The sequence below is a fragment of the Myotis nattereri genome (genome assembly GCF_964212035.1).
Source record: "Myotis nattereri genome assembly, chromosome: 7".
NCBI classification, from domain to species: domain Eukaryota; kingdom Metazoa; phylum Chordata; class Mammalia; order Chiroptera; family Vespertilionidae; genus Myotis; species Myotis nattereri.
This window is the reverse complement of record NC_138082.1, coordinates 10,082,658-10,226,836: the sequence shown is the minus strand read 5'-3', so window position 1 is coordinate 10,226,836 and position 144,179 is coordinate 10,082,658. Positions and strand designations below refer to the sequence as shown.

Below are 144,179 nucleotides of genomic sequence, written 5' to 3'. Positions count from 1 at the left end.
CAGAGGACCAACCTCACTTGACAGTCACTTCCCTTCTCCAGGCTCAGACCTGTTGGGAGTGTGGCATCACTGGAGAGGATGCCAGGTGAGCACCGTGGGGAGTTTATTTTTGCGCCTGCGTTCCTGCCACGTCTATAATAACAGTGATGAGGTGCAGGTTAGCAGAGGTGGTACAGGGTAGAGGTTAGCCATTCGGCCTCAGTAGTTAGACGCCCTGGGGGCCAAATCCTAGCTCTTCCCAGCTGGGATCTTGGCGAGTTATTTCACTCCGTGTTCCTGTTTCTTTAATAAAATGAGGATAACAGTAGCCACCTGGGTTGTTGAGGGGATTCAGCTAAATGACTATCATGCTCACGGCACAGAATGAGGGCCCAGTTAGTGTTATCATTACTGGGCTTCCCTCCCGCCCCTGCCCCCCCACCTGTCAGGACCACATACCCCTCTCTGGCTGTAGAATATTAGGGAATTGCCCATCCTTCCCCTCGACACCCAAAATGTGGGCGAGTTTAGCAAATCTCAAAATCCTGCAGAAGACAAACAGGCTCTTGCCACTCCCTCCTGCTGCGGGGGCCCCGTGTGCCCCTCCGGCCTGGCCTCCTTGGGTTCATGGCCAGAACCCGGAGCTCTAAGCAGAGGCGCGGGGCGCACGGGGCTGCTCCCTGGAACACGCTGGCCCTGTGCAGGCCGCCAGGTGCAAGGACTCCCCGAGCCTCCGGGAAGCCAAACTCCAGTCGGGGCTGCTCCGAGCGGCCAAGACAGGAAGCAGGCGCTGCTGTCCACATGCCCGGAGCACGCTCTTAGGGGCCCGGAGCCAGTGAGAACAACACCGCAAGGAAGAGTTTGTCCCTCTCCCAGGTTCTCAAGGGGCCTGGGACCCTAACAAGGGAAAGAGCCATTGTCAGAAAGTGGGACAGCTGTAGCCGGAGTGAGAACCGGGGTGAAGGTCTCAATGCAGGATGTTCATCAGTGAGCGAATCGGGGGTCCTGCCCAGGGCTCGGCTGTGGGGGGTGGGGATCCTGTGTGAGGCCACGAGGGGGGCTCTCTGATCAGGTGGAAAATAACCACTCTGCTGCCGACAGGCAGGCGGGACAATAAAGCAAGGATTCTCCTGTTCAGATCGTGGTTTGGGCTGATAATATAATGCTAATTAACGCCCTCGATAGTGACTGCTCCCGGAAGGCCCCACGGTGGGGAGCGTGGCAGATGTAAGTTTCTGGGGACACTGGAAACGTCCCGAGGGGACCAAGGGTGATGATTTCTTCCTGGGCGGGGAGATTTCCTCCAGCCGACGGTTCACCCCAAGCCTCGGCACCATCCCTCCCTTTTCCTTTGCTGCCCCATGCGCAGCAGCAGTGAGAACCAGGCACGATGATAACCACGGCACTGTCCACGCACAGGAGACGGCTGCACAGGCGCCTGTGTGGACTGTGTCCTCGCTATTATCTTGGTCGATCACAGCAACACTCTCTACGTGGGCATTGCTGTTCTTCTGTGACAAGGACACGAGCTCAGAGAGAGGCGCTCCCTCACCAAGCCTCACAGCCAATACACAGATGAGCCAGATCCACATGGAGCCTCTGACCCCAGTGCCTGCGTCCTGTCCTGCACCTTCCTTCTCCCTCCATCCCGGTCCTGCCGCACAGACTGCAGCTGAGAGTGCTCCCCTGGCCCAGCTGGCGTGGCTCAGGGGTTGAATGTCAACCCACACACCAGGAGGTCATGGTTCAATTCCCAGTCAGGGCACATGCCTGGGTTGCGGGCTCAACCCCTAGTAGGGGGTGTGCAGGAGGCAGCTGATCAATGGTTCTCATCATTGATGTTTCTCCCTCTCCCTTCCTCTCTGAAAGCAATAAAAATATATTTTAAAAAAACAAAACGAGCGCTTCCCTATTAGGATCTGTCCTAGAGAAAAAGGCAAAGAGGCCCAGAACAGAGAACAGAACAGCTTTGTCAGGGTCTGTGTGTCGGGGTGTTGTGTAGTGTTGGGGTGTGGTATGTGCATTGAGGTACTGTGTGTGTGGATGTATTGTATAGTAATGGTGGTGTTTTGTGTGTGTTGTGTTGGGGGTGTGGTGCAATGTAGTGCTGTATTTGTTGGGATGTTGTGTGTGTGTTAAGGTGTTGTATAGTGCTGGGGGATGTTGTGGTGGTGTGTGTAGTGGGGAGTTGTGTAGTGTTGGGGGTGCTGAGAGGGTGTGTGCTGGGTTGTGTATGACAGGAGCAGAGCAATACTGTCTCATGCTTGGCTGGTCACTCCTTGGCTGGAGACTTCACTCTTCCTGCCAAAGTCCCAACTGTTGCTGCTCCCGGCAGCCATACACCCCGCCCCCCCCCCCCGCCCTGTGAAGGAGGGAAGCAGCTGGCCCCCATCTTTCCTCTCTGACCTTGATGTGGGGCTGGAGCTGGCTGCCAGCTCAGGGCCAGGGAGCATAGGATGGGCTCAGAGTGAAGACGTAGGGTTAGACAAGCATCTCAGCACGGGCTGATGGTTTTATAAAGGCTCTGTATGTGGGTGCGCGCGCGCGCACACGCGTGTGTGTGTGTGTGTGTGTGTCTATGTATATCTACATATATATGAAGAAATGAAAAATTTGCCCAATCCTTGTTTTGTATAGTCCACTGGAGAGATATGTGTTATTAATCTAATATCAGATATTATTACAATTATAATAATAAAAAATAGCCAATGCTTATGATGTATCAGACACTATTTTAGTTGCTCTACATAGATTATCCAATGTAATCCTTGCAGCAATCCTAAGAGGTAGCTACTTTTATTACCCTCACTTTATAAACGAGGAGCCCAAGACACAGAGGTATTAAGTCACCCACCCAAGTTGGCACAGGTAGAAAGGACACTCATGCCCTTAACCCCATCTGGCCAGGCACATGACTCCTATCCTAAGGGGATGCAGCTGCACCCCACTTCTTCAGGTCCTGAGATCCCAGAGGCTGAGCTCCAGGACTAAGGCAATCAAGGCTTCGGCTGGGCTTTATTTAGACCTGCGTTTCCATCGCAATGCCAAACAATCCAGTTCTCAGCCTGTGAGTCTCTGGTGTTTGCAACAAGAGTCTTTTCTATAGAAAGACTAAGGGAAGATTCTTGGTCCAGTTAAGCCCCAGATAAAAAACAAAGAAGGTAAAAAGTGACATTTTCCCTGCTGGCTGGCGAACAATCACCTTTCTCCCCAGGAATCAATTTCTTTGCATCCTAAATGTTGAAAGAAAAGACTTAGGTCATTAAAATAAATTTTTTTTAAAGAAGAAAAGCTATCTTTGTCTCTTTGTGCATCTCCACATCCCCTTAGATGTGTTTTCAGAAAACCTCAGTTAAATGAGCACATTCTGTGTGTTAAGGGAGAAATGCAACGGGAAGTGGACTGGCTACTTGGTGACCGGACAGTTCTCTGTGGGGATCACTTAGAACGAGCCCTGTGAGGAGCTCCGAGGTGCAGACAGGGAGGATGGCGGAAGGTAAAGGGATTCTTAGTCGGGGGTAGCAAGGAAGGATGGAAGGAAAGGTAGCTAATGAAATACCAGCCAGTAAAGAGCTGGAGGAAACAAACCGGCATTTTTAACTGCGGAGGAATTCACGCTGAGCTCAGGGAGACAAGGAGGTTATGTACAGATGCCCCGTGGTGCATGCTGGGGCCGGGTGGCAGAGCATGCTTTTGGCTCCAAGAATTGTCCTTGGGTAGGAAGTGGGTTTCTTGGCAGAACTGGAACCTGGCTCGTTTCAGATTCCTTAGGGACAGAAGAAATTCCCTGAGACTCACACACAAGAGTCTGTTGCTGTTGGACAGTCAAGAGGAGCCATCACTGTGTTTGACCAGTTCCATGAGGGACACCTCACCTTCATGCTGGCCTACGCCCTCGGGCCCTCTGCCACTTCCTCGGCGTGACAGGACACAGGAGGAGCCTGAGGGAGGCCGCTCGGAGGCCCAGAGGTCTCTGTGTAACCCATACCCAGTTTGAGGCCATTCCTGATGGATTTAAGGCAAAGGAATTAGACGCAGAAACAGATGTAGAAGAAAATAAAAACAAATCCCCGAAGAGGAAACTCGGAAGGCCTGGACACAGAGTCAACTAGGTTTGTAATAGGATGGAAGCTTTCCTCCTGCTCGCCTCTAACCACCCTCCCCCACAACCCCCGGCCCCCAACCCTCTCCAGTCAAGACCTGGATGCAGGAGGGTATCTTCAGGGTCCTTCTGGAGCAGCCTGGGCCCTTACCTGCCTCTCAGGACGTTCTTGCCACCCTAGCATTGGGCTAGAGCCAGGTGAGTCTTGCAGAATACCAAGAATTTGAAAAAATGAGAAAACTTTGAAACTTGCCTACATGATTCCTGAACCCAACGAGTCCCTTGTAGTGTACCCCAAGTTCTAAGAGCTTTCAGAGTTAGGGAGCTTTGTGTCACCTAGGCCATCTCATGCTGCAGGTAAACCATCCCACTCGTTCATAGTCTCAAGTCTGGGATCTGACGAAGAGTCTCCCCCAATCTCTTCCCAATGCCAGTCTCCCTCTTTGGGTGGCTACCTGGTGCAGAGGCAAGCCTGGCTGACATCCCAGTGGGGGCTGGGCGGGCACAGATGGCGCTCTCTCTGTCACAGAACCACAGAATCAAGGAGCTCTGAGGGGCCCGCGACAGAAGCTTGAGGCTTGCGATAACAAACTCCAGCGTGAAAGCAGAGTGAGCTTTCTTGATTCCCCCACCGCCATTCCTGTATCACCTCTCAGATGCCATCTCTCACCACTTTCAACATTCCTTACTCTGCTCCAGCCACACTCACCTCCCCGCTGTTCCTTGAACCTCACTCCCTCATCTCCTGCAAGTATGTTCGAATGTCACTTCCTCAAGGAGGTTTTCCCTGACTGCCCTATCTGAAAACACCAGCCCTCCCCTGCCCTCTGAGGGTGTGGGGACCTTCATTTTTCTCATGGTCCCAAACACTTTTTGTTCATTGTCCCAAGCACATAGTAAGCCCTCAATATATACACATGTTTGGAATACACAAGCTTTACTAGACATGCTTCTTGATGGAAAAAAGAGGGAACTCATCTTCAGTGTGTGGGGTCTCTGGGTTACATTGTCAGTGGTGCCAGAGGTGGAGTTTGAACCGAGAGAGGTTGAAATCCTGACTCTCTGCCACCCATTAGCTTTGTGACCCTGGGCAACTCACTTACCCTTGCTGAGTCTCCATGTTCTCACTTGTAAAAGGAGCATTTACAACCCTGCTTTACAGCTAATTGTAAGAATTAGGGTTACATCACCCCATCAACCTGGTCTTATAGTTCAGGTCTCAGCTCAAATGCCACCCCTTCAGAAAACCTTTCCTGGCTCCTCCATCTAGAATTAGCCCCTGATAGTGCCTGGCGTTCAGTAGGCACTGAATAAATACTTGTCTAACAAAAGGTAACCCCATCTAAAACCTATCACTGACCCATAGGGTAAAGTTCAGATTATTTTTCAGAGCTTATGGGTCCCATCTAGGCTCACCTCCTTCTCTACCGCCTCCAGGCTGTCCCTCAGCTTGGAAAATCCTCAACCTCCCCACCCTCCACCTACACACCAATACCTGTCATCTACATCAGGGGTCAGCACACTACTGCCCGAGGCCAAATCTGGCTCAAAAACGATTAATGATATTTACATTTTTAAGTGGTAGACAAAAGTCAAAGCAAGAATATTTTGTGACCCTGAACATTATATGAAATTCAAATGTCAGTGTACATAAATAAAGTCCTACTGGGACGCAGCCACACTCATTCGTGTCCGTAGAACCTCGGGTTGCTTTTGTGCTACTACCAGCAAAGCTCAGAGCTCCGACAGACACCCTGAGTCCCACACAGCCTGGAACACTTACTCCCGCCTTGTCTTTACAGAAAAACATTTGCTGGCTCCCGATCTAGATATTTCCTACTTGTCCTCCAGGGGCCACATCTGAGCCAACACTTCCTGGGAAGCTTTGGTCAATGCGCCAAGACTGGGGTAGGGAGCCCTCCCAGAGGTGCCCCCAATTTCCGGTTTACTGGTCAGACGCCTCCAGGGCAGAGCAGGTCCATGTGGTTCTTCCCTGCGTCCCCGATGTCTAGAACCATGCCTGGAACAAGATACCTGTTCCATGAATGAGTGACATTGACGTTTCCTGTTTTCCAGTTGAAGAGAGAAGATGCTGAAACCTGCAGCCCAGAAACAAGGCCCCAGGAGGCCAGGAGGCCTGGAGAAAAGCCTGGTGCAGGCGAGATGCGGTCCTCCCCAGCCACAGGCGTGCGGAGCGGCAGGGACCTTTAGGATTTGGGGTAGAAGTGAGGTGTCTGCGTGGATGAGGAGGGCTCAGAGTTGGTAATGAACACCTTTCTCTCTTTATAAGACATTGTCTCTGACACGCTATAGGTTGATCCAACTAGAGCAAATGGAAACATAAAAAAAAAAAAAATTCAGTTCAGTCTATAATTCACCAAAAGTTTTCGATGATTTTACCGATGGCGTGGCTTGGTGTCTAGGCTACTGTGACAGTGCGAAGGCCTGACAGCCAAGGATGGCCAATCTCTCCACAATGAGAATTCATTCTTTGGGTCCAAATAACATCTCTTCTCAGGAAAGAGCTTACAGGACAACCTTCTTCTAAGGTAGCAAGATATGCCCAGAAGCACAGCAAGGAGAAAGCCAGTCGGGGCCGTAGGAAGGAAGGCCAGGCACTCGCTCCTGGGCCTCTGGCAAATGCGGGCCTTAGCTTTTCAGCCTGCCCTCCCTGCTCTTGGCAGGTGGCTGCTCTGAGCCCAGGCGGGGTGTGCTGGTAAATGTTTAACAGCTGGCTGGGAGAGGGGGCGCTGATTTGCAGTATTTGCCAATTAACGTGGTTTAAATTCTCCCACCATGGCTGGTTTCAAGCCATCAATGTGACATCAACCATCTCACAAAATTCCTGAAAACTGAAGTCCTCCCTGAGCCAGTATGAGCCGGCTCTAGAGCCACTTCCAGGCACTCTGTGTGGGGCCCAGGACCTCCACCCCAGCTGTGCTTTCAAAGGCCAGTGTCTTAAGGGCTGAGCCTGCATCACAAATGTGAGGCCGTGGTGTGGGTGAGGGGCCTGAGGAATCTCCAATATCAGGCTCCTCGACTGGGTCTCCTGGGGTGGGCTGGGTCCCCGGGTGGGTTCGCAGAGGCCCCTGCAGCCCTGAATGCACTGAGGGGGGTATGCCAGAGAGTCCACTCCCAGGTCTGGTGGAAAACCCCAGATTGGCCTGCTTTGTGCCTGACCTTTAGTTCCATGTGCATGAGAATGGGCCTGTGGCAGGTGGCAGGTGGTGGGGATGAATAGCAGTAATTGTCCCAGTGTCAAAAGGATGAGCCAGGAAACAGGAATGGGACTGGAGGAGGGGGGTGGAGTGGGGTGCAGCCCTCAGCGAATTAGGCCTTTTCTATTGATTCCAAACTGCTACCTAACGAGCTGCCTTTGCGGCCTTTTGCCTGCCTGCTTGCTACAGGGCTGACCTTCCTGGGGGCCAGGGGCGGGTTGCTACCACCTCCCCCGCTTAATGTGCTTTGCCTTTGTTTACCTGTTATTGCTCTGGGAAGGAGGCCTGCTTCTGGAGCAGGCTGCTAGGCATCTGCTGGAAGAAGACAGAAAAGTGTGCGGAGACCTACTGCCTCGGACACATGGAGCTGCACCCATCTGAGCTCAGTCTCCCCATCTGTGAAATGGGAACCATAATGATCCCAGTCTCATCATGAGGCCATACCCAGGACTGAGGGACCCAGGCTGTGGCTGCCTGGTGTGGTCTCACTAAAACACTCGACTGAAGGCAGCCATTATCATTTTTCTGACTTTTGGCCAAGGCCTCAGCACATACTAAACCTGCGGTTCTCAACTTTTGGGTCGTGAGCCCTTTGGGGGTCGAATGACCCTTTCACAGGGGTCGCCTAAGACCATCGGAAAACACATATATAATTACATATTGTTTTTGTGATTAATCACTATGCTTTAATTATGTTCAATTTGTAACAATGAAAATACATCCTGCCTATCAGATATTTACATGACGATTCATAACAGTAGCAAAATTACAGTTATGAAGTAGCAAAGCAAATAATTTTATGGTTGGGGGTCACCACCACAGGAGGAACTGTGTTAAAGGGCCGCGGCATTAGGAAGGTTGAGAACCACTGTACTAAACCTAAACCGTGCGACTAAGTGTATAACCCCGGGCGAGCATCTTCTCCCTCTCCCCCTGCCTCCCTCCCACCACTCCCTCCCTCAGTGAAGTTCGGGTAATGGCACCAGGCCTCCCTGCCTCCCAGGGACAGCAGGATTAATGAGATAATGTGCGGAGCGGCTGCTCTGGGGAAGAAAGGTGTTCTGTACATGGAAGGTGTAATTATTCTCCTGTAACTACATGAATGTTTATACTGTGCCTACCCCGGCAATTCCGAGGGGCTTTGACAAGCTGGAAACCGGTTCGGGGTGGGGACAACAGAAAGCTTCTCCTGCTCTCGACTCCAGGCAGCCTGGAGCCTCCTGGAAGTGGCTTCCTTGGGCTCCGGCGTCAGCAGCTCCGTGGGCGCCTGGGAGCCCGAGTCCCCTGTGGTGTCACCCCCGGGACCTGGAAGACCCCAGGATGGCTGCTCAGAGCATTCGAGTTGGAATGGCAGTCTGGGCATAAGATAGCAATTTTGTGGCTGGCGAAGATTTCGATGTAGGTTTAGCAAATGATAGTCTTGCTCAGTGCGTCCTGCCCTGTCCCTAAGGTTTCAGCCTCCTGCTCTCCTCCAACTGTCATCACCACCAGGGCCATCTTCATCGTGACGTAGGAAGTCCCAGGCGAGCAGGCCCTGTGCTGGCTGTGGCCTCTCCTGGCTCCTCCCCAGATTCTTCCTCCAGAAATAGCATGCCAGGCTTCAGGGGTGCGGTGGGGGATTGGGCAAAGAAATGGGTGTGAGTCACCCCCCTGGCAGCTTTGTGGGGAAGGAAGATTAGGGGTGAGAGAAAAGGGGCGGGAAAGGGGGTCCCAGATGTTCTGCACCCAATCTGAAATGCAGCTCTGCAGCTGGGGATGAGGAGTCGCTCCTGGATCCACATGCTGGATCTGCCCCTTGCCAGCCTCTCGGCCTTGGCAGGGTCAAGGTTACCTATCCTCTGTGTACCTCACATTTTTCATCTGCAAAACCAGGGTGACCGTGAAGGCTCGGCGTGATGATCAAGCGAAACAGCGCCTCTGAGGCGCCAGGGCCTAGAAAGCAGGGAGCGCTCCAGACTCGCTAGTGATTCATTACAGCCGCCTGGCGGGCCGCTTCTGCAGGGTTCCCCACATCGGTCTGCAGGCATCCTACTCAGGGACTTCAGGGCCTCGCCTCCCTCCCAGTGTTTCACAGTCAGAGGACCTGGAGGCCAGTGCATGCCCACGGCGGCCTGCCCAAGAGTCAGCTCTCAGCAGCACCCTGTCTTCCTTGACAGCCAGAGGAGTTGCAGGGCCTCTCCGGAAGGGGAGATGAGGACCCCCCCACACACACACACCCACACCCACACACCACACGAACTCACACACCCACACACACCACACACACACCCATACACACCCACACACACCACACCCACACACCCACACACCCACACACCCACACACACTCCTAGAAAAGACCCTAAACAGAGTGACTCATCAGTGGGCTGTGAGTCCAGGCTCCCAAACCATGGTGATGAAGAGGGTGATGAAGATGACCACAACAATACCAATAATTATAGGCAGCCTTTAACGTTCCAAACTGTTTTTACAATGTCCTCATTCGTGAAATGAGAGCATTGGATCACATGTACTTTGAGGTCCCTCTTCTTTCTTCCAACTTTTCCACTCTGTGGTCTATCTGGCAGCACATAGGGGAAGTTCTCAACTGGGGACAAAGTGGCCCTCTCCCCTCCTCCACTCTCCTACTCCCCCACCCAGCCTGCACCCAAGGCTGGTGGCTCCCCCAGACGCCTGTGGGTGGATGTAGCTTCAGCATGAGCCTCATATAAGAGGATGTGATCCTGGGGTGCCTGTCTGAGGTATTTTGACAGGATCGGAAGGAAGAAGTCACAAATTTGGGGTTATCCTGAGCTGTGAGGGTGGAAGGGGGTGTATGTATGAAGCGCTTATTTAAAACACTCAGTGGGGAACTCTCAGGCCACTTAACAAGAGTATTTGGATGCTGGGAAAATGTGAGTCATCAAGCTCTCATGAGCTGATGGAAACATACCCTCCAGACAACTGAAGTTATTTTTCTGTCGGTCTGTGCTCACCAAACAGCCTTCTAGCTCCATATTGGAAAAGAGGGCCTCTGACATGTGTGGCCAGTCTGCCCTGCATCTGGGATTGGCAACCTGGTGGGTTTAAGTCTCTTGGGAATCAATCGCTTTTGGATGACTGGACCATCATGGTCATAAGGGTTGAGAAATGGGATCTTAACCCGGTGTGATGTCCTCCCCATAAGGTATAAGAACCTGGAGACCCTGGGGAAATAGCCTGACCTCCTTAACCATCAGTAGCAACCCTCTGTCCTCATTGCCAGTCCTATATCTGGACACCACACGCCACAGGTACAGGCATCCTGGAGGCCGAGCCCATTGGGCCCAGAAAGACACCTGAGTCTGCAGAGGCTGTTTCCACACTTGGGTGGACTGGGCTATAGGGTTTATTATGAAGGGGAAGTGATAGGGGGGACTTACAGTCTGATAGATAGAGCACATGAATTAATCTGAAAAATAACCATATTATTTTAAATCTTAGAACACATACACTTGTGTGAATAGGGAGTTAAGTTTCTCATATGTGAATAGGGGGTTAAGTTTTTCTTAAGTTTCCTTTTCAAGGCCTGTGCGAAGCGATTGAAGAGGTGACTCAGTGGTGAATCCAACAAGCAAGAACCGATAAGCAGGGTCGACCCAACAGGAGTCAAAACATCATCTCATCAACAGCATCTCATCGATGACTAAAGACAATAGCTGACGTCTGTGACCTCCAGGCCTGCACGTAGCTGCATTCCCATTCCCCTTTATAATCCTTTCCCCCGCACCTTGCTGGAAGACAGGATTGAATGCTTGTAAGCACCCTGTCTTCTTGGTTGGCTGGCCTTCTCAATAAACGCCTTATATGATCCAACCCTGCCTTCGTTATTGGACACAGCGACAGGCAGCCTGAGCCCAACAGGGGGTTTCCCGGTAACAGAAGTGAGGTGGGAGATGGTAGAGAAGGATGGGGGAAGAGGGCAGAAAGGAATCCTGGGAAGGGAGTAAATCCAGGGGTGTGATAGGCAGAATAATGACCTCCCAATGATGTTCAGGTCCTAATTCCCAGAACGCAGGAATACAGGTTATATGGCAAAGGGAAAGTAAGGTTGCCAACCCGACGGCTTTAAGGTAGAGAGAATCCTGGATTATCTGGGGGAACTCAATATAACCACAAAGGCCCACGGAACAGAAAGATAATAAATTTGTGTGGTAATTTGTTGCAGTAGCAATAGGAAACTTACACAACAGGCCTGGGACAGGGTCTCAGGAGAAAAAGGAGAGAAAAGTCTTGAAATTATTGTCCATGTTGCTAGGGACCTAAGGAGGGTTACGGTTCTGGTTTTCGATGTGACTGGGTTGGGTTAAATGTCGCTGAGTTGCAGGGCCTCGGACTAATGCCTGGAAGGGGATGGGGCGGGAGAAAGCCGGGTGGCTGGTAAGGCAGAAAGGGGAGCCACCTGGGCAGCTCTGAGGCCTGTTCACCCTGAGGGGCCCAGGGGAGCTTCTCTCGTCTCTGTCCTTCCAGAAGCGCCCCCAGCGCCCGCAGCAGCCCTGCTGGGACCGTCTCTCTTCTTCACGCATCGTTCCTGGACTTCTCATCATCGGCTCTGCATTGAGGATTATTTATCTCAGCACAGATGCCTGGGCACTGCTTGCTCCCAAGTGACCGCATGCCTCTGTGGTCCTGTTGGCTAGAAGGGGACAGGAAGTCTTCTCCTATTGGGTGATCTCAGGGGGCTCAGAGGCGACTCCACCGAGCAGAGCTGTGAAAAGCAGACAGCGGGGCCCAGGGACACTCAGGGGGAAAGGGGCTCAGGACAGTAGGAGCGGGTGAGGGTTGGGTGACAGCATTGGCCCCCTTTCTCCTTTCCTTCCCCAGGTTCCTTCATTCTTACGCTGAGTGCTGGCCAGTCTGTGGCGGGCTGGTGCAGGGTTCAAGTTCTGGGCCATTCTCAAAAGAAACTAGGAGGCACCTGTATTGGTTTGCTAGAGCTGTCATAGCAAAAGTCTACAGATCAGGAGGCTTAAGCCACAGAAATTTATCCTCTGACAGTTTTGGAGGCTGGAAATCCAAGGCTGAGGTGTCTGCAGGTCTGGTTTCTGCTTTGGCCGCTCTCTGGCTTGCAGATGGCCATGTCCTCCCCGTGTCCTCACATGGCCTTTTCTCTATGCATGCACATACCCGTGTCTCTTCCTCTCCTTATAAAGACGCCTGTCAGATTGGGTTAGTGTCTTCCCTAATGGCCCTATTTTAAATGAATTACTTCTTTACATCCCTATCTCTACATAGAGTTATATTCAAGGGTCTGAGGGCTAGGGTTTCAACATAAAAGTTTTGAGAGGGCACAATTCAACCCATAAGAGCAGTATAACCTGGTGACAGAAAGAAGGTGTGCAAAAGTGAAATTTTGGTTCCCTATCTATGTGATCTTGGGCAAGTGGCTTAGCCTCTCTAGGTCTGTTCCCTTCTTAATACAATGCGATTAATAATACCTGCCTCAAAGATTTTTTATGAGGATTAAGCAAGATGAGGATGTAACTGCTTGGCACGGTGCTGGGCGCATAGTAAGTGCCTGATGCCTGGGAACTTGACTATTATTCCTGAATAGTCAGGGAGTGCCTTTTGGCCCAAATCCCCAGAGAAGGAGAAACTTGGGCAAGTAGGGGCTCCCTGGACCCAGTGTAGAAAAAAAGCAGCAATTAAGTTTGGCACAGATTCACCCTCACATGCCAGGGCTTTTGAATCATTTATAACAAACACGTATTAGTTTGTAATGAGAGTAGGCTGGGAGGGTGTTGATAACCTCACTCAGCACCAGGACCGAGACCAAGGTCACGTGGATTACACATCGGAGTCAGCACAGGCTCTAGTTTTATAGATCCAAGCGCAGCGAGCACTCTATACTTGACTGTTCTTGAGCTCACACGTGTGAGTCACCGGCAGCAACTCTGCTTCTGAATGAATGGAAAAGTTGAGCTCAAGGGGAAAGCATTGTCCTTATGGGCAAGGTGTGTGTGTAGAGGGGATGCTGGGCAGAGAATCAAAGGAGAGAGGCTTGGAGGCTGGGCCTGGGGTCAGACTCAGCACATGGCAGTGACAAGGGGGCCAGGCTGATAACTGGGTTCTGGCTGCGAGGTTGGGATGGAGGGCGGCCATCCAGGACCCGCTGGTTGGGAGTGAGAAAGGAAAAGTAGAGAGGGTGGCTCAGGGTGGCCGTGGGTGCTCTGCCGCCTCTGCCCTCAGCCCCTTTCCTGTTTTCTGGAGCTCCTTTCTGTCCTCATTAAGACCAGGACCCACGGGGAGTACTTTCTCCTTTAAAAAAAAATATTTTTATTGCTTTCAGAGAGGAAGGGAGAGGGAGAGAGAGATAGAAACATCAATGATGAGAGAGAATCATTGATGGGCTGCCTCCTGCAGGCCCCACACTGGGGATCAAGCCTGCAACTCGGGCATGTGCTCTGACCAGGAATCGAACCCTGACCTCCTGGTTCATAGGTTGATGCTCAGCCACTGAGCCACACCGGCCGGGTGCTTTCTCCGTTCCAAAGCAGAGGTGCCAGGCCACCTTGTCAAGGCTGGTTCTTTGGTCTTCAGACCTTTCAGGCACTGGGCATGGATAAATGAGTTCTTGGCATTCGTCTTTGGAAACCAGAGGAGGAACCGTCAGCTATGCCGAGGCCACCCCAGGCAGTGAAGAAATTCTACAAGCAGGCAGAGTCCTGCAAAACAAGCAAGAAAGAAGCTGATGGCAGAGCGCGCTGCTTTAATATCACTTCAGGCCCACGCGGGGCTGTGGAAAATGCCTGTGCTCGCTGGCTTTGTGTGGGCGCTGCCTGATTTTGTAGCCACAGTCGCTTGCAGTTCTGTTAAAACAAGTGATGGTGATTAGGAGGGAAACGTGGATAGGAGCCGGAGTGAGCGCCCACCCACCACCCACCACCCACGGGGAACGGGAGAGAAATGGAAACAGATGCTGGGGGCTGGCACTCAGCATTGAGGGGCAGGCTGCTGTCATGCTCGACTGGTTTGGCTAGTCAGCAGGCAGAAAACAAATGAAATCAAGGGCCTCCTCTCACACTGGTGTGTGGAGCAGCCTCGGGGACCCTGGGCTCCCCCTTGTCCTTGGGGAGCTGACTTGTGGAGAGGGAGCGGTGGCCTAGGAGCAGTCAGCTGTCCCCGGGGCAGGGAGAGAGGCTGAGCTGAAACTTCCCTTCCCTGCCCAGCGGGAGTGCCCAGGACAAAGTGCCCAGGACAAATGGGCCGAGGCAGCAGGGCCGGCTCCTCTCCCTCCCGCTGAAGACTCTGAGGTCAGTTTTCTCCTTTCCTTTCCTCCTCCCCAGGCCTGAACTCGGGCCTCCATCCTGGGCTGCCCAGCAGAAGCTCCACGCCCATACGCTCTCTCGTGCTCCTCTCTCACTCATGCCAGAAGGGACTGAAATAGAGTGAGGGTTTAGCCGGCTTGGCTCAGTGGATAGAGCATCAGCCTGCAGACTGAAGGGTCCCAAGTTCGATTCCGGTCAAGGGCCCGTATCTTGGTTGCAGGTTCCCTGATCCTGGTCAAGGTGTGTGCAGGAGGCAACCAATGTGTCTCTCTCACATTGATGTCTCTTTCTATCTTTCCCTCTCCCTTCTACTCTCTCTCTCAAAAAACAAAAAACAAAAAAAAGTCAATGGAAAAATATCCTTGGGTCAGAATTAACAACATCAAAAAATATATAGAGAGAGTGAGAGTTTTCATACACCAGAATACAACTCAACTATGACAAAGACCAAACCACTGCTCCATTCAACCACATGAGCCAGTGTCACAGGCAAAACACTGAGTGAACGATGCAAACTATCTATGGACCCCATTTTCCGTGGAGTCCTCGAACAGGCGGAACTCTCCATGGTCACAGAAGTCAGAAGAGCAGTCACCTCTGGGGCTTGGTGCTAGCTCGGAGGGGGCCCAGGGGACGCCTGGGCTATGGAAATGCTCTACAGCTTCCTCTGGGTTGGGGGAGGGCACAGATGTGAATGCAACTGTGAAAAGTCACCAAGCTCTCCACTGAGGATGTGTGCACTTTAATGTGTCTATTCTGCCTCCGTAAAAAAGTAAAAACACGAAACAAACAATAAGCCATGACCAGCACTGCCCTCACCACCATCTTGAAGCACTTGTCTTGCTTCTCCCGGTGCGATTCCTCTGCTTGGCTTCAGGATGCCTGAGTCCATTTCAGCGATTACGCCTCCTGGCAATCTGCTTACATTCACTCTCCCTGAGAGTTCTGAGCTGCCAAGGCAGCTCTCTGGAGAGTGAGGGGCTTCACGCTCTCCAAAGGAGTCCTTTTGTGCTGATGGATGTACTAGCGGGGCCTGCAGGAGTGAATCCAAGTGTGGAACACATGCACCCCGTTTTCCTAGTAACCACTCCCTTCTTAGTCTGGGCAGGAAACTGTGGTGTAAGGAAAGGAGTCATGGGTGGTTCTGGTGAAGGGGAAGTTGTGGTTACAAGAACAAATTCTTTTTTTTTAGAAAAAAAATATATTTTTATTGATTTCAGAGAGGAAAAGAGAGGGAGAGAGAGACACAGAAACATCAACGATGAGAGAGGATCATTAATCAACTGCCTCCTGCACGCCCCACACCGGGGATCCAGCCCCCAACCCTGGCATGTGCCCTGACTGGGAATCAAACCGTGACCTCTTGGTTCATAGGTCGATGCTCAACCACTGAGCCACACCGACCGTGCCAAGAACAAATTCTTGTTGGGGGATGTTGGGCATCCTCCTTTACCTCATCCATTGGTAATTCACAGATTCTATCTCCTTGTGCACCAAATTTTTTCTTCTGAGGCTGCTGAGCAGGAGCAAGCCATTCTGATGCACAGGGTTTCCATCGGCTCCCCCCAGCCTTTGGTGGGACCAAGAAGAATGAAACAGACAGGAAGCTACTGGAGTGGGGATGGTCAGAGGGAGGGTACAGGAGAGGCCCAGGCCACTCGCTCCTGCAGTCACTTCCGCCGAATAACTGGGAGCCCGTGATTAGCAGGGAGAGGGCAAGCTCTGCCACCAGCTTCTGCCTCTCAACAATTGACCCTCCTTGTTTGGGCCGAGGCACTGAAAAGGCAGCTGAGCTTCGGGTACGTCCTGCCCCTGTCTCCGAGTTGGCTGGAACTGCGGGGCAGAAGAGTGTAACAGCCTTTCCTTCAAAGCCGGGCTCCAGCTCCTCTGCCTCGGAGGAGTGCTGACACACAGCCCGGAGGCGATCAGACACATCGCTCCCATTTTCTGCGGCTCTTGGTGAAAGCTGCTGGTGTTTGATGAGCGGAAACAAGCCGCCCTGCTGAGATTGCCTGCCGGTGCCAAGCGTTCCTGCCAAGAGTGCGGAGTCCCCGCCATGTTGAAGGGGCACCTTTGTGTGGTCTGGCTCAACGCTGCGGCCTCCCCTACAGATCCATGGGGCCGTGGCATTTCCTGTCCGCGGCACAGACACTGGGGCTGGAGCGGAGGGTTGTGTGTGTGTGTGTGTGTGTGTGTGTGTGTGTGCGCACATAGACATGCATGTCATGAGCCCCAAGGCCAGTGTGGAAGGGGGAGGGTTTGACCCTTTCTGAAGCCCTAAAGTCCTGCTGGGAAATTCTTTCCTTACCAGTAACACACTTTGCCTGGGAAATCCAAGGCTTGGGAAAAGAATGGCTCCCCTTTGAGCCCTCCCTTTTCTCTACTTGCTGGGTTTATTTTATTCTAGTTTTTTAAATCCTCACCTGAGGATATTTTTCCATTGATTTTAGAGGGAGGGAGTGGAAGAGAGAGGGAAAGACAGAGAGAAATATCAACGTGAGAGAAACACATCGATTTGTTGACTCCTGCACATGCCCTGACCAGGACCTGGGCCAGGGAGGAGCCTGCAACTGCAGTGCATGCCCTTGACCGGAATTGAACCCAGGACCCTTGAGTCCACAGGCTGACGCTCTACTCACTGAGCCGACCAGGCTAGGGCGGTTTATTTTATTTTATTCCTAAAGAGGAGCCAACCCATGAGACTCTTACCACCACTTTTTCTGCAGCATCTCTTGTCAATAATTCTGTGCAACTTTCAGTTGGCGATGAGATGTTCTTAGACATCTTTACATTCTGTGGGTAACTGAGAATCCTCCTGCGCTTTGGGGAAATGAAAACCTGAAGCAGAAGAGCCCATGGAGGGGGCTGGACACACCCACCCCTCCCACAGTTGGTGGTGTATTAATAACTGGGATAATTTCACCCTTAATGATCCCAGCAACAGTAATTTCTCCGGCACACCCCAGGGTAGAGTCGGCTAGTGAATTGACAAGATGCTGTGCAATTAGGGCTAGCGTCTGTCCTTCCCACAGACAGGCCTGCCTGGGTCCAGACTGCACTGAGTCCCACTGACTTTTCCTCTTTCCCTCTGATCCACTGATTCTCCTGAACAGCCAGGAAGGGCTGTCTGTCCACTGGGTGTGGACAGGAGACCCCACCCGCTTTGCCCTTCGTTCTGTCAATATAGTACAATGTTCTGATGCTGTTAGAAGGCCGGAGAGGAAAAGAGAAGAGCTCTGCCCATTGTCTGGGCATCACAGGAATTCCCCCAGGTTGCCCTGTGGAACTTGATTTACCCGAAGTCCTAACGAAGACACAAGGACAAAGGCCACGCCACGCAGCAGCAGCAGCACGCCCCAACTTCCCAGAAGTTACCATGGATAGAAACTGGAATCCCTCTTGGTTTTTCTTTTTAAAACACAACTTTCACTAACTGTCATGAGTTGGCCGCTATTAAGACAATGGACCTGTCCAAGCATCTTGTCTAGGAATCAAGGGGAGAAAGACATTGTGGGGCCCAAGAGCAGATGAATTGCTCCCAAGAATAGAAAACAAATGAGCCGAGGTACAAATGGATGGAAAAACAAAAGGAAGAGATTCCCTGAACAATGGTGACTATTGAAGGGAAGGGGCCGTGGACAGAGGCCGGGCGTGGGACCAGCTGAGGAGTGGTGGGATGGGGTGGCTTAGCTGTCCGCACACAACAGGGGAGCGGTGTCAGCGCCCCCTTGCCTTGTGATGCATGAACACGCTGTGCTCCTTTCATTTTCTTGCCACAGCCAGTATCTGCCTGTTGCCAGGTGGAGGAGCCCAGAGTTTCTGGACATCAGCAGAGTTTCTGGACAAGTAGCCCAGCTTGTAGTGTCTTCCTCTTGAGGTGGCTGTGGCCTTGGGACCCTGGTTTGATAGAACACATAACAGTAAGCTCAGAGTCCCCGGGAGACCAGGCCTGGGCGAGGAGTTCAGATTTGGGAGATAAGGTAAAGGCTTGTCGCTGCGGACAGAATCATTGGAGGTCTGAGGTGGAAGAAACTGTAGACAGCCCCTGATTCCGGCATCTTATTCCCTGTGCATAAACAAGGCCCCGAGAAGAGGGGAAGTGACCAGCCTGTGGTCATACAGGGCGTGTCAGAGTCCGGATTAGGGGCCAGGTCTTCCTTCCCGGCACCATGCAAATCCTCAGGTAACACAGGGCAGCTGTTGAGGAGGCCGTAAGGTGGTTGGAGACAGATGGTTTGCTCTTGCTTATACGTCTACCAAGGGACAAATGCCTTTTTAAAAAAGCCATAAGTGCCCATTCAGTGAGAAATGTAGACCTAGCCTCAGAGGCTTAGACTGGAGTCCGAGAAAATGAGAGCAAACTCGTCAAAGGTCCTGTCATCCAGACAATTCTTACCGCAGGGCTGTAGCGAATACCCAGATACCCACAGTGTAGGGCTTGCTTGCTTTCTCCCTTTATGGGGCTTATTTTCTCACTGAGGACAGAATGAGTTCTCCTCCTCCTCCTCCTCCTCCTCCTCCTCCTCCTCCTCCTCCTCCTCCTTCTCCCCCTCCACCTCCTTCTGTACAGCTGCTCTACTGCTCTAGGACATGACAAGCTGGTCGAGACCCACGCTACTGTAGGTGAACTTGGGAAAATCTTTTTCTCCTGCTCCACTTCCGCCATCTCGTCAGCTCTTCCGGAAGGACCAAGACATCTATCCCTAAATGACGAATGAAGCTGGTCTGAGGCTAACAGGCTTCACCAAAGCTGCAATCCCCGGTCTGTGGAACTTGAGCTTTGACTCTCCATCTGCTGCCTTAGGCAGTTCTTTGCTGGTGCACACACTCTAATGTGCCTTATCCTTCCTCTGCGTAGTCACTGGTCCTGAGCCGCTTCTTAAAACTTTCCCCATATCCCCCGTGTTTACCCTTAGAACGTATTGGAAGGCTTTTGTTTGTTTTCTTTTTGTTCTGATTTTCATTTTTGCCTTTGACCAGTTCAGAGAGATGTGCCAGGAATCGGCCACGCTGGTCACCTGTCTGGCTGGGAACAGCTGCTGTTTAATAGCAATTGTCTTGCTGTTGGGGGAATTAGGTTGTGAGGGAAGCTGAGGTTTAGGCCTGGACCTATTTTGCCAATTCAAAGCCCCTCTTGCAGGGAGGGGTGGACGGGCTTTTTCAGCATGATGATACGGCTTCTGCGCGCCAGGATGCATGTGCCACATGGCGAGTGGGAATGACGACTGCCCAGTAAACCACAAGCTGTTCACCATCCCAGCACAGTCCTCAGATGCCCTTGGCCTCAGCACCAGAGCCTATATTTGTATGCATACGTTACCAGTGGGTTTCGTTATCGCTGGCTATCTTGTTCCAGGGACAAGTTCTTCGGTACAGAAAACACCACATTCTCTGGGATCACAGTAAGAATCTGATTTAAGACATTTCTGATAATATTTGCAAGGCTATTTATTCCAAGTGTTGATTTTCTTGGGTGGGGGGGGAGGTATGCAAATACTAGTATATCAATCACTGGAAATTTGTGTCTGAGTGAGCATAAATTATAGTGTCATCAGCATTTTAAAGTTTGATCATTCAAGTAGAACAAAACCCTCCTCCCCCTAAATATGCATGCATATGCCTTTCATCTAAGCTTCCCTCTTTTTCGCTATCTCACTTTTGTAGCTTACTTCATCAAGTTGAGTGTCTTAAATTTTATGCACAAAGCAGATTTTTGTAATTTAAATACTTTCAACATGTCTTTATTGAGTGCCTCCACTGTATGAAACACAAAACAGGTAAGAATGGATCACAAAAATTTTTCTAGGTACAAGAACACTGCTATTAAAATCTTAGTAGAACTAAAGCCTGTTCTATGTAACTTGGTGGGCGAGAGTTGGTTGATGGCAATAAAGCACAGTGGATTCTGGGTTTGAATTTAATCCTGCCTCCAACTATATGACCTTGGGCATGTTCTTTTTTGCTCTGTGTTGTAGGATTACCTATATGGAAAGTGGGGGTAATAATTGTACTTACCTCATGGGTTATTGGGAGGTTTGAGTGAGATAATCCATACAAAATGCTTAGAATAGAACAGTGGGCTATACTCAGCCCACGACACAGACTGTTATCATTTTGGGAGAGAAGGTAGTTTTACAGAGAGAGTGTTTGCTCCTTTGCGTAGTGCTTTATTCCTCTGCTTCAGCAGTGCTGACTGATGGGGAGGAAGGAGGCTAGGAGAGAAGGCCTAGCAGGCCGCAGAGAGCTGTGCATGTGAGTGTGTGTGTGTGTGTGTGTGTGTGTGTGTGTGTGTAAAATGTAGACCAAAGAGGGATATTAGACTGTGTGAGTTAGTTATAAAGGGTCAAGAAATGAGAGGATCAATAAAAACAAATAACCGATTCATGAGGGGTGAGGAAGTGGGGAATGTCGGCAGGCGAGAGGGCCCTGGTTGAAGAGACAGCATCCCTCTCAAGGTCGTTGGGGAAGGCAGAACAGTGAAATGTGGTCCAACTGTGGCCACTGCACTGTGAGACAAAGGTCACCAGGGTGGAGGAGAGCGTAGAAGGGGGTGGTTGGGGCACTGCCTAGGTCATTGACATGAAGGTTGAGGTCACCGAGGATAACAGAGAAAAGAGGAAAACGTGAACCGGGAAGTGGCCTGGGCCTGGAGAAGGTGGCGAGACTAGATGATAAGGAGTTGCCTGGCATGACCACATGGCATGCCTGGGCTTGGCGCTCTCCCTTCCCCTTTGTGTTGAAGAGCCTGGGAGGAGGTGAGACAGGGAGAGGCAGCATGTCCAGTATCGAGAGCAGGTGTAGGTGAAAGTGAGGGAAAATCCAGAATAAATGGACCATGGAGTGGGTTTGTACAGGCTACTGTGGAAAGCTGGGGCGTGAAGAGATCCCTCAGAAAGAGCCAGTGGGAGATCAGGCACAGGTTAGGAATGAAGATTTGTGTGGGGTGGGGTGGGGTTCACATGGGCGTAGCTGGTACTGATGGAGGAACTGAGACATAGAAAAGGAGAAGGCAGTTTCAAACTTCTCTCCTTGGCCAGTCTGTGGCCATAGCAAACAAGAGCAGTGAAAAATAAAATAAAAGAGAGGAAATGGATCTACTGGGTTATTTTCCTCCAAAGAGGAATGGAACATTTAATTCCTTGGTGGTCTGAGCAGCCACTGGCCTCTCCCTCACAGTGGCCTGACCCTCCCCCCACCTGCCCATCCTGCTTGGCCATCAGAGCTGGCGTGGCAGGCTGTTGGATTCAGGAGGGCAGGAACCATGCGGTGGTGTCGTCTGGCCATCCCCAGACACACAGCTGAGACCTACCTGCTGCAGGACACTCCTTGGTTTCTCCTAACGCTGAAGTGAGCTGAATGGCTAATTCATTCCTGGCACCTCTGGGACCATGAGCTCAGCATATCATTAAAGGAAGAAGAACAAACAGGAATAGGGGAGCTGCTTAAGAGTTAAGCAAACCTCTGGCACTTGCTGCCTCCCACACATCTGTAGAGAGACAAAGGGGCAGTTCCTGGCTGCCACCGTCTCCAGCCTTTCCCTCTGCACAGCCAGCGCTGGGCAGGGCTGTTCCGGCATGTAAGCCTCCTCCAGGCTTTCTCATGCACCTGTGGCTACCACTCCGATCTCAGATCTGCGATGCCATTCCAGGGCCTTTCGCCAAAATGAAAATCATTCTTCCTGATCTTGGATTTTTCACACTTTTCATTCCCCAATCCTTTTTTTTTTCTGGCTCAACTTAACTCTTGCACTTCTAAGAGCCAGCCAAGAAAAACCTTTTCCTCTGTAAGCGCATTGCTTTCTCTCACCTGGCTTGCTCCACAGTCTGGACCATCCCCTTCCTTCTCTATCTGAAGATAGACCAGAAAATACATCATCAATCGCTAGAGGATCTGTTCCCAGTTCCTTCAAGACCGCATCCTTGACTCTCTTTTCTGCCTTCTTTTCGGAGGTCCTCCCTCTCCTGTCGTTTACTTCTGGTGCCTTCCAGCTCCTCAGCATTTCTGGGTTTCTCTGTGCGTGTCTGTGGGGAGTTGTGGGCCACCCGCTCCCCCCCTCCCCCCAGTACTTTCTTGGTGAGGCATTCTACTTATTATATAAATCAAACTATTTTAAACTTTCACTTCCCCGACAATTTCTATCTTCCTGAGTTGTTTTATTACTTTTTTTCTTAGTGTTTTCTTCTTACATTACTTACACTGTGGGGCCCTTTAATAGCATACCAACTTTGCTTTTAACTTGAGCAAAGAGAACATTGGGTTTCTGTCCTCGGTAGCGGGTTACCCCGACATTTCATTGATCTCACAATAACCCACATTTCACACAGTTGTGTTATCTGGACTCTAATATAGTGTTATAGTAGGGCCTTATTTACTATGTATTTCCACTTATTTACCTGTGTATTATCTGTCTCCGTCGTTGGAATGCAACATCCACAAGGACAAAGGTTTTGTCGGTTTTGTTCTCTGTGGCCCTCCCAGTGCCTAAACCAGCCCCTGGTTCTGTAGGCTCTCAGTGAACGTTTACTGGTTGGATGGATGGATGGATGCACCCAAGGTGGGGCCCACACCCCTGCTTTCATCCCTGAGGCCTCCTCTGGGGGTTAATGGGTCTGTGACATTGGCTCACTAACTGGCTGGCCAATTGAGGTTTGGTGTAGAAGGTGGTCTGAGCCCCAGCTGCATTCCCCCCCTGATGAAGGAGGAAAACCGGGCTCAACATTAATTACATCAGAACAACAGCTATTCTGAGAAACAACCCAGGTGCTGCCAGGGTGAGGAGTGTCCTGGGCATGGTTCCTGATCTCAGGAGAGCCATCACGCTTGCTTGGGAGGGGCCATTGATTCATGAACCGTGATGTGCCAGCTTTAATTTTTTAAAAAAATATATTTTATTGATTTTTTACAGATAGGAAGGGAGAGGGTTAGAGAGTTAGAAACATTGATGAGAGAGAAACATCAATCAACTGCCTCCTGCACACTCTCTACTGGGGATGTGCCTGCAACCAAGGTACATGCCCTTGACCGGAATCGAACCTGGGACCCTTGAGTCCGCAGGCTGACGCTCTATCCACTGAGCCAAAACAGTTAGGACTGTCAGCTTTAATTTTAATAACTTCTGGAGTCTAGATCTTGAACATACTTGCATTTCAGGGGCAAATAAGATGGAGACAGCTTGGTTCAGCTCTTTCCGGCCTCTGCACAGGAAGGCAACGGATGGGGCTGTGGTTCTTCAGGAAGCCCACCTGGCTCAGGCCTGGGCCTTGACAGAACCAGGGTGGGCAGCCCCTGTGGGGCCTACACTGGGAAGGAGCCAGCTGGAAAGCACGTGCACTGTAGGCTCAGGCAAGGGCTGGGGCTGGGAGGGCTGGGGGATGAGCATGGTTTGGAGGTGGGGGCCAGACAGGACTCATTATTCAACAGTCCAGGCTGAATCCAGCAATCAGGGCGGAGCAAGCAATTGACAGAGAACCAGACTAGGGCCTGGCACAGCACCTTTGTGTGACTTAGGCAAAGGCGCTCCTCTGGGGAGACAATAAGAAAGGATGTCTCCTCACAGCTGCTGGAGGTGGAGAGGACAGGAGACACTCAGCCACGCCCTGGGACAAGTCAAGAGCCTGGTGTGAGGTCACTGGACCAGAGGAGACTCAGGTTGGAGGATGAGAATTCTGGTCCCTTAAGGAATGGAGAAGGCGAGGAGCCCAATCATGGCCAAGCAAGCTACTGGGTAACAAGGTAGCGGAAACCCAGTTAGTGGGAAATGAGACCAAAAGGTAACCCGCTACCGAGGACAGAAACCAGGATCAAGATCCAAGTGTGTCAGCAGTAAGAATAACGCGGGGGAATGAAGTCCCTCTTGCAAGTCCCACCCCGCACACAGATGGGGCCCAGCACAAGGTGGGCATTCAGTGGAGGACAGCCATGCAGGCTCTAGGTTTGCCCTCCAAGTTTGGTTCCTAGACTGGCTATCCCTATCATCTGGGCACTGGTTGGCAATGCATATCCTCAGGCCCGCCCCAGATCCGCTGAACTGGAAGCTCTGGGGTTAGGGCCCGGAATCTGTGTTTCATCAGCCTTCCAGATGATTCTGACACACTCCATAGTGTGAGAACACTCTGGTAGCTGAGAAGCCCAAGCTCTTGCTTTAGGGGCTGCTTTAGGGACAGGGAACAGAAGAATGCCCATGTCTGTGAGACCCAAAGGGCAGTTGTTTATGGGGAATGTCCACCTGGCAGGACCCAAGGTTCCGGATGGAGGCCAAGATTCTGGAATGAGCTTGTGGCTAGATTTCTTCCCCCTCAAACAGCAGAGGGAGCGGGGAGGGGCATTTCCTTAGCTCTGATTCTAACCCCGAGGTATCATTTCTTATAGTCAGAGGGAGAGCTTACTATTAGAGGATACCAAATAATTACTGTTTATTTTGTTGGGCATGATAATAGTGTTGGGGTTCTGTAAGATATATCTTTTTTTATTTGAGATTCATATTGAAGTCTGTAGGACTGAAATGACATGTTATCTTTGGTTTACTTTAAATAAAATAGTTCATCAAAGGCAAAAAAGGAAAAAAGGGTAGAGCAAATGTGGCAAATCCTAATTGTTGAATCTGGGTGAGGTGTATATGGGGCCAACTGTATTATTCTCTCCATGTTTTTATTTTATTTTATTTTTATTTTTTAAAATATATTTTATTGATTTTTTTTACAGAGAGGAAGGGAGAGGAATAGAGAGTTAGAAACATCGATGAGAGAGAAACATCGATCAGCTGCCTCCTGCACACTCTCTACTGGGGATGTGCCCGCAACCAAGGTACATGCCCTTGACCGGAATCGAACCTGGGACCCTTGAGTCCGCAGGCTGACGCTCTATCCACTGAGCCAAACTGGTTAGGGCTACCGTTTTTATATTTTTGATATTTTTCTTTTTTAAAAAAAGCTAGCATGAGGATCTAAGGTAACATATGGTGACCATAGGTCATAATACTGTATTTGCTTTTACTGTATTTACTATATTTAATCGAAATTTGCTGAGAACTTAAATGTTCTCACCAAAATAAGAAAGAAAGAAAGAAAGAAAGAAAGAAAGAAAGAAAGAAAGAGAGAAAGAAAGAAAAAGAAAGAAAGAAAGGAAGGAAGGAAGGAAGAAAGAGAGAGATGGATATGTTAACTCACAAATGGGGGGAATCCTTTCACAACGTATATGTATATCAGATCACCACGATGTACACTTTAAATGTTTCACAATTTTATTTGTCAGTTTTGCCTAAAGCTGAAATTAAAATGTTAGCTTGAAAGGTGAGAAGCAAACAAATGTTAAATGTCAGCTAAAACCAACCTCATTTTGTTCCTCTGGCTACTGCCTTGGGGTGAACTAAACAGGGGTCACCTCCTGGGGCAGCCAGCAGACTACCCCCCAGCCTCTGCTGCCCAGGCAGAGGGGCACCGCCCTGCTCTTGTTCCAAACCCCCACCTGAAGCTCTCACAGCAGCCGGAGTGGCCCAGCTGGAGCTCGATCTCAGGGGAAAGGGAAGTTCTGCATCATTAAATAATACAGGCCCCAGGGACGGGATCCAATGTTGCAGAAAGAATGAAGGGGATCGGCTCCCTGCTCCCACCCAGCTTCTCACCCAGCTGCTGGTAGCTGGGGCTGCCTGCTCCCAGGGGATGCTGGCCTGGCTTAGCCTGGCCTGGAGGACGCCTCCGAGGACGGCTTGGTCTTCCCCTTTGAGCCCACCTAGTGCTTTTAAAATGTAGGGCTTTATTGCTGGGTAACCATACAAAAGGGCCTTGGTCATTTTCCACATTCTCTTATTTCTCCTTAGGGATTTAAAAAAATGTTTTTATTGATTTCAGAGAGGAAGGGAGAGGGGGAGAGAGAGAGAGAGAGAGAGAGAGAGAGAGAGAGAGAGAGAGAGAGAGAAACATCAATGATGAGAGAGAATCATTGATTGGCTGCTTCCTGTACACCCCCTACTGGGGATTGAGCGCGCATATGCCCTGACCGGGAGTCAAACTGTGACCTCCTGGTTCATAGGTCGATGCTCAACCACTGAGCCTCGCTGGCCGGGCTCTCCTTAGGGATTTTCTGATGGACAATTCAGAGGCCTGGCAGGAGCTCCAGAAATTGAGCAAGGGCTCAGTATTGGCTCTTCTCTTAAGATTTTCTAATGTCCGTTGTAAGAGTCCGTTTTGTCAGTGTGGATTGGGAGAGGTCATTTTCCTTTGCTACAAGGCTTATTATTGTCGTTATTATTATTTTTAATAATAGGCATCACTTCTTTTTCTTTTTTGGGAGAGGGACAGCGGGTGAGGTTTCCCCCAATTCTCTAAGTCTCACGTGGGCACAGGAATGACTCACAATGCGCTATCTTTATACATTGATTCTGGAAACCACCAGGCTTAATGCCTATTTTCAGCCTCATCTCCTGGGCTGCTTGCCTCCTGTTTCCTCATGGAGTACAGCAACCCCCATGCTGGCTTGAAGGGGAAAGCTTTTTATTTGCCCGTTTTCAAAAATGAAGGATCTTCTTTCATTACAGAGGTCAGGGAACTGACCACAATTAATTTCATTGGCTGCCTTTTTGCATTCCCTGAGCATTTTGGTGCTCCCATTGCTAATTGTCCATGATGTTTTGGTAAAATAGGCCATAGGTTCACCCTTTTGTCCCAGAAGAGGAAACAGGAGATTAGTCAACAGACCAAGGACACAAGGAGTTCGTGGGCAGCGATGCCCAGGTTCAGGTCCTTTCCTGTGTTATTTTATACCTTTTCATTAAGTACCCACACCAGTCAGGCTCTGTACTAGCCCTCAGGGGACACCTAATTTTTGTTTTAAATTTTATTTATTTATTTTTAGAGAGAGAGGAAGAGAGAGAGAGAGAGAGAGAGAGAGAGAGAGAGAGAGAGAGAAACATCAATTTGTTGTTCCACTTATTCATGCATTCATTGGTTGATTCTTGTATGTGCCCTGACCAGGATTGAACCTGAAATCTTGGGGTATCAGGATGATGATCTATCCAACTGAGCTACTCGGTCAGGGCTGGATTCTACCCTCACATTGCTCCCAGCATAGTGGGAAGAGAGACACCAATAGCCGCACCACAGTGGGCCCTGCTGTGATGAAGCTGTGTGTGGAGTGGAGGGGAGGTGGGACCCCCACCACACTTTCTCTAGGTGTCAAAGAGAAGGTGTCGATACCACATGGGCTCAGAGCTCTGCTTTTACTAGTTTCGTAATCTGTTTCTCCAGCTGTAAATTGTGGGTAAAATAATGGCTACACAATAGGCTTGATATGAGACTTTGCATAATTATGAATACTTACTAGATTCACTACTTTATATTTAGTTGTGTGTGTTACTTAAGACCTTACTAGGTTGTAAGTTCCTTGAGGATCACCATTCTGGTCCAACCTTGTCATCCTCCTAAAAAACCCTAAAGATTTCATTATCTTCCAAATTCAGTACAAATGTCTCTCATGGGCATCTTAAGTGCAGTAAAAATAACTCACGTTTATTGAGTACTTCCTGAATGCCAGGCGATTGTCTAAGCAATTTTCATGTGCTTATTTCCCCCTTTTCTGTGTTAAAATCTTAAATTCTTGACATGCATCAACCTTTCCCAGAAGAGGGTTAGGGAACAAGGACTAAACAGGGAAGTTTGACAGTCACCTTGAGGGTCCCCCACTATTAAAGGAACAGGCTCAATTATTCTCCAGGATCCATTTGAATGGCAGTTAATACTGGAAAGAATTCGGCTTCAGTGGCCCCCTCGCCTCCAGGGGGCTCAGATAAGAATTATAATTGTTATGGAGCCTGCCCAGTCCCCAAGATTGAAACAGAGATAATTCTTTGCTCTCTAACATGAGGCTGGAGTCCTTTGGAGACAAATTGGAAAAAGAGGAGGGACACAGCAGGGGAGAATCAAGGCTTGTTTAATCTCTTTATTTTCAGGAAAACAATCATTTTAATGATTCCATCCTTTAATTTATAAAACAAACACAGCTGTGGCTTGACGCCCTTTATCTGATTTCAAAGGTGCTAACCTTTCATCACTGGGCTCCAGAGGGGCAGACTAATGGAGGTCACATGTGGGTGCAGTTGGGGGCAGGGGCTGAGCAACCCATCCACGCCACTGCCGAGGCGCCTCTATTTGCTGGGGTGTGGGGGTGTGCACCAGAGCTGGCACACCCGTTGGCAAGTGGTTTCAGATCTAAACATACAGGCCTGGGTAATGAAGACTCCTCATGCTTGTGTAGAGCAGAGCAGATAAGCCACGCCCCCCGCCATGGCCCCTCTTCTATGCTCTCACACCCAGGAGTGCGGCTTTCATTGACTCCGCAAGACGTGGGGCGATGCCTGGCACTTAGTAGGCCTCTTGAAAGGTTCTTTCAGTGAATCAAAAGGCATTTGTGTTAAGTTCCATGTGGAATGGTGGTGAGTAAAAGGAAAGACTGGTGGGATGAAAATGAAGCCTGTATTTTAGTTTCTAGTAATGGCCAATGTTAATTTTACTAGATTGGACCAATGTGCCATGGTGATGTAAGATATTACCATTAGCAGAAACGGGGTATACAGGTGAAGGGTACCCAGAAACTCTGTACTCTCCTTGCAATGCTTCTGTAATATTCCAAAATAAAAAATTTGTCATTAAAAACACTCTAAGGTCAGAAGAAAGACAGTTATGGAGGCACGTGAAGAAACAAAACATGACATGAAAGCTAACATCATTTCCAGGAAGCTTTGGTAAAAAAAATGTATGTTTCATGAAAGAGTTGTGAGAATTCAATAAGAAAACAAACCGTCAGTGCTTCTCAGACTTTTCTATAGAGGAACCCAAATGACTGAGGGGGGAGGGGTGGTGCTATTTCAAGGATGAAATCTCTTTAAGGTTTTACCTTTAAAACCATATTTTCATTCTTTTATTTAGGTGTTTGTTTCATATAAAATAATAATCCTGCCCCCATGATTTCCAGTAAGAATAGACGCTTTGGGAATATTTTTCCATATTTATTTTGTGGTTTTTGGAACCCCTTGGTTATACATGTGTACATCACAGGCATATGTGGCCCCTGTGACAATACTGAACTTTTCCTCAGCTCCATGTTCCTGGGGAACCGCTCAGAAATCCTTCCCCTCTGGGCTCTGGAAACGGGTAGATGCGAAGGACCACCCCCCCTGCCGTGGGATAGTCCCTGATAATCCTTTCCTATGACTCCCATAAGACTTGGGACTGATTCCCTGGTCTACCTGCCTCTATACACCTCAGGTCCCTTCCTCTGCTTTGATGCATTTTTCATTAATGAATGTTCCCCTTAGAGCAATAACCTGAATAAAATCACCTTCGTAACTGTTCACTACATTGTGTCCTGACACCTGCTTGAAAAATTAGAGATGTACGTGACAGCCTATCTCAATGGCTGGTGCGAAGAGGTTCGCAAATATTCGTTAAAAGCATGAGCAGCGACTGCCATTAGAATCAAACTTCGGAGCTAGAAGCACTTTACAGGAATTGTCCAGAGCCTCCCTCACTTTACAGCTGTGGAAACTTAGGCCCACAGCAGGGTAATAGCAGGATGGGACCCCCCCCCCCCACCTCAGGCTCCCCTTTCCCTCTCTGCCCCACTGCATCATGTCCTTGGACCAGCAGTGTCCTGAGGGTAGGGACCACTGAGGCTGAGTTATCATCTCTCCAGAACCCAGCAAAGTGCAAGGAATGCAGTAGGTGCCTAATAAACGTGTTTTGAATGAATACATGATCCAAATTCTCACCTCCTTTTAGAATGTTTAAGCGTGATGTCTCTGAAATTCTTTAAAAGAGACTTATAACTAGTCTCTAAATCGGCACACTTTATATCATTTCTGGACAATGAATAAAAAAACAGGTTGACATAGTCCTAGTGAACAAATATTCTCTGGAGTTCTCAGGGGCTGGACACCAATATTATACACTAGTTGGGACTCAGGGGTCTGTTTCCTCTGGCTTATGTGGGATAGGGCCATCTGAAAGTCGTGCGCTGGCCACTGGATGAGTATCGTAGAAGCAAGACTTCTGGAGTAGAACCGCCTCTGTCACCTCATTAGCTGTGTAACCTTGGGCAAGTTACTTACCCTCTCTGAGCCTCATTTTTCTCCTCTGTAAAATGCAAATATTTATAACATGCCTCTCATGGATGGTGTGTGTGTGTGTGTGTGTTCTAAGTGCTTGGAACAATAAATACCTGGCTCTTGGAAGATGTGTACAAGTGTCGTCTATTATCATTATAGTCTAGGGTGGACAGGGCAAAACGACCCCACCTACATATCTATTTTTAAACTTCTCTGGTTTTGCCCGGCTGATGTGGCTCAGTGGTTGAGCACTGGCCTCAGAACCAAGAGGTCAAGGTTCAATTCCCAATAGGGGCACATGCTTGGGTTGTAGGTGCGATCCCCAGTAGGAGGCATGCAGGAGGCAGCCAATCAATGATTCTCTTTCATCACTGATGTTTCTATTTCTCTCTCCCTCTCCCTTCCTCTCTGAAATCAATAAAAATATATTAAAAAACAAACCAAAATAACTTCTCTGGTTCTTCTTAGAAATTTGCAGCCAGCCAGTGTAGACTTGGCTCTAAAGCCAACCACCAGAGTAAGTGTGTTTTCTGTGTCACAGGGAAATGCCTGAAGGTTCTCACAGACCTGTCTGCCCTAGGCTCTTGGCCCCACTCTTGAGGCCCCCGAGCCAATAATCTGCTACGAGTCTACCTTGTTACAAGGAAGGGTCACCTGTGGGAAACTGCCCGCTAACCCTTACTCTGCCCTTTGCCCTGGCTGGGGGACACCCACCTCCCCAGAGAAGGTCAGGCTCTCTCCTCTTCTCTCTCACAGAAATCAGCTTGGAAGGTGGTGCCCCTCGGGCGCATTCTCTTTGGCTTTTGTCAGCATCAGACTCGAATTTCCCAGAAGAAATTAAATAAACACAAGAACTCAGGATGTAATCCAAGGAGAGAAGTTTCTATTTTAACTGTGAGCTCAGTGCCCCAAGCCAAATTGCCTGTGGCATGGCCATTTATAGTTGGGACCGGGAGAGGTAGCTAATAGGCATGAGAGAAATATTCTGGGCTTGCTTTTACATGTGGAAGGGTGAGAAGAAGTGGCCAGAATGAGACAAGTGACCTGGGAGGAACTATGTATTTTTGAGGCATACCCTGTTTGCTTCCCAAAATGATTTTAAGATGTTTAATGTTAAAGACACATGTACAGTAAAACCATATGTAGATAATTATACATAGAGACCCACACATGGAGATATATATATATATATATATAAAAATTAAATATATACATATATATGGTAAATGACACAAATATAAGAAAAAGCTATGCTAATATATTTATTGTAATTGAGTCCTAAGTGTGGCTCTGGGATTTCTGGCAGCCAACCCCAAATAGGAAATACAGGGGGACATATACTAGTAGTTTGCATCTGCTGAAAGGAAGAACACCAGTGTGAGATGCTGGGATTGCTGAGATCCACAAAGACAAGTATTAAGGAGGACACGTTTCCAAATAATCCTACTAACAGTATTCAGGTCAGAAACACCCCGAAGTACCAGGTATAATCTGTCTTGGAGTTTAATTCAGGAAGTAAACAGCCTCGGAAGGGGTAACAACGGCACGCACCCCTCACTGCATCCCTTACGGGCCAGAGACTGTAGGGAAACACCATCATCCAAGAAAGGCTGCAGCAGGACGCTCCTTACTGAAGTCCACGAGGTGGCTGTGGGTTTCATGAAGGATCCATCTCCATTGACGTGGATGTATTACCACAGGCTCAGAAAAGCATTCTTTGCCCAAAGAGAACACAGCACTGTTTCCACAGCTGAGAAAGCCTCAGAAGACTGACACAGGGTGTTTTTTTTTTTTCTTTTCTTTTGTAAAACAGAGAAGGGAAATGAAAAGGAATTCTTCTAATATGCGGGCAGGAGCTTGGCAGACGTGGAGGTCAGCCTAATTTACTTCCACGCAGTTCTGCTTTTTGCTAGGATTCATATCCTTCTCTAGGGCCACTGGCAACTGACATATGGCTTATGTGCCTGATAATGAGGAGACCACCCCCTCAACCCAGGGGCTACAGCTGCTGAGAATACAGCAAGGCAGGCCTGGGGAGAGAGGAGAATGCTCTAAAGGGCATTATCGGGCCATTGAAAAGAGGAGTGTATCAATGTTAAATTTACTACGGTTGATAATATACTCTGGTTATGTAAGCGAATACTTTTGTTCTTAGTAAATACACACTGATATATTTAGGGGTGAAGGGTCATGATGTAGATATTTACTCTCAAAATATTTAGAAAAATATTTTACACACATATATGCATGTATATCTATGTAAACATATATATATGATATATACATGTATATATACATATATATGAAAGCATGACAATGATGAAACAAATGGGCTAAATGTTAACAATAGGTAAATCTGAGTAAAAGTATACAGATATTCTATGTCTAACTTACGTTCTTGCAACTTTTCTTCACGTGTGAAATTATTCTCAAATAAAAAGATTTAAAAATTTTGCATTCTTAGATTAACAACTCTTTGGGACTTGTTCTTGCATGAATGAAGACTGCCTTTTCTCCTGTGTCCTTTAACAGATGCCCTCGGAGAGGCGTCAGCAGACCTCCACCTCACTTCCCCGCCTTCAGCTCAAGCCTCAACCCAGCAGGACTGTCCTCTGCCTGCAGCTCGCTGATGTAACTATTGTCTCTAAGGCCAACTCCACGCCCCTCCCCACCCCCTCTGTGCTCCACTTGGCAGTTATCCTATATGATGCACTGACATTGTTGACCATCTCCTTCTACTTGGAATTCTTTCGGAACGTCTGCCCACCATGTTTTGGTGCCATCTCAATTGTTCCAGTAAAGCGAGGCTATCCCAAGTTTTGGTCTTGGGTTCTCTTCTCTTTTTACTTTCTCTCTTTTTTCAGCAACTGCATCAGCGGTGTGGAGTTGACGGTGGGAATAACTTCCAAATTGTATCTTTAACTTATCGTTCTTCCAGACTCCATATCCAACTGCTTTCATCTCAGCCTCAGTGTGTCTCTACCCATACTCTTTTCTCTTTGGCTCAGTCCTGTTCTAAGGTCATTTTGCAGATCATTCAGACTCATGGCCCTGGTATCTTCTCTTGTCCCCTGTCCATCTTGTTGGTTATTCCCCTCTGCAATCAATCTCCAATCCTATCCCTCTTCACCAAGGCCACTTCTCTGGACAAGTCAAGCCCATATCCTTCTTGCTTTCCTGCTAGAACAACCTTTAGCTTTTCTACTCACCTCCAATCCCTACATTTTTGTCCTGCCAAGAACTTATATTTCTAAAGCTCTAATCTGATCACATCACTTCTATAATGACATTTTTTCATGGCTCCACAGTACCAACAGAATACAATCCAAACACCCTGGCATTCAAAACCCCCATTATTTATTTATTTATTTATTTATTTTTCTTTTTTTCTTTTTTTTTTTTATTGCTTAAAGTATTACAAAGGGTATTACATATGTGTCCATTTTATCCCCCCGCCCTAGACAGTCCCCAGCCTCCCCTATCCCCCAGTGTCTTATGTCCATTGGTTATGCTTATATGCATGCATACAAGTCCTTAGGTTCATCTCTTACCCCCCTACCTCCTGCCCCCCAACCCTCCCCGGCCTTCCCGCTGCAGTTTGACAATCTGTTTGAGGCAGCTCTGCCTCTGTATCTATTATTGTTCAAAAGTTTATAATGGTCTCTATTATCCATGAATGAGTGAGATCATGTGGTATTTTTCCTTCATTGACTGGCTTATTTCACTTAGCATAATGCTCTCCAGTTCCATCCATGACGTTGCAAATGGTAAGAGTTCCTTCCTTTTTAGAGCAGCATAGTATTCCATCGTGTAGATGTACCACAGTTTTCTAATCCATTCATCTACTGCAAAACCCCCATTATTTAAATACACCTTATAACTCTACCTTTATCTTCACAACGCCATACACTCCCTGTTGCTAGGCTGGTCACAGTGCCTTGAATCTTCCTGAATGTTTCTGACCCTGGATCTCTGCCCCTCCTTCTGCTTATAATACCTGACCTTGCCTGTCATGCAAGGCCAAACCCAATGCTGCCTGTATGAAGGAGTCCTCTGAGGTCCTCCCAGGCTGAGGTCCTCTCCCTCTGGGCTCCCTTGTCCATGGTTGTCCCCTGGTGCTTCAGATTCTCCATGTTTCTGTGTCCCCTGGCCCCACCTCCAACCGACTGTCTGCTCCCAAGGCAGGCTCCACACCTCTTACCTTTGGCACCTTACTCACCAAGGAGGCACTCACTCAATGCATCGGTGCTGTCAGGAGACTCTGCAGACGTAGAATCTCACATTCGAGAGGTAAAAACACTTTCTCCAGCCTGTGACATTTCCCCCTTTGTTTGGGGATCCTATTTGCTTTTCTTGGAGGCTGAGATCTGGGAGAAGACATCATAGGCACTGGTTGGCAGGGCCTGAGGCCATGGGACTGGGACAGGAGCAAGCAGGGAGGGGACATCGGTTGGGGAATCAGAATAGGACTAGGAAGAAATGGGGAGAAAGAAACAGCCCTTTGAGGTTGGGACATGCCCCTAGGTAGGAGGCTGAGTTGGTTTGAATCGTCTGGGAAGCACATGCTAAGACAGAAATATAAGAAGTTTATTGAGGGGTGTGAAGGACTGAATTGTATTCCTCCCCTCACTGTAACTGTATCTGAAGATAGGGACTTTAAGGAGGTAATTAAGGTTAACTGAGACCCCACAGGACCAGTGTCCTTATAGGAAGAGAGAATCTCCACGTGCACAGAGGAAAGGCCACAGGAGCACAAAGCAAGAAGGCGGCCGTCTACAAGTCAGGAAGAGGGCTCTTACCAGAAACCAACCCCGATGGCCCCTTGATCTTGGACTTCGAATTTGCAGATCTGTAAGTAATTGTATAACCCCTGCCCCCTAGTCAGTGGTGTTGTGCTATGAGAGCCTGGACAGACTGATTCAGGGGTAAAGCCTGTGCAAAATACAAGGGAGAGGCCGCAGAACTGGGTAGGGGAAGCCTCAGAACACAGTGTTGACCTGACAGTCTCAGGCAACCCAACAAAAGCTCTGGAGCCAGGGCCGCCCAGTAGAGGCAGAGACAGCCAGGCCCTCTCCTCCTCCATGCTCAGCCACTGCCTGGGGGCTGCCCTCAGAGCCGAGGTGGGGCCTGACGGCTCTAACAGGGGGAGGCTGTCGCCCACTGCACTCCTTGGGGCTGAATGTTAAGTTGTTTCCTGAGAGCCAAATGGCGGCCCTCCATGGCTGCCACTGGGGAAGCAGCCAGGCTAGTGTGGAGACATTGTCTCTCTCTGATCTGAGCCACAGCACCACTGCTCTCCAGGCGCACACACAGGGCACTCCAGGGCTTTACTTAGAAAGTTGGAGGGGACCAGGGGCTCCCAAATCACGAAGCTGGTGGCATGAGTAGAGAGGAAAGAGGAGTTTTCAGGTTGTGCGTGAGCTCTCCTACCTGCGGGCTCCTGCCTCCTGCGTTGTCCCCACACCCGTTAGAAGTGTGGCCCTGGGTCTGGGTCTCCAGCCGATTGGGAAATGTTTCACTCAACTGACAAGGCCTGGTCCTTTGTCACCTGCCTGCCGTTCCTGGGCTACAGCAGAGAGACCAGCCGCCCCTCCCCAACATTCCTGTGCTGGAAATCACTGAATCCTCGATGCTGCTGTCCCAAGAAGAGAGAAAGAAATGGGATTCCTGGGCAGATGTGTCCCCTACAACAGGACACTCCTCTGGCTACTCGCCCTCCCCTTACCATCCCATTCTTTCTCCCAAACCCAGACTGGTGAGAAACTGCTGAGAAACAACATCCACAATTAAGTTCGAGGTCACGTTTAGTTCAGCACCATTGGCTGCTTAATTGGCCGATTCTATTGCTGCTCTCCTCATCTGCCAACAGGGCCTCTAACAAGCTGCTGGCAGGGCAATTAATCCTCAGGTTCCCGAGACCTGGCGATGTGAGGTTCTGTTCCCTTCCTGGGCTTCCGTCTATCTGTGAGCCTGTTGGGTGGGGACAGGGGAGTAGGTTCTCACCCAGAGGTCCTGCATGGGGCTCAGAGATCAGCCATCCTAGGGACGAGGGGCCAGAATCCAGGAAGGAAGTGCTAATCTCCATTAGGGCCCCACAAAGGCAGGCCTGCCTTCTCTCTGGAGCCTGCTGTGGCCCATCCCTTCAGCCTGGGCAAAGGGAATGAGGAGGCAGTAAAGTGCAATGGTTAGAGAATGAACACATTCAGGCAGGCCCTGGTAGTTTTGCAGCCTGACTGTCTCTTCTTAGCCATGTGACCTTGGGAAAGGGACAGTCACTAATCTTTTCTGAGCCTCAGCTTCTTCCCCTGGAAAAATGAGACAACAGCAGCAACTAGTATATTGTCACCTAGAATAAGGACTACATAATGTCGTACCATATATGTCAATTGCTTAGCATAGTGCCCGCTGCCGATCATTAGGGCGGTAATGACATTGGAGAAGCAAGTGGAATCGTACACCCAAAGGCAGATATTGTCAGCTCTTAGCTGGCAGAGGAAACTAGAAGCGATGAGCACTGGGGAGATGGTATGTCTCCCAGGGGAGATGGAAGGCAGCTGTCAAGCCAACCAAGTTTGAGCAGAGTTTTACTTGGATTTTTGAGGGCCAGTTACCCTCATACGGGAAGAAAGGCTTCCATGAGTGCTCCAGCGTGGACTATGCCCTCCTCCCAAGCTTATTGGCTTACTGCTGTGACCGTTATAGAGAGGGCATGTACCCGGGTGGTTGAGGGTCACATTTACAGATGAGAAAGCTGACGCTCAGAGAGGCTGTTGCCTGCCTCAGTTGGCCGCAGCGTTGGTGCAAAGGTGGATCAGGAGCTCAATTTTTTCTGTTTCCGAGTCCAGCAATGCTTTATGCTGCCGTAACAGTCACCACTGACATGGCTGAGGGTGTGGGTTGCTTATGACCCTTCTACGCACTCTGGGGGAGGCTGCCAGTGCGTGGCTTACCTCTCTGCCTATGAAGGCACAGGTCACATAAGCCAGGCCGCATGGCCAGGTAAAGGAAGGGCCAGCCCTGCCATAGACCAAATGTGTGTCTCAACAAAATTTACATGCGGAAACCTGATCCCCAGGAGGTGGGGAGGGGATTAGGTCATGAGGGTAGTCCTTAGGCTATGAGGGTGGAGCCCTCACGATGGGATTAGTGCCCTTGCGAAAGAGACTGCCCCTTTCTTCCACCATGAGGACGCAGTGAACAGACAGACAGACAGCCATCCATGAACCAGGAAGTGAGCCTCACCAGACACCAGATCTCTTGGTCCCTTGACCTCGGACTTTCCAGTCTCCAGAACTATGAGAAATAAAGGAGCTGGATCTTTCTAATTACTGCTCTTATCTAATAGCCAAGTTGGAAGTCTCTGTTCCACTAAGTATGCCAGGAGAAAGATAAATCTCATTGCAAGTGGCTTGTTTTCAGATGTTGCGGGGGAAAATGTTTCTTAAAAAATAACAGAGATATCCTTTTCCATTTTGTTTGAATTCCGCTAAGAAGAGCAAAAACCTAGGCCAGTGATGGCGAACCTTTTGAGCTCGGCCTGTCAGCATTTTGAAAAACCCTAACTTAACTCTGGTGCCGTGTCACATATAGAAATTTTTTGACATTTGCAACCATAGTAAAACAAAGACTTATATTTTTTATATTTATTTTATATATTTAAATGCCATTTAACAAAGAAAAATCAACCAAAAAAACGAGTTCGCGTGTCACCTCTGACACGCGTGTCATAGGTTCACCATCACTGGCCTAGGCGTTCATCACCAGATGCTGTCCAGAGTTAGGAGGAGTCAGTCAGACGTAGATGGTGGGTGGAAATAGCAGGCAGATGCTTGGTGAAGGTGATGGGAACACTCTGGCTCGCTGGGAGGGACCCCCACGTGCTCCCAACCCCCTTCACTCTGTTTACCTGCCTTAGCAAGGGCTCTTATTCATTGACTCTTATTCATTAAGAACCTGAGATATGGGGGTGTGAGTTCTTAGCTTGGGCAGATGGGGTGAGCTATTATCCTTTCAACAGGTCTCAAAAATCATTGTCTTGATTTAAAAAGTTCTTTAAAAAATTATTGAGATATCTGGGAAATGAGAGAGCAAGAATGAAACCACATTACATTCCTGGGTGTTTAAGGAATATGCCTTGTTTTCAGTATCTCTAAGGAGGATGAGGGTAGGGGTACAACAGGTATGGGGAAGGAGTCAACAAAATTACCATGAATCATGGAAATTCAAGATAATCTCATGCCCTCATTTCTTTTCAACTTCTCCTCAAAAATTTTTTTACCAGGGTTGGTTAGGAGTTAAATTGGCTGATTTGAAGTTCTATTTCCTTTTTTCTTTTTTTTACCCTATCTTTTCAGGCAGGCTTGTTAATGAGCAGGGGGATGGCTATATGACAGGAAGGATGTGGGAAGAAAAAGGAGGAGTCCCGATAATCCACAAACTAGATAATTGGCCTGTGATTAATCAAGGGCAATGTTTCAGCCTTGCTTCTTTGAGGGGAAGCACCGAGAAGAACAGAGGGAAGAGCTGGCATCTGAAAGCCTGGGAGGCTTAATGAAGAAGAAATCTGCTCACCGAAGTGTTAAGAAGTATGTGATATTGTAAGCACCCAATTAAGAAAACCCTTGCAAGAATATTCACTCTGAGGAAGTATTAAGAAGGGTAGAAATTTGTTCATTTAAGACCAAAACAACAACAACAACAACAACAACAACCTATCAGTTTTGTAGACATTTCATAGACATATTTTGGTTGGCTCCCTGGTACCTCTCCATTTTCCCCTTCCCCTTCTTAATAACATCCCTAATTTCCTGTGGGAAATCACTCTTCCCCTGGCTTCTCAGCTGTGTGCTCCTAGGTGATTCCACCCCTGGTGCTAGGAAGGGAGCATGTGGTCAGCTCTGAACCATCACACTTCTCCCTTCCAGTAGGGAATATCATCCTATTCTTCCTGTCGAGGCCAACAGCACTCAGTCTGGGGTACTGACAGCCATCCTGGGGGTCCTGAGAAGAGAACCTCATGTGGGTAGAGCCTGATGAGGAAATGAAGCTGAGAAATGGAGAGAGAAATGGAGGCCCAATTGCATTGTGTGAGGCTCGAGAACAAGCCTCCCTAGAAGGCAGCCCTACTTCTAGACTTTTCAGGTAAATGGAGCCAACAAAATACCTTGATTATTTGAGCCAGTTTGGATGGGATTTTCTGTTTGTGACTGAAAGCATCCTATTTGAAACAACTAACAACAAAAGACCAAATGGGAGCAAAGTCAACATCGTTGCTGGGAGGGAACATAAAGAGAGGGACATCCCGTCAAAACTCCACAGTGCCCGTGTGTTACACCCAGGGACAGAGCAGCTGATGTGGGTGTAAGCGTTAGGCCCTATTTTTGCCTGTCATAGAGCCTGATGCTGTACAAGTCAGTCCAGGCTAAACTCTGGATCAAGTTTAGCAGAACTGTTTCAGGCCATAGCCTGGACCCCCACACTGGCTGAGCACTAACCAACATTCACTGTAGTTGTGCAGGGAGTGTTGGGGCCCAATACAAACGTATGCATATCTCCAGGAAAACTCTCTCACAGCAAACCAGTGGCACCCCCCAGCCCCCCCGCCCCCGCCCCACCACCATGAAGAGTCCCAGTTCCTCTTCCCTCTGCTCAGACAAGTCACCAACAAGGCCAAGCTTTAGCTCCTGCTTGGTAAAAGAAAAGCATTCTCATTGTAGACCATGCATGGTCCTCTGTGCCAGTTGTCCTTGCCTGAGAGGTGGTGGGCTTTTTAGAGGGAAGCACCAACATCACTTGCTGTATAAAAGTCTGTTCCTGGCTTGTAATGACCTGAGGCAGAAGGTCGCTTCTTTTCTCACAGGGCAGGACCTAACACTTGGGAGGTTCTGGCTAAGTGTTTATTGAATGAATGAATGAATGAATGAATGAACTTCTTGGAATGGTAGCCATAGCAAGTGTCTCACCCAATCTCTCACTTTGGAGGATCCCTAAGGAAGGGATACCAGGACAGGGGAGGGGAGAAATGCTGGGGAAATGCTGCAGACCAACTGTGTGACCTTGAGCAAATGACCTGAAGTCTCTGAGCTCAATGTCTTCATCAGAAACCGGGGTGCTAACACCTGCCTTACAAGGTGTTGTGAAGGTAAGATAAGATAATACATGAACAGTGAAGCCCACAGTAGTCGATGTCAATTTCCTCCCACCATTCCTGCCCTGAGCGCTCCCAGTGGTGGCCAAGACGCACAGTATTCAGGCTGTGGAAATATCTGCCCAGATGTGCATCAATGCTCCTCTTTTGCCTTTTGGGGAGTCTCTTTGCCTTAAAGGGAGGCCTTGTAGCTGGGCGTCCCCATCCTTGGGAATTTTGTCAGTCTCCTATTGCTGCAGACACAAATGACTACAAACTTAGGTGCTTAGCACAACACAAGTGTATACTCGCACCGAGCTCACTGGAGGCCAGCAGTCTGGCTACAGTCAAGGGGTTGGCGGGGCTGGTTCCTCCCGGGGCTCTGTAGGAGAGTCTGTTTCCTTGCCTTTTCACTCGCAGTGGCCGCCTTATTCCTTGGCCTGAGGCTCCTTCCTCCTTGTCAAAGAGCCTCACTCCCTTCTCTGCCTCAGTCCGCACATCTCCTTCCCCCTTTCTGTAGTCAGATCTCTCTCTGCCTCCCTCTCATAAGGACACTTCTGGTCACAGTTAGAGCCCACCCAGATCATCCAGCATAGCTCCCACCCTAAGATCCTTAATTTAATCACATTTGCCAACTCCCCTTGCCTTCAACAGTAACATTCACAGGTTAGGGCCTGGGGCCTGGATCTCTTTGGGGGCCTTTACTCAGCCCACCACAGGGACCAAGTGCTGGAAAAGCCTGGTTGGTCCTGCCACACTCAGGGGCTGCCTTGGCGATGGCCCTGCCACTGCGGGAGAGGACATGTACTTCTCAGAGGACTCCATGGCTGCCTTGCTAGTGTTTTCTTTGCTGGTGAATGCATTGTGCTAATCGTTGTCATTTGTCAAAGGCGTCAGGCAGTAACCGTCCTGGCCGCGTTCATCTGTCTTCCCCTCCCCCTCCAGGTCCATGAGTGCCACCACTGCTGGCCCTGGCTCCCCTCCCTGTTCCCCCAGCCCCACAAGAAGTCTCCAAGGATGCCCACTTGTTGAATTTGACTCTTCTCCAGGCTGCCAGCTGGTCCGTTCCTGAGAAGCAGGTCGGGACTCTCTGCAAGGCTTCAAGAACATCCTTCTACTCACTGGATGGGACCGGCAGAGTTCTGAGCCTGTGGTAGGTGCCCCAACTCCAGGAAGGTCTTTCTCACACAGGCCTGCTCCAGGCTTCATGGAGGAAGGGCGTGTATTTCAGTGAGACCACAGGCCAGCTTGGTGGGGCTTTGTCCTGCCAAACCCTCCAGGCCACACAGCTCTGCCCAGCTCTCCTCGGTAAGGACATTCATTAAGACTGTGCCAGAGCAGTAGGCTGGTTTCCAGGAGCTGCGGGGGAAAAAAGGCTTGGGGGGGGCCATCCTCGCTGGAGGGGGGTGGCGGGGAGAAAGGGAGAGAAAATTCTCTTCAAACCCTGAAGGTGGGAGACAGTTCTTGTCAGGATCGGGATTAAATTGAGATGTTGCTCTGGCTGTTTTTCTGCGTGACTCTTTGGGCTAAGCTATTCATTTTTTAACAACAAGAAAGATGTACATGTTGTAACCACCCTAAATAAAATAGAGCTAGGAAAGACTAATCCCAGATGTGGGGAGATGGTATTTTTCATGTGCTGCTCATGGATGAATATAAATCTGTGTGTATTTATCCTATGTCCTCCTTTAAGCAGAAATAAACATGTTTTACTAATTCAGACTAATTGGGGAGGAGGCCTAAGTGAGATGTCTGCATTACTGACTATTTTAAAAAAGAAATGCAGTTTTATTATTTTCAAAAGCTTTGAGTAATAAAGCTAACACAATGTTACCTAGGAGACATATTTACAGATTTATTCTTGAAGTAAAAGAGGCTCCAATTTGCATTCAACTATTGGGAGGGCAATAGTGGCAAATTGAAGGCATGTTTCTACCTCAGGTGAGGATGTGTTAGGGTGTTTTGATTCAGAGAAAACTCGCTCTGTGTTAATTTTGCTGGACATCCATGCTGCAGACCTAGGTACCAGCCATCATTCACACTCAACAGCATTCAATATAATCCGCACCACAAAGCAGCCATGGCATAGTAGCCATGACTTTCTGCAGGCATCTGGTCAACCTCCATCTCTCAAACCATGAGGAGCTTGAGGGCCAGGAAGGTGAGGCGACATATCCAGCAGAAATTACTAGTGGGAGGGGGCACACCAGCTCAGGGGTCAGGGTCAGTAGAAGAAATCTGTTTAGCATCACCTGTGATAGGAAGCAGTGCAAAGCCCTTTGACTGGCCTTTGTCTCCAGAAATTTCCACCTCACTACCATGGAAAGAATTTAGGGCAGTGTAATTAGACGAAGCAAACAGGTTGGGAAGTCAGACCAGCTGGGTTTGAATTCCAGTTCCATTGCTCATAAATTGTGCAAATGTGGGCACGTTATTGAACTTCTCTATGATACAATATTCTTGTCTGAAAAGTGAGGATCATAAACAATTTATTCAGAGAGTTGTGGTGTGTGTGTGTGTGTGTGTGAATTAGCTAATATATATAGGAAATTTAGTTTCTGGAACATAGTAACGACTAAAAAATAAGTAAGCTATTATTAGTATTATGAGACCAGAGAGGGAAGAAAACCAGTTTCTAACTCTGATACTCTTAAGACAAAGACACTAGCTTTTCACTGTATAAACAATAGTGATGTTGCTTTTTCTCTCTCTCTCTTCTTTCCTTCCTTTCCTTCTCCTTTTCCTCCTCCTCCTCCTTCTTTTTCTTCCCATGAGCATGATTTCCTTCAGGTGGAAAAATGATTCTGCTGAATTAAAAAAAGAAATCCAGGTCATGGTAGATTCAAATGAACTATCCAGCTCCACCCCAAGGTACACTGGAGCAGATAATTAATTAATTAATTAATTCATTCATGATCATGAGGGTCAGGTTCCCTTCCATAGGACTGGTTAAAAGAAAGAAACTGCTAGTGGGTAGAAGGAGCAGGATTGGGATGTGAATTCCTGTTCCCAAGTCAATTCTCTCTTCTCTGTTACTGCTACCTCTTAGGCATCCGCAGACACATTAGGGAAGGGGAGAAGAAAGGGACTGAGAGAAAAGAATAGAGGCACAGATTGAGAAGGCAGTGACACATCTGACTATAACCGCTAACTGGGTCTGGAGCACACTACTGTTTATGCGCGCTCTCCTCTGCAGGCAAGCGGGCCTTGGCCCATGGAGCTAATACAGCAGTAACGGCAGCAGGTGCCATTCATCCAGGGCCTGCTGTGCCAGGCACCCTTCTAAGCACTTTGCATGGATTAACTAATTTCATCTAATTCATTAACTAGTAGCCCCATGAAGTAGTTACTATTCTTAACCCCATTACATCTTCGAGAAAACCGAGGCAAGGAAACTGACCCAAGGTCATAGTAAGTGACTGAGCCAGGACTCAAATCCAAGCCATCTAATTTCATAGCCCTCTCCCACCTGGTGCCTCTCTGCCCTCACCATTTTGCTCCACTCTGCACTTCCCAACAGGTGACACTAAAGAATGGCCTTTCAGCCACTGGGCATCAAGTCAAGGCTTATAGAGGCTGGAGTCACCTCGCTGGTTGCAAGCAACCTCATCTATTTACCCAGGAGTATTATTAGTGTTATCACCACAGTGTATTGTTGTCTCCGTGTGCCACGATGTGGGAAAGGTTGGGAATCACTCCTCTGTTCTGCAATACAGTCTCGAGGGATCATTCAATGAATTTCTACGTTATTCCTGCGTCTGGCAGGCTCAGGATAAAATATGGCCGCAGGGTTAGCCCAGCAGGCGGGTGATTTCGTCTCCCAGACTCCACTGCTCCTCTGGGAGCCATTTCATAAACACCAGGAAGAGAGGACAAGAGTGTGTCTGGATCTGTGTAAACTCATCACCTCCCAGACAGGCTACCGAGCACATGCCCCCTACGTACAGGGTAGCACCCTCATCAGCAAATATGAAGGACGGGACCTTCCAATTCAAGGAAGGGAAAGCATTGAGGTCAGGATCCCAGATCATCCTTTACTTCTCCATCTCCTGGTTGTCGTTTCCATTAAAACTTCTTTGCCTGTCATTCAGGGGCACCTGAGTTTTGTGCTCGTATTGCCATGGTATGTTCTTTGAAGGAGAACTACCTGTTCTGGAGATGTCAGGGTTAGAGGAGTCAGCAATTATGAGCTTATGAGATAATGACATGTGTGTTTAGTGTGATGGCAAATTATACCATAGAAAAAAATTTTAAGATTCAGAGTGAACTATTTTCCCATATAAACTTACCGCCTCAGGAAATCTGTGGTTAAAGTTATAAATTACCAGGAAACATCAAATTTCCCCTAGAGTGCCAAAATAGAAATACAAGATGAAGCATTGTTGAAATCATCCCAAATTGGAAGCCATGATTATTCAATTAAAAATAAGTGTAGTTACACTTTCTGTTTATATGAGGTCTCCTAGCAGTTTTTAGCCATGAGGCTCAAAGGGAAACCTAGTAATCCCAGACTTCCATCTCTTCATCTCCACGATGGGCACCTACTCTACCCGGCGGCTACCATTTCCTATAGTTCTCCTAAGATGTAGCTTCCTCTCTTTTCTCATATGAATCTGTTTCAACTTCTCGTGGCCTTCGTGGTCAAAAAGTTCTTTCTTTTTAAATATATCTTTATTGGTTTCAGAAAGGAAGGGAGAGAGGGAGAGAGAAAAACATCAATGATGAGAGAGAATCATTGATCGGCTGCCTCCAGCACGCCCCACACTGCGGGATTGAACCCGCAACCGGGGCATATGCCCTGATCAGGAATTGAACCTTGACCTCCTGGTTCATAGGTGAGTGCTCAACCACTGAGCCATGCTGGCTGGACCAGAAAGTTCTTTCTAATGTCTACCCTGAATCTTCCTACTATGACTTAACCCTACAATTCCTTGCCTTGTCCTAGGGAAAATGACAGAGTTAACCCTTCACATCCTTAGAAAGTATGACCAGGTCAACCCCTGACCTCCCCTCCAGCTACAAAGACAGCTGGACTGACTTCTCATCGCTTCCATTTGGGGAAGGCGTTGTCTCTGTGCCCTTTCCAAACCCACATCATAGTGGAGTTCCAGGGTCCACACCCGAATGCAATGTGGCGTGGACAGGGCCGTCTCTGTGTGTTCCCCCAGGCTTCATGATTCACTGTTCCATCTGTGGAGTAAAGGGTTGGCCAGTGCCTAGTCTTGTGGGAGGAAAAGCTTGTGGTTTCTCATAAAAACCCAGAAAGGGCAGGTTCTGCAGGAAGACTAGAAGAGGCACCATTCTGAAAGGATGAGACTGCTCTGGACACTCCTGCTGGCCTGGCATCTTGGGCACCTTAGTTAAAGCCTTCTAACGCTCTCAGCATCCTTACTTCAAAGGAGATATGGATGTCATTGGAAACTCACCACTCCTTCCTGGTTTTAAACTGGCCCCTTTGGCCAGAGCCCTGTGGCTGAATCTAGCTGGGTGAGAAGATGGGATTCAGTCTAGGTCCTAGATATAGTGGCCCAATCATGGGGCTATTTCCTACTGAGTTAAAGATTGCTGACAACTTTATAATTGCGTGATTTTTCCTCTTTATTTCATGTGGTCACGGCCTCAATGGGTGTGATAAATCTTCTACAGAGAAGGAAAAGGCAGCCACCCGGGGGGTCAATGTAATTCACTACACGAGCTCTGAAAGTCCCTATTACAGTAAGCCTTTGGGTCAAGGTCTAGTCAACAGAAGACCTCCATCCAAATATACATATTTAGCCTGGGACAGGTAACCCATTGACAGCTGTTTCTATGCTGTCACAGGTACCTTAATTCCTTAGCCGATAGCCCTGGGGGTGGGTGATAAGTGTGGTTTCAGTTGAATTATGGTGTTTGCCTCTTGCATGAGAAGGGTGCTGGGTAACAGGGAGTTTGGAGTGAAAGAAAGAACACTGAACTTCAGTCCCAGATCTGCCATTTGTGAATGATGTGACCTTGGGTACCCCACTTATCCCCCTTGAGAATGGGCTTTCACTCCTGATAAAAAGAAAACACCCAAAACCAAACAAACAAAAAACCAAGGATACACGCACACTCCACAAGGCAGTTCCGAGAATTAAATAGTAGGAGGTGGGTGTTTGTGCTTTGAAAAGCAGGAAGGGAAATGCAAATGGTGGTTGTTCTCATTCCTATGATCTCCATGTGGTTTCCAGGATCCAGGGCCAGTGCGGAGAGAAGTGTACATCCTAAGCTGGCTACTTTGCTAGGGACACTGGGTGTGTCTGGCCTGGTGTGTGTATGGAGCTGGGACGGGGTGTCTGTGAAGAGCATCAGACACCAAGATCAACGTGACTGCAATAGCTTTCAGTGTGGAGCCCAGCACTGTGCTAGGCACCTGTGTACATTACTTTTGTTGCCAGAGAAAGTAGGGGGTCCAATTTCCTCGACACTAGTGGGCATGAAGACAAGAGTAATGTCTTCAGAGAAAGAAGTTTCTCAGACTCACCAGGGAGGGTGAATGGCCTTTATTGGTCTGGAATTATGTTTTACGGGTTGCAAATCTCATGTCCCTTAACCCAGTCCTGAAAGAGGTGCAGCTGGAGGTCCAGTAGAGCCAAAAGCAAAGCCAGTGTCCAGAGCTTCCTTTCCATGTTGCAGCCGGGTCCAGCTCAGCATCAAGCTAATGAAAGCCCATTGTGTGGAGCCCACATGGACGTGAGCCATGTGGGCGAATGCCGGGGAGCGTGCCCCCTGCAACGGGAGAGCCAGGAGTCCAGCACTGGCACTCGATGGAGGGAGACTCTTTTGTCCAGAAATTTAAATATTCAGGTTCCACCCCTTGCAGTGGCCATACCTATTTTGGCCACTGACTCACTTTCAGGTGTGACTGACAGGTAAGCATCTTCCCATGTCACTTAGACTTACTGGGCATGTGTCCAAACTGCCTTTGTCCGGTCCCTTCCCCATCGATCAGTGGGGAACAGACTTGGAGCGTGTTAACCACAGCTCCCTGGCAGAGCTGTATAAACGGCATGCCTATACTATATAGTCTTCCCTTTACTCCTTTCCTATTAAATAATAACCAGGTTGCCGAAACCGGTTTGGCTCAGTGGATAGAGCGTCGGCCTGCGGACTGAAAGGTCCCAGGTTCGATTCCGGTCAAGGGCATGTACCTGGGTTGCAGGCACATCCCCAGTGGGGGATGTGCAGGAGGCGGCTGATCGATGTTTCTCTCTCATCGATGTTTCTGACTATCTCTCTCCCTTCCTCTCTGTCAAAAATCAATAAAATATATTAAAAAAAATAATAACCAGGTTATTGTAATGGTACCACTTTGAGCCCTCATGACAACCCTGCTATTGTCAGCATTTATGTATTGATGAGGAAATGAGCTCAGAGAGGACAAGCAATGGTCCAAGGTCATACAGCTGTGAGGGGTGACGCTAAGACTCAGACTCAGGTGGGTGACTCTGAGGCCCATGCTCTTTGTGCTCACTCCTCCCTAAGCCTTTTTTCAGACTCTGCATCCCAAAGCCTGCATCAAGGGAGCCTTGTTTTAAACAGAAGACAGGCAGATCCCAGCACTGCTCCAACTCCACGAACAGAGGCAGCGATCAAACAGGGGGTTCTGCCGATGTTCACTGGGAGGGCTGGGAGAGTCCCGGTGGGGAGTGGCCATCTGTGTCTGATGTTCCCCCAAAGCGCCTGCTCCTCATTTGGGACATGGGTGGCTGTAGCAGGAGTAGAAGTATTTCGGCAACAGCGGTGATTCGTCACAGGAGCCAAGCGGCAGCTCATCTCCATGTAAAAAGCTCTCCGGGCCCTTGGGCCTCTTGGCCAGTGCTGCCCCATGTCCACGGGGTGATGTTCCCTGCCTGGTGTCCAGCTGGCAGCAGCAGAGCTGCTGTGACAGGAACCCTTCAAATTCAAAAAGTTGTAAATCAGCCAGAGAGAGAAAGAATGAGGGGTGGGGGGAGTAGAAGAAAAGCAACAGGGACACAACAGCAAGCACAGGAGAGGGGGTGCAGCCCCCCACCAACGAGGGAGTTAACCCTTGCTATGCCCCAGGTCTGGGTCCACCTACTCTTTCCTGCTGAGAAGGTTTGAGGGGTGTGTGTGTGTGTGTGTGTGTGTGTGTGTGTGTGTGTGTGTAGACGGAGCCCCAAGGAGACAAACAAGCACCTGGAAGTCCAAACACTTACTTTTAAATCCTGTGGTCTCCGCCCAGCCTTGATTTGATGGCACTTGCTCCTCCACTCTCAGCCACTGGGCTGGGCGTGTGTGACTTGGGAAAAGGAATGAGGGTGCGATTTGTTTCTATCACATAATCCTTCATCCTCAGGAAACGGAGGGACTGTTGGTTTCCTCTTGAGGCCTCTCACGCCAGAAGGCCAACTTGGTAGGTGTGCAGTTTCACACCTGGGGCGTCTACCATCAGGGGACCAGCGGGGCAGACGGGAAGGAAAACATCCCTGGATCCAGCTGGGGTCCCCTCCTGCTCTGTGGGAGGGTTGGGGAGCAGCCAGGGAGGCCTGGACCAGGGCAGGGCAGGGTGTTACTAGGTGGCAGGAGCCAGAACAAATGTGGGTGAAGTGGACGAAGTTTAATTTAGCAAAGGAAGTGTCATAACCGTCTCTTCAGTGACCACAAGGTACACACTCTGGGGAGGATGCCTGTCTGCACGCCCTTATTTAAAGATCCATATATACCCCTGAGTATTAATAATGCAAAATGGACTCTTTTCTAAAATTTCAGTGGTAAGATTTTTGGCTAAAAATCAGTGTTTACGCTAAAGGTTTTTCTGAAGCTGCCCAGTTAAACTCAAAATTAAAAACAAGCAACAAGCCTGGCTGGGTGGTTCAGTTGGTTGGAGCGATGTCCCATACACCAAAAGGTCACAGGTTCAATTCCTGGTCAGGGCACATAGCTAGGTTTCGGGTTCGATCCCCAGAGTGTAGGGGAAGCAACCCGTCGATATTCTCTCTCATCCATGTTTATCTGTCACATCGGCGTTTCTTTCTCCCTCCCTCCCTCTCTAAAATCAATGAAAAAAAACATATCCTCGGGTGAGGATAAAAATAATTTAAAAACAACAATATTCTGCCTTTATTTTCCCAACTTCTAAGCTGCCTGTCTCTTCTCTTAAACCTTGACTCATGCCATGCTGTGGCTTCTGTATATTCCCCCCACCTCTCCCCGTGGAGAAACATCAGTCAACAGTCTTTACTGATCCAATAGACAGGGCCGAGTCCGCTGCATGCCAGAGTAGGGGGGGTGCCTGCCTTCAACCCAGCAGCCCCTGCGCTCCCCGCGGGAAGATGACAACCAAGTACAGAAGGCAAGTGCCCAGATGGCCTGAGCTTCCTTCTCTCACCCAGGGTGCTCTCTCTGTGCCACACGTAGGGACTTCCTCCATTTAACCTCAGTTGTGTTCTGATACTAGTACTAATTGTTAACACTAATTGCTAACATTATCGAGTGCTTGCCATGTGCCAGGCACGGCACTACAACAGTCACTTACATTTTCCCTTGACGTCTTCATGTCAAGCTGGTATTCCTCTCCCATTTTTCAGATGAGGAACAGAGGCTCGGAGGCACTGACTGGCTTGAAGGCACCAGGCTCAGAGTTGGTGAAGCCTGTGCGTGGGCCTCCATGAACCTTATCTCCAAATCCTATGTGCTTTAAAACAAATCTTCATTTATTTTTTATTTTTTAGAGAGGAGGAGGAGGAGGAGAGAGAAACATCGATTTGTTGTTCCACTTATTTATGCATTAATTGGTTGCTTCTAGTATGTGCCCTGACTGGGAATCGAACCCACAACCTTGGCATGTCGGGATGACGCTCTAACCAACTGAGGTACCCTGCTAGGGAAATCCTAAATCCTAGGCGCTTTTTATTGCACCAATACCCTCTACAGCAACCCTGTGAAACAGGCACTGTTCATCCCATTAGCCAATAGGGAAACCGAGGCTGAGAGAGTCCCAGCGATGATTGCCCAAAGGTTTACCACTAGGAAATGGCAAAGCTGGAACTAGAACTTGGGTTTTTTGACTCCAAACTCAGTGCTCCTGCCCTGCCTCCTGCCGCAGCCCCGGGTCACTGGCAAATTAAGAAAGGAGAGAAAGCTGGTTCATCCTTCCTCCAGGGCCCCTGGCCTGGACCTGTCATTACCTAAGCCCTGAACTCAGCTACAGGCACCTTCAGAGCCCTTGGGCTGAGCGAGCAGGTAACCCTCCAAGGCACCTGTCATCAAACAATCACTTTTCAGGGCAATTGAACCACAACTGTCCTCGCTTTGGCTGGGCTCCTGTTATTGCTTCTCAGGGTCCCTCCTGGGTCCTTCTCCATGAAGATTCCCCTTCCCAGCCTGCTCCCTCTCCAGGCGTCCTTCTGTCCGTCTTTGGCTCAGGTTAGTCTGCTGGAACCTTCTGGTGATGTTGGCTATTTTCCCCTGGACTTTTCTGCCCTGGGTCATGCATGCATCTATGCTAAGTCCCAGGTGTGGTCTCCAGTGCCCCCTTGAAGGCCTACACGACCTATGGTGAGCTAGGTAACCCAATGGGCCCTCTTCCTGGCACCTTCTCCAGAACCATTCCCAGTTCTGCTGCTACCACCTTGGGCTCACCTCCTGGAAGAGGTTTGAGGTGGCAATGGCGTTAACTCAATCCAGTCCTCGCTTGAGGGAGAGCTTGGCACTGGTCATAAACCTCATCGCCAGGGCGGCCCTGCTCTCCGTCATCCTCTGCTCCCTCCCCCCAATAAAATGACCCACTGAAACCAGATTTTTCTTATTAACGAGCCTGTACTAAATGGCTTCAGCTGTGCTTGTTGATTTATGGGGCTCCGAAAGCACTGCTCAGCCGTGCGGTCCCAGTGGGTCCCAGGGCCTACCTGAGTCATCTGGTCCTGGTGGCACTGTGGGAGGGCAGGAGCCACCCTCCACGTGGCAGCAACAGGGGCAGCTTCTCTTCCGCTTACTGTTTTCATTTTCAAAATGCTTAAACACACAAAATTTTAAAAATAATACGATGGGACTCTTGAACCATCACCTTGTTTTCTGTGTGTCTCCCTGCTTCCCGAGCTGTCCCCACCCGCTACATAATTGTAAGTTAAATACAAAACACTTTATCGTTTCACCAATGAATATTTTTGTATATTTTCTAAAAGGTAAAGTCTTTTAACATAACCATAATACCATGATCACATTAAAAATATTAACAATACCTTAATGTTATCTAATATCCACTCAGTATTCAAATTTTCTTAATTGTCCCATAATTTTTTTTATATTTGATTCATTTATGTCAGGAACTAATCAGTGCTCCCAGTTGCATTTGATGAATGTGACTCTTACGTTTCTTTTTAATCTATAACAGTTTTCCTCCTCTTTTACTTTCCCCAGGGCTATCTTGATGTAGACAAGTTCCCCAAACATATGTTCACTGAGTGGTCGCCAACAAGGAAATCCTGAGGACACCCTGGTCAGTCAGTGGAGACCTTCCTTATTCCATGGGTTAAGTGCTCTATCCCCTTACACATGGCTCTAACCCACGGGCCTCCGCTGGCTGTCCTCGGAACATCTTAAGAAGTTTAAATCATCTTGTCCCCATGCTGGTTGCAGTTACCAACCCACTCACCCCAATAATAAGTCATATTTATTAGCATATTGTGTTTCCCACAACACACCAGGATTGGTCCTCTGCTACCCCTATTTCCAGAAGAGGATGTAGAGAGATAGGAGGAACTGTCTGCTCTTCCTGATCGGTGGATTTGGGCTTTGAAATTGGGCCGTCTGATGGACTCGCCCACTTGCTTAGCCATGGAGAGGCCCTGCCTCATGGCGCAAGGCCTCATTTCCCACCAGGGGCTCTGCTGGGCTTCCAGGCCTCTCTCAGGCGGGGCGGCAGGGGAAGAGGAGACATTTTGATTAGTAGGATGAGTTTGCAGTTCTGGGGGAAGATAAGGGCCAGGAGGCAGCAGAGAGGCGCAGCCCACACAGAGCTCCGGATCTGCCGCGGCTTCCCTTTGTCCGGGCTGGGCTTGTGCCCATACCCGCACGGTCCCCGAGGGAGGCTGTGAGCAGGCCTCCCCACCTCCTCTGTTTCACAAGTCCACACACACCATCATTACCACACACTCTCAAGCCCACACAAATACCACATCCACATGCCCTCAGACCCACACCACTCAGCAGCAGGCCAGCCCCCACACAGCTCATTCCAACAAGCACAAACTTGCCTACACACAGACACACACCTCACTGTGCTGAACAAACAGACTCTGGAGGCGGTGGGGGGTGGGGGGAGGGTGGTGGTGTCCTGGTGGCAGCCAGAACAAAAGGCTATCTGACTTTAGATCTTTAGATAGAAAGGTTGTCTGTCTATCTATCTATTATCTATCTATCTATCTATCTATCTATCTATCTATCTATTTATCTATCTATCTATCATCTATCTATGTTTAATAGGCCTTCTTTAGTTCTGGAAAAGGCAAAGTCTTTGGAGCTCCTGGGCTATGTAGGTCCAAGAAGTCTGAGAGAAGCCTGAGGGTTATAGTGAAGCCGGGACGGGGAGCTGGGGAGGGGTGAGGAGCCGGCTGGTTAAATAGGGCTAAATCGAATCCCCACCCACCCCCTGTCTGAAGGAGGGAGGATCTCTATCTGTGGTTCTAAGAGATAGAAAAACACCAACTGCCAGCAAGATAATCCAATTTCCCTTCTCCTCCTCTGAAGGGGCCGGCCCTGGCCCTCCTGCTCCACTTCCCGCTGGGTCTCAGTCTGGCTCGAACTCTCTACCCCTCCAGCAGAATTCATATCAAAGCCTCAGCCCCCAGGGCTCATTAGGAGGCATTTATTTCTGCATATTCTTGGAGAGCAGGAGGGAGGATAACTTGATTCGCAATGCAAATTGCTTGGCTGTAATTTCACCTCTCCCTCCCTTCTCACAGGGAGACTTTGCAGGTCATTAAAAATATATGATTGCCTCCAAAATAGCAGTGACAGCCGCTCTGCTGGGCAGGGCCAGGTGATGGGGCTTGAGAGCCACTGAAGAGCTGCCCGGGCCAATGGAGCCAGGCCCTCGCTCCTGTTCCAGCCACTAGGCTCCAGAGCACAGGGTTGGTGCCGGGTTCCACTCAGACCCAACCTGGGTTCAGTTCGGCTTTGCTGTCTACCTCTGCAGGGCACCTGAGCTCTTGGTTTCCCACCTCCCAGCTCCTGGCTTCTTCCTCTGTAAAGATGGCGGGCAATTGTGGAGCTAGACCCGGAGCACCTGGTGCATAGGAGAGGATGAGCATCTTCCCTGCAATCCAGGCCACTCCCCACCCAGGCGTCACCCCAGCGCCTCCCCCGTGTGGGCTCCAGGGACCGAACCAGTCAAAGAAATATTGCCCAGGTCTTCTGGTCGCCATGGGTCTCACTTGGTGTTTCCTTCCCTATATGGCCATGGGAATTCAGAAGCCTCATCACTCCAGGGCTGTGCCTTCAACCTAACTCATCCCGTAGACATTGGTCAATGTATAGAGGGAGGGAGAGTCTATGGCCTCATTTTATACCTCTCCATAAAACCAAGAAAAGATTTTAGGCGAGGCAGGAAGGAAACGGTCCTTCCATGCGTCTGAGGCACCAAACCCGATCCCCCAGGAAGATGAGATCCCGTTAGGCTTGGCCCCCTCAGTCCCCGGATGCTGCAGCCCTAAATTCGGGGGTAAAGATGTCCTTTTTTATACAATAAACACGTAACCCTGGAGGAGCATGGATTGCTGTGTACAATTGTTAGAGGGGAGTCATATCTTTTGAAGGTTTAAAGTTGCCTTTTAATTCAGATTTTAAGCTATATGAGAAGACAGTTTGGCAGTTTCTCAAAATGCCAGAATTACCACATGACCCAACAATTTCATTCCTAGATCTTAAAGAAAAGAAAGCATGGGACCATGTGGAGACTTGTGCATAAAGGGTCACAGCAACATTATTCGAAATAGTCCCACAGTGAAAACAACCCAAATGGCCATCAAAGAATGAATGGATAAACAAAATGTTCTCTCTCTCTCTCTCTCTCTCTCTCTCTCTCTCTCACACACACACACACACACACACACACACACACACACAACGCCCTGCCTACATTTCTGGCCTAGTTTCTATAGTTTAATGAAAATACCAGGAGTCTTCTCCATAGAAGGGTCTGGAGCCAGGTTTACTCCAGGAGCCTGTAAAGAGAGGTCCCTCCTCCAGCTTCACCGTGCTGCTCCTCTAATGTCCTTCCTCCTAGTCACCTTCTGCTTCAGCTGCTTCAACTTTTTGCAGTTCTGGGGGCCCTCAGGGACTGCACCCGGCCTTGGAAGGCCTTCCTCCTGCTTCTCCGCCCATCGAACACCTGCTTGTCTTCCAGAGTCTCCCCAACTCTTCCTTTTGTTGGAAATTCCCTGACCTTCCCCGCCTTGTACCACGCACAGCTCCTCCTCAGGCCCTGGTGCGTGCAATTTGTGGCTGTCCCCTGGGTAGGGAGCAAGCACTGCCCCTCCTGGACCGTGTGCCCTGAGGCATAGGGACTGTGGCTCCCTCACTCGAATCCTGGCACAACTCAGGACAGGCGCTCAGTGAGGATGGGAAGGGAGAAGGAAAAGGAGGCAGAGGGGCAGAAGGAAGGGGGAGACCATTTTTGAATGATTTCTATTTGTAGACACTAACATTTAAAAAGAAGGGAAAGGAATTCATGACAAAAGGTCTTTGAGTTCTATGTAATTTTAATTAATAAAGTGGAAAAGGAGAAATTCAGGCATCTTTTACATTCTCATGCCATTCAACTAGACTTAAGGACCTAAAATGGTTCTCTTCTCTAGTCAATATTCATTTCTCCCCTATAGAATAATCATTTTTTCTCTCCGAGATTGATCTTGGTCCTTACTGTTTCTAGGAAAACGGGGTTTGAAGATGGAGTTTCTTTTCTCTTTGTTCAAGTGGAAAGTACACACACAGTCATGGCCTTTCAAATCAGAAGGAGCTTAACTTCTTTTCTTTGGCCCAAGCCCACCCTCCTTAACACTCCCTGTGTACAAATGCATCAAGTTTATAGACTTCAAAGGGCGTTCCACATGAGCGCTGGAGATATGGGGGTTCGGGAGGTGGGAATGGCCCCTCTTTATTAGTTAGCATTTACCAAGCCTTTATAATCATTAACTAGTTACACTGTTGGAGCAATTCCCACAGATGAGGATTGTATGACTATATCAGGGTAGCAACTGACCTGCTGACTTGGTAACTCTAGTCCTGTCCCTAAAGAGGTCCCTTTATTTTGTTATTTTAAATATATATATATTTTTATTGATTTCGGAGAGGAAGGGAGAGAGAGAGAGAGAGAGAGAGAGAGAGAGAGAGAGAGAGAGAGAGAAATATCAATGATGAGAGAGAATCATTGATTAGCTGCCTCCTGCACACCCCACACTAGGGATTGAGCCCACAAGCTGGGCATGTGCCCTTGACCAGGAATCAAACCGTGACCTCCTGGTTGTTAGGTTGTGCACCGGTCGGGCTAACAAGTCCCTTTAGGAAGCACTTTTCAGAACTGGGGGCAGGCAGTATGGGAGAGGAAAACACATCGAACTGACTCTTGTTCCCACTTTGTCGTTAACCAGCTCTGTGACCTTGGCCATACTATGGCTGGTCTCAATCAGGGGGAGCACAAGGTCGCTTATGTGCCACGTCGATGCTCTCCTGCCACCAGGGCAGACATTGCCCATCCACCCCAGCCCTTTTCCTGAGCCTGGCCCGAGCTCCCGAAGCCCCCACACCTGGGGTGGGTCAGACGGCCTCAGAGCCAGCCTGGGCTAGATGGTCTCCTTCCGTCCCTTCCAAGACTAACATTCAATCATCCTAAGTATTACAGCTATTTGTTTTGTTGTGGCAACCACCACCACAGACTCCATGAAATTGCGCTGGTCCATTCCAAGGCTTACAAAGAATTTCCTTCCTCAAAACACTTGCTAAGACCCAGAGAAATAGGCATTCCATTCCAACCGTCCCAGAGGTGGAGGCTGCTGAAACGAAGGGGGTGGCCTCCATGCTCTCAAACAAGTTCCAAGCGGGGCTGAACGCACAGGCGGCCACGGCAAACACTTCCCACTTCTTCCCTGGGGATTCGGGGCCAGGAGCCAGTGCTGGAACGGGAGGGGAATTCCTATAGGAGTTAATGAGAACTTGGCACGCAAATGAATAGGTTCCTCTCATACGCTGCTGGTGGGAACGTGAAATGGAGCCACTGCTTTGGAAAACAGTCTGGCAGTTCTTCAAAATGTTAAACACAGAGATACCATATGACCCAGCAATTTATTCCTAGGGACACACCCAAGAGAAATAAAAGCATATGTCCACGTAAAAACCACGTGAATGCTCCTAGTAGCATGGTTCATAGTAGCAACAAAGTAGACACAACCAAAATGTCCATTGACTGATGGAGTAAAAAAATCAAGTGTGCTACATCCATCCAGTGGAATAGTATTCAGCCATAAAAAGGAAGGAAGTACTGATACATACAGAAATGAGCCTTGAAAACACGATACTAAGTGAAAATAGCCAGTTACAAAAGACCACAAATTTTGTAATTTCATTTACATGAAATTTCCAGAATAACCAAATCTATACAGACAGAAAGTAGATTCGTGGTTTCCTAGGGCTGTGGGGATTGAGCAGTTGGGGGTGATGGCTAAGAGCTATGAGGTTTCTTTTCTTTTGGGTGTTGAAAATGTCCTGACATTGTACAACTCTATGAATATACCAAAAGCCACTAAATTGTACACTTTGAATAAGTGAATTATATGGTATGTGAATTGTATTTTTTGTGAATTATATTTCAATAAAGCTATTAAAAAACAAAGCTATTATATTAAAAAATTTTTAATAAAATGAATAGATTCCAGTTTTAAGGAGTCAATGTGCAAGTTAAAGGCAGTGTTTTGTGTGTGCGTGTGTGTGCCCTCATAGTGACAATAGAATAACATCGTACAAAGTATCTTATGACCTTTTTTGGTCATTAACACAACTAAATACTGATCTGATTATTTTTTCAATTACAGTTTACATTCAATAGCACTGATCTGAGTTTTTAAGGTTTGACTAATGTGTCCCAGTCCATCCCCAATACCTTTAATTTAATGACGCAAAAGGGGAAAACTATATATTTGATCCTCTGTGGGGTGCACAATCATGCTTATCTACTTCGATCCCTCTCCTCTGACTATAAGATAAAGTCAGAACATAAGCAACTCTTAGCAAGCTGCCCCCTACTTAACTTATTAGATCATCTCCGGTCACTTCCCCTAACACCTCTAGTCATTCAGAATGGTTTTCTAGCCTCCTGTGCAATTTCACACCTCCATGCCTTCACAGATAAGGCTCCCTCCTCCTTAATGCTTTGCTCCGTCCACTCAACTCTTGTTTATCTGGCAAAATTCAACCCGCTCCTTGGGCAGCTAAAGCCTCTGGATCCGCAGGCAGGTTACTTGTGCCCCGAACTCTGTATAAAACCCATCACTTCACACATGCTTGGCTGACTTGTTCATCTGCCTCATGCCTCTGCGAGCACCTTAAGGGAGGGGTGATGCCATGCGATTTATTAATTCCAGGGCCTAGCAACATACTGACACGTAAGTGAGTGAATGAACACTCGAGGGCCCTGAGCTTCTGACAGTAAAACTGCGTTATTGTAGAAGGTTCTATGTTTGTTTTCTTTTCTTTTGGAATGGAGGAGAGGCAACCAAGTTCATGTGCAAACAGAACCTTCGAGAGTTTGGCTTCCTTCCGATGACAGCTTTTTCTACAAAAATCCGATTGTTGTGTGGAATACAGGCACACCACCCACCCAATTAGGGATGTCTCTTCCCTCCGACTCAGGATAATCCTCTTCAATGTGGAGGAAAATTCTTGATCGTTTCAGTCAGTAGGAAACAGAGAAAAGAATGAAAGGTACAGTTTCTCTGGAGTAGGTACAGTTCCTTGTGAGAAAACCACCACATGGCCACTGGTCACCACCACCCATGACAGCGTAAGTCTGCAGCTGCGCCTGTGCGGTGCGGTGGCCCTGGTGGCTCACTCCAATACACCTGCAGTTATAAATCATGTGTGTACAACCCAGCCGGTGTGGCTCAGTGGTCGAGTGTCGGGGTTAGAGTCCCAATCAGGGCACATGCCTAGGTTGTGGGCTCAGTCCCCAGTGGGGGATGTGCAGGAGGCAGCCGATCAATGATTCTCTCTCATCATTGATGCTTCTATCTTTCTCTTCCTCTCCCTTTCTCTCTGAAATCAATACAAATATTTTTTTTAAAAAAATAAAGCATGGCCCTGACTGGTTTGGCTCAGTGGATAGAGCGTCGGCCTGCGGACTGAAGAGTCCTGGGTTCAATTCCTGTCAAAGACATGTACCTTGGTTGCGGGCACATCCCCAGTGGGGGGCGTGCAGGAGGCAGCTGATTGATGTTTCTCTCTCATCGATTTTTCTAACTCTCTATCCCTCTCCCTTCCTCTCTGTAAAAAATCAATAGAATATATTTTAAAAAATAAAAATAAAGCATGTATATCTGCTGTACTCATTGTATACATGCTAAATCACACAAGGGTCTTATGTATAAAAACACACACATACATATGTAATATAGTTCTAACCCTTGTGTGCATTTACATTTATACATTTAACAACTATTTATATTTATTAGTGTGTATATAATAATATAATCCTATATAAGAAAAGGCTAATATGCAAACAGACCGAATGGTGGAACAACTGGAACAACTGAACAACCAAACAATCAGTCCCTATGACATGCGTTGGCCACCAGGGGACATGTGCAGAACATGGCGGGTGTTGGCTGCAGAGGGATGGTGGAGCAGGTGAGCGGAGGTGCCAGATCAAGGCGGGCGCTGGTCACTGTCATAGAGGCAAGCCTCTGGTGGTTACTGAAAATTCTTTGCTTCCGTGTGCCTCAGTCTGGTGCCCGGCACCGATCCTGATCACTTTGCACCATCAGCAGGTGCGAGTGCAGCTTCCAGCCCTGATCGCTCCTGAGGGCTTTTCCACCTCCCCCTGCTCCTGAGGTGCGATCAGGGCAGCAGCCACCACTCGCACCCGCTGCTAGCGGTGGCCCCAATCGCTCTGCACTGTCAGTGGGGCCGGCGCCGTCAGCGGGCGTAGGAGCAGCAGTGGTGGGAGCGGGGCTGCTGGCAGACAGAGGACAGGGGCACAGAGGATGGGCCGAGACCCATCCCTGTGCCTACAGCAGCTTCATGGCCCACAGTTCCTTTCAAGGTGCACGAATTGGTGCACTGGGCCCCTAGTATTATATAAATGCAATGATATTCATATATTTGAATTTTTTCCAGTAGCTTAAAGAATCTTACTCTGTATTGCTACTCCCTTCCCACTCTGCCTCCAATTTGGGGCCTACTGATCTAATTTAGCACAATTCCAGGCAGCATAAGGATGAGAAACACAGGCTCAGGGAGTTCAAGGAACAGCTCCAAGCCTCACAGCCCATCGATGGCAGAGCCAGGCCTCACCCTTCCCAGATAGTCTCATGCTCAACCCACCGGCCCCAGTGGCAGGGGAGGCTGCATGGGCAGAGTCTGCAAGAAATTGGAAGGGCAGCTACACACTGCAGAGCCAGAAATGCTGTGCAAATCATTTAAGAACGAATGGGAACCAATCCTCAGCCCCATTTGAAAATATTGGAACCTGCAAAATGTGTGTTTTAGTGAAGCGTCTCTACTCCATGCAATTCCAGGGCCTGAGACCTTGCACGCAGTGACTGAGGTCAGAGGGCAAGGCAGCCTTCTGTGTGTGTGTGCCGAAGGCAGAGCCCCATAAAGCATGGCTTCTTTAATCTGGAGGGAGCACCCCTGACAAGACACCGGGGGCACAGCTGTGTTTACTCCCGGGTCACCTCCTGTTATTTATAATAAACGCTTTCGCTTTTGCACTCCCGCGACCACCTTCTCCTTTCCAGGATATGATGTAGGTTTTCACAGAACCAGACGCCGTTAATGGGCCCTCACGGCTAACGCACACCCCAGCTGGTCCTCGACTTTATAGCATCCATCACGGGACACCAGGGTCCTTATGAAAGAAGAGACTCTTACAGCCCTTCTCGGAGCATCGTATTTGCTACACCCACCGCAGGGAGAGCGCTGCAGCGAGCGAGACTGCCTCGCAGGCCGTGAGAGGGGTCTGGGCCTGACGGGGAGGGAAGAAAGCCAGCGAACGGTGTTCATTATGTGCCGTCCTGCGTCGACCTGGCGCCCGGGGCCAGCCGTGGAAAGGTGGACCATCTTGATGCTTCCCCCCCAGGAACGTCCATTTGGAAAGGGAACACCGATGCCTATGGACAACTTGTGACTCAATCTGCCGTTTACAAGGTGGAGCAAAAATGTACTTAACTCTGATTTACAGCGTGTAGTACAGACCTTGATCTGCTCACCCCTTCGGGCCGCCAGCAGTTCTTCTTCATCTCGACCCTTGTTTCAAAGCTTATCAACCGGTCTCGGGCCCCTTTTCCTATTTAGGAAGCGGAGTTTGCGAATAGAATCTTATCTTTCTTTGGGGGCCAAGAACGGTGCAGTGTCAGATGGATGTTTGTGGACGTTAATTCGCTCCCCGAGGACTAGCTCTGTCCCCCGTGCGCTCAGTGGTGGACGGGGTGAAGTGGGCGGCTCAGATGGCTTTGATGTCAAAACCCCACTCCGCCACTTCACGAGCGGGTGGCCTGGGACGAGCTGCTTCACCAGCCTGGGTGTCTGAGCCTCAGTGCCCACATCTGTGAAATGGAACTGGTAGGAGCCACTCCGCTAGGACTCGGGGTGATGAATGTAGAGTCCGTAAGCATAGTAGTATCTGCTATATAAGAAACACCAAACCAGAATAATTCTTCTTATCTGTCGTATCCATATGAGATGGAATATAGATCACTCTAGGACATACCCCAGAAATATTGCTTGCCGTGTGTGAATGCTATCGTGCCTGTCCGGATCCCTCCTCCCGGCCAACCCACCTGGTCCCAGGGGCTGGGAATGTCAGCTGCTGCTGATTCACATGTGTTTCTAGCTGGGCATTGCTCTCAGTCACCAGGAACTGCCTGGCCCACAGTTATGCTCCCTCCCAGAATGGATGCTGTGGACACAAAAGTTCAGCCCCATTGCCTCCATTTGGGGCAACTTTGAGGGGCTCTCCCAGCTCCCGAGTTGCCTGTAGAATCAGCTGAGGCCTCAGATACAGGACCTTGGCCAGCCCCTCACCTCTTACTGGTGTGTGTCCCCAGAGCTCTTCCCAATAACCCTGTGCCCCTCCCCACTCCCCCCGCAACTTTAACCATCAGAGTCTATTTTAAGAGACCAAGACCCAATATAAAATCCCACCTAAAGGTAAATTGTTGAGCCCTGGCCAGTGTGGCTCAGTTGGTTGAGCATCATCTCATGTACTGACAGGTTGCTGGTTGGATTCCCTGTCAGGGCACATGCCTGGGTTTTGGGCTTGATCCCCTGTAGGGGGTGTATAGGAGGCAGCCAGTTGATGTTTCTCTCTCCTTCCCTCTCTCACTAAAATTAATAAAAACATATTTTTTTTTAAAAAAGTAAATTGTTTATTTAAGCTTTTCTTGAGATTTGGCTATTTCTCTCAAAAGTGGTAAGTGGAAAAAATGTCAGTGAGTTGTATTTTCTGGTTATTTAGGTCCTAGCTACTTAGTTCCCTCTTGCTGCTGTAACAAATCACATAATCAGAAATTCAGTGGCTTGAGGCAGCACAAATTTATTATCTTAAATGCTGTTGTTATAAGTCTGAAATAGGTCTCACTAGGCTAAAATCGAGGTCTCCGCAGGACTGCCTTCCATTTTGGTGGCCGAGGGGAGAGCCGGTATCCTTGCCCTTTCTAGCTTCTAAAAGCTGCCCACACTCTTCAGTTCGTGGCCTTCCTTCTCCATCTTTTTTTTCTTTTTTTAAATCTTCACCCAAGGATATCTTTTCATTGATTTTCAGAGAGTGGAAGAGAGAGAGGGAAAGACAGAAAAAAGTGTTGATGTGAGAGAAACACGTAGACTTGTTGCCTCCTGCGCATGCCCTGACCAGGGCCCAGGCCGGGGAGGAGCTTGCAACCTAGGTATGTGCCCTTGACCAGAATCAAACCTGGGACCCTTCCGCCCACAGGCTGATGCTCTATCCACTGAGCCAAATCCGCTAGGGCCCTCCTCCATCTTCACAGCCAGCAATAGAGGGTCCAGTTTTGTATTGCATAACTCTGACCTCCTCTCTTACACTCTGAAGGACCTTGCCATAGCATTCGCTCTACCTCGATAATCCAGGATAAACTCCCTGTTTCAAGGTCAGTTGATTACAACATCGATTCCATCTGCAACTTTAATTCTTCTCAGTCATGTCATATAACATATTCATGGTTTCCTGGCTTAGGATGTGAACATCTTTGAGGAGCCATTATTCTGCCTACCATTCTAATCAAAGTTTTACTATTTAACTGATAAGACAAATGGGAACCAGACCAGAGTAAGTGAAGATGGACTGACTTGGACAATTACAATGTGTATACATTTTGTCATCTGGGTTATTTTAGGATTGCGAACATCTGGGAAGCACAGGATGGTGGAGGGGGAGCTTTGGGAGGAGCTGAGCAGCAGTGTAGGCAAAACTAAAAGGGGCCAGAGCTCGACACAATCGAAGTTAGGCTACTGCAAAAAGTCAAAGGGCCGTGTTTCAAGAAACTTTGAAAGGAGGGGTTTCCGTAGGGGCTAATGCAATGGCTAAACCCAGATAGGATGGGTTAAGTAGTGTCTGCTATATAGGATGGGTTAAGTAGTGTCTGCTATATAAGAAACACCAAAACAAAATAATTCTTCTCATCTGTCATATCAATATGAGATGGAATATAGATCCCTCTAAGTACAGACCCCAGAAATATTGGGCTGAGTTCGCCACCGTGGCTCCTCACATGCTGGAGATTGAGAAAGGCTATGGAAGGATGTTCCCACATGCCCGACACTACATTGATTAAAAACCAAATGGAGAAATTTTATCAAAAGTTATCTGGCACTAGCCAGGATCAGATGCAATACCAGGATTCTAGCAATTGGGAGGTGTTTAAGTTTAGGATAGCTCCGTGAATGAGAGAATTTGCTGACTTCCTATCAAAACAGCTGTGCCCAATACTCTCATTTGTCTTTTCAGAGCCCAGGACTCTCTGGTTTAGGGCTCAGCATTGCAGAACAGAGAGCAGGTTCAAGGTGTGTGTGGAGGGGTGTCTCTGTTTAAGTGCTGGGGCAGGGTGGTGTCCCTTTCCGCAATGAACACGTTCGCTTATGTTTATAATCCACGTAATAAATGTTCAAAAGTCTGGACAAGACACAATTGAAAAGGGCTCGGTGACCCGATCCCTTTCCCTTGTCTTAGCCGAGCTGAGTGTCTGGGGCTTCCAGACAAGTTACTTGTGAATATATATAAGGAAACCGAAGGTATGTTTTAAATAAACATACCAGAGCTTATGCATCCCACATGCGTCTCCCCTTCAAAGCCGCCTCCTTGGAAGACGAACCACTTATTCCAAAGGTACTGTTAAAAACACTCTGGGTTGTTTCTTTTCAGACACTTAAGAGCATTCTTTGGAGTATCTGGATGGGGCCAATATTTATTCTTTAAAGGTGGACTTGATTTTTAACAACAGGCAAAATACATTTAGATCAAAGTCCGGGGGATAAGGTGGATAATCGAGTGAAGTAATGCCGTCTTAGATTAAAAGACGAGGCTGATATAATTGAATGAGACCAGTCTTCCCGTGAGGGCTGTGGATGGTGCTGGGGGCCGATGAGTCAGAACAATGGCAGCATTGATGGGATAAGTTGGCACCTTTCAAAGCGATTTCTTTAAAAGATCACACAGTTGAAGGGAGCAACTTTTGGAATTTTTTAAGTTCATTACTCGAGAGAGACACTGTGTCTTAGTAGTTAGAAGCACAGGTTCTGAGTCAGGGCTGAAACCAAAGTTCAGCTCCATCGTTTGTTAGGTGCGCAACCTTAAAGAGTCACTTAGCCCTCTCTGAGCTGCATTTTCTTCATCTGAAGAGGAGGACTATAATATTAACTACCTCAGAGGATGGCTACAAGGAATAAAGCCATTTATGTGAAACATAAGGCCATGTGTATAAAGCACCCAGTCTACTGCATGACCCAGAGTAGGTGCTCAATAAATGGTGGCTACTGTTTTTCTCCATCAACACATTGTGTATACACAGACACATGCACACCTAGGCAACCTCAGGTGGAAGCAAATTCATAACAGTGATTCAATTTGTGACAATATGATAATATTAATAACTATCATTTATGGAACATCCGTGGTGGGTCAGACCCTCTCAACCCTCCCTATAACCTCCTCAGAGGTAGGTACTAGTATTAGGCCCATTTTACAGATGAGGAAAGTGAGGCCCAATGCGGTTAAAGAACTTGCTACAAAGCCGTGGAGCCAGGATTCCGACTCCGAAATCGACACATTTCACCCTTTCTAACACGGCTGCTTATGAAGGCTGGTTGGTCCCCTTCACAGTGACATGAGAGTAGGGGTTCGAACATGGACGTTGGAACCACGTGGGCTAGATCTGAATGATTGGTCCTGTGGCGCTTCCGTTTTCTCAACTGTCACGTGGGACTAACAAAGAGGTGCTGGAGGAGCGGTGTCCTGCACAGAGTCGTTACTCGGAAAACAGGGGCTGTAATTCAACATGAATGAAAACCTCAATTAATAGAACATTCTGCAGAGTGGCTTTTGGCCCCACATCCTCCTGCCCTTGAGATGTACATGCCTCCAGGGGAGAGCCTATCGCGGCTCTGAAAGCCTTTGGTGATAGCCTAAGTATGAAAACAGCCTTACTGATAGTGGAAAATTCTCCTGAAAGTGGGCGAAGTGTTTCCATCAGATTACGGCTGAATTCCAGGGGGGGCGGGGGAGGTGACAGACAAAATCACTTAGTGTTTCCACTCAGCCCACAAGTTGGCTCTCTGATCAAGCACTTTTCCTCACACGTGTTCCTGGAGAGCAGCTTGTTATCTGGGACTGGGGGCTGCCTGCTCACCCCTACTCCTGTCTGGGACTCCCCCCCGCCCCCCCTCTCCAATAGTGGCTTCTTACATAGTGACCTTAAGAAAAACCCTGCCCAGCTGGTGTGGCTCAGTGGTTGAGCATCAACCTATGAACTAGGAAGTCACGGTTCCATTCCCGGTCAGAGCACAGGCCCAGGTTGAGGGCTTGATCCCCAGTGTGGAGTGTGCAGGAGGCAGCCGATCAATAATTCTCTCTCATCATTGATGTTTTTGTCTCTCTCCCTTCCTCTCTGAAATAAAAAATATCTATATATAATTTAAAAAAAAGAAAAGAAAAGAAAAGAAAAACACTGAGTGGCCAGAGGAAAACCTAACACTGTTTGCAGTTTAGTGTCTGGCTGGTCTAGATCAGTGGTCTCCAGCCAGTGGTCCGCGGACCACCAGTGGGCCGAAAGGTTGGCGACCGCTGTTCCAGATCATTCATTCATTCATTCCTTCGTTCGTTCATTCGTTATCTTTCATCAGCATGAGAGAAGTAAGCAGCCAGTCTTGCAGCTAAGGGGCCTACTATGGGCTGAATTGTGTTCTCCCCCAAATTCATATATAACGTCCTATCCCCAATACTTCAGAATGTGACTGTATTTGGAGATAGGGCCTTTAAAGAGGTAATTAAGGTAAAATGAGTTCATTTAGGTAGACCCTAATCCAGTATGACTGGTGTCCTCATCAGAAGAGGACATTAGGACACAGACCTAGGGATGACCATGTGAGGACACAGTGAGAAAGTGCCATCTGCCAGCCAAGGAGATGCCGCCAAAGGAACCAACCCTGCGACACCTTGATCTTGACTTCCAGCCTCCAGAGCTGTGAGGAAATAAATTCCTGTAGTTTAAGCCACCAGTCTGTGGTGTTTTGTTATGGCAGCTCCAGAAAACTAATACAAGGCCTGCATTTCATTTTCAGGCTTGCCCACAAGGTTAGGGGAGGGTGTGGATGCCTCCCAAGGAGGGTCCTGCATTGATATGCTTCCTGGAGATCAGGGCACCTGGCCAGTTTGGCACAAAGCGCCTCCTGGATTTTCCTCCTGCACATCTGAGACCAAGGATCAAACCCACAGCCTTGGTCTGTGCCCTCACCTGGAACTGAACCCGTGACCTTTAGTGCATGGGATGATGCTCAACCAACTGAGCCAAACCATCCAGGTCCCTTCCTGACATCTAAGTCCAGTCACTCCAGCTCAAACTGCTTTCAGACCTTTTGGGAGTGACTCAGATCTGTGGGGCAGCTCTACTGAGGCGATTCATTTTTAAAAGAGGCTTATTTAAGTGATGGTATCTGCTAAATGCTTTTATCCATTTTTGTTGTTGCTTGAATAACACCTGTTAAATGATCCAAATTGTGCCCTCTACCTGCCTTTTGAAAGGACACAGTAACATGAATTTAAATGCATTGGGTAAAAGGTGTTTTATTTTCTGAGAGAGGAACTATGTCATCTGGAATTGATAACACTCAAAGGTGCCACCAGTGATCCCCCCCCCCCCCGCCAAAAAAAATTCTTCTCAACCTCTCATTTTCTTACCACATGACATATTGTTCACTCAACAAGTCACTGTTAGGGCTGACTTTTACCAACATGGACTGGTATTCCTACCTGGTCAGCAGCAATTTGTGACCCAGGAATTCGTTATTAAATGTTGACACTACAATAAAAATATATTTAAAAAAAAATGTTGACACTACAATGGCTTTCCTGGTTGGTTATCTCCATTTGCTCACCTGTAAGTAAGGAGCTTTAAGGATGATCTCTAAGATATGTTCCAGCTGCCGAAATTGTAATTCTCTGTTTTGTAAGATGGGCAAATATGTGAGTCTCTCTATGCTCCCCAAGCAGCAAGCCAATAGTATTCGAACCAAATACTATTCATTGCATTCATTAGCTTAATAAATGCTGTTGACTGAGGGGCTGACTTAATGATAGAATGCCGCTGGGTTCCCAGCCCTAGGGATCTCACAGGCAGTTTCTGCCTATCAAGAGCTCATACTCAGATGTAAGAACAGATGCGCTGCTCAGCTCACCTTTTTTGTTTTGTTTTCAGTCAATTTTAGTGAATATAATAATACAAACTTTATTTAATGCCCACTCTGTGTCACGCACACTGTGGGGTGTTAATACAATGAATCTGTACACTACAAAGTAGATATTGGTGACGCTATTTTAAAGATTAAAAAATGAAGGTCTGCAAGTGACAAAACGTAGGTCTAGTTGACTCCTGTTCCTATTTATACTACGAGCTATGTGAGCTTTACTGATTCTAGACAGAAGAGCAGAATGGCACCAAAAGCTGATCTCAACAAAAGGCAGCAAGAGTTGATCATGTTTTCAGTTCATTCAGCATCTTCTTAATGTCCAACCTTATTAGACACTGGGGACAAAATTAAAAAGCTAAGCATACTTCTGACCTGGTCTGATGCAATCAGAGTGAAGGAGGAAGACGTGTCGCTGATAATTACAATGTAATAGGACCAATACTGTGATGTAATCGCAACAGAGTGCTCTGGGATCTCCAAGGAGAGGCTGCTGACTCTGGGACAGTTGACCTTTGAGTGAAGTCTTGAATAGGAATTCACCAGACAGAAAGAAGAAGGACGCTCTGAGCAGAGGGAACAGAAAGTGCAAAAGTCTAGGGCTGTAAAGAGAATACTGCTTTGGGGGAATGAAGAGAAATTCTGTGTGGCTGAGTGTAGGGGGAGCTAGCGAGACTCAAGGCTAATGAAGCCACTGGGAGAGGCCGCAGGAGCCATGCTGAAGAGCTAATTAAGAATTATCCTATGGCGGATGGAGACTTTCTAGGGAGGAGAGTGACACCATCTGCTTTTTTTTTTTTTTTTTTTTTTTTAACAAGACAGCCCTGGCTTCAGTGTGGAGCAGCGATGATCAGTCCCGGCTGTACATCAGAATAACATGGGAGCTTTAAAAAAATCCAGATGTCCAATGCTGCACACCTCCCAGTTTCTTCTCAATGGGACAAGAGTTCCCAGGAGAGGAACCCAAATGTAGATTTTTTTTAAACAACAACAACAACAACTCTCTAGGTAATTCCATTGTGCAGCCAAAGTTGAGAACCACTGGTATAGAGAATACTTCAGAAAGAAAGAATTGGTGGCTGGGAGGGCAGTAAGGGGACCTCTGGACAAGGCCTGGAGAACACTGCCAGAGTGATGGTTCTCAAACTGCAGACTTGTGGGGCCCCAGCTCACAGCTCCTGGTTCAGTAGGTCTGGGGTGAGGACTGAGAATTTGCATTTCTAACCATTTCCTAGGTGGTGCTGATGTGGAGGTGCAAATCACAGATCTGTTGCCTGGCAGTGGAGATGGAGAGGAGAAAACAGACTGGAAAGCTATTTCAGAGGTAGGGAGAGGGGGCCAGTCAACTGGGTGGCGACTTATGCTATTGACCAAAATGGGAATGAAGAAGCCTGTTTTGCTTTGTATATGATATGGGGGAGAATATGTTCAGACACAGAGCACTTGACATATTTGTCAGAAATATCTAAGTGAAGGCATCTTTTCTAGCTATCAAGAAGAAATGAGGCAAATTCTGGGACCAATCAGGACCTCAGACTTAGCCTAATTCAAGGTAAATAAGACTGATATATAGCTTGTGAATATATATTACTTCAACTGGAACCATTTTTTTTTTCCTGATGACAATATGACTAATCAACAAAAGACTATGATGGTGTCTTTTTAGCCACTATGCAAAGAAAAATATCACGTTATACATAACCCATTAAGCTTAGTTGTTAAGTACACGTAGGTCAAATGTTATACTGCTTCCAACAGGTTTTTCCATTTATCTTCACATTGAATTTGAAAAGTAAATATGACCTTTATTTCTTTGTGTGTGTGTATGTATGTATGTTTCTTTAATTAAAATTTTTTGTTGTTGTTGACTTTGGGGAGAGAGAGAAAGAAAAACATTGATTTGTTGTTCCACTTATTTATGCATTCATTGGTTGGTTCTTGTGTGTGCCCTGACCAGGGTTGGAACCCACAACCTTGGCATATCAGGATGATGCTCTACCCAACTGAGCTACCCAGCCATGGCTTCTTTGTATATATTATGCTTGCCTCTTATTTGTGAGCCAAGTTCAAGGCACTTGGCCATGGCTCTGCTTTCCCAGGGATGAGCCAGGGGGGGATGGATTTTGTGACTTCCAACTCCAGCACCCTATGAATGTGCCTTTGATTCTGTGTCAGTTTTGCCAGAAGGATCTCCAGGGGCTGGCAACACTGGAAAAGTTTTCTTGCCCATTTTAATTTAACTTTTTTAGAGTACATTTCTATCAAAAAAACAGCAAGGCTTTATTGTCAGAGCTATGTTTTAAAGGTATTTCCAGTCTTGTTTCTTATTCCTCACTTGACAAGTGCTGTCCCAGGGCTCCATCACTCCTAGGCTAACAGCTACCAATAAACAGAAAATTATTTCCAACCAGCTAACATGCTGTTTACTTTCCAGAAAAATTGCACTATCCAATCTGACAGTTGATCAAGGGGTACCCTGCTGCTGTCAGCAGGGAGAAATGTTTAAACACACGGATAGGAGTTTAAACATTTTCTCATTATCACAGAATAAGCGGGAAAAAAACACAAATAAATAAATAAGTAAAAATGGCATCCAGACTCTCCAACCCCCTGCTGGGAGAGTAATGAAGCTGTGTCACGTGACCAGAAGAAGCAGGCTTTTATCTCCAGCCCCAGTATCGGTACTCAAGTGACACCTGTCACATGACCCAACTTCAGTCTTTTATCTGCTTTCCCTAGCCACACTTTTGGGGAATTGTCTTTTTGAGAGATGTGTGGCCTGTTGTGGTCATTGTAGTAGGCTCTGTAGTTAGTGCTATTAGCTTGGTGTTTTGTGTAGTCTGCCTCAAATCCTCTAGGTCTTTCCTCAAACATTATTTAAACATGACAAATGAAAAAACACCTATAAGCTAAAAGACAAAAAAAATTTCAGAGAAGACACACACACACACAAAAACCCAACAATGCTGTTATTATGTTTTATACAAGCTTGCAGGAATTAAAATTTGTCTAGAGAGAAAAATATCTATATTCCAAAGGACTAATCTTCATTTTTGAATGTTTAATTGAGCAAGAGATTAATAAAACCCAAGTACACTTTGTTATAAAAGTGCCTGCAACTTTAACTAGCCAGGCTCACTGTGCTGATCCATTGTCTTATTATTTTTTTACTCCTCCGTGGAGGACATGTTCATTGATTTTTAGAGAGGAGAAGAGAAACATCGGCGTGAAAGAGAAACATTGATCAGTTGCCTTCCACATGTGCCCTGACCAGGGCCCGAGACTGAACCTGAAACCTAGGTATATGCCCTGACCATGAACCGAACCTGCAACCTTATGGTGTACAGGGCGACCCAATTGAGCCACACTAGTCACGGCTAACTCCTTTAACCTTTAGCTTGGTTTTTTATTGTCCCCCTGGACTCCTGGCTTACCTTGCTACCTAGAACCTGATGGCTTTGGCACCTTTACTTCCCTTGTTTTCTTTTTCTTCTACTTTACTGTGACTAGCACCACTACCACCATATGATTACCACCTCCATCGTCACCACCACCACAACCACTACTACCCTTACTACCACCAGCACTACCACCACCACCACTACTACCACCATCTCCACCACTATTATTAGCTAATTTTTCTAGTGTTTATTACATGCCCGGCACTGGTTAAAATCCTTTAAATGTATTAACTCATCTAATCCTCATACACAAACTCTGTGAGATAGATATTATTATCACCGCCATTTTACAAAGGAGGCAATGAAAGCACGGAGAAGGGTTTCTTCTCTTTGTCTGTGTTCTCTTGGGCAATCACATCGTTGGCACTTCAAGGACATCCCTATGTAGGGGATGACCACATAGAGCCAGTCTTCATTTCCTGGTCCCAGACCAGTCGTTCCAATTGTCTGGTGTACATGGCAAACTCAAGATGTTTAGAAATAAGCTCATAACTTTCTCTCCCAAACTAATTACCTGACTCTGAATGATCTTACACGTCATCCAGGCCCCAGATGGGAATCCTTGCAGCCATTCTTCACCCCTCCTTCCACTCCCAAACCAGGAGAACCACAGTTGGTTAGCTGCTGTGGCAGATTCTATTGGTTGTCGTTCTCCACTTCTTCCTCAGTTAAAAGAAAACTGGTTACTCAGGAATATGAACATCAGGAGAAGTAGCTTCAGTTCAGGAGCAAATCCTGGCCATTCTGAAGCAGCCGTCTAGCTTCCCTTGCTAGGAAGAGGAGTGTGCCAGTCTGAACAGTAAGATGTGAAGAGAATGGGGCTTTGAAAAAGAAGCACACGGGAAGGGACATCCTCTTCTTCAACTGGACACTATCGTACCTGCGTGTGATGCCTGCGACTGTGACAGCATCTTGTGACCATGACAGGGACCAGCCTGAGGATCAAGGACAAAGGATGCTGAAGACGAAGAGAAAAAAAGACAGAAAGAACCTGGGTTGTCAGTGATGCTGACCCTTCAAATTACTCAGTCCTGGAACCAACGGGTACTTCTGGACTTCTTGTGTGGAATAATATCCCCATGCATTAAGACATTGAGTTAGGGTCTTCAGTTCTCTACAGCTAAATATATCCTGTGCCTTCTACATTTTCCTCTATATCTTCTCATCCTCCCCGTTGCCTGCCTGGCAAACTCTCACTTCAAGGCTTAACTGTCATCTCTTCTGTGACAGGCCACACTGATATGTTGTCATTGGTCTTGTATTTATTTCCATCTAACTCTCCATTAGATTATAGGACCCCTGGAGGGACTATTAATTTTTGTATTTCTAGTGCCTAGATGTTTGTTGAATGAATTAACCAATAGATGGGTTGGTTTACTTTATATTTTGGTTCAATTTTGGGCTCCCACAAGATTTTATTGTAGTGTCCAATGTTAGCTCTTAAGATAGAAACACAATTTTACAAGCATGTTAATAAACTTGAATGAATTCATTACTGAACACCTCAGATCTTACACCAGGTGCTGTTAAGCAACTTCGGGAGAGAGAAGCGTGAGGAGTAGAGAATGTGAATAGCTCCAGACAGGAAGGACTAAAATAAAACTACTCTGGGAATTCATTTACAAAACGTGTCAAGGGTAACAAAAAGGCGGTAATCCTCTGTCAATGTAACCTTCAGGGAAAGACCTTTGGTTCTAAGAAATGGAACCGCTTTGAATGACGTATTTTCCTCCAGAAGGTGACCTTCACTGGACGCTTCCAGGGATTTCATTTAAAAGAGGTGAAACTTTTGGAGAATAACGCCAAGGTGGTATTAGATGTATACTTAAAATATCAAGAAATGTTAGAAGATATCATTACCAACTCATAAAAATCCCAAGCGCTGCTCAGCACTGTTCAACAGCATGTTCTTCAACGACGAAAACGTGTATCTGCATCAGGCATTAAGGTAGCCTCTAGCCCAGCCGTGGGCAAACTACGGCCCACGGGCCGGATCCGGCCCGTTTGAAATGAATAAAACTAAAAAAAAAAAAAAGACCGTACCCTTTTATGTAATGATGTTTACTTTGAACTTATATTAGTTCACACAAACACTCCATCCATGCTTTTGTTCCAGCCCTCCGGTCTAGTTTAAGAACCCATTGTGGCCCTCGAGTCAAAAAGTTTGCCCACCCCTACTCTAGCCACATGTGGTTATTGAGCCCTTGAAATGTGGTTAGTGGGACTGAGGAATTGAATGTTGAACTTAATTAAATGTAAATATGAATTTACATGTAGCTGGTAGCTACCATGTTGGACAGTGCAGGTATATGTTCTACTTGCCCTGGTGCTGCTAGTTAGGATAGGCTAGACCAGCCGTGGGCAAACTACGGCCCGTTTGAAATGAATAAAACTATTGAAAAAAAAGACCGTACCCTTTTATGTAATGATGTTTACTTTGAATTTATATTAGTTCACACAAACACTCCATCCATGCTTTTGTTCCGGCCCTCCGGTCCAGTTTAAGAACCCATTGTGGCCCTCGAGTCAAAAAGTTTGCCCACCCCTGGGCTAGACTGTATTGCAGTAACAACCCCAAAATATTAGTGGCTTAAAGCAATAAAGTTTTATTCCTCTTCCCCGCCACACACCCATCATATGTCATCAGGGGACTCTGTTCTACGTCTCTTCATTCTGGGACCATTCTGAATGCATCTGGTCATTGTAACAGAAGGAAAGAAGAATGATCTGGAGAGTCTTGCACTGGCAATCAAATGAACGCTGGGCCTGGAAGTGACACATATCACCTCCACTCACAATTCACTGGCCAGCACTAAGATAGTCCCGCCCACCCACAGAGGGCCAGGAAGTGCCATCCAGTTATGGAGCTCTGCAGACAAATATTAGGTGAGCAGCACTCGTGAGTTAGTAAGTAAGCATCACTAAAATAACTCACATATCACATTGAACAAAATTAAATTACGTTTTTAGAGAGTCAGGTGCATGTCATACAAAAGAATCAATAAAAACGTGGGAGGAAAAACATCTGCACAAACACCAGGGGTTCTCCTTTTACAAAATCAAGGAAGAAAGAGTGGAATGGTATTTTATATAAAAATTTTATTAAGTTTTTAAAGAAGTGAATTTATGAATTAAAGATAAAGAAGGAAGCATAAGCATAATTTATCTTCCATTGTAATTAAAGAGGGTAATTTTGATGATTTCTATTTTTTTAATCCCTTTTTAACAATAAAACAAGTCTACCCATTCTTGCAACAATAGGATCTTACTACAATTTTAAGTATAGTCTGTCAACGGCTGTTCAAAGCCATTGTCAGACAATGTTGGAATTAGAGGGGACCTTAGAGAATCTCCAATATGAGGATCCCTCCTACAGCTTTCCATATCTTCTGGGTGTAGAGGAAGCCCACTAGAGTGTGGAACTCATTCCATTGGTGGCAGGTGAAGTGTTGGAGAGCTCGTCCTGCTGTATAAACAGCACTATCTCTGAGCTTTCTATGTATTTGTCCTGGCTCCACAGCCACCCAGCAGAGGGCCAACCCCTTTGCTCTGTGAGAACCCTCAACCCTCTGGATGGAATTTCTCTGTCTCCTGGGTTTTCTCTCTTGAGCTATTCTTCCTTGTGCCTTGATCCCCATGCCCTCTATTCTCCTAGTAGCCCTTCTTGAAGCATGCGGCACAGAGTTGGGGCTAGGGGTGCAAAAAGCACAGACTTTGGGGACAGAGTCTGAGTATCAAATCCTAGTTATTTAAATTTGATTCTGTGTTTTTCTCTGTGAAGTGGGGAAGAGATACATCCACCTCTTAGTCTTAGGAGGATCAAACAGAATTGGATCTTTAAACTAATAAATGCACGAGAAATATTTCCTTCCATGTGGTGTTTCTTTCAAAGTGTGATGGATAGAGTTAAACTTCATCATTTTGATGTGATCTCATCAGAGGAGTAAACTCCATCCTCTCTCTGTGACACCATCATATTCCTTCGTTTATATCACTTAAAAGTGTAGCATTATCTTTTGTGGACAGTCAGACATACTATTAATTCATATTGTACCAATTTCCACTAAGTCACAGCCTTATTTAACTTGTTGACATTTTAAGCCTTACGTGTAAGAAGTTCAATCAGATGAAATTTGATTGGAATAAAGGTTGTATTGGCTTGCTGCAAATTAGTTATTTACATGTTGTTTGTTTTTAAGACTTTATTTTTTTAGAGCAACTTTAGGTTCAGAGAAATATTCAGCAGAAGTTACAGAGAGTTCCCATATACCCCAGCCCCCACCAGGCATGGCCTTCCCCATTGTCAACACACCCAACAAAGTGGTACATTTGTTATAGTTGATGCACCTACATTGACACATCATTATCAACCAAAGTCTACTAGTATAGTTTACATTAGGATTCACTCTTGGGGCTCTACATTCTATGGATTTGGACAAATTTATAGTGACATGTCTCTGCCATTATAGTACCAAACATAGTTTCACTGCCCTAAGAACCCTCCGTGCTCTGTCTTTTCATCATGTCCTCCCTCCTAACCCCTGGCAACCCCTGATCCTTTTACTGTCTCCATAGTTTTGTACCTTAACTCTGGTGTACTACCTTAGAGGAGTTAACTTCTCTGAGCTTCCGTTTTCTCCTTTGTAAAATGGAAATAATAAATGAATAATAACAGTATTTACTTTAGTGGGTTGTATGAATTAATTGTGTACCTTCTCTGATTTTTACTCCACTGATTAATAAAAATATTTGACCAGAATGGCACTCAAGACTGAACCTTGTAACACACCACTATCAGCCTTTCTCTAGGTTGAATAACCACTGTTCTTTGAATTCACATATCTGTCCCATCCACCCAGCCCACACAGTTTTGTATTTCAGGTATATCTGGACAGGCTTTGTCACATGCCTTACCAAAACCAAGTACTCACTAAGGTAGATTTCGTTGGACTGTTTGTATCCCTTTTCCCTTCTTCCATCTCAGATTTTGGGTGGATAGGTACTATTTTTTAATTCTTTCTTAATTAGTTCCTCCTTATTCTTCTGAAGGATCCATAAAGGTCTCTGGTTTCTAGGCTACCACATTTCTTGAGTAGATGATCCTTTGACAAAGTAATTGGAGTTGTCCTGGCTTCTTTCAGAAGGAGTCATTGTAGAAGATGATACATGTGTTAGTCGAGACAAATCTCCCGTTTCATTTCAGGGTCACATGTGTGCACATATGCATGCATGTCTGATGGTGCAGCAGCACTTGAATTACGTCTTTGGGACTCTTCGCGCCTATCTGTCTACCCAGTATCTCCACCATCAAATCAGAGCTTAGGTTCCTCATCACTTTTGCAATCATCACAGACAATTAGGATTCAATGGAAGGAGATAAACTGAAATTTAATTCTGAGCAGCAGCTCAATCCAAACTCCTAAAATCTGGCTGGGTGGGGTGGTAAAGTGTTTTGATAGCGCAGGAAGGGAGGGATGGAGTGCCCTAGGAAGTCATAACAAAGAGTCTTAAGCAAGTCCTTTTGTCGACAACTTTATCCAAGAAACCATCTTCTCTGGAGGCGGTTTTAAACCTTAGACGAATCCTCTCCTTGCCACAGAAGTCCTTTTGTTGGGAGGAACTGTAAGTGAACACGGGAGTGACAGGCTTCCGTAAGCACAAGCCCAGACTCCGAATTCTTTCCATTGTCACTCTCCCGTCTGTCCCGTTGTCCTTCCTGCCAGGGATCTATCAGATAACGAAAGGGACAGCATTACTCAGAAGTCCTCTTCTCAGACTGTTTCAGGATGTCTAAAGTTTGAGCCAATCACTGTGAAATTCTAGGCAAATGACAATAGCAATAGCCTTCCATTGCTTTTCCTTCAAGTATGATGTACCGTGGACATAATACATTTAAAATATTTCAGGTCACAGGTGATATTTAAAATCCTGGTCCAGTGTGGACTTAAATTAGAAACTTCTCAGTAAGCGGAAGCAAATTAAAACAGAAACAGCAGTAATGCAGCCCTGGACGTAAATGAAGAACAAACAAAATAAAAATAATAATGACATCGTACAGATTGAGTAAGGAAAACCTGTTAAAGGTTATTGCAAAGTTATTGATGGAATTATATCTATTGATAGAAAAGGTGATAATAAATGGTAACAGAGGCAGCATTACCCTTGGTAATAAGAACTAGATAAACTTTTAAAATAATCAAAATCTATCTTTGGATCTATAGTCTATAGTTGCACCACTTCACACCCCACTGTTCAAAACACACCGAGCTTTGAAATAAGATGTGTCCAGTGCCTGGCACATGGTATATGCACAGGAAATCTTAGTGCCCCTTTATGTCTCTGCTGTGGACGCCATATACATTTTTACCATACCTGAAACTGACATTTTTGAGGGTCTTTTAAGAGTCTTAATGTTGAGGCACTGCTGGCAGTTATAAGTCCTAATACCCCAATTTACATTTTGAATCTCTTGAAAAGTGAATATTTAACATAAATTCAATTTAGTGGAAAAGACTTTCAGGCCCCACGTGTCCGCTGATTACCACTTTAGTCTCTTTAACTTGCAGATTTTGCTGATACCAAGCCATTTATTGAGCAGCTTAATTGCTTTAGCTTTTCCCTTTTGTGGTTCATCTCCGATGGGTTTTATCTCCTTGCATTAGTACCAGGGGCCCAGGGACATGGTGAGATTGCTCCAGTAGAGGCCCTCGCCCTCCTTCGATTGTAAGCATAGGCATCACGTTTGCCACCCTGCATTTAACCGATTTTCCATTGTGACCAATGCACATCTACAGGTAACAATTCTTCGTGAAAAGTCACTATTGGTCAGAGAGGCAGGTTCTAAATAAAACAAAATAACAACAGTAGAAGCGATAAAAATGCTCAATGTAGCACCACCATCTGAAACCACCTCCATCCCTGTCGTTGATGATTCTATGAAGCACAAACCCCACACTGTTTAGAATGTAGCTAAAGTAATTCTAGTCTCATAACTAGTGGGTTTTAAATGGCGTCATTGCACAGTATACTCTCTGCCCTAGAAAACATTCTGCTTGGGAAATTTCACGTTATTGTACTGCCGGTTGTAATTCCAATTAAATATTGTCATAATACAAACTTAGGTAGTTCATAAAATGCTCTGAGGAATAGCTATAATTCTAAACATCCCTGATCTTTCCAAATTTCTAAGATTCTTATAAGATCCAGAGGGGAGACTCCTAGATGTGGACATCATGTCTTTAGATATCAACAGCCAAAGAGAGAGCCGAGACAAAGTGGCAAAGAGCTGAATCCTGCCGTGTGAACAAAGTTGGCGGGTGGGGGAGTATGCCAGTGGTGACCATTCAGGTCCCAAAAGTTCTGTTAGGAAGCGTAGCCAAGCGTGGTTGCCAAATGGGTGGCCAAATCATCGTCTAAGGTTTGTGGCTTGGGATATAGCCAGAGTCACCTAACAGGATGGCTGGCTGGCTGGCTCTATGCATGGATCGCACCTTGAGTCCTCTGTTTAGATTACATTCCCCTCTGCCCTCCATGGAAGGCCTGGTGCGAGAAGTGCTCTTGTAGCATCTAGTGATGTCTGTACTATGGTAGCTCTGGGGGTTGCCCCACCTGGCTTCCTGTGCCTATAGCAGAACTACCTTTAGGGTAGCTTTGGGGGAATCCTTCACAGCACCTCTTCCTCCTCAAGATTACTGTGGAAGGCTGGGCTACCCCTGGTTGGTAGGGGGGACACTTGAGAGCAGCTGTGTCTGGGACATTTGTGGGTGACTCCTGAACTCACCCTGAATGAAAGGACTCCCTGTAACAACTCCCAGAAGGTGTAGTCTAAGAAGCCTGTAGTAGTGATGACTTGACTCTCATTGGCCTCTAAAACCGTCTCCTGGTCAGGGCCAGGCTCTGGACCAGGTCTTCTCTGGCATATGGAGGCAGGTCAGATGGTCACTTGCACCACCACAGCGACCAAGCATCCTGGCTCACCTGGAACTGGGCCAGTTTTAGCACCGAACGTCCCACAGTCCCAAGACACCCCCAGGTTCAAGCGCACAGGGATGGTTGGTCACCCTGACCTTTGATTGTGTCCTATTGGCGGACAGAGGAAATGCTGCCGTTAAGGGAATACAGTATGACAGCTGTAACCCTATATTCCATGCATGTCAGCTGAAGGCTTCACCATGACCTTTGTCTAGGAGCCTTGCCACTCCTCTGGGAGTGGGAGAGACAGGTGGTGTCCAGCATCGCCCTCTTTCACAGCCGGAGGAGGCAGGGCCGCCTGTCCCTAGAGAGGGAATGAAGCACCAGACACAGAGCAGAGGTGCTCCGGGTCCGCGAACCAGGGCCTCCCCTCTGGGCGGCGATCACTTCTCAATCCTGCCCACCGGGGGCCTCCCTGTTGGGACCACTTACCTGAAGGATCTGGGCGATGCTGCCCTTTCTTTTCACCAGCATTTGCTAAAGTGGCCTGTGCGGTGACCTTTCCGGTAGGAAGCCAAAAGGTCATACATTTCTGGCTTCAGCCCCACTCCTGAAACTGTAAACAAAGACTCCTCTGTATGGGGAAAAAAAGGAGAATAGCACCAATGTATTATTTCCTGGGATTTCACGGTGTACGTTTTATGTCTTTGTAATATTTGTCACCCGAAGAAACGTCAAAATATGAGCCAGACGTACCCACCAATAAATGACACTGACTCATGGATAACTGACTTGACCGGTTCTGCTAATATCTGTCAAGTGGCTCCTGTTCAATCTACTTCAATGCATGTTGACCACATGCACACTCGGGTAAGGCCGAGGTGTGGAAAGTGGTAAATGTAGGAACAGAACGGGGAGACACACACACTAACAAACAAGGGCCAAAAGTGAGGTGCAAACAAAGAACCAGGACAGCCTCTCCTCTAAGTCTACAAGGGGCCTGGGAAACGCATGGGCAAGGCCCTGGATGCCTTGAAGGATGGCCCCATCCATAGTCAAGGACTTCTAGGGAGGGCATTTCTGGCTGAGGGATCAGCCTAAGGAAAGGCATGAAGGAGGGCAAGTGTTTGAGAGAATTGCCAGTAATTGTGCATGGTTAGAGCAAGGCGAGCTGGAAGATAAAATGGGAAAAATAGAACTAGAAGGTGAAGGGAGTTAGTTATCAAGCCAAGGAGTCTGAACATTTGTTCCAGTGACAATAGGCAATGGGCGCCTTGCTGGGTTAGGTACTTTTTGGAAAGTTTCAGACCCTGTTACATTAGATACCTTTAGGCAATCTATTTAAATAGACTTTAAATGCAACTTTTGTAAATTAAAACTCTTTTTGAAAAAAGATATATTACATTTGTCATCTGACTCATGGATTTGGGTAGCAGAGTGCGGGCAGTTCGTGTGATTGTAAATGCCCGTGTCTGCTAAGTGTGTTGTTCCTGGTGCTTCCTGTGCTGATGTCATGGGCCGAGACCTCCTAAAAATAACATGTTAAGGGGCTCATCTGCAAAATGGGGATAATACAATGTCCTGGCAGATTGTTCTACGTTTGAAGAAGATCAATACGAAACATCTTGGGTGGTTCCTGATACACTACATACTTTTAACAACGATAGCCGTTGTTACAAGCATCAGCAGAGATTTCAACTGAGAGAAAGCAAGAGGCAACAGCCACATTGGCACGAAGCACACCCACAACACCTCCTCAGGGTATCTTTCCACATGGGCATGGCTTTGCCAGGCTCACAACCGGCGCAAACACGCGTGGCTGTAAATGCCGCACAGTTTACAGAAAGAGAAGCTTCTAGATCTGGCGCACCGAGGGCCTAAAACGCCTGAATAATATTGTTTGCTGGGAGCTGCTCACACCCGGAGGGAGGAACTAAACCTGCAGAGTGGGGTCCGCCTCGCTCGGCCTGCACTGACGCTGTGAGTGATCTGTGGCCTGGGCCCTTGGGCTTGGAAACACGTATTTTCCAGGGTTGAAAGGGGAGACATCAAGTGTTGTTGATACGCCTAATACATTTTCAGAGGTGCATTTTAATATGCAATTTTATATTCAACTTCCTTTTTAGCTCATGCCATAGCATAAACAGTCAAGCAGCTAAAATAAACAGTGCAGAAACGATGGATTACTCTCAAATCAACGCAAGTCCAAACCGTCTTGGGAACTTCCCTCAGGGGGGAGAGTCCTCTGGCCTTGGGGGCAGTGACATGAAGGTCCCCTGAGGCTTCCTTGCCCCTCAAGAGCAGCAGCTCCTCAAAAGCAAGGAGAGAGGGAAGAGGGAGAGGGGGGAGAGAAAGGGAGTGAGGGGGAAAAATAGGGGGGGGGGGGAGAGAGAGAGAGAGAGAGAGAGAGAGAGAGAGAGAGAGAGACTATCTGACGGAACAGTCCTGGGAAAGCAATCAGTTAATCAAAAGGATTCCAATTTGGCCACGGACTGCCCCACTCTCCTTCCCAATTCACTGGGGGGAAAAAAGAAAGAAAAGAAAAGAGAAAAAGAAAGAAGGAAAGAAGCATCTGAGCAGCTATCCTGCAGCAATCTCACAAACGCAAAGCCTTCCACTGGCTGACTCCTCATTAGCTTACTGAGTCTGACAGCATAATTATCGCAGCCGCTTGCGCTTAGAATAAATAAATACGAAAGTGGGTGTTTAAACACTTTTTGAGAAGAATTTGCAGTCATCTAGACAGTCTGTAGGACAAGTTTATTTAAAACTTTTAGAGTTTTATGTATTCAGATCATTTCGGAACAGGATAATGAGATAGTTGTCTTTCAGTCTAATTGAGTTCCTAAGCTCCTGTCACCCCTTTCAAACTTTGCTTTAACTTTCCTTCCTTTAGAAACCCGATCCTGGAGTCTCCATTTACTCTTCCTGGCTGAGAACCGGGGGAAGGCGCAGGGCACTGGAGTGCAGAAAGCGACTTAATGGGATTGAGGAGCTAAATAACCTTTCAAGGAAACCGGATAATCAAATCTCTTCTACTTGTCTGTAATGGCTAAAAGAGAGAGCACAAGTTAAAAAGAAAGCTTGGAAATAAGACCATCATTTCAAAATGTCCTGTAATTTCTCGTGTCACGTGGTTTTTGCACTACTCTCACCCATCGTCAGCCCATCAGCCAGAGTTGCTAAGTGCACTGAATTATTCCGAGTGCACACAGCTGTGTGAGCACGAGGTCATTTTAGCTCATGTGTATGCATATAAGCTTCACATCTGTAAAGCCCAAAGGATCATACGGGGCTTTAAATGGAAGTTGCTAACTAACAAGGAGTTCACTTAAACCTCTGAGTAGGGGCACAGCACATACGCATTTCCGATGAAAGCGGATGATCTTTCCTTATATAACTAATTAGTGTCTATTTATCCTTTCCTCTCCCTCCCACCTCTCATTCTCCCAGGACCAAATTTATATGGACCCTTACATTCAGTGAGTTAAAAGCTTTATAAAAGAAACATTCTGCCAATCTGGGATAAAGGAAATGAGTATTAACCCGTTGTGCAGGTTGAGAAATTGAGGTTTATGAAGGTCCATAATGCATCTTACATTGGGGGGAAAAAGGAGAAATCGCAGGTCCTTTACTTCTCAATTCAGAGCTTAGACTCCCTGCAGCGTTTGCCATACTTCATTCTTTTAACAATAGAGGCAATATAACATCAACATTAAAGAAAACTTTACAAGAGGAAAAAATTACCCACAATCCTCCTAAATTGGAAGAGCATTTTTATTTTTATATCCCACCTTTCCATTTGGTTGACATGTATAATGCGTTTCACAGTGCATCATAATATGTAATTTGTATCCTACTTTTAGCTCATGTCATAGCATAAACATTTCCATATTACCGCACACTCCTGTGAATGATTTGAACTGGTAATGTTGTACTGTGTGCTGAGTCAGTACGCCAATGTTTGTTCAATTGGTTCTCTAGTGTCGAATAGTTAGATTGTTTCTTTCATTTTTATTTTGTAATTTTTCAAAATCGTAGACAACACTGCAATGAACATTTTTATGCACAGAGGGTTTTTTTTTCCTGTTTAATTCTGGGGTTTTTTTTTTGTATAATTTCCAGGAAACAAAGCATAGGGTTGAAAGTTGTGACCATTTTTATAACTCTTGACATGTATGCCATAATGCTTTGTAAAGATTTCCCCAACTGACACCAACATCAGCAGAGAATTCTTTTACCATAATCTCACAAACACTAGGAGTCATTAGATTAAGGGGAAAAATAAACTAATTTAACATTTATTTGTATTTATTTAATCACCAGTAAGACTGTCTATTCATTCCATGTACTGATATATTTTTTCCCTTTGCAGAAATTGCTATTTTATACCTTTGCCCAATTTTCCACTGGATTCCCAACATTTTTCTTATAAAATTGAACGAGTTATAGTGAAACAAAAAATAAACCACCACTGATAAAGAAATTGAAAAACCCAAGGTGATTTTTGTATTAAAAAAAAAAAAAAGAACAGAAACTAAAACAAAAGGCCAGGGGTCTCTGTTAAACATAAATGGAGCCCTCTTCATTGTGAGGTATTAGACATGTTACCTGGGGACATATGGAAACTTCCATGGGGAGGCCTTAAAATAAACATAGAACATGAGACCGTGGAAAGGTCATGGGAACCAAAATCTTGGTTCCAATCTGCATTTTGCTACTAAGTTCCCATGTGGTCGTTAGGGAGCAGCAATAAGTAAAATGAAAGAGCGGCTTGAGCGTCTGAAGTCCAATCTTGGCTCTCCCACTTACTAGCTGTATAACTCTGAGCAATTTACTTAGCCTCTCTCAGACTCAATTTTCTAATCTACATATATAAAAGGCTAATATGCAAAGTGTCCCCTTGGAAGTTTGACCGGGAGACTGGTAGTTCCATTGATCACTATGATGTGTGCTGACCACCAGGGTGTGGCCCAGAACAAAGAAAGGCCCCGGCCGGCAGCCGGCAGCTGGGGAAGGAAGGCCCTAGCTTGCTGGTCCTGATTGGCCCTGATCGCCGGCCAGGCCTAGGGACCCTACCCGTGCACGAATTATGAGGATAAGAATGCCAGCCTCACCCATTAGTGTATAGATTAAATAAGAATTTATGTAAAGCACATAGATGCCCAACAAGTGGCAACCACTCTTTTCTTCCCTGGGTGCCAGGGATTCATCTATGATCTTTATATAATGATTCTATATAAAAATGAGAATATGAAACAGCAAGTCTCTAAGATCCTTTTCCACTCAAAGGTCTCTAATTCTTTCTTGAAAGGTTTGTCTTTACTTGGAGACTTTTTCATGCTAACAAATTGAACCAATTTAAGGGCTTTGTGGGGCTGAGGGAGTTGGTTAACCCAGACTTCTCCTAGCAACACAACCATATGCAACCCCATGAGCTGGGTCTCAATCCAACATCTCATCTAATGGACTGGAATGGGTTGAAGACAACTTTGGGCACAGAAGGTGAAGAGGTATGTTATGGAGGACACTTCTTAACTTGCTTCTTGAGTACTGATTAATAAAGGATTTAAAAGGTAGAGGGAGTTTCTGAGTTAGGTGACAAACTCCCAGAGGCAGAATAGAGTCCAGAGACCTGGCTTAGAATCTCCCTTCTCTCTTCCCTGCCAACCCTCACCCTTGAAACCTGGCTTCTAGAATGACAAAATATTCTGGTTAAATTTTGAATAGATAGACAATAAAAGCAATAAATAGATTTGATATCATTAGTATATAAAAACTAGACTAAATTTCATATATATATATATATGTGTATATATATATATATATATATATATATATATATATATATAGAGAGAGAGAGAGAGAGAGAGAGAGAGAGAGGGATAAGGAGTAAAAATCTGAATGAAATATAAGTCAGAATTGGGCTACTATTATTAAAAAAAAGAGACACCTTCAGAAAAATGTTAGATGGTATTAAGAGGAGGATGACATTCTTCTCCCTGGATATTCTTCCTCCCCACCAGACCTCATCATCTTTCACGACCCACTCACAAAGCCATCCTCGATTCCCAGGAGCTAATTTTTTCACTTCCTTTGAACACCCAGAGCACTTCACACTTGATCTGCAGCTGTTTAGATAGTTGTCTCATTTCCTTAAGGACTGTAAGCTCCTTGAGGACAGGGTCCATGACTAATTCATTTTTGTATCCCTCAACATCTCACCCATAAATCTCCGATGAATGAACTGGAACATAATTCTTCCACTATGTTAGGAAGCTGAGTCTATGTTGGGTCCATAATCTCAGAGGTAAGCAAAAGAGTTGGAACAGGTTCAGAATAGAATCATGAAACAAAATGATGAAAGATTGAGAGAAACAGAACTTATATTTGGGGGGAGAGGAAGGTCAAAGAAAGTCAGCCTAGAGAAGTTTGGAAAGTGATAGCAAGGGATCTTCAAACATATTAAAGAAATAGTATTAAAAAGAGGGCTGAAGTTCTTTTATTAGAGAAAAAACAAAAAATTACTCAGGTTTTAATGGGCATTATGAGTCAGACCAGAGCTTAGCTACTAGTGTGGTATGATGAATGGCTGAGGTATGCCATACCTTACCCCATCCCCTACAAGAATGAAAGTGTGACCAGAAGGACTCTGGTAAATTGTTTTTGCAAAATTACTTGTAAACAATTGCAAGCTTTTAAATTTTAGGGTTTTTCCCCCAAGATGTTGAAACCTGTTTAAAGGAGAAGGGGGAGTTAGCCCAGGAAAGAATGGTAGGGACTCCGCCTGGGATTTGGAAAGCAAGATGAGTCCAATCCACAAAAAGACAGACAGCCTTTGATGTCCTGGCGATGAAGGACCAGGGCTTAAGGACCAGACTCTTAAATCGCGTGGCATTTACTGCCCTCGATTAAAAAAAAAAAAAATACTTTTGTGCATCAGTGTCTGTGATTCAACACATGGCAAGCTTCCAAATTCAGTCCTAACCCTCAGAGGGTAACGTTTGGAGGGCTCCCGGCAGGAACAGCGATGAGCCCGTTTCTGGAAGGGGCAGCTTAATGGTTTTCTGCTCTCCCCACCCCAAAACCATTAAAGCGTTCCTTTCCCAGAGCCCAGGTTCAAGCTGAGGGCAAAGGGAATTAAATGAAGAAGCTGAAACTGCAGCTAAGACCAGGGAGTTGCCAAGGGCCTAATTTTAGGTCCTGGCTGCCCCAGCTGACGCCCTGCTCTGCTGGCTGGGCCAGGAGGACCCCGGCGTGGCCGTCCACGGTGACGGTGACGGGGTGAGAAGAGCGTCTGCCTAGCCATCTGCAAAAGCGATTAGCGTGGCGTTGGTGTGTTTTCAGAGAGACTCCCAGTAATTTCTCCTTCGGCAAATGTTTCTTCAGGTGTTCGAGGACCAATAAGGGAAGACGTCGGCGCTGGGCAGGAGTCCCCCCACATGTTTGCCCTTCGAACGGTCACGCTTCTCCACCTCGGAGTGCTCCCCAAAAGGGAACGGATCCCGGAATCCCTGGATTTTCCTGGCAAGCAACTCCCTGCTTTCCTCTGGCCACAGCTCACTGCCACAGCCTCACTGCCACAGCCTCAGGGCTGCCCAGCACGCCTCAGGCTCTGTGACATGCACCTGGAGGGGTGGGAGGCCATGCTTGCACTTGGGGAAGAATTTCTAGGTCTCTCCCACTGGGGTTCAGGCTGTCCTTCCTCTCTTCACCTGTTTCCCAGCCGCAGGTTTTATGCTGAAGGCGTCCCCTGCAGAGGACAGACACTGAGAGCTGGCGTCTCCCAGATCAAAGGGGAAACAATAGATTTTAAAGCAACAACTTTGTTATCCTGCACCCAGAATAATACACTGGTAGAAATATAAGCCCCCAAATCACACTCCACTCTGAACGGTCACCAGAGAGCAACACTGCTCGCAGAATTATGCCGAAGGAAACTCTCTTCACAAACCACTCCCAAGAGCATGTCTTCCTTTTGCACAATGCTCACGCCTGGGCTCCCCACCAGGGACGGGGATACACACTCTGTGTCCCTACAGGCTGGGGACTATGATCACCGGCCGGTGTTCCCTATCTGAAAAGGAGACTGTTTTTTATACATTTTTTTTTAAGAATTTATTTTTATTGACTTCAGAGAGGAAGGGAGAGGGAGAGAGAGATCGAAACATCAATAATGAAAAAGAATCATTCATCAGCTGCCTCCTGCACGCCCCACACTGGGGATCGAGCCCACAACCTGGGCTTGTGCCCTGACTGGGAATCGACCGTGACCTCCTGGTTCGTAGGTCGACGCTCAACCACTGAGCCATGCCGCCCGGGTGAGACTGATAATAAAGGCTCGCTGCGATGGGCAATGAAGAAGCAGGCTGGCACTGCAGGCCAAGGGAGAGCATCCCTCAGGGGCTGTGCCCTGGGTGAGGCCCACTGTGGTCGCGGGGCACAAACTGGCCCCTCCACTTCTCCCTCTTCTTCTGTCTTCCTTCCCATTTTCCTGGAAGATTCGCTTTCCCTGTCTACTTGTCCCAAGTCCCCCGCGTCGGTCTGTCTCTAAGCCTGCTTCTGCAGCCCTCCCGCATGCACACATACACACATACACGCACACGCGCGCCCTGCCGCCCCCCTTCCCTCTCTTGGCGCTGGCCCTTTCATCCTCTCCCTCGGGGATTTGAGATGTCGCTGCAGGAAGTGCTTGTCGGCCTAGGCAGCAGCAGCGGGGCCCTGTGGCTTTGACAAACCTCATTTAATTGGGAGGAAGCCAGGAGAATTTGAAAGAACTGAAACATTCACGATGCTCCTTTTATCAGGCATAATTTAAACTCTGCATGGAAAAACCCCTATATGTATAAAGAAAAGTCAACTTCCCTCCTGCTGCGAGCACTCTCCGTCTCCCCGCCAGCGCAGGCCGCCTCCTGCAAGATTCCACCTTTTCATTTCTCTGAAAGTGTCAAAGCAGATTTGGGTCCTGTGGCTGGGCGAACAGCGAAGGAATACAGATCGGCCTCTCCGTTACACCCGCATGCGTGCGCGCCCACCCCCACCTCCCCCCGCGGAGCCCCTCTGTCGGTGGCTCTGCCTCAGATGGCCCGGAAAATCAAAACCCACGTTCCTCACAACACGTCAGTGTGGACGGTGCTGTTTCTTCCTAATTACCCTTCATCAGGCAAAAGCTGACGCCCAGAGAACTTGGAAGATCCCAGCAGTTCTCGGTGTGTAGAATAACAGATCCTGGAGGAGGACCAATGGGAGACGTTTCTTTAAGTGGAGAGAGGGGAGTATATGTGTGTGTGTGTGTGTGTGTGTGTGTGTGTGTGTGTGTGTACACCCAAGCGTGTATACTTGCCTGACATGGTAGCTAGAAGTCATAAGCCCCAGAGGAGAAAGCTAAGAAGGAGAGATAGAGGTGCTCAGAGAGGAGAGAGGGGAGGGATGGGGATGCAGTGGGGGGGGGTGAGGGACCAGGAGGGTACCAGTAAGAATTCCAGGTCCCTGGGAATGCGTTTTACTTAGCCACGGGCCAAACCATGTCCCTTCCCTCCTTTCGAATTCCACTCCAGGTCCACCTCCAGTCGCATCCATCTCACTTGAGTTATTCTAGTTCCTCCGAAGACTTGCCTTGAGCGCACACACATTCCCTGAACATCTGCGGCTGATTACGCACAGGCTGGAGCTGTTTAGATGTGATTTGTGCTAATATGTGTACGAGGGTGCCCCGCCTCCTCTTCCTCACCCTCTCTTCCTCCCACGCCGCGGGATCCTGGAGGTCAAGGACAAGCTCTTTCCCCCCTCAGTTTTTATAGCACTTACTATGTTCTTAACACTTAATGGCAACTTAATAACTGCTGGCGGCTGACTCTTCTCACAGGGTCAAGTCAGGCACATTAACCCCAGTCCATGATGGTGGTTATTTTTGGAGATCCTCAGTGACTCACTTAAATAATAAAATACCTTGAGAAATCCCAAACGAAGAGCTCTGGGCTGTGGCAGGATAACGTCTAGGATGCAGTGGGGCTGCGTCTGCAACCCTGGAGACTCTGGCCAGACCAGATGTCTAAGGACCTTGGTCAGAAGCTCCTCACCCCATCCCGGTACCTTCTTCCCCGTCTGAGCCCCTAGACCAGTGATGGCGAACCTATGACATGCGGGTCAGAGGTGACACGCGAACTCATTTTTTTGGTTGATTTTTCTTTGTTAAATGGCATTTAAATATATAAAATAAATATCAAAAATATAAGTCTTTGTTTTACTATGGTTGCCAAGATCAAAACATTTCTATATGTGACACGGCACCAGAGTTAAGTTAGGGTTTTTCAAAATGCTGACACGCCGAGCTCAAAAGGTTCGCCTTCACTGCCCTAGACCCTTCTTCTTAGCTTTCTTCTCTCCAGCTTAGGACTCCTAAAAACTGCTTACAGTTGAATGGTGGGTGTTTTCAAAGAAACCCCACCTAAGGCTAACCGCCCCCCCACCCCCCAAACAGCCAGGCATGACCGCACTGCCCACATCCTCCGCGCAGCCCTTCCTGGCCGCAGTCGGAGAAACACGAGGAGAGCTCCGGCCACATGATCCCTCAGCAGATTGCAGATTTGGAGGATGACTTCAGGCCCCGGCAGCTAAGCTGATTTCAGGGTAACTTGTGTTTCCCATGGGCCTCCGGCCTGGCGGACGCTCCCCTCCCCTGGCGCCCGCCTCGGTACTTCCCTTGGCAGCATCAGATCACCCATCAAGACCCGCTCAGCCTCCTCTCTGACATATCCATGTCACCTCTCATCTTACTCTCTGTGGAGAGAGACGGGGTTGTTAGCAGCTTTGGTTCTGCTGCTCCTGGCAGATGCCCTCGAAAGCAAGCAGCTCCAGGGCAACTTTCCTCTCACCCAGTTTCGCAGAGTAAGTGTGTGTGTGGGGAAATGTTTGGATCATCACAGGGAGGTCTGTGTCACCTCACCCCTCCCGTGCCTTTGACTTTGAGAGAATTTCATGCAACACTCAAGCGAGTTGGGTCCCATCTTGCTTCTCCCGGGCTAATTGATCTCCAAGCTCACTTCTGGCTGTAAAGTCTATCATTCTCCAGGGCTCAGAGGAAATACTTTGCACCGAGATGGACACGTGTGTACACACACACACACACACACACACACACACACTCACCGTCGGGAAGCTGGTGCAGCTGAGATGGCAGGGAGCTGAAATAATCATGGACCAAGGCCTCCTGGGCGGAGACGCGGTCTCTAGGGAAGCCTTTCAGCATTTGCGAGGCCAGGTCTTCGGCTTCCGGAATCCTGCCCAACCTGAAAACGTGGGGGAGAAAAAGTGAGTTTCTCCAGAGAGCTCCCTTCCAAAAAAATAAACGGGGAAAGAAGAACAGTAAAGAAAAGGGTGTGTCAAACAGCATTTTCCTGGGATTAGTAACGTTGATGGCAAGTGGGAAAATCCCCCCCCCCCCCCGCCCCACGGAAGCTCTTACCTGTCCTGTTACTAAGAGGAAGGGAAAACCTGTGTTCTATCGTTCACCCACCTCCCCCGCCAGCCTCCAGTGTCTCTGGCACCATCTGTATTATAAAAACCCAGTGGCCCTAACGCCGTGACGACCAAACGACCGGTCACCAGGAGGCGTGGTGGGGTCTGCAGGGGGGTCTGGGGTCCCGCGGCGGCGGGCGGGCGGGCAGGGCTGCGAGCGTGGCCACGCGATTTCACGCAGTGGACCTCTAGTGTATACATAAAGGATCCAGAATTATAATTATAGAAGCAGAAATATGTAATTAAGGACTCTTCTTTAAGGGACACGGCAGAAAAGCCCGACTGGAAATATGCTCCCAGGGCAGCAAGCACAGACTCCTGCCGGGGGAGGAGGGAGAGAAGCAGTGAAAGCTCGGGTGGGAATACACCCTGAGGTACAGTGCGTCAGAAGCTCAGCTCCCAGGGTCCTGAGGCAAGATGCTCTCTTGGCTCTCCCTGAGACGGAGCCTGGAAAGAGACATAGTTAAGTACCCAAATTACAGTAAGGACAGAGCCTCATGTTGGCCTGATGCTGAATTACAAAGCTGGAGATGACCAAGTCCATTAGTTGAGCTGCTACCATGCGTTGTAGGTGCGTGGGTCTGAGAGATACAGGCAAGAAGACTCTGCCCTCTGGCAGCTTGGTCCAGCAGAGGAGCCAGACACTAGATAAATTACCAGACAAACGTACGAGTACAACTGTGAAGGACAAGGCCCAGGTACCTGGCTGAGAGTGGGAGGAGCTGGTCAGGGAAGGCTTCCCTGAGGAAGTGGCATTTGAGCTGAGAGCCGAGGAACTGGGGTAGGCGATGTCGGCAGAGATGTGTGGTGCTCATACAGATGCTGGGGTGGAGGGGAGAGGAGTGAGTTTAAGGGGAGAAAGGCCCGTGGGGTGGCCTGGACAAAGAGTGGGGACAGATCTGAAGATAGGGAGGGTGGCAGGGGCAAATCCTCCAGGCCTTGTGTGTCTTTATGCTTCTCGTTTACTAACAACGTTTGAAAGTCTGCTAATTGAGTGCCAGTCATTTAAGTACACCCATCTCCAGAGCCCGCAGAAGGGTTTACAAGTGGAAAGGCACAGGAGCAGGTCCCAGGCGGCAATTAACCACAGGGCTGATGTCTGACATTCAGAATTAAATTGCATGGCCATGCAAAGCGCCAACTAAGCAAAAATAGAGGGGCTTAGTTAATGTCAACTATCCTACCAGCCTGAAGCACAGAGAGCTGACACCCGTCCAGGATGCAGGGATGCTGGGACTCCTGGCCCAGAATCCTAATTTGCCTAATTTTTGCATACGATTTACATGATAAACTTTCAGGTGTCTCATTCCCACGACATGAAACTGTTTCTACAAACAGGTAACTTTACCCTCACACTCAAGAGTCATTGCTTTATAGACTTAAAGAAAACATTTGCAAATCCTCAGTCCTTGCAAATTTCCAAGCCATTTAGAAGACAAGGGAACCTGGGCAGAGGCCTGCCCGGTAGCTGGTAGCCGGAAGAAGGCCTAGAGGGTACGGGTGCCCTGTCCAGGCTTGGGTTTTCAGGACTGATGAAATGGGGTTGGCGTGGGAAAGCTGGTACGAATCACTAGGGCCTGGTATCACTCCAGATGGAGATTCAGGGAAAACCGTGTGAGAAAACTGTTCTAGGTTCACCCTTGCTATAGGGTGGGAGGCTGTGGGCCAAACTTGGGGCCTGAACCCACTCTGTGAATTCCCAGGGGGTGGGTGGGTAGGTGGCTACAGTGAGGAGGGAGCAATGCGTCTATTGGCGCCCACCTCCGCACTCCCACCCGGGTCAGCGCTCTGTTCCCTCCGCACATTCCCACTTGTGAGCTCCTCACAGTTGAATTGTGAGGCTGCAGGACTGCTGTGGGCTAGTGTCAGCATGGCGGGCATACCGCTTTACTTAGGCTGTTTACGCCGATGGCTGGGGAAGCCAGGAAAAGCTGATGGAGCTCAGAGGATAGTAGGGACACATGGGAAGAACAGGCCACTCTTACCCAAAAAATGCAAAGAAAGGAGAGTAGGTCCTGATTGATGACAGGAGGGCTTCTGTTTTAGGACTTTCCTCTTCAACGAACTAACCCTCCCCGCACCCTTCCCACAAGGTTGTACCAAGGCTTCTACTGGTGTCAGGATGGGTCTCAGTCCCTCGGCCTCCACACTATGACGGCCACCACCCACTCCCTCTGCTCCTTGGCTGGCAGAGGCAGCGGCCAGGGCAAAGGGTACCAATGAAGGCTTCTCCTCCTGCGAGCCAGTCTCATGCTGGTCTTCCCGGTGTAAGCCACGGGGGCGGTGCTAAAATACATCTATCTAGATGAGGGGTGGGGGGGGTGGGGGGGCCTGTACGCTAGCCAGAGAACATTGGCACTTTTTGAAAGAAATGATAAACAGCAGTTCCCTGGAGCTTGTCTTCAAAACAACAGGGACTTTTCAGGGGGTACAGTGCATTTGAAAATAAGTGTGGGGTGTGCGGACATCCTTATGGGTGGGGGGAGCCGGTGGCGGGGGGGTGGGGGGGGCGGAGAGGTGCCTCCCAATAAGAGCTCCTTTGCTAATTCATGGCTCTACATCCCGACCTACGCTCCTCTCTGCACTCTGGTAGGCACTCCACATGGAGGCTTTCTGAGGCGCGTGAACGCTGTGTCTGGGGAAATGAAACGGAATTTGGTTGGGTTCAACGCGACCGCATTTTCAGGGAAGAACAACACGGAATGTTCCGTTGGGATCTCTCCCCCTCCTCCCCACCTGCGAGAGTGTGTTTTCCTGTGACATTTGAGCCTGTTCCCCTGTCTCTGATGTTTCCCTCTCTGCCCTTTTTGCCTCTTCACTGAAGCAAAAAGAACAGAGCCTCGGCTAATTACTCTCCGATCAAATAATACTGGTTATTGTAATTGGTCATTGTCCGAAAACACTGAGTTCTTCTTAGCCCGGAGGTTGCCTGGCACGGCTTAGTTAGCTAACTATTCCGGGAATGTCGCTATTATCTGTTTTACTTTGCAAAAGAAACTAGGGATTTGTTGAAAGCTGGTAATAAAAGTCGGCCCTGGTCTGCGCCGAGACTGGGTGGAGAGGGCCTGGGAAAGCATGACCCCCATGAATCAAGCCGCTCCCCCCTCCAATCGCCACTCAATGATGTTATTTGGTTTCTCTGTGCCGGGGAATAATAAACCCACTAGGTTTTCTTGCAGGCCAACACTCCCTGTTCTTAGGGCCTCGGGCATGGTGGAGGGGCCCAGAACAATTTTAATGACCAAACGCAGTGAAAGTAAAATGGTTCATAGAGAAAAACCCACAGGCCCCCAGGTGGCTGGCTCTCCCAGAGGCCTCTTCCTGGGGCGTGGGCCCTGAAACGAGGTGCTCGGTGGACTGAGGTTGGGAAAACGCCCCTTCAAGCCCTGCTTCCCAAGATGGTGCTCACCTGTTCCAGACGTTCTGAAGGCTCTGAGGTTTAAGCAGTGGGAACCAGTCTGAAAGACACACACAGACACGTTACAAAGCAAAACGGCCCTAAACTCCTGTTTCCAAAAATATTAAAATCCGAAATGTTCTCCTTGGCCTGGAGGAAGGAGGAATCCGGGTTCAGGTAGGCAAAGTAAAGGGTGTGGAAGGCCTCTTCTCACTGTGAATATTTTATGATTCTGTGTCAGGTCACTATTATGGGGTGAATTGTGTCCCCTCTCCCCCCAAATGCATATGTTGAAGTCCTAACCTCAGGCACCTCAGGATTTTACCTTATATGGAAATAGGGTCATTACAGATATAATTAATTAAGATGAAATCATTAGGGTGGGCTTTAATCCAATATGATTGGAGCCTGGCCGGTGTGGATCAGGGGTTGAGCATCGACCCAGGAACCAAGAAGTCACCAGTTCCATTCCAACCAGGGCACCTGCCCGATTTGCAGGCTCCATCCCCAGTAGTGGGGAGGGTGGGGGTGGGGGGTGGGGGCAGGGTGCAGGAGGCAGCCTATCAATGATGTTCCTCTCTCATCGTTATTTCTATCCCTCTCCCTTCCTCTCGCTCCAAAAATCAATAAAAACATTTTTTAAAATAAGGGGACGCCGAGACAGACATGTACTCAGGAAGACAACCTGAAGAGACACACGGAGAAGCCAGCCATCCGCAGGAGAGGCCTGGAGCAGACCCGCCCCCAGCGCCCTCGGAAGGAACCCATCCTGCCCACACCTCACTTTCAGATCTGCCTCCAGAGCTGTGAGATAACACATTTCTGTGGTGTGTGCCATCCTGCTCTCGGTATTTTGTGATGGTAGCCCTAGCAAACTTATTATGGTTTGTAAAGCCAACAAGCATTGATTTAGCCTTGACTGTGTGCAGAGCATGTGCCACGTGCTGGGCAGCACAAAGGAAATAGGCCCACCCTCTCCGAGCTTATAATTCCTCGGAGAGAACAAAGTTTGCGCCCATGGAAAGTCATGTGACCGATGATGATGGGGCAAAGTCTGAAAAGAGGTCAAAAGTAACGGGCTACTTTATATATTACTTGCGGGAAAATGGAAGTGGAACCTGGCTTGAACGATCCAAAATGGATGACCATAAAATATGTAATTTTCTTTGGAGCATTCTTTATAACATTGACGTGTGTGTACATGTGTTTCTATTATTCTTGGTATTGACACTATTTAGCCCAAAATAAAACCACCATAAAAGGGAAATTCCTTCAGGAAATACTAATTGAATGCTTCCTTTATGTAAGGGCCATAAAAGGAGCTGCAGGGGAGATGTGCTGACGCTCCTATCAAATCTCTGTTTCCCACTCCAGTGAGAAAAGAGGATTTCAACTCCCATTTACAATGACGTCTTCGCCTTGTACTTTTCTTGGGCCTGAAATGTAATTGTTTTGGTTTTTAAAAGATCTCTTCTTCCAGCTCCTGCAGGAATGGAAAACACCAAGACTGTTTACCCAACAAAGAATTGAACCGATTTTGCTAATGCTGACAAATTCGTGTTTGCATGTGCACAGCGAATGACCTGGGAGGCTGGGCACCAGTGGTGGTGGTGACACACGGGCTTCCCTCCATGTTTACTTTCTTAAATTTATTATTTTAATCAAAATCACATATTCTTTTGAAACTTCAAAAGTAATTTCTTTTTTTAAAAAATATGTTTTTATTGATTTCAGGAAGGGAGAGGGAGGGAGAGAGAGAAACATCAATGATGAGAGAGAATCCTTGATCGGCTGTCTCCTGCACACCCCCTATTGGGGATTGAGCCCACAACCCGGGCATGTGCCCTGACTGGGAATCAAACTGTGACCTCTTGGTTCATAGGTTGAAGCTCAACTACTGAGCCACGCCAGTCGGCTTCAAAAGTAACTTCAATTAAAAATGAAATGTGAAGCCCTGGCCGGTTTGGCTCAGTGGACAGAGCATTGGCCTGCAGACGGAAGGGTCTCAGGTTTGATTCCGGTCAAGGGCACATGTCCAGGTTGCAGGCTTCATTCCCTGGGGATCAAGCAGGAGGCAGCCAATCAATGATTCTCTCTCATCATTGATGTTTCTATCTCTGCCTCTCCTTTCCTCTCTCTGAAATCAAATAGAAATGTATAGTGTTAAACATTGTAGAGGGAAAAGAGTGGTTAAAGAACGCAACTGAAGTCAAGTTTTCAAGGTCGGATGCAATCAAATGTGACCACTCTGCTGGCGTTTTATACAGCCCCAGGTAGGCGCTAAGGGAAGCCCTTCCACATACAGGTTATTTACTCTCCGGTCAGATGATCGTGCCTAAATTCAAATAACCAGTGAAGATAAGAATATCTGGCATTTGTTTCGAATGTTTATTTCCAAATCACTTTCTGCCGGCTATTTGCAGTTCTTCCCTGACCAAACAAAATTAAAATATTTCCTTGTTCCTAATGAAATCCATTTCAATCCTCTCCCACGGTCTGTTTTTTCCATACACAGAGCCCTACGAGCCATGTTTGTTGACCCTTTGTATTTTAATGCTACTTCTAACGTTAGTGTTGTTCTTGTGGAACATGGGTTTGGAATAAACTGAATTTGGAATAAACTGAATTAGGGTTTGAACACTGAACCTAGGGTATGGAACTGCTGCTTCAGTTTCACTGAGACCTTACGTGAGATACTTTAACCCTGGCCAGCCTGCTTCCTTGACTCAAATTAGAGGCCATAGTCTCTCCAGAAGGATGAAGTGATTCCCAGAATTCATTGGTTCATTGAGATAATGAATGTACAATGTCTGCCCCCAGAGCATTAAACAAAATGAATCCTGTTTGCTGCTCTTCTTCTTCCTCTTCCTTTGGAAGGTGACGGCGAGTAAACTGTGTGTGGCTAGGACCCTGGACCTGGGTTTGGAAGCCACCCTGTGCCCCTTACCAGCGGCGTAACCTGCGGTGCTGCTTACCCTCACTGGGCCTCAGTTTAACCATCTGCAGAAGTGGAATGATTATAGTTCCTACTGCCCAGGGCTGCTGTGCGAATTCAGGTAGTGAATGTAATAGAAGAGGTTCCTTATGCTTTGCCTCTGCTCTTTCTCTTGTCTGATGCACCATGCTTTTCTCTCTCCTCTCAGGTACTTCCACCATATTGTTCTCCTTGGAAACCCTCTGTAACTTGCTATTGCACTCTACTCAAATTCTACTGTGCTCCAAGCTTACGTTCTTATAAGCCTGGCTTGATGTCTCTTGAGTCCTCAGTGTGGGTTAGAGGCATGTTTCTTAGCTATGTGGTGTAGTAACATGAACACAACCCGGGCTCAAATCACCTTTCTGCCATTTATAAACTCGGTAATTTGGGGTAAATTTCTTAATCTCTGTGGTTAAGTAACTCCAAAGTTTTCAAATCTGTAAAATGGGAATAATTTCCCCCGTAGTATGGGAGGATTAGATAAGATTTCACACGGGGTGTGTAGTAGGGGCTCAGTAAATGTTAGTCTTATGCATTTTCCTTCTTGTTTTTCCTTCTCATGTTGGAAAGCTAGCATGGGCTAACAGCATGGTTCTCAAGCCAAGCTGCACATTAGCATCCACCATTTGGGAGAGTTTGGAAGCCCTGGCTCCACACCCCAGAGAGCCTGATTCACCAAGCCTGGGGCGGGCCCAGCATTGGTCCATTGTTGTGTTGTTATTATTGTCTTTAAAGGTCTCCAGATGTTTCCAGTGTGGCAAACGTGAGACAGAGGAGGCTGGCCTAGCAAGGAGGCCAGGGTTGACCACTCACCAGTGACTCCCACACACTTCTCTGAGCTTCTTGGGAGGATTCAATTAAAGAATGTATATACAAATTGCGGAACATAGTGTCTGACACATAAAATATGTTTTTCAAGGATGGGAAAGAGGAAGCCTGATAAGGGAAAAATCAGTTCTCATAAATTCTCCCAGGAAAGGATGACCTGTAAGAGTTGCACAGGGAGGCAATGTAATAACATTGAACTTGAGGTTCCCTGTCTTGCATAGATGGTACCTGATTCTCTTCCCACATCTATTTTGTAGCTGCATGAGCTGAGATAGAGGGACTGATGTGTCCAGAGTCAGCCAGGTTGCTGTTATGAAGCCCAGCCAAAGTCCAATGCTGGTGCGTAGCCTTCCTTCTCATTCCTATGCAGTAACCTGATGTTGAATGACCTTGCTTCTCTCTTATTGATTTTTCCTCCCAGTAGTTAAGCTGCAAGGGATCAATGAGAGAATGATCCACAAACAGATAGGCATTGTACACACCACCATTTCAAGAATAGTCTTCTTACTCTGGCTTCAGTTGTCTCTAAAAATCATAGGTCTGTAGGCTGCGCATTTCCCTTCTCCTACCAAAGATGATAGTAAATCATTAGAGCAGATTTTTCTCCATTTCCCCTTTCTGCAGTTCTCTTTATAAGAGTTCTCATTGGGGTTCAATGGCCATTCGAGGTAGGAAAAGCAAAGTAAGCTGCCAAAGGAAACTTAAAAAGCTGAACTTTAAGTTTCCCAACTACATAGAGTCAAATTAAAATGATGGCGGAACTGTCGCTCTCATAATCAGATAATGCATTTTTTCATAAACATTTAAGAAAGCTCATTTCAAGAACAGGGACCTTAGTCAACAGAGATTTGTTGGTTGATTGATAAAACATCACCAGGATCATTTTGAGTCTTACCTCCAGGTAAAACATTTTCTAGTTACTATAGTCTTGCCACAATCACCCTAAGGTTATCTTATAGCTGTCCACTGAACTACACCTCTGGAGTTTCCCAAATACAATGCATTCTTGAGATACCATATATTTAAGTAGTTGATAATGTTGTTAGCCTTATTCGCTATCTCTCAAGCAGTAACTTTAAAACTGCACCACAGAAATCTGCAGCTCTTCTTCTGTCTCTGTAGCTCTGCTCCACCCCAAATGCATACACTCACCCCTCCCAACTGCTTGCTTCCCTCTTCCTCAGTGAGCTGGCTTGGAAGCTCCCCTGGTCTTTGGCTCAAGGACTCTAAATTAGGCTCTTCTGCCACTTTGCATCCGCAGTCTTTAAATTCCTATTGGGGTATCAGGACGCCAAAGCCAGTGCTCTCATGGAGGGTGCTCCTTGGCATTTGAGCCTGGCACTCCAATTCATGCTTCTGGTGTACCACTTTTCTAACTGCATCACATCTTTCTGTAGATTCCAAGAAAATACCCCATCCTCTGAAGCCTGCCCCTAAGGTAATGGTCTCGGTAGAGGACAGGGAGGCTAGGCTTTGCTCCTTGTGGGTGGATGGAGAGGTGGAGGGGATGGCATTGCTTGGGGTCTCTCATCTTTCCCCAGAGCAGTACCATGTTTAATATCTGTCCACCACCACCACCACCCCCGCCCCCCCACCCCCGCCCCGCAAATGATGTTTGAGCTATAGCTTGACCATGCCATTCGGTGTTTATGGTATTTAATAATGCATCATTTGACAACATTTACCATTCCCCTGTAGTCTCAAAAATGTTTAAGGGTTACCCCAGGGAGGCACTGTGCTCAGAAATGAAACTTTTCATACCCCCAAAGAACTTATGGCCATACAATTTCTGCGGCACATTACCCTTATCATCATCATCATCATCTCCTGGTCTTCCCCAGCCCCTCGGCTATTCCTTCTCAGCTTCCAAAGACCCCTTTCCCCGCTGGCTGATTCTCAGTACTGGTTCCCCAGGGTTCCATCATAGTTTTCTTTCTCTACACACTCTCCCTTGGGCAAATGAATTCACATCTGGGGTTTCACATACCACTTTAAGCAGATGACTTCCAGTTTGTATTTCTAGATTGGACTCTTGTAATCACAGGCTTGTATTCCTACCTGCTTTCTAGATATCTCCATTTGGTGGCTTCACAGATATCTTAAACTCAGAATATCCAAACCTTCTATGCATTACCTTCTTCACAAATCTATGTCTCCCCCCCTTTATTTCCTGTGACAGTGAGTGGAGCTCTCATTCTCTTGCCCACTGCAAACGGGTCTTCCCTTCACAACTCAACTCTAATCAGTTACAACTTCCCCTTCACTCTGCCTCCCAGATGCTCTGCAGGTTTGTCCCCTCCGTTCCTCATCCTTTGCCATGGCTCTAGTTGAGACCTTCTATTTGTCTTCGAGAATCTAGGGCATTGCCACATTGCTTCTGGCCAACTGATTCGACATATAGTCTCCAAGCAAGTTCTTCTCAAATTTAAATCCTGCGAACAATCATCCAATGGCTCTCTTTGTTTACTAGTCAAGCCCAAATCCTTGGGGTGATTACAAAGCACTTCCCCATCTAGTCCCCATTCACCCTTCTAGGTCAATCTATAGCAATGTCCCACCACAAAACCAACGTTCTAGCTTCCCTGAGCAGTTTACCTGCTTGGCACATTACCACATATACCTGCTTTCCTAGTCCTCTGTGTCAATGTCCTTTGTCTGGAATGCCCTTTCCCCTTGTTCACCTGGGAAAAGCCCACTTCGTCGACTTTGAGACCCAGCTCATGCCTTTCTCTCAAACAGCCCCCGAATTCCCCAGACAAGCCAAGGGGCCTTTTTCCTAGTCTTCCTAGAGGTTCCTAGGGGATGTGGCTATATTAATACTTTCCACATTGTGTTGTTTATATTTCCCCTCCAGACTGTGTGCCTTGAAGGCAGGTATCGATGTCCTATTTATTTTTTAATCTCCCAGTCCCAATACCTAGCATTCAACAATATTTGTTGAATGGATGAAAAATTGATGCTTGGATAAAAAATTAAAATGAAATAAATTTACTAAACCTTATTCTTAAAGTTCAAAAAAGTAACTGAAGAAAGCCCACCTGTGCATCCTGCTCTGTGTCTTACAGAGATCAGGGACACAGGCACTGGCCAGGAAGGTGGGGAAGGAGCCTCCTGCTTGAGCTAGTTCCATGATATTCAGAAACTTAAGGCTCCTTTTCTTAAACTAGGAAGGAACAGAGCAGGGTGCAACTTGAAAAAAAATTTTTTTCACTTGCTTTCACTCATTTGCAATTTTTCCTCATCTTAACTAGTTTAAGATCATCTAGTCCCCCTCAATAAAAACTAATAATTGCCACCAAATAAATTAAAGATGAGAAAACTAAAAATAAATGTAGAAACTGGAAGAGACTATTAATGAAGATCAAAGTGGGCTGTGTATCTAAATGAATTTCACTGACTGGTTTGGGGGACGGGTTAATAAAGATGTTAATAGTAACTCCCCAGGGGCTTTGGGCAGTGCTCAGAGTGCAGTGGTAATGAGCCCAATCAGGGTTCACAGCTTGGAGAGCGCCAGTGGTTTCATTAGCTGGAGCAAGGGGTGGGGGTGGGGTGGCTGCTGGAGTCTCAGGGTAGGAACTCCACTCACAACACGATCCAGAAGCGCGTCGCTAATCTCACAGATTCCAAAATCCAGTCGGGGTGGAAGGACATAATCATTTAGAAATGGACTTGGAAAAGTGTTCTGAGCTGGTCCCCAGTCTGGGTCTTTGTTCCGTTACCAAATCATTATAGTTGCCCTTTGATGGCTGGAAGGTAATGTGGCAAACTGTCAGAGCGCTGCCTTGGAGTCCAACAGACCTGGATGTTCTGGGTCACCCGCTCCCTGGCGAGGTGACTCCAGGCAACACACACATCTCCCTAAGCCTCAGCTCTCTCCTCTCTACAGTTGGGATGAGAACACTGTCCCCATCTGATAGGGCTGTTGTCAGTCAGAGTAGAACAGTGTATGTAAAGTGCCTAACTCATAGTTAGTGCTTAACAACAGTGGTTATTATTATCCAGTAATAAGGTGAATGATAAGTTACATATGCTTTCTCGGCAAAGCAGGCAGATCAGGTCCTTATTTATGTTTTTATTTATTTCAGAGAGGAAGGGAGAGAGAGAGAGACAGAAATATCAATGATGAGAGAGAATCACTGATTGGCTGCCTCCTGCATACCCTCTTCTGGGGATCAATCCTGCAACCCGAGCATGTGCTCTGACTGGGAATTGAACTGTGACCTCCTGGTTCATAGGTCGATGCTCAACCACTGAGCCATACCAACTGGGCCAGAACAGGACGTTTAGAGAGTAAAATGGGAACTAAAACCCAGGTTCTCTAACTTCTAGTCATTGATTTCATCCTATATAATAAAAGCGTAATATGCTAAATGTCTGACCGATTGGTCACTATGACATGCACTGACCACCAGGGGGCAGACGCTCCGGTAGGTTAGCTTGCTGGTTGGGTCCAGCCAATCAGGACTGGGCAAGAGGGCTGGACATGCCCTGGAGCCCTCCTGCAGTCCCTCCCCAGCTGGCCGATCCCATCGGCCCCAATCAGGACTGGGCAAGATAGCCCTGATCAGCCCCGATTGCTGGTCAGGCCAAGGGACCCCACCTGTGCATGAATTCGTGCACCAGGCCTCTAGTTTAACATATAGTTAGTGACTTTATGTGCCAGTTAGGGGCCATGTGTAAAATACTAGAAACACTAAAAGGGGTCAGGTGTGCTCTGTAGAAAACTTCAGCACTCTTTCCACTATGCCATGCTTTGGGTGAAATCAATAATGATGACACTAATGTTATCTGTGATTTAGTCACCCTTACGTACCCATTACGTAGCATGTAGATAATAAGGGCCCTCCCAGGGAAGAGGCCCGAGGCTATAGAGTGGACAGGCATCTCACCACAGCTCGGGGCAGGGAGAGAAGCATGCCCGTCCATGGGAGAGTTTATGCTCTTAGTTAAAACCTCCCTCCCCAGTGCCTGCCCCCCAGTCCAGCCCACTGAATATCTCCATAACTCCCTTGGCTAACAGGTCGGGTGACTGAGGGAATGCCAATCACAACAAACACACAGAGACTTGCTCAAAACCCTTTGAGCCCAAAGCATGGTAGCTCTTTAGCATCCCAATAGAGACAAGGGTCATTTTAGATTTTAATCATCATCTGTCCCACCGTAGTGACGGACGAAGCAAAGCTTCACTGGATTTCAGGTCAAAAGAAAACATTCCGAGAGAAAGGCTAGATTAGCTCGCTGATAATGCTGTCTGGTGTCAGCCTGCCTGTTATTTCCGCCCCTGTTATTTCTTGCTTCCACCTGGTGGTCAAAGGTTGAAAAAGCAGGCGTACTGAAAAGGACGAGGTGTGAGCAGGCTCCACTGCCTATGCCCACCGTCCATGGAGTCTGCGTCCCTGTAGGGCTTTTAGTACCGCTTTCCTGCCTTTAGATCTCTACTGAGTTCCTTGAGTGGAAAATCTCTCCCTGTGCAGCCTTCTTCCCCGGGGCTGGGAGGACCGGGTAATCCCGGATGCGTCCCTGCCGCTGAGCTCATACCACAAATCAGGCATGATTTTCAGCAGATATTCCTTTAACAGTCTGAAGGCCTCTGTGGACTCCATTCCCTTCTCAATGGGAAAGAGCATCAAAGAGACAGGAATGAGATGCTTTGCACGCACATCAGGAACTAATTGCCAATTTGGCAAATGCATCGCCTAATGTCATGGACTGTTATTTCTAAATCCTCTCCTGTCCTTGACCCCAGGATCTAGATGTAAACTTGGAACCATTAGTGAAGAAGGATAAAGTCTTCTGGTGCCCCAAATGGAATTGAGAGGGATTTAAACTCGGCGCTTTTGAGTGTGGTGAAATGAACCCAGCAGTACATTAATGCCAGGATTTGCGCTCACACAGCATGAGTGCTTTCAGAAACCGTGTTTAAGGAAGCAAACAGAGCCACGGCAGACCCTTTGAGTGGAGCAAAAGAAGCTGGATGGAACAATCAATGACACATTAAAAACCACAACCGGGCTGCAATCATGTGGCAGGAGAAAAGTTTCTCTTTATCGCAGGATCTCTGCATCTAATGAGATGGCGACGGGCAACCTCCAGGGCAGTGAGGCCTCTGTTTACTTTAGCCGAGAAATGTCTAAATATTTAGTTGAGTCTTTTTAAAAGCCTTACACAATTCCGTGGCAAACCCGTCTCTAAGGTACGATCTTATGAGCTCTAGATTGCCATTGGAAAACCTATGTAGAGGAAATTTGGAAAAGCCAGAAGATGAAACACACAAATGTGGCCCTGGCTGGTACGGCTTAGCTGGTTGGAGCGTCATACCGGAGGCTGCAGGTTGGATTCCGGTCGGAGCACATACTGGAGTCACTGTTTCTCTCTCACCTCTCTCTCTCTCTCTCTCTCTCTCTCTCTCTCTCTCTCTCTCTCTCCCATCAATATACATAGCCTCAGGTAAGGATTTTTTTCTTAAAGCACAAATGTTAACTTATTTTTTTAATCTCAAAATTAACTATTTTTAATGGCCTCCAAAGACTTCATTTAGAACAAAACTCCTTATCAGTTAATACCTTCTCCTATTGATTCTACATAGTTCTCTACTTTTTATCTGTGCTTTACTCCTCTTGGTTCCAGTTGGGCCTAAAGTACTTGACACTCAAAAGGGAAGGGACTCCTGAATTTTTTTTTTCTTGGGGCAGGGGGAAAGGGAACTTTGTAGAAATGTCCACAGGGGCCCACCCTTTCCATTCACACGACTGTTGTGCATTAGCAGATGTTAGCCAAGACCAATATCCAGTTTGCTCTGAGCTTCTGGGGTCTTCTGTGCCACAAGCCCAGCATTTCACAGTTACGGCATCCGTTGGGGTTTTCCCCTTTTTAGACTTTCTGAGAGAATCCCCTCTAGCATGCTGTCCGTTACCATTGCTTCCTGCGGACTCTTATTAAGGATCACAAAACTGCCCCCTTCCCCCACCGCAGGAGGCCAGCACAGCCCCAGCTCCCGCCAGTTTGATTAATGTGTCTTGGCTAATTGTGTGAAGGCTGGCAGGCCTTTAGCAAGTGTGACCAGCTCATTGTTCAGCCAATCACGGGCGCCTCGGTTAGCATGTGAAAAGGGGGTGTGTTGCCAGGGGAGGGTGAGTGTTCTGGCGGCTGAGTCAAAGGAGGAGCATTTTGGGGGGTCACAGAGTAACACCCACTTCTTTGAGGGGATGTTACTATGCTCTACTAAACCTGTAAACCTCGTACTCAAAGCACTTTTTTTCTCCTCCCTCTTTTTTCAAGGAGATCTTTTTTTCCCAGGGTGCGAGCAGGCGAGACACTGGCTACTCTGCAGATGGAGTTCACGTTCCAGGGTTTTTAATATTTCACTTTTATATTTCTGTTAGAGAATGATCCTGCTGAGAGTCTGGGAATCCACGCTCGTCAGAACCCCCTCACTGACACTTGGATATATTGCTCTGAAAGCTATCCCAGGAGAAAAGATTAAACAAAAAAGAAAAAAAAGAAAAGAAAGAAAGCCTACTTTTCAAAGGCTACTTCTTAATCTGCCCACATCAAAATAAGACAACTGGCCCTTTGAAGTAGAGGACACAGAGTTCTCAGCCAGCTTGCTTACAATGGGGGTGGGGGAGAGGGACGGAAGGAAGGAGGAAGGAAGGAAGGAAGGAAGGAAGGAAGGAAGGAAGGAAGGAAGGAAGGAAGGAAGAGAAAGAGGGAGGGAGGAAGCAAAGAAGGAAGGAAAGGAAAGGGAAAAAAGAAGGAAGTAAGGAAGAGAGAGAGAGAGAGAGAGAGAGAGAGAGAGAGAGAAGAGAGAGAGAGAGAGAGAGAGAGAGAGAGAGAGAGAGAGAGAGAGACCAGCCTCTAAAATTATGCACCTCTTCCATTGCCCCGATTTAATCAGGCACAACAGCCTGAATTGAGGGCTAGAATACCTGCAACCCTGCTCACCAGTGTCCCTAGAAGACAGGTAACTGCTCAGACAGATCCGCCAGCGGGCCGGGTTTTGTTTGTGTTAACCTACACACAGAGGGACTGTGTTGTCTTCCTAGACACAGTCCAGACATGGCCGGGAAATGGCAGAGTGGGCGCAGATGGAAACTGGAGGATTCGCCAAGTTCTGAGCTCTTTGGCTCCCTCAAAATTGTGGTGCCAGCTGAGTTCAAAGTTTGGGGTCCTTACTACAACTTAGAACAGAAAGGAAAACAATGGAAAGCTCATCCAGAATGGTGTCCACACTTCTGCTTGGTGACATTTTTCTGGCTCTCATCCCCTCTCCTGGCCCCTTAGTCATTGGAGTACAAGGGCATGAAGCAGCAACAGCAGCTCAGAGGGGGGTGGGGTTGCTAGGGAAGGGGGTTCAGAGAGACTTGTCGATTCACAGAGGGGGTGTTCCTGGAACACAGAGGTGGATGACCCCTTTAAAACATAGTCCTTATGATTGAGTCATTGATGGTATTGATCCCAGACCCAAGAGAAGCTGGACTGTTAAGATGTACAGATAGGGGTTTATATCTTGGCTGTGGCTAAGGCTATAACTCTCGTCCTTCCACAAGCTCTGCCCACAGCCACTCACTGCTCAAGCCCATGGACACAGGGCTCACACATGAGCACCCTGCCCCTCAGAAGGAGAGCTGGACGAGTAAATACAAACCCACGCTCTTAAACAGCCAAGAACGAACCCAGCACCCAGCACAGCAGAGAGTCGGTGCTTAAAATGGTTGGGCTCATCTGAATTACACTGAACGCTTCCTAGAAAAACAATGCAAAGTCTGAACCCCACTGATGCTGAATCTGGAGATTTCTCTCCAGAAATAAAAAAAATTGCACATGACTTTGAAACGACAGCAAAATGAAAGATGTCACATATTTCTCGCTGTTTTATTGGAACCCCAGTTACCTTATTTAGTCCAGAATCTGGCAGGGGAGCATTTGGCCAAGTTCCTATCATTGTTGTTCTCAACAAGGCCTTCTGTACTGAGAAACTGTTTATTGCCTGAACCAACCTGAAACCCAAATGTTTGAAGTTTGGGGAAACATCAGATGCTCACTGTGGCAGCTTTGTATCAACATTACCCAAGTTGTTTTCTACAACCCATCTGTGACCCTAAACTTCAGCCTGCACCCATGGCAGAAAACTGGGGGTGGGGGTGGGGTCCCATTTTCACCTGGAGGAGAGCGTCTAGGCGGGGTGAAGAGAGGTATGGGCAGGGTCGGAAAAGACGAAAGCCAGACTCTCCTAGAAACCATGGCAACAGGAGAGAGGACCTATTGCAGCCTGGGTCCCGGCCTCCGCGAGAAGCCTGTTGTTTTTTCTCTCTATCTCAGACCAAAGGCAAGGCCCTGTGGCCAGACGGCAGCATTTTTCTCAGGTGCCAAACTAGCAAAATGGTTAGAAATGGTAACCTGTGTGTGAGTGGCCCTAAAGCCATTTAGCAATGCCTACGGCCATTCACATAAAGCTGAAGTGACTTCATGGTTTGTCTTTAGCTTGCTATAAGGTTTCCGTAATCCTAGTTATTCAAGATCTCTGATCCCCATGGATAGCTGTTTGAGCAAAAATAGTAGATGCTGCAGAAAGAAAGAAAACCATCCCTAGCCTCCATTGTCCAGTGTTTTTCTCTTTAACCACCCTTTCCATCCCTCTCCAGCGTCTTGCTCTCAGGAAGCTCTTGCAGGATAAGCTCATACCAATGTTCACAGTGACAACAGTTTGAAAAAAAAAAATCCATTTTTAGTCATGGGGCACTGTAAGGCTATGAAGACGAGAAAATGTGACTTGAGCCACATTCACCCTAACCTGTCCTTCTCTGTGCATATCTACCTCTCCTTCCATCCTGGCAGCAGGAGTCCATCTCTCATGTGCCATTCTTGCTCCTCCAGCATCGGATACATCCCTCCATCCTATAGCTCACCGCTTGGCTCTGCCCTTCTGTCTCTACATCTTTGATATGACAACTGGTTAATCTGTCCCCTCTGCCATAGTCTTGGGACCATTCCTCACAGACCTCCCCCGTGGACAACACTTCTAACACTTCCATATCCACCCTAGGAGCTAGTCTTGGAGGACCAAATACATGACAGAAAATGACCAATTGGTAAACTCTTGTACAATCTAGACACATCTTAGCTGTCCTGCCCAAGGCCTAATGAGCCAAATGAGTTTCTACTCCCCCTCTGTTGTAGAAGCATAGAAATCCATGACAGCCCTGGGCTCAAAAGTGACACTATCTTTGTAGTTGCTTCCTTTGGCACTTGTGTATTTGGAAATGGATGTGGAATCCACAGTAACAGTCATTTCAAATGCTCATTCGGTTTGCTACTTGTGGTTTACAGAGCTTGAGAACTAATCTAACCTTAACTACTATTTCAGTGTCCTCCTCGTAAAAGGATTAGTCAGGGAATTCAAGAACCTAAAAATTTGTCTAGACCTATCTTCCCTGTTAAGTTAACAACAATAGAACACACTGTGTACCTAAATCTCTCACACTGCTAATTCCCAGCGCATTCCAAAGCTCAAATCAAATGTTACCTGGATTGTAGTTAGGTAGTTTGGAAACTCCAGGCCACGTGTCCTCAGTAGGGACTCCCAACACCTACGTAAAGCCAAAGAAAGACAGAAAAGTTAGGGGAGATGTGAGGCGGATGGAGCAGGTGTGAAGACATGAAGGACGGATCAGGCAAGAATTAGACGGGCGTAGGTCACATTACACCAGCTGATGTATCCAAGAAAGAAACTTTTGTGTTTCCCTATTTGTAGCTGTATGGACAAAACTAGTATATTCCTGTGGTCCTGTTATGGTTAATTTTATGGGTGAACTTGATTGGGGCAAGGGACACCCAGATAGCTGGTAAAACATCTTTTCTGGGTGTGCCTGTGAGATGTTTCAAGAAGAGATTAGCATTTGAATCAGTGGACTGAGTAGAGGCCCGTCCTCACCCACCTGGGAAGCATCATCCAACCCATTGAGGGCTCCAAGAGGAACAAAAAGGTGGAGGAAGGGCATGATCTCTCTCTTCTTGAGCTGGGATGTCCGATTTCTCCTGCCCTCAGACATCAGTGCCCCTGGCTCTCGGGTCTTCAGACTCAGATTTATCACCGGCAGCCCCCGCAGTTCTCGGGTCCTTGGCCTCGGACTAAATTATAGCAGAACCACTGGCTTTCCTGGTTCTCCAGTTTGCAAGTGGCATATTTCAGCTTCCATGACTGCATAAGCCAATTCCAATAATAGATCTCCTCTTATAGATCTCTAGATATCCTATTGGCTTTGTTTCTCTGGAGAATCCTAATACAGGCCCTGAGCTTGTGTCTCCACTAACTCACTTGTTCTGAAGCAGATCATACAGCCTTGCTTGAAGTCATATCCTCATCATTAAATATCTATTGCAGGACCAACATACATTAGGATGCTATGTTGGGAGCTGGGATATAAAGAAGCAGGAGGGATGCCCCTTTGCCTTACATTAGAGAACTATATATATATCCAACGGGAGGCGTGGACAGCCTACATTATGCCCCAGCCCGGCGTTCAGCTGTTCCACAGTGCGCTCCAATTAAAAGGGTTCAGATTGCTGACCTTGAGGCAGTGGAATGTTGGCTAAAAATGATCCCCAGCCCAACCCCAGCCCTTTCTACCAAATTCATCTCATTTGCTTGCGTTTCCTGTGGCCCAACAGCTTGGAGTCTGGTATTTGGATTTTAACTGGTGGGTAGTAATAGTAACAACATCACTAAAGAAAACCTCCTTTGTACTTTGGCTTACCAAATTAAAGCTCTAGTTTTGAATTAATGGGAAAATAACAGTCCTTGGGAATACAACGACAAAACATTTCAGATTTGGGATGGTGATGTTTCTGAGTTTCCTTACAGGTATCGCCTTATCATTTTTTAAAAAAAGATAATCATAAAAGCCCAATGTTAGTTATATCTGGGAGCTAGAATAACACTGTTTTTTATAAAATGTTAGTAAAATACTAATAGCTTTTATTACACCATTACAATATAATTCTTCTTAGAAGCATTTCTTATAGAAAGAGGCTACAGAATCCATTTGTAAAATGCTGGACAGAGACAGTAAGAAGTCAACTGCCCAACAAGTGGCTGATGATCATCAATGAGGAATCCAGAACCTTAATACCCACCGGCTTGCTGACCAGGACTCTGGCAGGAAAGTACATTTTGTGGTGCCTGTTAAGCTTGTCCTCGAACAAAAGACACCAAAGTGCTATTTTCCCTCATAGAATGAAAAATCACACCACATAGCAAAATCTTCTTTCTTTGATCCATTCCCTAAACAAGCTGAAAAGCTACTGGGAGGATTACAGGCGTCTCCTATCAACCACCTGAGCCCAAGGAGCGCTAAAGGTCCTGAATCCATTGTGAAAAACCAACTGGACTACTTCTACTTTTGTAGGAGTGGGCAGGAGGATGGGAAGCTAATTCCTCATTTTTAACCTACCATCATGTGCATTGGATGCTTATGGCACAGAGGTGAACGTAAACCAGTGGGTGTGACTCGCAGATAGCCATACATCTTCTGTTAACGGGCAAAGTACAATGAAAAGAAAGCAAAGATAATGAAGAGAAAGCAATAAGGGAAATAAGTAACGACCACATCCATATTTTTCTGAGGCGAAAGTTACCAGAATGGTTATTTTGTATTATGTTTAATTAAATCAGCAAAATAGATACCAATAATGTTTATTATGTTAAAAGCTGTAAGCTTGAGATTTTAAACGTTTAAACAAAATTCAATATCCTTTATTTGGAAATTTGATGCTGAGTTTCTATTTGAAAGTTATTAAATTTGTTTTCACTTGAGGAAATTACTAAATCTCCACTTCAGTCTGGGAAACTGAAAACCAAACATTGTTGATTTACGCCCTCCCTGAAGGCTCCTAAAAAGGCAGCTAGCGAGTGCTATATTTGAAAACAGTGGGCTGCAGGGGCTGTTTTCTGCCTTTGTTGGAATGGAAACTGAAGGCATTTTGATTAATGGATTCAAGGTCTGCATAGTTTGTTTTATTCTGATTTTAGAACCACAGCTGGGATTATTTGCTAAAACTGCTTATTGAAAGAATTAGGTCCCAGAAAGCCAGTGACAGCTATTCAGATGTGAACACACACACACACACACACACACACACACACACACACGCACGCACACTTCAGAAAGATGGTAAAAGAAAAATTCAGGACTTCTCATAATGTCTTTATTCCTAAGAGTGAGACCTCAGGATAAATGTAGAGGAAGGTTGTGTGTAGAGACAGGGAGATTTAGAATGGACACGTTGCTTTCAAAGAAGCCATTCCTACATCCACTCTCGTAGACTGGAAATGGATTTCCTATTCTCATTTGGGTAGACCATATTTAGTAAAACATAAGTTCAGGAACTATTTGTAATGTTTACGTTTCTAACCCGCCTGAGATGTAGTAGCAGAAAGACAACACACTGCTGAATGGGGTGACTTTTCCACTTTGTCCTCAGAGTGTGGAGCTACAGCTGGGATAAATGTCAATGATGACAAAACCATTGCCCTCCTTCGACAGGACCAGGAAGGAATGAGACATAATGAATCTGACCTCCTGCTGCTCACAAAGTATGGTGAGGCACTATGGAACTGTATCCTTGGTCAGTACAGATCAAAAGTCAACAATGAGCTATGCAAGTTGACAAACTCGATAAAAACTACCTGGGTGGGTGGTGGAATCAGATAAACAGAGAAGAATATTATGATTTTAAATGATGGGAGCTACAAGATTCTTCTTGTTCAAAGAAGTCACAACTTCATGGAATCAGAAAATCAAATACAAGTGGTCCCGGACTTACTATGGTTTGATTTATGACATTTTCAGCTTATGATGGGTTTATGGGGAGGTAACCTGTCATAGGTTGAGGAGCCTCTGTAACATGTATGACGCTGGAAACCCAGGGAGGTCAGTGATGTGAGTTGCTCTCCCTTATAACTTGAAGTTAGAGCTCGGTTCCGAACTCACGTCTTCTGACTGCAGGCCAGTGGTATTTCTAATATGGTCACTTGTTTTAAATTTGCAATGAGTTGTCATAAATGTCAAAATAAAGTCCCGTTGGTTGACTGCAGTGTGATAAAGACAATGGTAGACATGAACATGGCTTTCTGGGGAGGAACCATTTGTCAAGACATGTTTGTTTTTGCTGTTAAGACATGTTTGTTTTGGTACTTAATGTCCAGGTTCAAGTGCAAATTCTTTCACTTACTGAATTACCAGACACATCTTCAGATGGCCAGTGTCAGTCAGCGAGGCCAGTCCTGGAAACTTGAACCAATAACTAGAGAGCCATCGGGTCCTGGGAAATATCTAGCCCATTCTTTCTGTTCTGTGATATCTAAGTACTTCCTCTATTGTGGACAAGAAGTAAGACCACACAGAAGAACAACAAGGTTGTATATCAGGAAAGGCTTTCCCGCACTTAGGTGATTGAAACATCTCTCCAATAATAATTTATCCGACAGGGAAAGGCAGCAGATATTTCTTGAGCACTTTTGGCGCAGGAAACTTGCTATGCATCTGACCTTATGGAATTCTGACAGAAGGCTAGGAAGTCATGACCGCCAGCCCCATTTAACAAGTGAGCAAACTGAAGCTCAGAGGAGCTACACAGCCTGCCCACATTTGTTTAGCTAAAAAGTCACTAGAATTCAAACCCTGGTTTTAAGGCTTTAAAGCTATTATTATGTTAAGCTGCCTCCAGCTTAGAGGATGTTTTGGCACCAGTGATGCTGTTTGGAGAGAAATAGCATTTATCGGTCTTGCAGGGGAGCTTGGAGAGAAAAAAAAATCAATATTTCCTCTGTTGCTCCATAATAGCCCCCATATATTAAAAAGAAAATTTTAATGGCAGTAATTAATCTCTATAAGATGTCTTAATTTCTCAAAGCACATTTTATTTTAGCCAGAAGACAGTGTCTTCTGGGTCATGAATTTCTAGCACGAGACTGGCATAGAATTTCTTCATCGAGGTGAGACAATAACTTTCCAGAACTGGCAACTAATTATTTTCCCCTTTCCCCAGTGTTCCCTAAAGTTTTCTGCACCTTTAGGTGTGTATTAAAGATCATTTCTAGTACGGCCAGTATGGCTCAGTGGTTGAGCGTTGACCTATGAACCAGGCGGTCACAGTTTGATTCCTGGTCAGAGCAAATGCCCGGATTGTGGGCTTGGTCCCCAGTAGGGGGCGTGCAGGAGGCAGCCAATCAATGATTTCCTCTAATCATTGATGTTTCTCTCCCTCTCCCGCTCCCTTCCTCTCAGAAATCAATAAAAATATATTTAAGAAACACACAATGAGATATCACCTCACACCTGTCAGAATGGGTATCATCAGAAAATCAACAAACAACGTTTGGCAAGCATGTGGAGAAAAGGGAAACCTCATGCACTATTGGTGGGATTGCAGATTGGTGCAGCCACTATGAAAAACAGCATGGAGGTTCTTCAAAAAAGTGAAAATGGAACTGCCTTATGACTCAGTGATTCCACTTCTGGGTACATATCCAAAGAAACTCAAAACACTAATTTGAAAGAATACATGCACCCCTATGTTCACTGCAGTGTTATTTACAATAGCCAAGATATGGAAGCAAAATAGATCCAGAGACAAAGAAGAATGGAACAGAATCTCAGAGGGAAGGCAGGGGTGGGTGGTGGGTGGGGAGAGATTATCTGTATATATGCATAACCCATAGACACAGACAATAGTGAGATGAAGGCCTGGGAGGGCGTGGTGGAGCCGTCAATGGGAGGAAAAAAAGGGACATCTGTAATACTTTCAACAATAAAGATAAATGTTTAAAAAAGATATGGAAGCAGCCCAAGGGTCTATCAATAGAGAATGGATAGGCAATGAAATATTACTTGGCTATATAAAAGAATAACATCTTACCATTTATGACAGCATGGATGAACCTAGAGGGTATTATGCTACGTGACATAAATCAGTCAGAGAAACACAAATACCATATGATTTCACTTGTATGTGGAGTCTAAAGACCAAACAAAATTGAAACAGACTCAGAGACACAGAGAACAGGCTGATAGTTGCCAAAGGGGAGGAGTTTGGGGGAACTGGGTGACAAAGGTGAAGGGATTAAGAAGTACAAATTGGTAGCTACAAGAGAGTTATGGAGATGTAAAGTGCAGCACAGGAAATGTAGTCAATAATATTGCAATAACCATGTATGGTGCTGGGTGGGTACTGGAAATACCAGGAAAATCACTTTATAAAGTATATGATTGTCTAACCACTATGCTGTACACCTGAAACTAATACAAAATAATATGGAATGTAAATCATAATTAAAAATAAACTTAAGAATAAAAGAAATGGAACCACACACGCAAAAGCACCTTAACATCTTAGGCATTTGGTTTTGGAAGAACATGATAAATACTGTATTTCTCTCACACGAACATGCTCGGCCTTCGTTTCCATTGGAGTTCTATGACAATTTAGTGCCTTGTCTTCAGCTGACAAAGATTCAGGGCCAGACATAGAGTAGAATTCGAGCTGGGGGTGGTCAGGCAGAAATGTGCTTAAGTAGGAACGGCAGAAATCGCCCCAAGAAACCGAGTCTATAGTAATAGGGCGCAGGTGGATTCATGGGATGTTACAGGACAACAGGGGTTTCTGGACACTCGTTCCCAAGGTACTTATACTGTTGCAAATACCACAGTCTCCATGACCTTGAGATGGAGCTTCATATCTCAAAGCAGATGGGCTGCATCATTCGTCTCAAAGGCAAATTTGATTTAAAGTTTGAAACGCAGATATTTCTTCTTCCTAAGAGGAATTCTTCTCTTACCTCCCAGATCTTCTCCAGCTGTTCAAAGATGCTGGTAACCCCAGGAAACAAAGGTTGACCCTGGAACATTTCAATAAAGATGCAGCCGGCACCCCTAGCAAAAGAAATAAGAGTCAACAGACCGTTTCAAGGAAACCAGACCTGCAAAATGGAACTACTAGCATTTCTCCTCCCAGGAAATATTTTGGGGACAGTTAAATAGAGGCCACATGCTATTATAAAATCTTGGGCAAAAAAATAAAAGTCCCTTTGTCAACCAAAAAAATAAGAGCAGCCTGCAGCTTTTTGTTAAACTGGAATGCAACCAGCATTTAGGAACACAGTATAGGGAGCAAACATTCTGGCTCCTTCAAGCTCATTAACTGTCCATTTTATGAGAGGAGGGGAAAGTTCTAAACCTCCAAACTGAACGCTCTCTTCCACTGAACCTAAGCTGCTGTCATTGTAAGAGGCACCACTACTGTGTGTGCTATTAAGAAACAAAACACCTGTGAGTTAAACTACGACATGCTCAGAATGTGGCCTTTATACCTATCGAAAGGGCCGCTATACACTTAATTAGACAGATTATTTCATCATAGGTCGTACTTGTACAGGCAAAAACTGGGACATCAAGTGAAAGACATAGGTTTAGGTGTTCCTGAAACTTTTTTCCACATTCAGCACTTGACTCAGACCCTTTGATGTCTATGTTTATCCATGGTATCGCCCTCGACATCAGGAGTTTGATGACACAGCATGTCTTAAAATAATCCATTCAAGAACGAACAGTCACTGGTGCTGGGCTCCCGAGCTGACCCTGCAGTTACATAGCCCACTTCTATGCCGCCTTTTTACAGAGGTGACTCCTGCGTAAAGAATGTTGCTAAACACGTCTGATTCACTCTCTTTCCACAACCGTTTGGTTCTTGGGGGAGGGAGGTGGGGGGAGGGGGAGCTCTTCTGTCAGCAAGATTCTTCCTAGTCGCTGACACTCATGCTGCGAGGCCTGACGCTGGCAGATTTGATGTTCACACATGTGCAATGGCAACTACAGTGCAGCCGGGCTGATGGCTACGGTCAGATGCTGCTGACTGTAAGCCGCATGCTGATTTAAGGTGCAGCAAGAGTGTGCACCCGAAAATAGGTTAAATGGGGTGAAACATGTTTCCTTTCCTATGTAGTCAAATGAGAGAGTCGTTGTTGAGAGAGAGCAAGAAGTATGATTTATTTGGCTAATAATGCACACTTTTCTTCTTATAGTCTCTGGGTGATAAAAACGGCTCAGTGGACAGATTACAGAGATTCTCCCCATGGCCCAATACTTTGGCTCCAAATCCCTTTCCCATAACACACACTTCTGCAAACTCCCTGAACCAGCTTGACATTTTTTGGCCTGGCATGATAAAGGATATATAAGTAAAGCATTTTATTACAAATCATCATATTATTAAAGATTCATATTAAATATGGTCTTTAATATTATTCATATGTATTTATCCCATGTGATAAATTTTTACTTTTTCCATCTGACTGTAGACACACGCTATTTAATTTACTTTAACTTGGGTAGGAGAAAGCAGAATTCTTTTTCTTCTTCTTTTTTTTAATCCTCACCCAAGGATATGTTTTTATTGACTTGAGAAACAGAGAAACATCATTGTGAGAGAAATGAGCAATCAGTTGCCTCACGAGCACATCCTCTCTGGGGTCAAACCTGTTGGGGAATCGAACCCTGGGGTGTGCAGGATCATGTTCTACCCAACTGAACCACACCAGCCAAGGCAGACGATTTCTTGATAAACAAGTTTAAGAATAATTTTTATCCTGTGTCTGGTTTAGAGACAGATATATATATATATATATATATATATATATATATATATATATATATATATATATATATTTCCCCCCAAAATTCACGCAAGAAGTAATTTTGATAGAAAACACAGGTTTATAATTAAAAATTGTAAATTTTTTATTGATTCATAAAGTATGCAGTAGAGGATTATGTATGGAATAGCACATCGGATAAATGGCCTCCACGGCTTTGCCGGCACATACGCAAAGCCATGGTCTTCATTGGTCTCCATTGTCCCTGCTCCTGGGCCATAATTGGTACTCGGTAATGCTTATCAAATTGAAGGGATTGAAATCAAAGGGCAACAGATATTAGAATCTGATTCAATAAACCAAGTAAAATTAGGCTTTTATTTTTTGTTGTTGTTGTTGTTAATGCTCACGCAAAATTCAAATCTTGCGTGAATTTTTGGACACTATATATATATATATATATTTAATATATAATTTAATATATACATTAAATTAAAATCTAACTGTATTTTATTATTTCTAAAGAAATATAGACTGTTTTCATAAGCTAATATTGGGTTTGCATTTTAAATAATCAACTGGCTTATTCTTAGACTTTTGTACGTATGTGAATAAAAGCTACCAGATTGAGGTTTGCAAGCAGATTTCTTCCCCCTCAAACAACAGGTTGTTTTCATCCCCAATTTTTAAAAAGTCAATTTGGATATAATAGCCACATATTTACTTTTTAATGATTTTTCATGTCTAGGAGACATCTTGATATGTGTTAAAACATCTTTGATCAGACAAATGTAACTTAAGAATCTGGTTAGCTCTAGCTGGTTTGGCTCAGTGGATAGAGCGTTGGCCTGTGGACTGAAGGGTTCTGGGTTTGATTCTGATCAAGGGCATGTACTCTCTCTCTATCTCATCCCCTCCTTCCACTCTCTCTAAAAAAATCAATGGAAAAAGTATCCTCAGGTGAGGATTAACAAAGAATCTGGTCAGTAGTGTCTTGAGTCAAATTTTTAGAACTATTGTCATTTTAAAGCTTCTCATTAGCTTGTCTTTAAATATCCACATTCTTTTTTGCTTCTTATCTTTAAAGCAACAGATATATAAGGTGTCCCAAAATTCATGCAAGAAGTAATTTTGATAGAAAACACAGGTTTACAATTAAAAATTGTAAATGTTTTATTGATTCATAAAGTATACAGTAGAGGATTATGTATGGAATAGCACATCGGGTAAATGGCCTCCACGGCTTTGCTTGCACATACGCAAAGCCATGGTCTTCATTGGTCTTCATTGTCCCTGCTCCAGGGCCATAATTGGTACTTGGTAATGCTTATCAAATTGAAGGGATTGAAATCAAAGGGCAACAGATATTAGAATCAGATTCAATAAACCAAGTAAAATTAGGCTTTTATTTTTTGTTGTTGTTAATGCTCACGCAAAATTCAAATCTTGCGTGAATTTTGGGACACCCTATAAAAGGTAAAATTTAAAAACAGTAACTGGAGAAGACTAGAAGTAATGGAAAACTGTCAAATGGTTTAAAATCATTTTGGTTGCTAGCAATGGTCAACTATGAGATAAGCCAACTCAGAAACTGAGCTGGTGAATACCATCCAATGGTCTCCACCTGCCCTAACCCTTCTCTGTGTGTGCTGGCACCGGGGATTAGGAAATCAATGCTCCAGATACACTGGGGGAAATTTCTGCAACCTTTCTCAATTCCTTGGGAAGTCTAAAGCTTAGTTTAGCCTTTTAGGATAATGTCTAATGCTTTTAATCCATTATTGATTTTTTAAAAAAAAAACAGGGCCTACCGTTTATATATGACCTTCTAAGGTCTTGAAAGAAGTCCATGTATTTTTTTACCTTTTAGGAGGTGCCTATGACTGTGGCCCCCACATGCCTGAGATAGTTCAGGAATAAGGGCTAGATAACATAACACCACTGCCTAGGAAGGAGGAGTGCCTGAGAGCCCACACTCATCACCACATCCCTTTAATCCAAGAGCCTCCCCAACAACGTGCTTCTACTTGACACCATCTATCTTGTTCTTACACTTGAACTACAATCCCATTTAACCCCTCTAGGGGAGAGTTTGTTACCCTCATTTTAAAAATAGAGAAACATAGACATAAAGAGGATACATGGCTTTTTCAAGATAACAGAATCCAGAGAAACTGATTAGAAGTAGAATTGGCGTAAAAATCAGGTCTCCTGATTCTTGGTCATTATGCTTTTGCCATCAGGCTCTGAACTATGTTTGGACATGTGTGAGCATGCATGTACAGATGAGTGTGTGTGTGTGTGTGTGTGTGTGTGTGTGTGTGTGTGTGTGTTTCTCTGAGGACAAGGAGAAAAGACAAAGGATTGACGAGAAGAGCTAGGAGGTGAGGCATGATAGAATATAGGATTCAGATGCGTTGGGCAAGACTGATCTGAGTCTCAGTTTCTTTAACTGTAAAAACTTGTAGAATGATTGGAAAAATCAAATGAGAGAGGTATTTGAAAGCACTTTATGTTTCTGTAGACAAATGTGATTATCATTAGAATTATTATTTAAAATATAGTACAGATGATAAAGTAACCCTCAAGGGTAGGGTAACTCCTATTTTGGGGGCCACTAGCTCTTACCATATGTCCAGTTCAGAGGAATATTCAGTGGCTCCCAGCAAGGCATCAGGAGGGCGGTACCAGAGGGTCACAACTTCTGAAGAGTATGTCTGGCTAGGAATGGACTTGGCCCGAGCAAGACCTGACCAAAGGGGAGAAGCACAGAACTCATTGATCTGGGATCTGGAGAGCCACAGTGACACATTCTACCAGGGAGGGTTTAGCTGGCTGAGTAAACAATATTTAAAAATAACACACACTCTCTGGGTGCTTTTAATAAAGCTACTCAACTATCTTAATCCTTGTGCACTTCTTCATCAAGTCCATTTCTCAAAGTTTGGCCGACTTTGCAGCTAGATGTGGCCTTCCTGGCAGCTAAGTGTAATGAGTGACTAAATCTTGCCTGCACAATACAAACAGGAGTGATGTGTGAGCTTCCAGATCTCCCTCCTCCCGGCTGTAATAAGAAGGAGGTGGCAGCCATCTTGAAATATGCACCTGGGGCAACACCCTGGGGACAGGGGGCCACAGACAGAAGGAGGGTGCACCACGCACCGGGGTGCCACCTTACACGTTCTGACTGCTCAGCTCAGACGATTATGTGAGAGTAAGTAAGCTTCTAGCATGTTTCTGCCTCTGTAATTCTGGGTCTCTATAACAGCGACAGAACTCACTTCATAACTAATACGGCCGCCCTCCATTTCTGCAGTCCAGGAATCCCCAGTTAGATAAAGGGTGGGGGTTGCTAATCCAAATTGGTTAGTTTGGTAGGACCTTAGATGAGTCATTTACAAGGGCTCCCCTACACAATGAGAGCACTTTGTCAACCAGCCACTGATCTCACAGAACCACAAGATCTACAGCCAGAAGAATACTCAATAGATGAGTCACTGTGTGGGGCTTGGATAAATGAATGTCTGTTAAATGTTTACGTACATACCCGGATGAAAGCTACTATCTCAGAATAAAGTGCTGCAGCGACAGTACAACTATCTGACATCTGGCAACCAGGGAAGAGCGGCTCCTCAGTTCATACGGAACCAGCTCTTCAACTAATATTTGTTGAGCACTTACTATGGTGCCAGGCACTAGGGATACAACATTAAGCAAAAATGGACCCAGGCTGCCATCATAAGGCCATCATAATGCCCATAGTCTAGTGGAAGAGTCAAAATTGTCACACAAATGAGTGTGTGTGTGTGTGTGTGTGTGTGTGTGTGTGTGTGTGATTATAAACTGTGATAAGTGCTCAAATGGAAAGATACAGTAATGCTCAGGAGAAATCAGCATCACTTTGGTGGAAATAAAAGCCTCACCTATATAGATACAAAGAGCCTTCATTGCAGGAAGAGTCTATTCGACAATCTGGGGCTTGATCCTGTTGTTCTGGGATATCTTCAATCTACTCTGATAGAATCTGTCTCTCCACCCAGACTTACAGAAACCTACCAAGTACAGTTCACTCTACAAATGTCTCTATATCAAAAAAGGCAGTAGACTAGTAGGGGTTCCCAAGTTTTAGGATCTGACCAGACTGGAGCTTGATATGATCCTAGAGAGCTGCCAATCTCTCCATGTCTTGCCTCTCACTTCCTATAGGGTAGTTTGATATCCTCACAAAGCATCGCTCTCCCTGAGCCTCAAGTTTTCAAAGGCCAGGACTCGTCGATGCTTTAAACACGTGTACACAAAAGCATCATTGTTCACAGCCCAGAAAGAGACTCGAGGGGCAGCTTACCAAAGTCAGCCAGCTTGAGCTCTCCCAGGTGACTGATGAGAATGTTCTGAGGTTTCAGGTCCCTGTGAAGAACGTGTTGGTGGTGGATGTACGCCAGGCCCCGCAAAAGTTGGAACATGAAAAGCTGGAAGGAATGAACACCTTATCTAAACAGATTGGAGCCAGTATGTGTGGATTTCTCCTCTAAATCAAAAACAGTCATCCGTAGAATATAGTAAAAGTGTCTCTTGAGAGATAAAAAAAAAAAAAAAGAAAGAAAGAAAAGAAAAGGAAAAAAAAAGGAGATTTTCTATTCAGAGGGGGGAGAGAGTACAAGTAAGTAGACGATGTCCTAAACAAAGGGATTCTGGGTTTCCCTGACATCTCATGTCTTTGGTATTGAAGGAATTACCCTTCCTTAAAATCTAGAGTGAAACTTTGAAGTTTCCCTTGGAACACTAGTTATTGATTTAGATTTGAGAGATTTAAATTTTTTTTCCCCACCGACAAACTTGGCATGTAAGATCAAAGTTGACCTGGAAATGATATTCTAAGGTTTACAACTGCTTACATTTCCCAAGCTCTCTGATATGAAAGCCTTTTAAAAACACAACACAAGGAGACCAGACTGGGAAACGTATCCTTAGATAGTAAAAGGAAAGAAAGGGACCATTATCTTTTTAAACCTATTTTTAAAGTCTTAGGTTGAAAGTTGAAAATAAGGGAAATATACAGTAGAGATTAAGAGGGAAGAGAGACCAAAAGAAATTAGACGCCCCCCCCCCCAAAAAAAAAAAAATCAAGAGACTGAGGAATAAATAGCAGAGAGAAGAAAGAAGAAGGAAAGGGAAACAACAGAAAAAATACATTCAGGGCCCCAAATTTTAAATGTTGCACATGGTTATAAGACACAGTAACCAGACATTTTTAGATCCCCACCATTATAGAAGTTTAAGGGGGAAAAGAATGCTCCGTTTTCCAAGTGTCTTTTGCTATTTTCCAGCGCCCCTGGCAATTGAGAATTCAAATACCAACAATTAGTGTTTACAAAGACCAATGCCAACTGCAAACATGTTCTGACAGTTTAGAAAAGAAAGGACGAGCCCCGGGCTTCCTGTGGACGCAGGCAAAATAGCAGACACAGAGCTGTGTGGCTGAATCCACTTTCCCACCACACCTTGGAAAGTAGGAACTGCAGAGATGCTGGGACCTGTACTGATCTCACAATGACTTGGACACACTGGAGCCAAGTTCATGAGCAGCCTGGTCTGACCAAAGCCGGAGCCTTGGGGGGGTTACCTACCACAGCACGCTGCGGCCGTGTAGGTGCGATGCAGATCCCACATCAGTTTCATAAGCCATGTAGGAATGTTAACAATTTCTTGAGCCCTAGCCAGTTTTCCTCAGGGGATAGAGTTGACCTCCAGACTGAAGGGTCCCAGGCTCGATTCTGGTCGGGGGCACGTGCCCGGGTTGCGGGCTTGCTCCCCAGTGTGGGGTGTGCAGGAGGCAGCCGATCATTGATTCCCTCTCACCATTGATGTTTCTATCTGTCTCTCTTCCTCTCTGAAATCAATAAAAATATATATATTAAAAAAAAAAACACTTCTTGAGACTCCTACTTCAAATGTTCACTGGTCCTATGAATCTTCCCAAGGCTTCATCTTCTTCGTGCTTCAAATACACACACTATTTACTTTTCCACTCATCAAACCACTACGCTACCGAAACACAAAATTCTTATACCATCATTTAAACCTTTCAATTGGTTATAATATTTATGGAAAAGACAATATAAAAAAAAATCCAACTGAAATCCCAGCTGAAAGATACGTTGCCACAGTCGATGTTTTTCAATGGGACAGTATAGGAGAGAGGGGGATGGAGACAGGTGAGCGACAGAAGACAGAAAGATGGAGATCCGCGAGGGAGAGACAGAAGAAGGAAGAAAGGGAAAATATCGTTTATGGAATGCCTGTCACCTTTTGTAATCAATCCCCAATACACCCCTGTGAGGAAGGTATGCTTGCCCTCACTTCACAGGTAAGAAAAATAGGAAACTTTGAAAACATGTCTAGAAAGAGTCAGGGCCACAGCTCAAATTCAGACGTGCCTGACTCCACTACACCAGCCTGGGAAGCCAGAGAAAAGACAGAAAGTCAACACATGACAGGGAAAGGGAGTGGGCGGGCTGAGTCAGCCGCAGAGCTTCTCCGAGGGAGGCCCGGCTGACGTGCCTTTCATGTCCCAAGGAGAGGCTGTTCTCACGAATTAGTCACACCCACCTCCCACCTTCTCGCTCTCAGTCCTTCCTCCTTGGTTCCACGTCTCTGTCTGCAAGCTTGTGTACACAGTAAAGCACCCGTGGTGGTCAGGCATGGGGTCCCACAGCCACCCTTCTCCAAGCGGCAGCGTGTGCTGACGAAGCTCACCACCCACTCACTCTTCAATCCTTTCCAGCCCGGAGTCTTCCCTCAACCCTGCCGAAGCTTCACCGATAATGACCCAATCGGATGGTGCTTTTTCTCAGTCCACATCATGCCAGATCGTGGGTGACTCTTTCCAGAGAGGCTTCCTGTACCTCAGGGGTGAGTTCTGTTTCCAACACAGTGAGGCTCTTGGGAACAAAATGTAATTCGTTTGGGCTACTGCCATCTGGGCGGGAATCCCTCAAAACACAATCAGATGAGTCAGCCAAGTCCTGCAGGGAAGCCCGAGTGCTCCACTCACCAGGGATCCCTGGGGTTTGTTAAATCCCAGGCGGTTCCCACCATGTCTTCTGTGGTCACTACTCAAAATATAAGCCTCTCGGACTATTCCTTTTCCCTCCCATAAGCTCATCTCTGTATTGCTCTGTGCTTCCTTTCATGTAATCCATGGTTCCTTCCTCTCCCAAACCTTTTCACTGCTCACTCTTCACGTCTCAATCCTGGATTAAAAACTCTCTACAACGCAACCTCTGATGGGTTTTCTTCCGGCTCCTTTCCTTCAATGGGACCTTGAGCTCACTGCTCCTTTATAGAGTTCGTAGGTGGATGCTGCTTTTCTACAGCTCACTCAGACATCTGATCACAGGGGGGTGGGGTCAGCTGCCTCCTGACTCCTCACTCCCACTTCAAAACCATTCCTTCTCTACCCTTAAGAAAAAACCCCTGTTGCTTAGACTTTCTTGCCATCCAGCTACATCTTCCTCTACTCCCCTTGTCACTGTCATCCACACACCGACCACCCTGCATCATTCTCTCGAGATCACAGCTGTTGCTCCCTTGACATCAGTGCCCATGTGAACATGGCAAGCTGACCTCCAGTGGTCTGCTTCTCCAGGCAGCTCCAGCCCCTCACTCCATGATAACACAGTAGGTCTTGCCATCATAAGCAACTATTTTGATCATGTCATTCATTAGGTGTTGTTGTTTTACCATGGTCACCAATGCCTTTCGCTATGGAAATCCAATGGATCCCTCTCATTCCTTCTCTTTGCAGCATTTGGAACTGTTGACCTTCCTGAAGCTCTTCCTTGGTAACACAATCTTATAATTTTTCTCCTACTTCTCTGAAGCCTCTTTTTTTATGGGTTCTATCCACTTCCTCTACTGATCTCTAATATATTTAAATTCCTTAGGGCTCCATCCTGGACCTTCTCTTATCACTCCACATACTCCCCCTAGCCATCTTATCTACTAACTGACTCAATTAACAACTGTACTCTGCAGATTTCAAAATCTTTATCTCCAACTCAGACTCTCTCTTGAACTTTAGACCCGAATAATCTGAAGTTCACTTGGACATCCTATAATCACATCAAACTCAAAATGCCCAAAACTTAACTCACTATTTCCCTCTAAGATCCACATTCCTCTTTTCTCCCCACCCCCCCCCCCCTCTCTATATATATATACACACACAACCTTAACCCTAACCTCAACTAGGAGCTCATTCCACCTAAGATAGGACTCCTCCTCTTCTCCAAATCAACTTCTTCTATTTCTAGTAATAGAGCTATAATTCTTCTGGTCAATCAAACTCAAAATCAGTCATGTTTGGCCCCACCCTCTCCCTCTTCATGTCCTGGATGAACTCTTCATTGTTTTCATTTTTCACATTCCTTTCCATTCTCACCTTCACTACCATAATTTAGGCCTTTATTACTTCTTACCTAGATCCTTGCTATTCAAAGTTTGTTCCTTGACCAGCAGCATCCACATCCCCCAGGATCATGTTAGAAACAGTAGCTCAGGCTCACCGTAGGCTGCCTGGATCAGAGCCCCAAGTCATTCATCTGCTCACTGAAGTTTGAGAAGCACTGGGCTAGACCACATCAATAAACTCCTAACTGGAATTTCTGACTCCAGTCTCCTCTCTTTAATCCATCCCACAGACCACAGTTACATAAATTTTCTTCTGATCATGTCATGCTCTCTCAACTCAACCCCCTTTAATAATTCTAATGCCTAAGGAATAGAGTCCACATCTTAGGAAGTGAGGCTCTCGGCCACCTACCCAATCAATTTCCCCAGACTTTTGTACCCCACTTCACTAATATATTCTACATGTCAGGCCAACAGGACCAGAGGTGCAATATGGCAGTAGTGGAAAAGCATCCTAACCAAGAATCATATTTAGCTATGGCAAAGGCTGGTTCTATAACCTCTGGCAAAATATTTGTCCTCTCAAATCTTAGATTCCAATTCTGCAAAACAAAAAAGTTAGATCAGCCCAGTGTTTTTAAAGCATTATTTGTATTGCGACCAAATATATATGTACCCAGTATTTACATCCATATCCAGATATAAGTACAGTTTCAACTAGAACAAAAGTTGCACAAAACATTTTCTATTCTCTTCTTACCCATTTCATTTCATTTTTTAAAGTGTTGGTTGCTGCCGAAACTGGTTTGGCTCAGTGGATAGAGCGTCGGCCTGCGGACTGAAAGGTCCCAGGTTCGATTCCGGTCAAGGGCATGTACCTGGGTTGCGGGCATATCTCCAGTAGGAGATGTGCAGGAGGCAGCTGATCGATGTTTCTCTCTCATCGATGTTTCTAACTCTCTATCTCTCTCCCTTCCTCTCTGTAAAAAATCAATAAAATATATTTTAAAAAAAAATGTTGGTTGCTAATTCCCACATTGATTTCATAACCCACTAATGGGTCAAAACCCGAAAACTGAAAACCACTGTCGGCCCCATCGCCCTAACAGTCCATGATTCTGGGATCCTCTTCCTTGAATACATCCTCTATTTCCCTGCTCTGTACCTTTGGTGAACACGTTCCTCCTTTCTGTAACCTCTTCCCCTATTTCGGCCTCTTAAAATGAAGGTATGTTTTGAGTTCTGGCTTGAATGAAGCCTCTTAAAATGAGAAAATATATTCTACTTCTTTACACATCTACAAACTAGGTCTTATTTCTTACTTGGCATTATTCACAAATGCCATGTAATAGTATTGGTGTGTATTTCTTTTATCTTGTTTTTGGATGTAAGTGTCTTGAGGGCCGGAATCCATCTGCCATGTCTTTTTTTCCTCTGAAGCATTTAGCACAGTGTCTTATATGTGAGTCACATAAGCCTGAAAAATCTTTCTCACCGTTATTTTTCCTGCAATCGTTTTTCTATGTAATCAACACATCTAGTCTAGTTTCTTGACTCTTCTGCTTTCTACCTAGCTTTCAGCACCCTGTCTATCTTCACTTCTTCCCTCAGTTTAGAAGCCACTGGCCACCAGCTTAACCTTTTGACATTCTCTTCAATTCTCTTGCCAAACGGTCTTTTCCTCTCACTTATCTGGCAAAACCCCAAATCTGAATCAATAAACTGTCTACTTTCTCTGTTCCTCTATTCCAGCGGTTCTCAATCTGTGGGTCGCGACTCCTTTGAGGGTCGAACAACCCTTTCACAGGGGTCGCCTAAGACCATCGGAAAACACATATATAATTATATATTGTTTTTGTGATTAATCACTATGCTTTAATTACGTTCAATTTGTAACAATGAAAAGACATCCTGCATATCAGATATTTACATGACGATTCATAACAGTAGCAAAATTACAGTTATGAAGTAGCAATGAAAATAATTTTATGGTTGGGGGTCACCACAACATGAGGAACTGTATTAAAGGGTCGCGGCATTAGGAAGGTTGAGAACCACTGCTCTATTCAAATGGCTAAGCACTGCCATTTATTTATTTATTTGTTTGTTTGTTTGTTTGTTTGTTAATCTTCACCTGAGGATATTTTTCCATTGACTTTTAGAGTGGAAGGAAGGGGGAGAGAAAGAGAGAGAGAAACATTGATGTGAGAGAGACACATCGATTGGTTGCCTCCCACATGTGCCTCTGACCAAGGCCAGGGATCCAGCCTGCAAATCACATATATGCCCTTGACCGGAATCAAATCTAGGACCCTTCAGTCCTCAGGGCTGATGCTCTATCCACTGAGCAATGCCGGCTATGGCAGCACTGCCATTTAAAAAACAATCCCATGAACATGCAGATAACTTAATGATTTTCATTCTCATTACAATATTTAATACACTCCTAGACTTTCCTGGTTTCCCTAGTTAGTTCTCTACCCCATTCTCCAATAGCTATTAAGATTTCTTCATTCCTCTCAACTCCTCTCCCCTCAACCTTTCCCCCCTTGCCTCTAAGAGGAGATTAAGCACCTTATCAAGAGTCTCATAATATTCCTATTAACACAGCCATAGCCTTGTCACTTTGCTTCTCCCTGCCCATTTAAGTCCACATTATCTTAATGGGCTTTAAGCACACTGAAAGTCAGAAATACAACTTATTCATTAGTAAAACCTCAGAACTTAATATAGTACTAAGACCTCAATAAGTATTTCTTGAATGAATAAATTAATACATAAATTATTAGTTAAATGAATGAATACATATGCAAATCTCATGTGTCTAGGGTTAATTCATTAAATGCCAATAAAACTTTAGAGAATGAAAAGTATAAAATACAAATGATTTATAACACAAGTAGAATTACATCTGTTAAGAGGTCATTATTATTTCTATTCTAATGACTGGGGAAAAATGGAAGCTGGCTCCATAGATAAAAGGACCTGATTGGACAGGCAAAAGGGTAACTGATCAGGATCCAACACAGGTGGTTTGTTGGCTAGTTCTAGTAGGAACTATAAACACAACACAAACTTTATCACCGAGCACAGCAGTTTGCCATGAAAAAGGTATTTATTTTATAAAAGATGGCCTACCTCCACTTGTTTTTCTCAGTGCAATGCTTTTAATTGGCTTATGCTTCTAGGCACACATTTGCAATGATAGCAATGACTGACAAGGTTAGGCTGTCCAGAAAACCACTAAACATTGCTCCATATCTAGAAGGACAACTTTCTTTTTTTTTTCTTTTCTTTTTTTAACTTTTCTCTAGAATATATTAATGATGGCCATCTTCTTATTTTGTGTCCTGGGACTTTGCTTTGCACTGTCAGCCTGTTTCAAAATTCTCCTGTGGTGGGCGAGCCAGAGAGGCCTGCCCCTCGCAGCACTCACCCTGACGTTGTGAGGGTGCAGCCCTCCCGGGTGCTGGGACATGTACTGGGCCAGGTCCGTGTGCTACAGGAAACGGTGGAGAGACTGTTGTTAGTGGTGCTTGCACAGTGCCCTACAGCAGACCGTACATTTGACTGCCAGAGGTCGTACAAAGTTCAGGTTTTTGAGAATAAGGGGCAGAAGGCACACAGCCAGGTTTTCTGAGACCCCACTGCTGAGGTCAAACCCAGTGTGTCTTTCTAACTGGCTGCTGTTTCCCGGCACAACAAGATGCTCTATTTACATAAATGACTGTCCCCGAACACAATGACACAGGGAGTTTCCACTCTTCTCGGAGGCAAGTCAAGTACACATACCGTATGATTTCTTCCTGCTAATATTTGAATAGTTTTCCCTCTCAGAAATACTACAGTGAGTTATTCTTTAGTAAACTTATATACAATGTTTTAAAACCTTGGGGTTTATATCTTCATTATCAATGAAACATGTTGGGCTCTGCTCAGCTGGTGGTTAAAAATAGATTTTTTTTTAAAGGTGTAAATGTTTTATTTAGGAGGCAAACTCAAAATTCTTATGAATTACTGCTGGTGAGGGGAAAGAGACAGCAAATATAATGGGCAAAGAGGCAAGATTCAAGAATAAGCATAAGAACAATAGGCTCTGTTAATCGTAATAATGAAAATTTCCATGACACTTTCCACATTGTAATGAAAATTTTATCATGCCATAAAATATTAACAGATTCATTATGCAAGCGCCAGGCTTTTCCCTCATGCTTTGTAAAATGCTGGGGCAACTCACCATGTATTCGAAAACGAATGTCAGTGTCTCTTTGGTGTGGATTATGTCATGCAGGAGCACAATATTGGCATGTTTCAGACCCTTCAAAAGAGAAGCTAGAAAAATTCAACAAAATGTTAACTCAATCAACGATCTTGAAAGCCCTGCTTTAAAGATATCAAGCAGTATTTATTTTTTTAAACATTTCAAAGCAAGCAGTTCTGGTTTTTTATTGCTGGACATATCTCTTGTGAAATAATATTTAAAATGACAAAGTACCTTCATGATTTGTTAAATGGTGAGTCATTGCATTTGCATACCTTACTTTTTTAATAGGCTAAAGCAGTTTGAAAAGAAATATGTTTCCATTTACCCAATCAATTTCATCAAAGCACTCAGAGCACTTTGCAAATGCTTTCCTCTGGGGATCTTATCATCTTTGCTTCAGAGTCCTAGGAGAGGAGGCCTGAGAGATAAGGCCATGGGGCGGGGGAACGAGAGGGTGGGGGGGCAGGAAATGGAGTGGCCCGCCTTCTAGAGCAGGACTTTGCAACACATAATCATTTTCTAAAATTCAAAGTCCCACGGGGGCTCAGTAGGGATGCTGGGTGGGACTGGGAGAAGGCAGGTATAAGAGCATGGGGTGAAAAATGGTTAAACCATAATAAACAGCGGAGGGGACTTCTTAAGGGGAGAATTGCAAACTCTGTGGAAGGAGAAAATGCAAACTTGAAAAGGGGACAGAGCCAAACTTGGGAGCCCAGAGGCGTGCGTGGGGAGGGCTGAGGACTGTCTTTTTGCAGCTTCAATATCAGGTTGTTATTTGGTCAGTAAGAGGAGCCTTAATGGAAAAGTCACCACGAAAGGTCAGCGAGTGCCTGGCTGGGGGGTTCTTTATTTAGTTATTTAAATATTTATTGTTGAAAGTATTCCATAGGTCAGTGATGGCAAACCTATGACATGCGTGTCAGAGGTGACACGCGAACTCATTGTTTTGGTTGATTTTTCTTTGTTAAATGGCATTTAAATATATAAAATAAATATCAAAAATATAAGTCTTTGTTTTACTATGGTTGCAAATATAAAAAAATTTCTATATGTGACACGGCACCAGAGTTGAGTTAGGGATTTTCAAAATGCTGACACGCCGAGCTCAAAAGGTTCGCCATCACTGCCATAGGTCCTCCCTTTCCCCCTATTAACCTCTCCCAGCCCGCTCCTGGCAGGGGGTTTAAAAGGCTGTGTCTTTGGTGGTTTCAGAGATAAAACAGAAGGGAAGAGGGCAGAAAAGGCACAAAAAAGGGATGAGTCTCAACTCAGAGTATCCCCATATGAAGAAACAGTGTCCTTCACACTTAAGGGGAAGGAAAAATAAAAACTCAAAGCCATGCTCTGCAGGGATGCCCGTATATCATGAATCTCGGGCAACAGCTTTCCTCCGGAATTCTGTAAGATTGGCAACAAGCTCAAATGCTCCCTTCAAATTTTGGAACATTACTTCCTTCAGTGGCCCTTTCCCATTGTAATGCAACTCTGGCAGCCATTCCCGCTTCCAGTGGGGGTCCCTCCATTTTCCTCTGGGGAAGCAACCCCTTCCCTACTCAGCGCCTGCTATTCGGTGGGGCTGACCCACCCCTACCCAAGACTGGGCTTGTGACCCCGGCCCGTCCAATCAGAGCACAGCCACCCGTTGGCCACAGTGATGGGCTCAGAGACAGGTACAAAGCCCTAGCGTGGGAGAGCCCCACTTTGCCAGTGTCATGAGGACAGAAGTGCTTTCGTCTCCACTGTGAAAGCTGAGCTTTAACCAGGAGCTGCCCTGGCCAGCTTCCCACACCTGGGAATAAAACTAAGGCAGAGAAAAACAGTGTTGGGGATGGACAGGCCTGGACTCCTGGTGACATCATAGGCTCCCTGCTAGTGTGTAGTTTCCAGGCCTCCGAGCCAGCAAATTTCCTTCTTTGCTCACCTTAGTTTGAGCTGGCAACCTCTTACCACCCAAGGAGCCCTGCTCTGTCCATTAACCCTACCTTGCTCTACTGATGAATAGTATAACTTTACTGTTTGCCCCCCCAAATCCTTATGAGCTAAATGTATTACTTCACTCTTACACGTCCATTGCTTTGTACATGTACAGTCTTACAGGTATCTGCTTAATATCCCTAGTCCCAGACTGAAGGCTGTATGCGAATAGCGGGAGTGACTTTCTCTTTCAGATGCCGCCACACCACCCGGTACAACGCTCAGCCAAGACTAAGCACTTAATTTATCAAGTATATTTATTGAGTGTCTTAATGGAGAGCTGACTGTGGAGCCAGGAGCCCTCCTATGGATCCTGCCACTTTCTAGCCAAGTGAGCTCGGGGCAGTATCTCAACCCAAGTCTCAGTTCACTCCTTGTGAAAAAGAGATAACGCCTTCCCCAACCTGACTTCATAGGATTGACATGAGGATGGAACCAGATTCCATGCGCGGGTCCCTGGCAAATGTCAAGCATCACACGGTTGCAAATTAGAATTAATATCCCAGCCAACAGGTACTTGGCCCTCCCTTCTACCTTGAGCCCCACTAAATCCCCACTCCCAGGTTAATAAATTAAAATTTTGTTTATGTCAACTCATAGATACAGAGAACATTATGATGGTTGCCAGATGGGAGGGGGGTTGGGTGAAAAGGAGAAAGGATTAAGGTGTGCAAGCTGCCAGTTATTATTCCAGTCATGGGAATGTAAAGTACAGTAAATAGAACGTAGCCAATAATACTGTGTTAACTATGTGTGGTGTCAGATATGGAAGCTGAACTTATTGGGGTGATCATTTTATAAGTTATGTAAATGTCTAATCACTATGTTGTATACCTGAAACTAATATAATATTGTATTTATTGCATCCAATTGTAATTTAAATTTTTAAAAATTTTGTTTATATCTGTTTCTGCTAGAGTTTCCAACACCTTCCATACTTACAATGACTTCTAACCATCAGTTAAACGTGCTGGTATTTTATGTGTATTTTTATTTGCAAATTATGTTCATTTTCTCTCTCTATGCCCCCCCCCCCAATATTACAAAACATGCACCAAAATTCGATTTTAAATGGATATGGTAAAGCTGAAATTACTAAGAATATTGTAAAGATATTTAAATTTATTTTTAATACGAAATTTAGTCTCGCTTAAATATGATGTTACTAAAATTCCTGATGCTTATTTTTAAAATTATGATGGCATGTTTTGTTCATTACAATGGCTCCAAACTATCATTTGCTAAAAAGTTCAAAGTTTGATGTTCGCTTAGGATGAGGCTCACTGCTAATATCAGTGACTATAAATCTTTATTTCATACAGAGTTCTTGATAATTTCTGCCCTCGTCAACTCACACTCCCTATCCTTGCTCACTTGGCTCTAGACATATTGGCCTCCTACCTACTCCTTGGACATTTCCAAACACATTTCCTCCCTGGGTCTTCACAGTCACCTTCTTGTCTCAGCTCACTGCATGCCTCCTCCCTCCCTTTCTTCAGGTCTCTGCTCAAAGTCTTGGCTTCCCTGACACTCCCACCCCAGTGATCTCCATCCCTGTGCCCTGCCTTATCCTTCTTCATAGAACTTATCACTCCTGGCATATTGTAGCACTTGTTATACTGACATATTATATATCTGTTTATTGTCCGTTTCCACCATTAGGAATATAAACTCCGTTAAGAGCAGGCACTTTTGTGCTTATGGCTGTGTCTTCAGTATCTACAACAACGTCTGCTATATTGTAAGCATTCAATAAATATTTACTATTGAGTCAGTGGTCACCATTGCCTAATATCATTTCTATACCTATAATTGGTTGGAATAGGGTGTTTTGGCTGATGGTGCTTTTATTTCTTGTTTCTTTTAGTTGTCTTCCTCATTAGGTTATGACTGTTGTGTTATGGCTGTGTCTACTACTGCTTTTTTTTTTTTTTTAACATCCAAGTACTACTGAAATACTTACAGGGCAACTGTGACTTTTAAAGACTAGTAATAGGGAATTTACATGAAAGAGTAGATGATGTTTAAAGCATTTATCTCATGGTGTTGGTATATTGTTTGGTCCATCCCCCGGAGGAATCGAAAATGCCCACAACCTCAGATATGTGGGCCTCAAACCCAGAAAGGGAAGATCTTTCTTCTAATTTCAAGGCTGCCTCATAAACTTCACAGTGGGATGTGGTGTCTTCTGCATGCTAAGCAGCCGAGGGAGAAGGGAGAGGTCTTAAAACCAGAGCATCCTGATTCCTGTAAAATTATTGTTTTTATAATTCACATATTCTGAGTCTACTAATTTTTGTTTCTCTTCAAAGAAAAGACACAAAGATAAATCGGGGAGTCTTTAAAGCTCCAGACAAATGGGATCACGATGGAATTTCTTTGAGGGCTTCCAAAATACTTTTATGATGATGATGATGATGATGATGATGATGATGATAGTTAACACTCATTGAGCATTTACCACATGCCAGGCATTGTTGTAAGAATTCTGCATATATTAACTTGGTATGATCATGAGAACACCCAGAAAAGCCAAAAGAGAAAACCTGAAAAAAAAGACAGCATAACTCCAAAGATCAAGAAAAATGACCCACAACGGAAAGTTATTAAGCATGTTTTAAAAAATGCAAAGTATTTCTTTCTTTATTTTCAATGTCCATAAAGGTGTTTAGGATGACTGACTGGTTTAACATTACATCAAATTTAATTCAATTCTCATATATGTAAGATATTTAATAATTTAGGAAAAAAGTTATTTTTATCTTGCAATTATATGAGAATATTTAATTTCTTGGTTTTGTTAATTTCATTGGGGTTTGTGGTTCAGTCAAGTTTTTTGAAAATGGATGCTTTGCAGGTGCAATGGGTCATGAAATTTTGAGGTTACTCTACTCTGTTCTGCTTTAGTTTATTATTTTAAAAAAACACTTTTATTGACCTCAGAGAGGAAAGGCGAGGGAGGGAGAGAAACATCAATGATGAGAGAGAATCATTGATGGGCTCCTGCACGCCTTCTACTGGGGACTGAACCCACAATTCAGGCACGTTCCCTTGACCGGAATTGAACCCAAGACACTTCAGTCTGCAGGCCGACACTCTATCCACTGAGCCAAGCCAGTTAGGGCTATTCTGCTTTAGTTTATCATCTAAGGAAAGGTTAAAGATGATGATTACCAGGAAGAACAAGGCTGACTCAATGTCCTAGGGCATAGGTATATATATATATATATATATATATATATATATATATATATATATATATATATATTCAACACCCTTTCTAGGCTGTGAGCTCCTCAAAGGCATGTCCTGTTCCTGTCCCTGTCTTTGCATCTCCAGCCCGCAGCACGGGCCAGCACGTGGTGCTCATAAGGCCTCATGAATTAATGAAGGCAGGCAGTTGAAACGAGTTTACGTAGGAGTCAATAATAGAGCCAATTCCTTCCCAACCCTCACTAGGCACTGAATTAAAAAGAATTTGTATTTCCTGATGTTGCATTTCCTCTGGCCTAGGTGTCACAGATCAAGTCAGTGAGTCAAGTTATGCATTCCAAGAAAAGAAATCATCAAGGTAAATATTAAAACAAATGTTAAATAAGTAGTTATTATCTGATTTCTTTGGAATTATAATTTGATCACATAGCATCATCCTGGCAAGATTTTGTTTTATTAAAATGTAAGTATGCTATGTCCGTGATGTGATTTGATTGCATTTAATGAAGAACTTCTTGTCAACCTGATCTGCTCAATCTATTTGTGGAAATCAGTGAATCAGCGATTCTAATTGGTATTTGGTACCTCACCATATGACCTTAAGGGAACCTTAGTCTAGTTTTGGCTCAGTTTTATCATATATGAACTGGGAATAATTACTTTGTAATGTTTTTTGCTATAGAATGATCTTAAGAGGTTCTTAGCTAAAACTGTTTCTAATTTAAGCACTGCAGTTACTGGTGCTGTAGAGTTCATGATAGAATCAAAATGGACAAGTATGATATATATCATTTTTTAAAATGTTTCTTCTGCATTTTGCTTAACATTTATACAAAATGTATCATAAAAAAAATATTTTTACTTTTACTGTTGCTAAAGAGGAAATGCTTGAGTTAAGAAGTTCTACTTTTATCACAATACAATAAATTTTAATTACTACCTAACAACTCTGATTCCTAGTTCTGAGATCTCAGTCAATTTACCTAACCTCTCTAAAGTTCAGATTCCTTCATCTCTACAACAAAAACAACACACTTTACCTACTGGAATTGGTATAAGGGTTTTTTCAAAAGACTGTGTGTGTGTGTGTGTGTGTGTGTGTGTGTGTGTGTGTGTGTTGGGGGAGGGGGGAATATGTCATATGCCTAGTCATCAAAAAAGGTTAGTTATATGACTGCTCCTAAAAAATGCTGCTAACAAGCTGAAAGTCCTGGGTTTAAACCAAAAGGTTCTAATTTTTTAGGAAGATATTTAAAATACTACACATTATCAAAATATTAATACACAGTTTAATAAAACTAGGGAACATATTCTTATATAAAAACTTATAATATCAGCCTACTCCTAGTTGTAAACATAAACATTTAAAATATAACTCTAGAGCCACTTATGAACGATTTTCTAGGTTGCCGGAAGGTAGCTAATCCTTTCCATTAGCAAAGGAATGAGGGTAGAGAAAGTGCCTATTGTGTGCTCTACTGTGCGTCCGGTGGCCAGCAAAATACCTGGCCATAGTAGGTGCTCAATAAATATTTGTAGCATGAATGCATAGACAGTGTATAAATGTTTGAATGAGAGAGATTTGGTTTGAATTACAGCTATATATTCGAAGAAAAAGAATATCTCTCTTCAAGGGTTGTTAAGAGACTCGAAGAGGTAATATGGGAAAATTATCTGGCATGGGTGTTAAAACATGTCTCCCTTAGCGCTGTTCATACTTTGGCTAATTTCATATTACATGTTAAGAGCAAATAAGAATCCCAAATGACCAGATTATTAAACTGCTACAGGTATTCTACTTATATAGGGACCATACATACAGTAAAATCATACTCAATAAATCTTTGGCTGCTATAGCATCAGTGCAGCCAAACTGGTCAGGATAAGTAATTCCTTCTTCAAGGCTTTTTAAAGAAGTCTGCATTACTCGTTCAGTTTTCCTGCGCGTGGCTTCCAGTTGCCTTTTTAGCTAGTGACCCTGGATTTGAACTAATGAATTCCAGCTGTTCCTACTTTGCCTTCCAGCCCTTCCCATTTAGCCCCCCGTCTCCCTGGCCTCCCATCCTTAAAGCTCTTACAGGAGAAGTGGGACAGTGCCAACGTTTTCCAGCGAGGCCTTCTATCTCTTTGAGGGGAGAAGGCGGCTCTAACAAGGGCCCACAGCTTCTGCACTGGTGGGAAAGGAAACGCTCATTGTTGGAAATTAGATGCCTGGCGACCTGCAACGTGTCACCAATCCCCGTGCGGTTTTTAATATTGTGAAGCAACGCATTCAGTAAGGTAAGTCCAGAAAGCCAGCCTACGAAGTCCACAGCTGAATCCTAAGTGTGATTGCAAACACCTGCGATGGAGAGCCAACTCCCGGTAAGCATGCAGGGAAAGAAACGCTTTGCATGCAGAGCAGCACGGGCCCAGCTTTCCTGAACCATGCTGAGAAGCATCGGGTGGCAACACTGGCAAAAGGATTGGTCAAATACCCCCCCGAAAAACTGGGCTGCGGGCAAAATCTCGGAGTCAGGCAAGTCTGAAGCAACAGACAAGTGCATGGAGGATGGGGTGAACCTGGGCCTGGGGTCCCTCCCTGTGCTGGTGACCTGGGGACTTGCGTTACGTGCAGAAATGCTCCTTAACCTACACACATCTCTTTCTAAATCTGATCGTTCTTTAATGGGGACCACCGGTAAGTGCATTCGTAAATGCAGTTTCCATTATATTAAAACCATGCTTTCGTCCAGAATGCACCTGATCCTACCAGGCTGACTCCCCAGATAGCCTGACAGCCATTTGGCCCTTCCAGTTAAATTCAAAAGAACACATGTCCCAGGGGCTCTGAAAGACTTTTGAAAGTGGCATCAAATTCAGTTAAAAACGCATTTTCTGAATTGCTTTTTTCCATGCCTGTTTGCATAGCCCATCCTTCCAAGCTCCTTTCAAAATCTACTCACTCCATTAGCCACACGGATGCTAACTGGTTCTCATCTCAGTTTATGTTGTATTTTTTTTTTTAAACCCTCCATTATAACACTGGTTGTAACTGGAACCATCTGCTCTGTTACATCTGAAAATGATACAGAGCAAAGATTGGGCTTTTTCTTCTCATCCATCTCAACCTCCCCCTCCCCCGCCCCCCTCCCCCCCAGAGGTGCATGTAGGATGTGCACATACAGAAGAGAAGGGAGAATGAAGTCGTTTAACAGGGGGAAAGTGAGGCCAGGGAAGAGCCATTTCCCTGGGTTTTTGATGAAATGGACAGCAATCCCATTCTCATTTTATTTCAAATGGCTCTTGTAAAAGGTTAATAAATGGAATTTTAAAGATTTATATCCACGATAGTGGTTTTTTGGTGGTGAACAAGTCATCACTGAGGGAAATAAAACAAGAATGGAATGATAATGGCCAGCATTTGTTGAATTCTGAAAATGGACTGTGATTAGTGCTCTAAATGCATATTCTCATTTAATCCTCATAACAATGAAAAGAAATAGGTAATATTATTATCCTCTTTCTGCAATAAGCCAAGTCTTAAATAGGTAAAATAATCTACCCACAGCCACACTAGTAATTGGTAGATCTAAGATTCAAACCCAAGTCCATCCTCACCCACTTGCTATACTCCCCAGGGTACAGAGACAATACAGACACAACAATAAACATACATGCCTTCCCAAAGAGGTTTTCAAATGCTATCTAAACTACTTATTATTTTCAAGTAAATGGTTTACTAAGAATTTATGTAATTATATTATTAATTTTATCTTTTATATGGGTTTTTCTGAGGTTATTAGCTATAGCCTTAGCACTTAGTATGGGACCAAACACACAAAAAGATACTAAATAAATACTCATTGAGTGTATAGTCTTGGTCAACTAATACAATATTTTTGAATCTTGATTTCCTCAAAAATGAGTAGCAAAATAATAGTGTAACTATACTTGAAAAACTGGTAGGAAGAATAAAATTACAATTATAATATTACTTCTAGAAATATCAAAAGCTAGATATTGAATGGATAGACTCAATGCATCCCCCCCCTCCCCCCCCCCGCTATTCAATGAGTTAAAACATATCGGTTGGGTCCATTTCACTCTTCTTACCTTCTCGGATGGCTGTAAATGGGACTCCTTCCTCTTCATTCATGCTGATGACTTTTAAAGCCACTAGTTGTCTGTTTATTCTAGAAGAATGGGGGGAAAGGGCGCACATTAAGATGGCTCATTACAATTTAACACAAATAAGTTTTCCTTCCAAATATATTCTAGCATACGAATCTACAATTTTTCAAAATAAAAAGTGTTGAAAGTCATATAATATGTAGATGTATACCAAAACATTTTTTCTCTTTACCAAAGTGATCCATGTTTATTATAAAAATACTTTGGAGATACAGAAATCAGAGAATGCCCCCACCCCCCATCAGATCCTTCCTCGGAATATTTTGATGTACTATATTGTTCCTTTTATTTTCCTTTGTGCCCTTATCTCAGCTATCCTCATTCTTCATCTGAATCATTGTACTAACCTCCTAACAATCTCCTTGCTTGTACATAAACAATCAATTAACACATCTTTTGTATGTTTTATGTATTGTATATTGGATCCTTACAATAAAGTAAGCTAGAGAAAAGCAAATGTTACTAAGAAAATCCTAAGGAGAGAAAATACATTTACGGTATTTGTTGAAAAAAAACCTGTGTATAAGTGGACCCGTGTTGTTTGAGGGTCGACTGTAAACCGTGTGCACATGGAAGACAAAATGCACACGTGCACAGAAGTGATAGAGTGCAGATGATCTTTAAGTCTTCAACATTCATTTGCTGGTATATATATTACCTTTCCTTTTTATAGCATTTATGACTTTTTCATTGTATTTTGAAATGTTTTCTTACAGTAACTATTATTTCTTTTTATTTCTCCTAAAGTAGATATCAGTAGGTGTGTAAATTTATGAAATCATATTTTTTTATCTTAGTCTTCTTCTAAATTGAGATGTAATTGGCATATGTTGTGCAAGTTAAAGGTGTACAATGTGTTGATCTGATACATTTATATGTTGCAATATGATTACCAGGATTTCTTTAGTTCTTGCCTAATGTCCTTTTTCTGTTCCAGGATACCATCCAGAATACCAGCTTACATGTAGTTGTCATGTCTCTTTAGGCTCCTCTTGGCTGTGACAATTTTCCAGACTTTCCTTGTTTTTGAGCACCTTGGCACCTTAGTCAAGAATTTTGTAGGATACCTCTCTGTTGGAGGTTTTCTTATGATTATAACACTGGGGTTAGGGGTTTGGAGGAGGTAGAGTACCATTTTCATCACACCACAGTAAGGGCACATATCATCATAATTATGACTTGATGTTGGCCTTAATCACCTGGCTGAGGTAATGTTTGTCAGATTTCTTCCCTGTAGTTACCCCCCACCCCCACCCCCAACACTATACTTAGGGAAGAATGTCCCCGTGAGTAGCTCACACTTAAGGAGTGAGGAGTTGTGCTCCCCCTCCTTGAGGGTGGGATAGCTACACATTTGCGGGGTTTGTTTTTTAGAGCATGCTTTTATCTTCATCTTTTTGGCCTATTTATAGATGAAAAGGATTACCACATTTTAATTTCTATGTCGTTAGTTGTGGAACTGAATTTTCATAAATGTATTGGTCTTTTCTGTTCTTTTATGATTTGCCTTATCTGCCCACCATTTTACTGAACTATTTTGCATATACTCTTCAACAATTTCTTTTGTTTGCCTTATCATGTCTTTGAAATGTTGAACTTTAAAAACTTTATGATGTTCAACATTTTCTAAAATACTCTTCCCCCCCCTCCCACCCCCCTCAAACCGTGTAAACTGCTTCAGTGCCTGGGCCTATGGGCAGAGGCCAGGCTATGGTTCAAGGTCACAGTTTGCTCTGACATGGGGCACTACAAAATGTTTTACTCAGAGCATAGCTCTCTGAAATTCTCACCACCCCTCCAAAAAAGTTTTTTGGTCAAATATGTTTAGAAAATCCTTTATGCTTTAAAATTTTCTCAGCCTTTCTCAGATAGTACTGGTATACATGCACATTTTAAAGATGTTGAGAGCACCTGCAATGAAGGTCACATTTTAGTTTGTTCTAGGGTTCCCAGTGTCAATTTTACCACAGTAACTCTTTCAATAAAACCTCCGTTAAGGTGTCTCAAAATTGGGGCTTTGTAGAGCATACTTGGACAGATGGGGCACCATGGACACTTCCAATCTTCCCTTATGGGTTCTGACTTAAGTGTTATGTACACACAGAATTCTCTTATCTATTCTTCTAGTTCCTGGATTTTTTATTTATTTTTTATTTAACTCTTTAACCCACTGGGAATTTATATTTCCAAGTTGCTAACGATTGACCCAGCTCCATGCATCGTCTTCTTTTCCTTGCTGATTTGAAGTGCCACAATGATTATAAATGGGATCTTACTAATACTTGGATTTGTGACTATTCTGAACTTTAAAAACTCATACTTCTTTGATCTGTCTTTTCTTATACTTGTGCTACACTATTTTAATTATTGTAGCTTTTGAACACATTTACAATGCAGTAAGACTCTAAATTAGAGAATTATTGACACCTTTGCACTATTAGATGGTCTAATCCAAATATCCTTACAGCAGCCCCTGGATGATCTACAAGACCCTATACACCTTTCTTACTGCAGCTGCGACTTCTCCCTGCCTTCATCTGCTTCCACTCTCCCCTCCTAGCACCAGGCCTCCACCAGCCTCAGGGATTTCTCACCTGCCGTTCCCTCTGCCTGGAGCTCGTCCACCTCAGATGTGCACAGGTTACACCTCCCTGTGTCAGAGTCTGTTCAAGTGTTCCCTTCTCAGTGCGGCCCCCTCTCATCATTCTTTTAAAATAGTAATCCACCCCTAACCCCTCTTCCCTGTTTTATCCTTTTTCAAAGCACTTTTCACTCTCTGACAAACTCAGTATTTTACTAAGTTTAATAATTGACTCCACTATGCACATACAAATTTATACATGTATAATAAGTACATTTGAGTGCTTTTTTTTCTAAATGAGATCATAGAGCGCATATTGTTCTGTAACTTGCTTTTTGTCTCTTAAAATATTGGACATCTCCCTTGCCAGTTTGGCTCAGTAGATAGAGCGTTGGCCTTCAGACGGAAGGGTTCTGTTTCGATTTTGGTCAAGGGCACATACCTCGGTTAAGCCATTTTATTTTTCAACATCGAAGTGACATAAAGAAATCAGACCTCCATCTTTTTTTTGTTTTGTTTTTTCTAAAGAGCAGTGGAGTTCACAGATCTTTCATATATGTTTGACAAAGTTTATTGTTAGCCAAATGGGCACTTGGCTTCTGGATTAGCAGTATTTTTATTCTTCAGCCATTTTGTTTATTTTACGAGTGTAGAAAACGCAGGATTAATCACTTTTTGCATATACCATGCTTTGTAGAAACGAACTTCAGTTTCTCCTCTGAAGGCAAGTGGAAGAATGAAGGAGCAAACTCAAGGTTGCCATTGCAAGCTTCCACTGTATTTTAGGGGGAGAGCAAGTCTCCTTTGCATTGAAATCAAGAGAAGGAACGCTGATAAACGTTATAGTGGGCTGGTTTTAATTGGGGCAGAAGAAATGTGCTTTTCTTGCAAGGTGGTTCAAGTCATCATGCCTTTCCCTGTTGGCCATGGTGTCTTGCACGGGTCCTGAACTTCTGCAATGTGTCACCTGGCTTTACAATGTCAAACCAAGGGGAGGGATCCTCATCTCTAAAGTCTCTCCAGCTATGGGTCACTCACCTGCTAATCCCCTTGTAAACCGTAGCATAGGAACCTTCACCCAGCTTCTCCAAGTTCAAGTAGGATGAGGCTGCCCCAAAAGGGAGGAGGCTCTTCGTGGGCTTAAAGGGAACAGGTAGGGGTGAGAGGTGGGAAAGAAAGAAAGAGCACTTTTTTTTTTTAGTGTTGCCTTCCCCCACCCCCCCACCCCCAGGAATTTGCTGGAATGTACTTGGAAGGTCAGCTCAGTAATTGCCCTGGAGGTGGGGCCAGCCTCGCTAGACAAGCACACATGAAACCCTCTTGATCAGCATCAGCTGCTCACTCACCCACTGAAAGCCCTGCCTCAGATCCTCTTCCTGAAAAGACTCACTGTTACTGCGCGGCCTTTTACTCTTGCACTTCCGGGCATGGGCAGCCTGACGTCCCCTGGGGTGAAATGAAGTCATGGAACGTGATGCTTCTTTGAGGTCCGTTAGCTAGAGGAAAAAAGGAAAGTGCAGGAATAAAATGCATGCAATGTCAAGACCTAGTGGCTGGCATAAACAATTCTTTCATTTTTTGTGTGTGTGTGCCCGATTTTCACTTTTCAAATATTTCCTAAGCTTCTGTACCCTCATAAGGCACCTTTCCTGAAGGTCAGATCACTTAAACACACACACACACACACACACACACACACACACACAATTTAAGAATATCCATTGTTGAAACACTACATTCTTTCTTCACCTAAAAATATGTCCTTGAAAACTTGGCTAACCTAAATTTCTTTGATGGATGCTTCCCAATGTCTCTCTGTTTAACTCACACTTGTTTTCCCCCATGTCCCCTTCATTTATCCCTGTAGGGGGATAACGTTCTCGTGTGGCATTGCTAACCACCATGAGCTGATTACTGAACATTTAAGTCCACAGCACAGCAGTACTGCAGATTTGCTTTTTACGTGGAGGTCAGCCCTGCTCTTCAGTCCTGGAGAGGTTTCAAGAGAATAACAACTCCTTTCTCAACCTCAAGCCCACTGAGTTTCAGGCAGCCCAAAACCTCGGGTTGTTTTTCCCTTTTGGTTTACAAGCAAATCTCCAAATTTGATAACAATGGCCATAAATTCCCTGCGACTTTAATAGAAATTCCTTTTTATTGGTGGAGACCTACCGCAGAACCATCAGCCCCTGCCTGCCACGGAGAAGGGAGGGGGTCTCTGCTCTCCTGGGTTTGTCAGCAGAGAAAGATGCTGGGGCCGCTGGCAGACAAGTACCTGGATGGCAGCCTCGGTCCTCTCGGGCGCTCTCCTCTGACAGCGGCGTGCATCGCCTCCCTCCCAGCAGCGATGGCAGCTGCAGCCCGGCCGGAGCGTCTTTGCACACAGCTCCTGGCCCATAGTCTCCCAGGCTCAAGGAGAAAGCTTGCTCTGGAGGCTCTCCCTCTCGGCCTCTCCTGTCCTCGGTCACTGCCTTTTTGCCAGAGGTCAGCAGCGCTGAAGCTTTCATATGACTCACATGAGGGCTCTGCTGGGGCGGCCTCATGACTTCAGCAGTTTTTTCCTCATCGGCAGGAGAAAGCATCCACTGGAACCGCCGCTGCCTGCTCCCCGGTGTGCACCCCTGGAAGCAGGTCGGCTGCTATTGGGTGCAAGGAAACTTGGCACGTTACAGTCCGATTCCAGCCCCAAGTTAGCTCTGGGGGTATACGTGGTCTTTATGCATTGACAGTGCTTGTCCGTGTAAACAATCATGATATGAATTATTCAAGTGGATGCGTTGAGATGTGTTTTCCCCCTGCCTGTTCTCTGAGAGCATTTTGCTTTTCAGACTTTAAAATATATTTGCAGCCTAA

The 144,179-nt window shown here is 45.9% G+C and overlaps 1 protein-coding gene across 2 annotated transcripts; it reads right to left on the bottom strand.

Annotated features, from left to right (window-relative positions):
- Positions 1 to 75,626: 75,626 nt before the first annotated feature.
- CDK15 (cyclin dependent kinase 15) lies at positions 75,627 to 143,943 on the bottom strand. Of its 2 annotated transcripts, none has more exons than XM_081096082.1 (14): positions 143,602 to 143,943; positions 142,673 to 142,822; positions 142,365 to 142,465; positions 138,668 to 138,747; positions 129,359 to 129,453; positions 128,558 to 128,620; positions 121,055 to 121,178; positions 119,338 to 119,458; positions 114,898 to 114,991; positions 108,586 to 108,649; positions 94,268 to 94,316; positions 90,490 to 90,629; positions 79,834 to 79,975; positions 75,627 to 77,157 (listed from the first exon to the last, which is right to left on the bottom strand). In XM_081096082.1, exons 1-13 carry the CDS (start codon positions 143,722 to 143,724, stop codon positions 79,866 to 79,868), a joined length of 1,314 nt encoding a protein of 437 aa, XP_080952208.1. In that variant the 5' UTR covers positions 143,725 to 143,943; the 3' UTR covers positions 75,627 to 77,157; positions 79,834 to 79,865. The 2 variants fall into 2 exon arrangements, with proteins under 2 accessions (XP_080952208.1, XP_080952209.1); XM_081096083.1 differs by having other exon boundaries at positions 142,717 to 142,822.
- Between the last annotated feature and the right edge of the window lie 236 nt (positions 143,944 to 144,179).

Coding starts and splice junctions, on each gene's coding strand:
- CDK15 (XM_081096082.1), bottom strand. CDS start 143,724: ATGGGCCAGGAGCTGTGTGCAAAGACGCTCCGGCCGGGCTGCAGCTGC. Junction 129,454..138,667: donor ATTTACAGCCATCCGAGAAG/GTAAGAAGAGTG, acceptor GAATTTTTCTAG/CTTCTCTTTTGAAGGGTCTG. Junction 114,992..119,337: donor TCCTCTGAACTGGACATATG/GTAAGAGCTAGT, acceptor TTCTTTTGCTAG/GGGTGCCGGCTGCATCTTTA.